The sequence below is a fragment of the Hippopotamus amphibius genome, chromosome 12 (genome assembly GCF_030028045.1).
Source record: "Hippopotamus amphibius kiboko isolate mHipAmp2 chromosome 12, mHipAmp2.hap2, whole genome shotgun sequence".
Lineage (NCBI taxonomy): Eukaryota > Metazoa > Chordata > Mammalia > Artiodactyla > Hippopotamidae > Hippopotamus > Hippopotamus amphibius.
This window is the reverse complement of record NC_080197.1, coordinates 5,533,231-5,676,280: the sequence shown is the minus strand read 5'-3', so window position 1 is coordinate 5,676,280 and position 143,050 is coordinate 5,533,231. Positions and strand designations below refer to the sequence as shown.

At 52.1% G+C, this 143,050-nt stretch overlaps 1 protein-coding gene across 6 annotated transcripts; it reads right to left on the bottom strand.

The window, feature by feature from the left end:
- Nucleotides 1-57,248: 57,248 nt before the first annotated feature.
- Nucleotides 57,249-142,833, bottom strand: BMP7 (bone morphogenetic protein 7). Of its 6 annotated transcripts, none has more exons than XM_057701939.1 (8): nt 141,902-142,831; nt 111,165-111,357; nt 85,631-85,779; nt 67,363-67,560; nt 62,444-62,520; nt 61,585-61,781; nt 61,029-61,139; nt 57,737-57,876 (listed from the first exon to the last, which is right to left on the bottom strand). In XM_057701939.1, exons 1-7 carry the CDS (start codon nt 142,317-142,319, stop codon nt 61,073-61,075), a joined length of 1,299 nt encoding a protein of 432 aa, XP_057557922.1. In that variant the 5' UTR covers nt 142,320-142,831; the 3' UTR covers nt 57,737-57,876; nt 61,029-61,072. The 6 variants fall into 6 exon arrangements, with proteins under 6 accessions (XP_057557921.1, XP_057557924.1, XP_057557922.1 ...); XM_057701940.1 differs by having other exon boundaries at nt 57,824-57,960; nt 141,902-142,833; XM_057701938.1 differs by lacking the exon at nt 61,585-61,781 and having other exon boundaries at nt 57,249-57,960; nt 141,902-142,827.
- Nucleotides 142,834-143,050: the final 217 nt, after the last annotated feature.

Here is a 143,050-nt window from a genome sequence, read left to right as displayed (position 1 = left end):
CAGCAATTCTTCTCCATCCAGGATCTGATCCAGGCTCAGGCAGTGCCTTCAGTTGTCCCATCTCTTTGGTCTCCTTTAACCCGATCAATCCTGCAGCCTTCCTTTGTCTTTGGTGAGACTGACATTTTTGAAGAAGGGGACAAGCAGGGGACGTGGTGGCTGAGAAGCACCTGGCTCACATGTGTCTACTTCTCTGCCCCTGCATCCCATTCTGTCCAGGCTCTTCTGGACATGTTTGTAGTAGTTATAATCCCACCCCACAGGGGGTTGAATGGTGGTCCCCCAAAAGATACGTCCACAGCCTAGAGACTGGATGTGACCTTAGTTGGAAAAAAAGGGTCTTTGCAGACATAATTAAGTCCAGGATTTTGAGATGAGATTCTCTTGGGTTATCTGGGGAGACCCTAAATCCAATGGCGAGTGTGCTTGTAACAGACACACAGAGGAAGCCACGTGAAAGCAGAGGTAGAGATTGCAGTGATGTGGCCACAAGGAAGGCCTGCAGCCCCAGAAGCTGGAATAGACTAAGAAAGAGTCTTCTCTGGAGGCTTCAGAGGAAGCGAGGCCCTGTGACATCTTGATTTCAGACTTCTGGCCTGGAGAACAGTGGGAGAGGAAATTCCTGTTGTCTTAAGCCATTCAGTGTGTGGTCATTTGTTGCAGCAGGCCCAGGACACTCATGCAACTCCCTTTTTCTTTCAAAAGGTCAGTTGTATATGGTCACTCTCCCCATAATGCCTGTCACAGGGTTGGTGATTAAATGTTGATTGACAGCAGGCATAACCGAGCCCCCACAGTCTCAGGGGAGATTGGGGTCTCCAAGGGTTGGGGAAGGGTCCTCTTTGGTCTGAGGAGTAATCCAGGAGAGGGGAGCGTGAGGTGAACAACTGGGTGGTAGAGGGAGAAAGCTGGCCTGGAGGAGACCCCCTCCCTGTTCTGGGGCAGCAGCCACAGCCCAGGATGTGCCAGGACATCTCGGGACAGCCAAGCATTCCCAGCCTGGGCCGGGGGCAGGCAGGCTCTCCTGCTGCATCGGGGGGTTGCAGGCCAGTCTGTGGTGAGGCCCAAAGGGGACAGGGATTCCCAGGGCCACATGCCCAGAGAGGGGGCACTGGGGATGCTGTTGTTGCCAGGCAAAGTCTGCATTCACTCTGCACTTCCCTCCCCACCCGGGATCCGGTCCACGTGAAGACCCTGCCTTGGGGCCGAGGGTTCATGGGCCTCGGCTGAACTGGAGGCGATTGTGTGTGGCTTCAGGGAGGGGCTTTTCCTCCTTCTGGTCTTCTTTTACTTATTTTGTTTTTAATCTTAATTTAAAGAGAGGAACATAAAAAGCCCTAATGAGCTGTGGGAAGCGCTGCTTTGCTTTGTGAAGAAGAGCTGGTAGAGTTCCCCAGGGGGCGGCTGGGGTGGGTGGGCCTCCACGGGATGGAAAAGTCCTGGATTTCTAGTGGGCATCCAGTCAGGGTGCTAATGCCATCCCCCAGGGACCCGCTCAGCTGCTGGCCTCATCTCCAGGGCCCGGGTGGAGAAACCCTGGTCTAGCTCGGGGGGTCGCAGCTCAGGCTGTGCGGTGAGTACAGCCTATGGATGCTTTCACTTGTGGGCATGTAGGAGAGCTTCAAAAATCACCTTCACAGAACATGATATGCAGGAGAAATCCCATGCTTGCTCATCCTCACACGTGGCTTTTGCACAAGCTGCTCTCTCTATGTGAAAAACAACCCCCCCCACCACCACCACCTCCACTGCGTCCTAATAGCCCACACCTGGCAGGGCCTGGCCGGGGGGTCTCTTCTTCCAGGAAGGCATCCCTAACGCCTTAGACCTCGGTGCCCTTAGAGCCGCTTGTACCCACTACCCTGTGCTGTGTCTGCTGCAGAACAGCCAAGCAGGCAACAAACAACCTGCTCCCACCTCCCTGCCACCCGCCCCCCCATAAAACGCCACTCGCACAGGAGGCTATCCTTGCAAACTCTCAGCACCTACCTGTCAATCAGGTGACTTCAGAAGGCAACTTGCCACGCCTCTCTCTATAATCAGAAGTGCACCTGCTTGGAGTTGAGACTCAAACACATCGATTTCCATAACTGGCTTTAAAAGGCAAAAGTTGCATAAGTGAGAATCCCCCCTGGGTACCCTGAGCTGACTCACGGGCTGCAGCCGCTTTTCCTTTGGAAGGAAACAGATTGGTGTTCTACTCAGCACCACATAAAATCAACCCAGCTAAGCCAGGAAAACCATGTGGGGAAGTAGGGAAAGAAGAAACTTTGGACAACTTATCAGTTTAGGAGACTCTTAGCTATAAAGAAATAAATTTCTACCAGAGATGCTTTAAATAATACACATCTTTATAACTTCACATTGTTTAAGTCCAGGGGAGGAGTAGCAATGCCAGACTGCTCATCCAGGGGCTTGTTGGCACCATCATCAGGGTTCTTCTACCCTCCACAGGTCAGCTTTGGTCCTCAGACTTGTCTCCTAGAGGCGCAAGAGGGCTGCACCTGCTCCAACCATCGCCTCCTCTACAGCTGCATCCAGATGCAGGGAAGAAAGGTTTCCATCTAGTCTCTTTTTAAAGAAACCTATTAAAGGAACCTATTCCCAGAACCCCTTCAGTGACATCCTCTCAGGGCTCATGGGCCAGAACCATGGCCCAAGCCCCTTCCCGGCAACACTTGGCAAAGGGGATTGATTGCCCTGATTGGCTAAGACACAGGTTGGTAAACTACAGGCTGGGGCCAAATACACCCATCACTTGCTTTCGTAGATGGCCACACCCATTCACTTACATATTGCCTATGGCTGTTCCCATCCTACAATGTCAGAGATCACACACCTAAAATATTTACTAGATGGTCCTTTACAGAATAGGCTTTCCGCTCCCTGGTTTAGACTGACAAAGGTTGCTTCGGGAAAGGTAGGGCCATCCCTGAGCAAGTCGGCTCGTCCAGTAAGACAGGGTGGGAGCAGGGTGGAGTGGTTTGGGTAGGAATCCAGCAGTGTTTCAGAAGAGCTGTGTGTCTTTGGGGTGCCCCTGGGCGTTCTGAGGCTCAGCTCCCTCGTTTGTAAGAGGTAAAACCTTTTGCAGCGGCGGCAAGGATTCAATGAGGTGATAGATGGAAAGCATCTGGTTTAAAATAGACCCTAGAGTGTTTTTTATACTTCCTTCGAGAATTTTCTAATGGATTTTGGGCTGTTAGATTCTCCCCCCAAAAAGAGGCTGCCAATGGGATTTGTGGTTTACTAATTAGAATCAAAACATTGCTTCTGCTCTTACAAAAGTCAAGAATTGGTTTTCGGAGCTTTCTTAAAATCAGAAAGTGCTGACAATAAAAACTCCAAATGTGACCACAGTGGGTGGCAAGGAGTGGATGCGATGTCTTTTCTCAGGGTGTCAGAATCCAGGGGTGTCTCACTGATGGGGATCTTTGCTGTGGGCTGCAAGTGGGGGCGGGGACAAGATGTAACACTGAGGGTGTCCATCGCGACAAGCATCAAAGATTGGGCTTCCAACTCTGCGCCCCAAGAACCTTTATTAATGTCACAGCCACCCCATGTTTTGAAAGAATATGACTGCCAAACAAATGATTTCATTAACTCATTTATTTTCCTATTAAAAAACCCCCAAACCAATCAAGAACATATGTATTGGCCAATCTGGACTTCTGCTGAGACCAGAGACCAGGGGACGTAAGGAGAGAAGAGGCTGTGGGTTTAGACAGACCAGATCTGCACCCTGCCTCTGCACCTCTGGCTGTCCCCACCTGGGGCAGGAGATCTCTCTGAGCCTCAGTTTCTTCGTCTGTAAAATGGAGATCACAATAATGCCTCCTTCCTAAGTTTCTCGAGAAGTCTGACAAGACCATTTAAGATTACAGATGATGGTAAAGTGACTAGCACAGGGTTCGTATGTAGTACATGCTCAACAAATATTAGATATTATATTATCTAATATATATTTAGCTCCAACACTGCAAGGTAGATAAGGATTCCATTTTTCAGAAAAGGAATTGAGACTCAGAGAGGTTACATAATTAACCAACGGCACACAGCCAGGAAGTGGCAGAGCCAGGGTTGGTGCACAGGTCTGCGTGGCTCTAGCATGCCAGGGTGTAGACACCAGGCTACAGGACCACTGGACAGTGATGAGGAGACCCCACTGAGCTGTGGTCACCCTGGCCCAAAGCAAAGGGCTGGGGTTGTTTGTGTGTGGGCCACCTCATCCTAGGAACTCTGGACAGCATTGCCAGCAGCTCACAGGGGTACGTGCCTGAGCCCAGCCCAAGATGGGGCCCCAGGGGAATCCTCCCCCCAAAGCGGGAGAGCCCGCCCCACGGAGCCACGGGGAGCCCGGCGGACCACCTCATGGCCAGCAGAGGGCAGCAAACGCATCTGTCAGGGCGGGCGGCCTGGCCAGGAGCCAGAGGCTGTGCCAACAGCCCAGTGCCCCTTGTCTGTGCCCCGACGTAGGGACGGTGGTGGGGACCCTCATGGCCCTGACGGGGGGCCAGAGCTGAGGCTTCATCTGATCACCGCCAGCCTCCCCCCAGCCCTCCCTCTGGAGCAGGCAGTGGTAGGACTCCAGCCCCGCACAGAGGGTGTCCAGTCACGTGGTGGGCAGGTGGCAGGGTCCACATCCCAACCACCACCGCCCTGGGGCGCCTTACACCTCCAGCCAGTTCCCAAGGGCTTGTGTGCGGGTGCACAGCCCCCGGGAGCAAAGCTCCACAAGGCAGGCCCGGCCCTTTCCCGGCTCAGAGACGCAGAGGCTGAGGACCGGGAAGGGGACGCGGTGAGCCGAAGTGTGGCCCCCAGCGAGGTCCACGCCCTGGTTCCTGGACCCTGTGAGTGCGTCACCGTGCACCTCAAAACACCTGTGCAGATGGGACCAAGTGAAGGTTCCTGGGCTGGGACATCCCGCCAGAGGCCCTCATGCTCACACACACTCACACCCACACTTTCACACACACACCCCTTCCCGCAGAGGCTGCTCGGGTGGCGTCTGCAGCCCTGGAGAGCCTGGCCTGGACCCCTCCGTGGCCTCCCACCCTGGGGACCCCAGCTCCTCAGGCCTGCCAGGAGGACCCTGGGCGGCCAGGTGACTGTCACTTGCTTGACCCTCACAGCGACCCCAGGCGGCAGGAGCTGTTATAATCCTCGTTCCGCGGGAGGGACACCAAGGTGGGATGGGAGCCCTTGGGCCTGGCCAGGCTGCTGGGCGGCAGAGCTGGGCTCCACCCAAGCAGCGACCCCAGAGTCTGAGTCTGTCTGCACACACAGCCCCCCGACACCACCAGCAGCAACGACAGACACAACAGCATCGACACAGCGGACCCACATGAGAGGGCTGTGTGTGGTCCCCGGGTCTGCCCTGAGCGAGCTCGGGGCAGGGACCATCACCCCGGTTCTTGGGGTCCGCGTCCGCTTCAGCCTGCAGTAACTCACCGCACCATCCAGATGGGTCATCGGAGGTCCCAGCCCGCTGCCTCTTCCTCTCTCATGCTGTCGTGCTCTCCTCGAAGCCTGGCCTCACTGCGCGGCTCTGCGTCTGCCCCTCTCTCTCCATCTCGTTCCATCTCACTCTCTCTCCATCTCTTTGTCTCCCTCTGTGGGTCTGTCTGTCCTCATCTCTCTGCCATCACACCTTGTCTCTCTCCACCGTCCCCGTTTCTGCCTCTCCGGGGGTATTTCTCTGTCCCTCCGTCTCTCTCTGTCCCTCCATGCCTGGTGCGGTGTCTCCACCTGTCTGTGTGTCTCTCTAGCACTGCATCTGTCTGTCTCTGGGCCATCTTCCCACTTCGCCTCCGTCTCTGGTGTCCACGCACACTTCTGCGTGTCTCTCTCCTCCCCGGCCCTGTCCCGCATTGTCCTGCAGGGGGATCAGGCAGCCAGGCGTCCCGCACAGAGTCCACGGATGTCTTTTGACGTCCCTCCTGGAAATGCAGTGTCCATGGGCCTCTCTGTTCCCCTTCAATATGCACCGAGTCCGGGGCCTTGGTGGAGCGTGAGTGGGCCCAGTGTGGCCCTGAGGACACTGGCTGGAGCTGCCGGACCCGAGCCCTGCTGAAGGGCTCAGCCCTGAACCCAGAGCGTCCTACTCCCCCGTCCAGCCTCCCTGCCCCCTCCCTGGTTCTCAGGTGGCCACCACGACCCTCACCTCTGTGACCCCCCACTCTCTGTGGAAGCCCTGGTCCCTCCTTTCAGACAACGGGGAGTAAGAGGCAAAAGGAGACTTGGAATCAAGAGATTGTAAAGTCCTGCCCTGGAACTTGCTGGAAGCAGAAAAGCCCCCATAAAAGTCCTCCAACCCCTCATATTCGATTTCACGAGCCGGTCGTCCGGGTAATTGCCGAGAGCAGCTCCGGCATCAAAGCAGCGGCGCCCCCAGGTCCCCCTCGCCCCGCCATCCCATCCTGGCGGGTGGTCAGCAGGGGGACAGCCAGGGCAGAGGGCACGTTTCCTCTGCTCGTGGATGCCAGGCCCCGAGTGACAAGGCGCCATCCGCGATAACCATCTGTGGAGGGTGGCCCTCCCTGCCGGGTGGCCCTCCCTGCTGGGTCCCCCTGAGTGGGCCGGGACCCAGGAGGGCAGAGACTCAGGTCCTCTGCTGAGTGTGAGCCCTCACAGGCCCCAAGGCCCTCGTCCAGCTCGGTCAGCGCCCTGGTCTGGGCTGTACCCCTTGTTTCCCCCTGCAAAATCCCTCCCACTCTAGGCTCCCTCTCCAGAATAAAAGCACCTTCTGCTCAGACGAATTGGCAGCAGCTCCTGACGGGGGAGGGCGAGATGGGCCGGCAGACTCAATTTTGCCCCCAAGACCTAATTTGAGCCTGTCATGCCCTGTGTGGCCTGGTCCCTTCCTGCTCCCTGCGGGGTCCAGGCCAGCAGAAGCCCCCAGACTTGTTAGAATTCTGGAACCTCAGGTCTGGCCCCATTGCTGGGGCATCAGACTCCTCATTTTAACGGGATCCGTGGTCCGGGTGCCCTGCGTGGCTTGGATATGATTTCTCTTGCTCTCCTTTGGACCCCAGGGCCTCGACTCAGAGCCTGGCACGGGGACGCTCTGTATAAGTGTGTCTTCTCTCCCAATTATCTTCCCCCACCTCCTCTGCCCCCCTCAACCCCAGCTTCTCTAACAAAGGCAGGGCTGGCGGAAGCCCCAGAGTCTGGGAGAGGGCAAGGCCAGAGACTCAGAGGTCGGCCTCACCCTCAGCCTGCAGCGCCTGCCCTCAGGCTGCGAGCAGAGTCATGTCCTCACGAAAGACGGCACCCGGTCCTTTCCACGTGCACATTATGGGCACATATTTTTCCTTAGAACCAATTGTACAGACAACACAAACTGTGATCTCGTTCCTTTTCTTCTCTGTTCCTCCTATACCATGGACGAACCTTGAAAACATTACATTAAGTCAAGGAAGACAGATCCAACTCTAGCTGCTGTGCCGAGAGTCCCAGCCGTGCTCCTTCCTTCGCATGCAGGGGATGGGCACAGGGCTGGCACGTAAACTGTAGGATGCACAGGTCATCTGAATTTCAGATAAATGACAAATAATTCTTTAGGACAAAGTGTGTTCACATATTGCATGGGATATACTTATACTAAAAAAGTATTCATTGTTTATCTGGAAATCTAATGTAACTGGGAGACCTAGATTATTATTTATTATAGCTGGCAAACCTAAATGGACAGAATTGGGTACATAAGCAATAAGGATTTCAAGGTGGCGACAGGAGACTTTAAGCCAAGCACGGAGACCTTGTGAGCACGGGGCCCTGCACGGAGCTGCCTGCCCATGAATAGCTACACCGGGCTGTGACCGTTTCCTTCCTGACACGTGGAGGCCATGTCCTGGCCACTCCCACTCTCGCCAAGCAGGACGGGGATATGGTGCCTTGATGGGTGACAGAGTTTAGGTGACCTCTTAAGAACTCAGGAGAAGAAAGGAGAGCTCAAGCATGTTTATCTCCTGCTGCGACCCCTCTGAAGTCTAAGACACTCAAGTCAGCATTTAATTGTATCTGCATTTTCTCTTATGAGAGGCCTAAAATCCCTCAGGAAAGTGGCTTTAAATAACAATAATTCCCAAGGGAGCCATGGGCATGTGATTAAGGAGGGGAAATGGAGCTTCGACGGTTTCTATATTGATTTAGTCCTTTTTGCAACAAATCAGGAAGTCAGGAACACAGACATTCATAACATCAGTATCTAAAGTTTTATTTTAAAAAAAGACAAAGATGTGTGGGCCACATCCTGGCTCTAACAAGCGTCCTGTCATGCAGCCTGGAGTGACTCGAACCTTCGTTTTTCCATCCCACCCTGATGACCATCCAACTGCAGGAGCAGGCACTTGAGTTTCTAGTGCTAAACGTTATCAGTTCTAAATGTTAACATTGGCTGACCAACTTTAAAAGTTACCCATTGAATAGAGGTCTAGTATCCAGAATATGTAAAGAATTCTTACAACTCAACAACCAAAATACCAACAGTTCAATTTAAAAATGAGCAAAGACTTGACATTTCTCCGAAGAAGATGTACACGTGGTCAACGGGCACATGAAAAGATGCTCAGTGTCACCAGTCATTAGGGAAATGCAAATCAAAACTACAAATTCACACCCACCAGTATGGCTATAATTTTAATTAATTAATTTATTTATTTATTGGCTGCGTTGGGTCTTCGTTGCTGCGCCCAGGCTTTCTCTAGTTGTGCCGAGCAGGTGCGTGGGCTTCTCATTGAGGTGGCTTCTCTTGTTGCAGAGCACGGGCTCTAGGTGTTCAGGCTTCAGTAGTTGTGGCACATGGGTTTAGTTGCCCTGCAGCATGTGGGATCTTCCCAGGCCAGGGATCGAACCCATGTAGCCTGCTTTGGCAGGCAGATTCCCAACCACTGGGCCACCAGGGAAGTCCCTATAATTTTTTTTTAAATGAAAAATAACAATTGTTGGTGAGGATGCAGAGAAATTAGGCCCTTTGTACATTCCTGGTAGGAATATGAAATGGTGCACCTGCTGTGGGAAAACAGTCTGCTTAAACAAAGAATTACCACATGATCCAACAATTCCACTGCAGGGTATATACCCCAAAGAATTGAAAACAGATATTCAAATAAATGTACACGCACATTCATAGCAGCACCTTTCACAATAGCCAAAAGGTAGAAACAGCTTAGCATCCATTAACTGACGAATGGATAAAAAACATGTGGTATATAAACATATATATGGAATATTACTCAGTCATTAAAAGGAATGAGGCACTGACACAGGCTACAACATGGATGATGCTTGAAAACAGTATGTTAAAGATGCCAAGACGCAAAAGGCCACACGTTATATGATCCTGTTTGTGTGAGCTCTCTATCCAGAGTCAGTCAGTCCACAGAGACAGAAAGCAGAGTGGGGGTGCCGGGGGCTGGAGGGAGGGGACTACAGGGAACCACTGTTTAATGGGTACGGGGTTTCCTTTTGAGGTGATGCAAGGTTTTGGAACTAGAGAGGGGTGGTTGGTTGCACAACACCGTGAATACGCAGATACCACTGGCTTGTTCCTTTTAAAATAATTAATTTTACGTTATGTGAATTTCACCTCACTACAATCGTAGGAACCGTTGCTTGGTGAAAATCATGGAAATGTGTTTAAAGTCTTTATTATGCCCTCCGCACCACCCCCAGCCTGAACTGCCACGCCCCAGGTTCTGTTGAGCTCTGCGTGTCTGCTCGGCAGGGAATTATGAATGTTGCATGTGATTCTCTGGTGGCTTTTGCCAGCTGGGGACTGGAGCTGGGGAGTATTGGGGTTTTACAGCTTTGAAGTGGTCCTGATACGACAGCCCAAAGCAGAGAAATGGAACAAGCGTTTGCTTCATCTACCTAGAGTTACCCGGATTTCCTTCAATCTTCTTATTGCATAAAAAAACATCTGTTCAGAGACTGTTAGAAGAAAACACAATTTCCTATTTTAGAATTCCTTTGGCTCTTTCTTTGGATCCCCTAGGACTACCCATTGGTTTTATTTATTGAATTTGTTAACAGGGGATTTTTTGAGCAGGTTACTTTCTTCCTAACATTCTCTCTTTGAGTTGATACCATGGATTTTGGACAATTCTTTTGACTCTGAAAATTAGTTCTGAGCAACTATACAATTATGACCAAATGAGTCCTAAATAAGTTGAAGTTGTGAAAACGGTCACATACCACCCCTCCCCACCCCCACCCCCCCCCCCCCCCGCCCCGATGAAGAGAAACAAGGAGCAAGGCCAGGTGCGTCTGGGACACCTTCCCACACCTGACCTGGTGGAGGGGTCAGGGGATGTGGGGACAAGCTCACTAGGGCCAAAGGAAGGGGCAGAAGGGCAATTTCTCAAGGAAAAATGGGGCACTTTCACAAGAAAAACAGGGAAACGAACACTGGCACATAAAAAGTAGATACCTGACTCCACACCAAAAAAGATGACATTTCTTAATTGGGACATAATTTACATACCATAACAGGTATTGTTTTAAAGTATACAATTAGTGGTTTTTAGCATGTTGACAAGGCTGTGCAACTCTCACCACTAATTTCAGAACTTTCATCACCCCCAGAATAATCCCTATACCCACTAGCAGTCACTCCCCATTTTCCTTCTCCCCACCAAAGTCCCTGGTGCAACTTATCTTAAATCATGGTAAATGTCATTGCAGATTGTGTGAAATTCCTGCTGTGCTTTTGAAGGACTGACAATCACTTAGGGGACCTGCCATCAGCACCCAATAGACACTCTTCCTTCCTGACGGGAACAGCCCCAGCCTAGATGATTTCTGGGCCAGTGCCAGCCATATGGACCTGACGGTGTGTGTGTGTTATAAAGCCAGTCCCCCAGGAGCCAGCTGTTTAGAACAAAAAGCCAAGCTGATCGAATTTCTGTTCAGGTCAGATGGGTGGTTGACCAGATCTCTGCACAGAGAGGCTAGAAAGAAATCATACCTTGAGCCCTGTGCTGATCTGAGAAGTCAGGAGGTGGGGGCTGAAAGCCAAACAAGAGGCTCCCGGGAGAGTAGAGAGAAGGTGCTAAGTGCCAGTGCTCTGAGGTCAGGTCGTCCTGGATTCAAATCCCACCATTTGCCTGTGTGCGACCTTCGTTTCTCTGGGCATTAGTTCCCTCCTCTGTAAAGTGGAAATGATCGTATCACCATCCCAAGGAGTGGATGTCATAGGAGCAGATGAGCTCAGTGTAGGTCTCACTCTATCAAGCCCCCAGCTTATCCCCACCTCTGTAGACTGCACTCTCGTGTCCATTTTACAGATGGGAAAACTGAGGCTCAGACACAGGAGGAACTCATCGAAGAGCACCTGCTCATTTCATGAGGGCTCTTCAAAAACACCCCAGCTCTCTCTTTCTGAGGGCACGTCCCTGTCTTCTTGGAGTTGGGTGTGGCCATGCAATTTGCTTTGGCTGCATTCTCTTTTGCCTCTGGTCTGGCTACTGGTCATATCTGTGAGGGTGGCTGCTCCGTCTGCCTGGGTCCCTGGGTGACCATGGTGAACACCATCCCTCTGCCACCCTGCAATGGGCAGGTGCTGTGGATGAGGAGTACAGTACATCTTTCTAGTTTCAAGCTATTGAGACATTGGGACTGTTTGTTACCACAGCATAACCCAACCCACCTTGACTGACGCAGTCACACAATGGAAAGCTAAGATTCATACCCCAGTCCATCTAACTCCTGGGCCTCAACCCCCAGCTCTCTGCCTTGACAGAGAGTCTGGGGCTTCCTCAGGCCCATGGCTCATGCTTCTGAGGACCACTAAGGACCATGAAGAAAGATTCGACAGGCAGAATTCTATTATGACCCCTCAGCATAAATCCTCTGCATCCAGAGTGGGGCCTGTAGACAGTTATGTTATGGGGCATGACGGACCTTAAGAAAATAGCCGATCCTCAGTGGGCCTGACCCAACCCGGTGAGCCCTGGAAAGAGATGAAGCCTTTCCTGGACAAAGAGATTTAACGCTAGGGAGAGTCTCTGTTGCTGGCTTTGAAAGTGGAAGGAGCCACATCACAGGGAATGGGGCTGACAGCCAGTCAGGACACAGGACGTGAGTCCTTCCACCACAAGGGACAGATCTTGCTACAACCACGTGTGCTGGAAAGAGGAATGGGAGCCTCTGAGGAGAAGATAGGCTGGCCCGTACCTCGATTTCAGCCTGGGAGGACTTGAGAGGGGAGCCCGGTCACACAGTGAGCTCCCGTCCCACAGAAATGAGAGCAAACACTATAGATGGTGCTGTTTCAGGCTGCTGTTTGTAGCCGTTTGTTATGCAGCACTGAAAGCTGATACAAAAGCAAATCCTTCCAAGTATCCTCTGGGGTAGGAGCAAGCTCGCTGAAGCCCCAGCTTTCCCCACTCTCCTCAGGGTCCTTTTGCCCAGTACATCCCAAGACCCCTCTGCCCTCCTCTGCTTTTCTTCCTGCCACTGTCCTAATTCCTCTATTACCCCCTTCAATACCTGCTCAACAAATGTGTCATGTGATACAGAGCTCCCCTTGCAAGGGGTGAAAAAAAATGAACTTAAGCTCTCAAATGCAGGCTCCCAGTCAGAGCTGGACATACCAGGCCGACTTGGCACAAGGAATGCCAGCTCCTTGCCAACGTAGTTGAAAGAGGTTTTTTAGTCTCGAACAAAGCTCTCCCTTTGAGGATTAACTGCCAACAGGGAGTTCTTTGTTTTGAGTAGAATTTAAGATGATTGCTGAGATAGAAAAGGGGAGAAAGGTGACACGCTGAGATTGCAGCGTGTAAATCCTGGATCATACAAAACATCGTTTTTTTAACTTGTTGGCAAATATACACGCATATCAGGCCGACTCCGAAATGTCCACTTGATTCGGGGCCCCGTCTGGTCTCACGTTTCGTGGCAGGTGATCCCTTCAAAGATATGCACAGACATATGTGGGTCCTGGCAGAGAGGAAAGACCTCTTCTCATTTGTTAGCTTTTTATGTTGTTAGAAGAAAAGGAAAGCAAATCCTCAAGATACAGCCCTGGTGTTATTTCCCGAGGTGGGAAACTTTGCAGGTGGGAAGGAAGTGTGGGTGACTCTGACACGGGGCTAAAAGCTTCTGTTTAGAAACAATCCCTGGCCTGGTGTTCACAGCTGTTTAGAACATGCTCCCTGTGCCTTCTGCTCTCTGAATGGAGCCTGCCAGGGTGAAGGGCCCTGCCTCGGTGTGGCAGTCTCACGCCTCAAGGCTTGGCCCCCATCTTGCTCTGAATAAACTCCAACGTCCTCCTCATGACCTGGCTTTCCTGCTGCATCTCTGACCATCTCCCAGATCTCCACTGCTGCATCTCTGACCATCTCCCAGATCTCCGCTTCCCCAACCATCACTGCACCTGGAATACCGTGAGGACGTTCCTGCCCCAGGGCCTTTGCACAGCTGCTTGCACCACCTGGGATTTGGTTTCCCCAAATATCCACCTGACTTACTCCATTTCCTCTAGGTTGTGCTCCAGGATGTCATCTCCCTGTAGAGGCCTCCCTGGCATGGCTGTCTCTCTTCTCTACTTACCGGCTTCAGATCACAGGTTTCATTTTTAATTCTGTCTTCACCCCTTCTGGGGTGTGAGTGCCTCGCTTTGATTCACACCACACCTGGCCTCATCGTAGGACTTGGCCCAGCAGAGGGACAGTTACAATACACAGTGGGCCCAGCCAGGGTCCCTGTCCTCCTGGGGCCCCTGTGCCTGGTCACGTCCTGGACACTGGGCTGCGGGAGAGGGTGTGAGGGTCAGGGACCAGGATGGGGTCTGGCCGGTTTTCCCGCCTCCAGCCTGGGTGTGCCGAGCCCCCAGGCTGTGCTTGGGTGTGGGCCAGCGGCCCCATAGCTGACCCCACTCTGTTAATGATTTTAGGGCCGCTCAGTTTGTCAGCTGTGTTTTGAAGCCTGTGGGCATGGGCTCCGAGCTGTGGTCACTCCTCCGTGAGCTCAGCTCAGGGAAGGGAGTCAGGACACAGAAAATCCGAAACAGCTGAAAATCCCAGCGGCATCGCTGATAACAACAGCTCATGCCTGCGACTGTGCTGGGTCCCAGGACGGGCAGGGCTCGGTCCCAGCCTGGACAGCCATGGGCGGGGCATTGGACACCTGCTCTGTCCTCACTCCTAAACGAATTTTTTGTTTTGATGAGTCCATCTTTCATTGCACATAAAGCTTTTGTCCTTTACTTGTAAAATAAGCCTAACTACTATAGTGGGAAGAAAAGATGTTCTTTAATTTTATTTTTTTATGAAATTGTATATCTTTTATACTGAGCTAGAATTTACGTGTAGCAAATGTAGTTCTGTGAGTTTGACAAACACCTACGGCCGTGTAACCACTCCCATGATTAAGATGCAAGATTCCACCCCTGGAAAAACTCCCTTGGTTGTGTGCCGTCTTCATTGAACCTGACATCAAACCTGAGAGGCTGCCGGCTGTGAGCAGGGGCAGGGGTTCTGCCCGCTGGCACACCCTGGGTTCCACTGCCCAGCACAGTAGCTGGCACATACGAGCTGCTCAATACACGTTAGTCAGTGAATGATGTTGATGACATTGTTATGGCCAGTTTACAAATGAGGAAAAGTGCCATGACAGATGAGAGAGGGACCCGGCATGCAAGCACAGGTCTGTTGTTATTCACATCTTCAGTCCCAATCAGTGGCTCTCAGATGCAGAATCCCCTTGTGTGGGCCTCCTGCAAATCCAGGTGAATTACTTGGAAGCCCTGATCTTTGTCTCCTTTTGCTTCTCAGGTTCATGGACAATCATGTAAAGGATGCTTGGGGGTGGGAACTCTTACCACAGGGAAGAGGAAGGAGTCCTAAACTGGCACTCTGCATCCTCAGGTCCAGCCCTGACTCTGGCATGCCTTACTGTGTGACCTCATGCAAGTATCTTGGCCTCTCTGGGCCAATGACAGAAAATCCTACTTACGCTGGGCTAGGGAAGGACAAGGAAGGTATGTCCCTGGCTAATCGAGGTGTTGGGAAGTACACTGATTTAGATGTAGCTTCATTCAAGGGCTCTAACTATGTCATCCAGACTCATGCCCCACCCCCCACCCCCACCGCCTTTTCCCTGAATGGGTGGCTGGGGTTAGGAGGGGTGCTGGGGCCCTGCGTCTCTCATCCTTCAGCTCAGGCTTGTTTGCCAACAGAGGCAGGGGCCCAAGAACCAGAGTGGCAGTGTGCAAGGCCTCTCGTGGCCTAGGGCTGGAACCACATGCAGACTAGTCCAAAGCTAGTCACAGGCCAGCCCAGATTCCGGGAGGCGGGACGGACCCCACTTGTTGGTGGGAGGTACCACAGTCACAGTGCAGAGGGTGAGGCTAGGGGGAGTGTTGGGGAATGTGTCCACTTAACATCTCTACTGCGAGGAGGAGAAATGCGAGAACACGCCCGGGGCTTTCTATTTCTCTCTGCGCCTCTGTCTGCAGGAGAACTTCCAACATCACGCATGTTCCAGGTCCGACCACGTTGGGAAATCCTTCCTCTTGCGAGGTCTCCCCGCCCCTGCCTTCTGCCCTCTCCCCTCATTTCTTTGCTGGGCCAACTTGCCTCTGTGCAGCCAAGGAAAGACCCACGGGCTCCTGCCGGGCTCGTGCAGCCCCGGCGCTGGAGGCTTGCGGCCGCTGGTGCCAGCACGCTGCCAAGCTCACGGGAAGTCAGAGCATCCCTTGGCCCGGCTCTTTCTTTTCCAGCCACCAAGTTGTAAAAGCGTCCGTGGAAACAGCCAGGGGAGCCCCATAGCCCTTTCACAGAGCTGGTGTCTGGGTTGGCCTGACCAGCAGCGATCCTTCTGGATGTGCAGTAAATTCTGACCTTTGGTTCAACCCAGCTTAATAAGTGTGTGAGGCTGACAAAGGCCCGGCAAGGTCCCCAGGGCTGCGTTGGGGCGAGGCCTCTGGCCGTGGGGCCAGCCCTTCCCCGTGATCTCAGTGCCCCCTCCCAGTCCCCACAGAGCTGGGGGTGGGGGAGGGTAGCTGCAGGGTGGCAGTTTGGGAAAGAAACAGCAGCTCTTCGGGAAGTGGGCGTGGAAATGCCGAGAGCTGGAGAGTCCGCACGGGGCCGGCCGAAGCCTGGGGGTCCTGCGGAGGCCTTGGTGGGGCTTGGGGTCTCGGAGCCACTTTCGCGAGTACATACAGTGCGGCCATTCACGGGGTGGCTCTAGGTCACCTGGGTTCCCCGCCTGCCACTCACCAGCTCTGTGATGTGAGCAGGTGGCTTAACCTCTCTGAGCGCACATGGGTCATGGGGAAGAAGGGGTTAAGACCACCCACTGCCCGGGTCACTGTGAGGAGGAAGAAGAGGCCCGTAGAAGTGCTCAGTAAACATTAGATCAAGTTGTTCTTGGGGCTCGGGGACACCTCGGGAGCTTGGAAGGCACAGGGAAGAAGCACACGCCCAGCCCGGCTGAGAGAGCTGTGTTCTCGTTTCCTTCTGATGCTGAGAGGCTCTGGAGACGCCCCTGGAAAAGAGGACTCATCCCTCCATCAACAAGGAGAGCGGCCAAGAGAGGCCGCGTGCAGGCTGTGCCCAGGGCCACCCAGCTACAGGGTGGGGCTCAGTCTCACGGCACACACAGCACCCACCGACCAACCGCCCACCGGGCCAGGCTGGGACTTCACCTGCGTCCTCTCAGCTCATTGTGAGGAGGTGGGGTCTAGCAGGGCACGCCCCCCACCCAGGCGCTAAAGTCTGTATGGTGTTGAGCACGTGCTCAGACGAGGCTACAGATGGGGAGTGGGCTTCGGGGGTCGGGGCTGCTCTGCTCCTGCAAACGGGCTCCGTTCCCAGTCAAGAAAAAATGTTCAGAAAACGGCAGCTCCCCCTTAGGAGGCCCGTGGGACCAGAAAGGCAAGCAGCTCCCGACGACAGCTTCCAGCTGACCCTCATTTCATCTTCCACGCACACGTAATGACACGGATACGAATAACAACAGAAACAGCAAAAACAGCTACGAGTTGCTGAGACTTGACTCCCTGTGTGCCAGGCATGAAGTATTCTGGCTGCACTCACCCACTTTCCCCCCACCTCACCCACAGCAACGAGGTACTGCCTTTAACTCCCATTTCACAGAAGGGAAAACCGAGGCCACAAGGCTAAGTGGCTGGCTCCAGGTCCTTAGTCAGGAAGTAGCAGAGCTGGACTCAGGCCCAGGACCCTTCCCCCGCCGCCCGGGCCAAGGCCTCACACCCCTTCCACTGCACAGAGGTGCTGGTGAGAACGCTTTCCAAGGCCCTGGAGAATCACAGCGGGGCTCCAAGCCAGGGCAGGGTGGCAGTTGGGAGCCAGGGTGCCTGGTTCCCATCAGCTGCACTCAGCAGCCACTCTGCTCCTGTTTTCTGAAAGACCCGACAGAGATGATAGCGCCATGATGAGGATGAGAATTGCACTTGGCAGAAGGCAAATGCTCAACAAATGGTTACTACCTGGTCTGGTCTGTGCTCCTTGCACAGGGACGGTGTGGAAAATCCTGCAGGCAAAACTGAACCCAACATCCTCAGGGAAGGACAAGCAGCTGGAGACGGGGCGGCAGGTTGCGGACGTCATCTCAGGGCAAAGATGAGCCCTCGGGGCGGGGTGTGCGGGGCCTTTATGGGGGCAGCTTCCCATCTGGCAAGCCTGGACACAGGCAGAGCAGAGGGGAGGCTGCTGGGGTCCAGGAGAGACAGGATGGTGGCTGGGACCAGGCTGGCGGTGGGGGCTTGGAGATGGGTGGCCAAGATACATCTTAGACAGGGCGGCAAGAGCCCTCGTTGATCCTACTTTGCTTATTGTTTAATAACCTGCATTTTCACTATATGATGGTTGACGACTATATAAATAACAGATCTATGTTCAAACTGCATGACATCACCGGTATTCGTCTGTTTTGATTTACAAAAACAGGAATGCCGTATTGTCTGACTAAACACATCACTGGTTTCCAAGGACTGGCTAGTATTCCATGTTGTGACTGTGCTACTTTTTTTTTTTATGTCCCTTCTTACTGCACATCTGTGGTATTTTCAGTCTGGGTCTATTCTGAGCCCCTCTACACTGAAGGGTATTTTTTATACTACCTTTGTGCGCCGTCCTGTTATTTCCAGAGCATTCTTTACCCTGTGTGCTGCGCTTGGCCTGCTGAAAGCCAAGGACCAGCAGAGGCACACAAGTTGATCCTAGCATTTACTGAGCTGCTTGCTCCTGGCAAGGAGAGTTTGGCGTTCCTGACCCCTTCACTCTCAGCCAGGAAATCCCACCCGGCCTGCCCTGGGGGCTCCGGGAAGCTGAACGCTCATCCCTGCTCGGGAAGGGATTGTCCCACATGGGAAGGGGAAAGGCAGGTGCTGGCAGCCCTGAAGGTTAAATTCCAAGTCTCCTGGGTTGAGGCTCCCTCCCAGGCCTCCTCCCTTTACTGCGTGTAAACAGGGGCTCTTTTCAGGCGGAATCTCCCCGACCTCTGCCCTTGCACTGCCCCCTCCTTACTTTGCTTCCCTGAACCCCCAGCACCCACCGTAACGATGTAGATGCGATCTGGCCTGGAGGAGGGGCCTGAGGATGCAGCGAGTCACAGCTGTCAGGATGGAGGATGCTGGTGGAGAGGTGGTCCAGCAGCGCACGGTCCCTGCCTTCCGTCCAGCTGGGCTCCATCACCGCCTGGGGGCGAGAGGTTCCCACACACATACACGTCTTTCACCCTGAATTATGGGGGAACTGGGAGGGCAGTTCGGTTGGGAACTAAACAAAAGGGGGCAGACTCAGGGCAGCCAGTGGAGAAGCCAGTGTTCTCTGAGCACCTGCTCTGTGGGGGGCTCGGCTTGCTGCCCCAGGGGGAGTCTTTATAGTTCTAGGGGCTTTTGATGGGGGGACTCCTGTTAAATGGAGGGCTTTGGGTTCTGAGTGCCTTCGGGGCTTCGGGTGAGACATTACAGGGACCGGAGCTGGGAAAAGCCCTGCAGAACTCAGGGAGAAAAATTTGGAGCTGGGAGTTGGGGGTGGTGACAGGTCAGGAACAGGAAGGTTGAGATGGGAGGGGACAGGCAGGGGAAGGAGGAGCTGACAGTCAGACTGCCGTACCAGACATCAGCTGCAGCGAAGCCCAAAGGTGGACCAGACTCTGCAATTGCTGGACAGTACCCGGGGCAGGGGAGGCATCCCAAATGGGCTTTTATTAGAAATGTGTGTATATATTCAAAATGAACAAAACTGACCTTCTCGTAGAAACTCATGCATACCTCCTGACCACCCTGGACGAGCCCTACCACCAGTCAGGCGCAAACGTCATACCCCAGAAGGAAAAGCCCCGCTCCTTTTCCTTACCTCCCCCTATCACATGCCAAGGACGATAGGAATTTACTCTGGGTCATTTAGCCCTGGGTGCTCCTGTCAAGGTCGAGCCTGCATTTCTGGAGGCCCCCGCAGGCCGCAGTGCTGGAGGTGGGAGCGAGCCAGGTTGCTGAACATCGTCTCTGCAGGCCAGCATCTGCCTACCTCACAGGACCCCAGCTGCCTCAGAATAAGAGACAATAGGCTACATCATCCCCTAGAGGCCCTCTCAGTGCAGAACTGGAAACATTCCTAGGAAGAGAACTGCTTTTTCCAAGATTCAGAGATTACTCTGGTGCCTTTCTCCTGCCTAGGAATCCTGCTTTCCAGCAAAGGTACCTGTATTTTCAGCCTTTAAAGAATGTCTCCTGATAAGCAGGAGACAAAAACAGTGACCACGACAAAAAGCTAAAATACTTATCCCCAAACCATCCCGTACATCTACCCAACAGGAAAACAATTCTCTCGGAACCTGCTTCTGAAATAATTGTCTCTCATGTACTGGAACTCTACTAAAAGCTGCCTTAAGAGAGCAACAACTTCTCTTTTCAAAGTGATGCCAGAATGTGGTCAGCATGTGGGGGATTTTTTGTTTGTTTGTTTGTTTGTTTGGGGTTCCATGGTGCTGTGTAGCCAAAGAGAGAGAGAAAGATGTGGTAGGTAAAGGCTTCACAGGCAGTGCAGAAGAATCACCTGCAAATTCACCATTCCAGGGGTTCTGTTTGTTTCCTGGCGAGGTGTAGAGTGGGGTGGACTTTAGGGTTCAGTACACCTGGGCTTCAGTACAGTTATTCTCTACAAATCAGGGATTTGACAAGAGGACTAAATGGAAAATACTTATGTCAGTGCCTGACACATAGTATTTGCTCAATAAATGGCAGGATTTCTTTAATCATTATTGTGGTGAGAGTAAGATTTATTGATGTGGAAATGTTTCTGCCCCAGCTGCACCCTTATCTCCCCAAATTAATTCAAAACAATATATTTGCCAGATGTTTGGGCATGAAAAATTGAAGAATGGAGCAAGAGACAGGATCAAAAGGTGGGACAAAAGTGGCTACAACTTACCTAGAAAAACTATCAATTTGTGTAATGAAGAGCCACCAAAGAGGAGGGTGGGGGAGACGTGTGAGTCTGGCGGGTTTGGAAGCGGGTAGGCAGGCAAGAGGCTCCGGAGCAGCTGAGAGGCCGGAGGTCGGGAGGCGAGAAACGAGAATTTGAGAAATGAGGCCAAGTGTTGTGAACTGGATCCTTACTGATGTTCTTTTTGAGATGCCGATGAATGTCAGTAGCTTTTTAGTAACTTCTGGTCCCTGGACTGTGCCTCTTTATATGGGACTCTCTTCTGAGACCGGGCCACGGGGTGCCCAACTGTTATCAGGTCTACGTGGCTGATTCCTTTTAGGGTACAGAGGTCACCCCAGACGCTAGGGTACTTGCAGAAGTGAGAAAGGAAGAGAACAGTCTTAAGAGCCTGGTATCACAGAGTAAGAAGCTTATTCAGGACTCCAGATAATTCTAGGGCCCTGGTTATACTGGTTCCCGCATAGAAATGGGCTTGCCGCGCCCCTGTCCGAAGGGGTCGCATCAGGAGTCAGCCACAGGCACGTTCTCTTTTGAAGGCTCCTGTTTTGAACTCCCTGAAATGATCTGGTTCTACGGCCATCACCAACAGCACCACGTGTCCCTGGTGGGCAGCGCGGTCCAGGCCAGACTTCTGTTGAGATCATCGTCTAGGCCGTAGTGGACGCCCGGATGAGCCACTGAAAGCCTCCTTTTAGGGCTGTTGGGGGATGGCTGGCTGATGATTCTGCGCTGAGTCCCTCCGCAGGAACTGCCGTCCGACTCTGACAGCCACAGCCCCCAAGGTCAGGCCCCTTCTTGGGTCGCCTGCGTCCAGTGACTGGCCGAAGAGAAAGAACAGAAGTCCAGACCCATTGTCCATGGCCATGGCCACTCTCCAGGGCATCCCAACTCCAGAGCTCCTGGGGGGCAAGGGGGTCAGTGGGGCCTTTGTGGTGGCCGCACAACTGAGCTTCTCCCCCACACGTGTCCATCCCCAAAACTCTCCCAGCCAACGTCCGGTGCACGAGTGCTGTGTCAGGGCCAGCTCCTCCGCACCTCGATCTGTAACAGTCCCGCTCCGGCTACTGAGAGAGGAGTGGGCTCTAGGGTTGCCAGGTGCAGCAGATGAAAATACAGGATCCCCAGTTAAACGTGAACTTCAGGTCAACAGCGAATAATGTTTTAGTATAAACCTGTCCCATGTGACATTTGGGACATATTTGTACTTTAACATTATTTGTTGTTGATCCGGAGTTCAAATCAGACTGGGGATTCTGTATTCTATCTGACAACCCTAGCAGGATCGTGGAGTATAGAATATGTGGTCTAGGTCCAAATGGGTCAGGGGCCATGGCACTTTCAGAACATCACACACTCACATCCTACATGCAAATCAGCTTGGGTTTCTCTTACGAGAAATGTAACAACCCAAATGTGATCTTGTTTTTGTTTAACATAATAAAATATAATAAGAGTAAAAGAATACAGTTCTTTGGCTTAAAAGAATAAGAGTACCATATATTGAGAGCTAACTTTATCCCAGACCATGTTCTAAGCATTTTAAAGCTGTTAACCCATCTCTTAACCTATTTAATCTCCACAATAACCTTTTGAGGTAAATGTATTTATTAGGATCAAGTCCAATACAAGTGACAGAAAATCCAAATTATCAGCAGTTTGGAGAAAATTCAAAAATTCAGAAGTAAGCAATACAAGGCTGGGAGTGGTGGAGCCCTCACCACTTCCCTCTTGTTCTACCTTGTGTGACCTCAATTCCTAAGGTCACCCCCATGGTGCAACATGGCTGCTGGAGATCCAGCCATTACATAACATTTCAGCCAGCAAGGAAGAAGAAGCAACAAAGAAGGGCACACTCCTTCCATAAGGACAATTTCTAGAAGTTGCAAAAACGTATCAGTTTATGCCCCTCTTAGCCTAATTTAGTCATGTGACTTTGGTGTAAGAAAAGATGCAATAGACAGTTTTTATTACAGCTGGTTACAGGATCAGGTAATAATCAGAGTTTTTCTTGCTAAGGGAGAGGGGGGAAAGCACAGTGAGAAATAATTAGCAGATTTTGCCACAAATAGATACTATTATTATCCTCATTTTTGGATGAAATTGAGTTTCAGGAAGATTAAGTAACTTACCTAAAGTCACTCAACTGACAGCCTGCCCCCTGAGCCTGTGTCTGTAATAACCACTACCATGCAATGCAACTTAATTAGACTTCATAAATGCCAATTATGTAAGTAGGATCTGATGATTGTCAAACCCTGTTTTTTAAAAATATACCATTCAAACAAATCATGGACATTCAAATATCAGCACTTCATAATACACTCTAATGATTATAGCAAATGCAGAAGAACTTAGGCAAAAAAAAATGTTTAAGGGACAGACACAGAGATATGAAAGAGCAAAGACAAGTTTCCACACAGATCAGCAGTCCTGCCAGGCAAGAGAAGCCCATCCCAGGTCCCAGCAGTCAGTTTAACTGGGATCATCAGAAAGAAGAAATGAACGTATAAAGTGGTAAAGTGGCTATGGGGGAGGGGAGGGAATGCTTGAAATCAGTGAGAATACGCCTTTGAGCACGTGGGTGTGAATGAGTATTCAGTGGGCTCTGCGGACTTAAGAAGTACAGCTGAACAGCACCCTGCAATGTCTTTGAACTCCTGGAGCCCAGTGAAATGGCCTGGGGAAGGAGAAAATTCTCCAAGAGAAATATTATTTCTATTCCATGGTTGAAAAGTGACTAGCCCACCCCCACCCCAAACCAGAGGAAGGGAAATGTGAAACATGTAATTGAGAAGCTGGGCTATGAGTGGCGGACTTGACTCCCAGGTAAAGCTGCCTGGGGCCTTTGTTAGGCGGGTCTAGAGGCTGAGTCGCTCTAACTGTTGGGAGAAACCTTCTGAAATTTCACAACTTGGTTGACCTTCTTCCTGCCACAATTAGCTGCTCACAATATCATGGTTTCATAGAATGCAAAAAATAAAATAGAGCTTCAAGGCCATCTAGGCCTCTGAATTCAGCTGAGTTTCCTCGTGAGGCTGACCCCCCTGGGAGTGCTGCTCTGAGCAAGCGTGTGAGCGGAACTGAATTCAGTGAGATGGAGTGCTCTGCTGTGATCGATTGGTTATGTCTGCTGGGGGCACAGAATGGTACAGGGGAAGCCCAGGTGCCATGTTTTCTGACTTTGAACTTGGGGAAGCCCTTCATTTTATAGAGGAGGTAAATGAGGCCCTCTGAGAGAAAGTAAATCTCCCTGAGCATTTTGGTAGCTGAGTAGGAATAGGAGGTCAGTTCCCTTGAATTTTAGTGCTGTCTTCCTCTCACAATTAAACTCAGAGGTTGGCAACCAGGATTTTCTCCACAGCAATTCCTAACAGGCATCCTCATTCTGCTCAAAGAGGAATCTCTGTCCTTCCAAGGAAATCCATTTCACTTTTCCTTGATTTGCGTTCAGGCCTGAGCACAGCACAATTAGCAGATGGAGAAGTTCGATACTGGTAGTCAACCTACTGCCTCCTGCCCCCCTCCCCCCACCGCCCACCGCCCTCTGGCAATAGTAAGCGTAACACTGTGTGCTGCTGTAACTAATAGTCCCCAGACCACAGTGGCTTAACACAGGGAGGCAGGCTGAATGAGGGCCCCTCAAAGATGTCCTTACACACTGCTGTGTTTAAAATGGATAACCAACAAGGACCCACTGTACAGCACAGGGAACACTGCTCAATGTTATGTGGAAGCCTGGAAGGGAGGGGAGTTTGGGGGGGAATGGGTACATGCATATGTATGGCTGAGTCACTTTGCTGTGCACCTGAAACTATCACAACATTGTTAATCAGCTATACTCCAATATAAAATAAAAAGTTAAAAAAAAACTTAATAAAAAAGATCATCATGTCCTAATTTCCAGAACCTGTGAGTACAATATTTTACATGGCAAAAGGGATTTTATAGATGTGATTAAATTAAAGATCTTGAGATGGGGAGACTACCCTAGATTATCTGGGTGGGCCCGAGGGTCCTTATAACGGGGAGGCATGTGGGTCAGAGTCGAGATGTGATGATGAAAGATGTGAGAGAGATGTGAAGATGCTACATTTCTGGCTTTGCAGATGCAGGCAGGGGCCAAGCAGTGCAGGCGCCTCTCCAAGCTGGAAAGGCAAGGAAACAGATTCTCCTCTAGAGCCTCCAGGAGGTGGGCAGGCCAACCAACGCTGAGATATTCGGACTTCTGACCACCAGAACTATAAAACAATAAATCTGTGTTACTTGAGGCCTTTGAGTTTTGGGTAATTTGTTGCAGCAGCCATCAGAATCTAATACACACAGGGAAAGTTCACTTCTGGCTCTATCTCAACCTACGAAGGGAGGCTTTGCTCCAAGTCGTGATCAGGACTTTCCTATCATGAGGCTCCGTGGCCCCTGGGGCTCCAGCTGGCCATGCATCAGCCAAGAGAGGGGGTGCGGGCAGGCATCCTGCGGGAGGACCAGGCTTCCCATTTCCGTTGCCTCTTCACCCTGCAGCTCAAGGCTTCCCATCACGTGGCTTTTGCCCATCGCTTGGCCTCATTTCTTGTCATTCTTCTCCTTGCCCACAATCTCACAGCCTTACTGGTCTTCTTGGTCCTGAGATACACTGAGTGCACCCAGCACCTGAAGGGCATTGAGCTCCTCAGCTGCTTGAAGAAAGCCTCCTTCCCCAACTGACCACCCCCCTAAGATAAAGCCTGTCCCCTCCTGGTTACTCCTGCTCCCAACTCTCTATGTATACTTGCTGCATGGCCCCTGCGACCCTGCAGAAGTCCCTTCTCCGCTGGTTTGCTTATTCTGACTGTTCTCCGTCTCGTCTCCCAAGGAGTCACCACTGCGATGCAGTTTGTCTGAGCCCCTAGCTTGCCAGAGGTCAGCACGCAGTAGATACTCATCAATAATAGTCCATGACTGAATGAATCAATGAGCCGGCAGAACAACTTCTACCCTGGACTTGGGATGCTAGGACCACCAGTGAACTTGACCTCACAGACGTTCAAGACTAATGGAAGGAAGAGTCTGCCTGCTGGGCGCCCATTGGTAGCAAGAGCTTCTGTACGTGAACTACTGGGGGCGGGGGGTGGGGCTCATTGGTGCATCCTCTGAGCCTGTAAGGGGAGCCCGCTCCTCCAAGCTGTGCAGAGGGGTGGAAAGAGGGAAGCGGGAAGAGAGAGGGAGGGCTAGGATTCTGCACAGGAAGGTTCAAGGTGGAACACATGCACGATGTGTTTTTGCAGAGGGATGTCAGCTCCACCCCTACTCCCCCCACCCCGTCCCACCCTCATGTCAAAGGCCTCTTGATTCCATGGCCAACAGCAAGGCTCCTGCTCGCCTGTGACCCCGAAGGCGTGTGTACTTCCCTCAAACACTCTTTTGATCACCCCCTGGGGTCACAGGTCTTCCAAAGCCTGAAGATAAACTGTTAGTTTTATGGGGTCAATTTTACTCCCACCAGAAAATAAAACAAACGCATGACATGGTGCTTTGGGAAACCTGCTTGAGTTTCTCATAGACGTGCTGACGTGGCCGGTGAGGATTTGCTGCCACTTCCTACCTGAGCAGGGGCTTCCACTCCCATACCACGGGCTGCCTTGCTCTCCGCCAAGCTGCTTCTCAGCCAGGATTCAAGCACAAGTCAGAAAAAGCAGGGGGGTTGGGGAGGGAACGTGTGCGCACACACCCTCATCGGTGGTGCATGGGGCGGGGGGTGGGGGGAGAGAACGTTGCTTTTTGAACTGATGAGGAACTTGCAGAAATCTGTAAGACACAGCTCTCAAAAAAGCTACTGTTGCAAATCTCTTTATCCCAGAGTCAGTCAAATGTGGAGTAGCGTGGGACTGCAGCCTGTCTGCGACCACTCTCTGCAGCCATGAAAATGGAGGTTAACTATGCTCATTGACCTGGAAAGACGTTTGTTCTATGTCCAAAGGGAGGTGGTGGAGGGATAAATGACAAGTCTAGCAAATGCTGCCGCGGCCCCACCTGTATCCCCTTGGCCTTCACGCTTCCTGGGCAGGTGACTCCAACAGTTTCTGATGCCAACACCTGCAGGTATTCCCCAGATGCCCCTGGGAGCGGCCCTCAGGCAATGATGGATGGGGCAGATGGGTGACGAGTTTGGCTCTCCCTCCGGATGACCCTAAGGCATGTCTGACACTGTCTCCCCGGAGCCCCCGGAGGGATGGACCCTCACATGCCCACCACAAGAACCCACTCACTACCGTCTACCCAGCTAATCTGCAGGCCCAGCAGTTGGAGAAAGTCTGGGTTTGCAGCCGAAAGCTGCGGGGTCTACTGGCACAGGGAGGAGAGTGAAGAGGGGCAGTGGGACATGTGCCTGTCTGCTGCGGGGCACATGTTGGAAAGCAGGGCCCTCTGCCCGGGAATTTGAATTTCGGAGCTGCATCCCTGCCTCCAGGGGATTCAGAGCTCAGCTGGAGTGGAGGCCCCCCCACCTCGCCCTCTGCCGCCGCCAACTCCACCTACCGCAGACTCGGGGCTCAGCTGCAGTCTGCCCCAGATTCTGGGGAGCTGCAGGCTGGCACCTGGCCCCACCCAGAGCCAGACCTGGCAGGTGTGCGGTGGGCCCAGCAGGGAGCACATCATGCAACCATCCCAAGCGGTTCTGAGTTAGGGGTGCAGGGACCACATCCTGAAAAACACCAGGCTGCAGAGTAGACAGTCACTGGACAGAGGCCACTCTCTAAAGAGGACATGCACTGTGTCCCGCCTCGCAGTAGCCAAGGGTCACACCTGTACTCTCCCCTTGGCCACCCAGGGCATGGGAAGGAGAAATGCCATTTGTATTCTTTTCCTGTTGCTCCAAAACAAGTTCATGCCGCCTGAATGGCTACAGCAGCAAGCACTTGTTGCTGACAAGCTGCCACCCCTCCTGCAGCAGCGGGCGCTGGCAGGCGCCGGTCCTCCGCTCAGGCCTCAAATGGCCGAAATCCAGGTGCTGGCTGTGCCGGCTGCGCTCCATCCTAGAGGCTCTGGGAAGAATCTGCTTCCAGCTCATCATCTTGCTGCCCAGATTCAGCTCCTGGTGGCCGTCAGGCCAAGTCCCCATTCTCTTGTGGCTGACCATGGGGGCAGGTGTTTGCTCCTCGAGGCTGTTCACATTCCTTCTCGTGCTTTCCAGGTGGCCCCTCCAGCAACGGTGGGTCAAGTTCCTCTTCTGCTTCAAATCTCTGTCTTCCTACCTGCCACAACTCTGACTCCAGCTGGAGAAAGTTCTTTGCTTTTAGGGCTCAGGGGATTAGAGTGAGCCTACTGGAGAAGCCAGGATAATCCCTCTGTCTTAACGTCCATACCTTAATCAGGTCTGCAAAGTGCCATTTGCCATGGAGCATACCAACCTCACAGGCTCCAGGGACTAGGGCATTGGCATCAACAATGCTATATGACAAACAAAAGCTGATGCAATTCCTGGTCTCCTTTCTCATCTCAAATGATTCTTTACTCAGAGACACTAATTATAGACTGGAGACAAAGGCATGAGGAGGCAGGGGGGTCGGGGCTGCACAGAAATGAGAGCAAAGGTTTTCCTTCCTGGCAAAGCAAGCTGTGCAGGAGAAGAGCTTGCCTTGTGCTCCTGCTTGGAATGCCATCATGCAAGGATGCTTGACTTGGAAGCTTGGCAGCCATTTTGCCACCATGAGACGGCACCAAGCACGGGGATGGCAGGTCAGAAGGAGGCCAGGTGGAGGCCACCACTGATGTTAAAGCATCAAACCAATCCTGGAAGCTTCTATCTCCAGGCGATTGGTGGGATTACTAAATCTATTATTTAAGCTATGTTGAGATGTGTTCTGTTCTTTGCTGATGAAAGCATTTCTAACAGATATGTGTGAGGCTTTTGATCATTTGGATAATTGTTCAGCATCAGGCACTCCCCTCTTCTTCACATTATGGGCAGAGCATTCCTCCCCACCTGGTTGACTGTGCACTTGGCCATGTTACTTGCTTTGGCCAGTGAACATGAGTGGATGTGACACAAACAATAGCCTTCAAAGTATGTGGGTGCTTTGGCTTGGCTCTTGTGCCCCTGTGACCCACCAGGAGAAGACTATCCCCAGGATCGGCTGCTGCCCCTTCAGTCTGGGCCCCACAGCAAACACGTGTGGAGCTGAGTGAGTCTGGCCCAAGTCCTGTAACCCCACCCAGCAGACCCTCCGCCTGAAGCAGACCCCAGCAGAGCCCAGCCGAGATCAGCTGAGCCACACTCACCCCATTTTGCTGAATGGGCCACTGCGTTTAGGGATGGTGTGTTAGGCAGTGTTATTGCATCAATAGCTGACTAACACAAGGGTGAACATGTCACAGGTCTGCACCCTCCCCTTCCCCGGGACTCCCAAAGTTAGGTAGAGGTGAGCGATAGAACCTCCTGTTACTTTTAGGATCCAAGAGCACAGAACACCTACGCCACCCATGTGTAGAAGAGGATCCAGGGAACAGGCTGGCTCCTGGTGTGCTCCCGAGACACACAAAGGGGCAGCTGCACAGGCACCATCTGTCGGTGTGCTTGGGAGCCACACGGAGTTTCCTCGGCTCCGAGCCCCGCAGCGTCTGAAGACAGCTTGCTGTAGCCCTCTGGCTGCTCTGTTGGAGGAGGCCCAGGCACCCGGGACCCCTGCAGAGGCTTCACTCTCAAGATACACCAGCGCAGCTGCAGCCGGTGAGAACCGAAACCAGGGAGGAGGAGAAGTAGGCCGGCTCAGCAGGTGCCCAGCGTACCTGGGACAGCCCTGACCAGATACCACTTGCTCACCTGGGGCTAGACGGACCCCCTAAACTATGCTCCAGGGGAAGGAGGAACCATATTCCTCGAATTAAGTTTCTGCCCACAGCACAGGGGGCTTGAAAGAGAAATTGATTTCGGTTAGAGTTGCGGTCCTTGCACATCATAGACAGTAGACTCAAATTCAAGTTCATTATAGACAGAGAATTTATTTAGTCCCTGGGTGAAGCGGTCAGCTTATTTCACTTTTGTGCATCTCCTTTGCCACTGGGCTAAATGGCAAGCTAGGGCTTGTGGGCCAATCCAACCCACTGCCTGCTTTTGTAAATAAAGTTTTATTGGAACAGCCCTACCCCTTTGTTTACACATTTTCCAGGGCTGCAAAAGCAGGTTGAGTAGACGCAAGAGGGCCTGGTCTGCAAAGCTGAAAATGTTTATTATCTGGCCATTTGCAGAAAAAGCTTGTCAATCCCCGCACCAAACTGTCGCTGACTTTCTTACCAGCTCCAAATTCTGAATCCCCACCTACTGACCTCGGCTTCCATTAAAGTAATTCAACAAACTCTTGAGAACAGTGCACACAACGTTAACAGGAATAAAACTGGCTTTATAAAAGGAAACCAAACCCTGGAGTGGGCCAGAAAGCTATTTCCCACATACCACAAAATTCTTCAGACTTCCCCCTCCAATTAGCCGAAGGATGTGTCAGGGGCCCACCTGGATCTCACGGCACTGGTACCCACTCCTGTCCAAGAAAAATGACTTTTCCTCTTACAGTTGGCATCCCCTCCAGCCCAGCACTTCTTACGATCCTCCCTCAGCCCTGGGGTTTGCAGAAGAGGCAGAAACGAGAAGGGAAGTCTTGGGGTTTGAGTTCCACATGGAAATCTGCTCCGGCCAGACTCCACCCAACACCGCGGATGCCAGCAGAAAGCCGATGTTTGTGTCTATTAATCACAGGCAGGACCTGCAACTCGAGCCCGTGTACCAGAAATGAATGGAAAAAGTGCAACCTGACCACAAAAGTATTATTTTATAAATAAGGCCCTTCAGTAGGGGTTAATTGGATACACATTTTGCAAGATTTGGGGAACATTAAAACTATCGTACTCAAATTGACAGGCTGGGTTCGTGTTACAGCGGTGGCCATTTTCTAGGCCATGTCAGGCCCCAGGTTGCAAATCCTAGCTCTGAGACTTTATTTTTCCCTGAAGGATGTCACTTCTCCACCCCCACCCTTAAAAAAAAAAAGATCAAGATTGATTTAGTGTATGTTTAACAGCTCCATAAATCACTCAACATACTCGAATCTCATCAAAATTCTGCCAGAAATGATTTTCATTAAAGCAGATGGCCTGATTGGGAAACTAATTTGGCGTGTTGTGTTTTCCACCAAATTTCGATGAGTTCCAACTGTGTGTCAGCCCACACTGAGCACTGGAAGCAACCAAGGCGAGTTGTGTCTGATACCTGGCTCTACAGCCAAGAGAAAGAGAAAGCTGCAGGAGCTGCAAGTAGCCGAGAATGTTGAGGAACACAGGAAACCAGCTACGAAGATTGTGAGATGCAGGTCATACCCCTGTTTGTCCTGAGGCAGTTTAAAACTCACAAATTTCTCATGGAGACAGAAGATCAAACCCAAGATAAGCTTTGAGTACCATCTCCTGCTCTGCTTGTGCTCTGTGGCTGATACAGGGACAGTGAAAGGACTCAGCCGCACCTAGAAGGACAGCGAGAAAGCAGGGTGACAGCTCAGGCCAGAAACTTCACACGCTTTATCGTTGATCCCTCAAAGTGATCCCAAAAGGTAGGTCCAATCATTAGACCCATTCCTTGGATAAGCAAACCAAGTCTTTTGAGTTTCTCAGGGTTTCCATCAAAATGCTCCTGACAGTAGAAGAAAATAGCATATAAACTGGGGACTCGGAGGGTCTTCCCAAATCCACCTGCTGCAAAAGCAAAATTTCTTTGAAGTTCTGGTTTTTAATGTTGAGTTGTTTTTTATATTCTACTCTATAACATTCCTTAGTCTGTTTTCATATAAAAATAATGTTTTTAATTGTCTATCGGTAACTCCACAAATTTCCTCCCCCAAAAAACGTCTAATAAAATTAACTTTCCCAGAGAATGCACCTCATTTCTTCGGGAGCTTTTCCAAATCCTTCACCACTGACACTTACACCCTGAAGGCAAACACGCTCCCACCTAAGAAGCTTGGTCAGAGAGCAGGGCTTGTAAACGGGTGGCCTTTAGCCCTCTGGTTTTGTTTGTCCTGGGTAGCATTTTTAAGTTTTCTCTCTCTCTCTCTCACACACATGCAAATCCAGATTTCCAGATTCTCTTTTAAAATGGTCTCAGAATAGCCCTTGTGTGTCTCTGAGCAGTGGCAGCCCCTTCCGGCTTGGTGTGGGTTCTCCACTTTGCCCCAGTCTCCACCGCTCCCAAGTGTTCCATACCTAGACAATGTCACTGACTAATACACTCATTGGAACTCTGGAGGCATTGAGTATGGGCTCTTGTCTTGGAACTATTGTTATTTTGAGTTCAAGTGCTGAAAAGCCACAGGGTCGTCCTTGGGAAGACAGAGGGCCACAAAAGAAAAAAAAAAGTCCATTCACAAAAGAGCCCTGCAGGGCCATTCCAACATGGAGGGAAGAAAAAAGCCTCAATGATGCTCAAAGAAGGCGTTTTATTTTCCACTGTACCTCTGATGCTGCTCAGGGTGATGGATTAGAGAAGCTCATTTCCTTTGGTTGGGAAAAAAAAAAAAGCCCAGAATACAAAAGAAAAAGCCAGTGTTCAATAAAATGTGGAGAGATGACGCAATGGTGCTTGGAACCCGCGGAGTGGAGCTGTTAATTGCTTCCTTCCCCGGGACAGGGTGATGGTTCGGCCCCTCTTGTGGACTGGGATGTGTTTGTCAAAGAAAGTATCAACCTCCCATAACTCTCTGAAATGATACAATACATCACTTGAAAGTAAGCTAGGATCAACACGTTGTTAACCGTTTGATCTCGCAAGTCAGAATTAATGATAGGTATTTTGCACAAAGAGAAAAAAATGAATGTTAAAAGCCTATTTATGTTAACTAAAGACATCCCTGACGCATCAGGGTTGAGTTGGAGGCGATTTCCTGCGGCACAGCTGTTCCATGTTTGTTAGTCTGCGGGTGGGTGGCAGCCACGGGTAATCAGAGCCAGACTGAGGGTGCAGGAGCTGGAACCTTCAAATGGAAAATCCCAAGGACTGCCTGGCAAAAGGGGTTCCCGGGTTAGAGTTCAGAGCAAACTCCTTCAGAGCTTCGGGAGAGTTGGGGATCAGTTTCTTCATCTGAAAAATGGACTTCATTCATTCATTCTGAAAATACTCAAAAAGCCTGGGCTGGGCACAGGGCATCCAGTGGAGAAAGGGCCAGGTCCCTACCTTTGTGGATCTTACACTGTGGACAAATCTACTTTAACCAATAAGGAAACAAGTAGATTTAGAAATAACAATAATAAAAGCTCTAGGGGTAGTAGGGATAAATTGGGAGACTGGGATTGACATATACACACAACTATATATAAAATAGATAACTAATAAGGACCTACTGTATAGCACAGGGAACTCTACTCAATACTCTGTAATGAACTATATGGAAAAAGAATCTAAAAAAGAGTCAATACATGTGTATGTATAACTGACACACTTTGCTGTACAGCAGAAACTAACACAACATTGTAAATCAACTAGACTCCAATATTCATTATTAAAAAAAAAACCCTCTAGGTCATGATGATGCTAATAAGAGAACAAACAGGGTGAGATGTGCCCTAAAGGGACCAAGATCGGCGGTCAGAAAGGCCACTCTGAGGAGGTGATACTGGGGTTGAGCCCTGGATGATGTGAGGATGGAGTGAGCCAGGCAAACACTCCGGGGCAGAATGTTCCAGCAGCAGCTGAAGCCCGTGCAAAGGTCCCGAGGCAGGACTAGGCTTGGGGGTTTTCAAGCTACAGCAAGACGCTGGAAAGTGCTGGAAGCAAGAGAGGGAGCAGAGCGGTGGAAGAAGAGGCTGGAGAAACAGTGAGAGCAACATGGAAGGCTCTGGAGGCCAAGAGCCTGGCTGCTGTTCTGCGCGTGGAGGCTCCATTAGAAGAGTTTGAATGGAAGAGTAATGAGATTTGATTTCACTTTGAAAAGCTCTCTGGTTCTGGTTGGAGATGAGATTGAGGGCCCAGCCGGGGCAGTGGAACCAGGGAGACCAGGTCCAGGGTGTTGGAGGGGCGCTCCAAACGTCCGTTTTGTACAACAGCGTTCCTGCTTCTGGGGCGTTGGAGGTTAGGATTTAGAGAATGCTGGGGAAGTTTAGAAAAAGCCATAACTGTGGGGCGAAGGGGCCGTAGAAGGGGCTCTGAGCACACACGGAGCTGCCTTCTTGGGCAAGCAAGCCCGCTTCTCGTGCTCCTTCCTCCCTCTGACCACGAGGGACCTTGCTTGGAGACCCTTTAATTTCTCAAGTTCATCGAATTTGCTGTGCTGCCCAGACAAATGAGAGGTTTTCTGGAGAAGATCAGGGACCATCAGTGAGGGCTTCAGAGCTGGCTCAGCTCCCCTTTGGGATGTGAGTTTCTTGTCCACCAGACAGCTCCTGGGAAGGGGGGGGGTCACCACAGTCACAGACAGACTCCCTGTAGAGCTCCACGTCCTAGTGGGAGCAGGGAACAGCTGCAAAACAGAACAGGAAGCAACCGGTCTCATTTCAAATGTTCCAAGTCAATTCTATCAGCAAATATTGGTTTGAGTTAAATCATACCTTCCACTTACAATAATATTTTTATATTGCAAAGAATTTTCACCTGTACCAGTCTATGTCCACGTTTCACAAAGGCTATTCTGAACACCCCTGGTGGTGAGACGGTTTTAGGTAGAACACAGACTTTTAAAATCTTACGTATTTACTTTTAACTACATTGGAAAAACTATAACAAGTACATCAAATACATGAACTGCTTAAGTCAAGGCTAAAGTAGGTATTTAAATGATGAAAATAAAGGAGAGGGTGCAGTTGGTTTATATAAAATGCTGAATAATAATTTGCTTGTTTTGTGGGTACAGATAAAAATTGTGAAGTGACTGAGTTTGGGGACACCTGCTCAGTGGATAGCTACAAGTCTGGAGAAAGGACTTGATGTGTGCTATTGTCTCCAGGTGACAAGGGACGGAACGGAGGGACGGCAGTAGACACACATCTCGTGTCACACATCTGGTGAGCAGGAGCCAGGGCCCAGATGCTGGATTTTTTTCACTCTTGGTTCAACTGTCTGTTACCTCCCCTGGGCTAAGAAGTCATCTATTTAAGCTAAAATCCGACTTTTGCAAACACTCCAATATAGCATTTCTCGACTGCTCTTAGAAGCAGAGAAAACATGATAAGATGTGATAAGTATCACTTCATTCTCGTTTTCCCTCTATAGCAGTGGGTCTCACCCAGGGGTGCCTTGGCTCCCAGGGGACATGTGGCAATGTCTGGAGACATTTTTGGTGTCACAAATGGGGGTGAGGGTGGGTGGGCGTGTGGTGGGTGGAGGCCAGGCAAACTCGGCGCCCACAACAAAGAAGGATTCAGCCCCAAGTGTCAATAGTGCCCAGGCTGAGAAACCCTGCTGCCTCCTAATGATGACCCCCTCACGTCACGAAATCAAGTCTCAGGCTGAAGGATTGGAAAACGGTCTCTGTATTGCATTCCCGAAGATTCCCCAGAAATTAATGTTTTGTTGGCTAAAACCTGGGGACTGTTTTCTCATGAATAGCCATCGTATAATAATATTGTTATAATAATATTGTTATAATATTGCCAACGTTTATAGCACCTTCATGTTGTGCCAGACGTGGACCCGATGACTTTGTCTGTAAGCCACACCGTCACTGGTCAGGCGGGTACAGGAGAGGACTCTGAGGCACAGAGAGGTTAAGCCACTCGCCTGAGGCGCCACAGCCTCTGCCTCAGAGGCAGGATCTGACCCCAGGCATCGATTATGCTGTTATTCAAAACGCTATATAAAAGAAAAACAAAAACAAAACAACAACAAAAAACCCCACACTATATAGCCTAAGATGTCAGAATACGCAGGTGAGTCAAAAATTAACCGCACTCCAGTTATTAAAACTTCTGTTAAAACCGCAGCCAGAGTGTGGCTAAGTTTTGACTCACCCTCGTATATATTTTCTACAGGACACTTTAATGACGTTCATTATTAGAAGGGGGAAAACACCACGCACAAGACTTCTATTTTCCCTGAGTTGGGCTTCATGAAGAAGGCGGACACCCCACTGTTCCAGGTTATTCCCCTTTAACTGCAGTTACTTCCCCTGCAATTGTCCTGTTTGGCCTTAATTTCCTTTCAGCCCTCGGGCGCCATGTAAACTGGGTTGGAGGGGTTCATGAGAGGGCTTTTGTTCAGCTTCCCAGGACAGATTGTCAGCTTGTTTGTGCACGATCTTCAGGCTGGGTGGTGAGAATGGAAGATTCTAGAACTGTGCGAGTCTTACCATTTACTTCGGGGGAGCTAAGTTCACTTAGTTCTGATTATATGCCAGGCACTGTGCAAATGCTTCAGGATGCTATTTCATCCTAGTTCCAGCTCTTTGGGGGTACATACTGTTTGTTTATTGGGGTAGAGTTCATTTAACAAAATTCAGCACTTTAACCATTTTAAAATGCGCACTTCAGTGGCTTTTCATGCATTCACAATTTTGTGCAACCCTCACCACTATCTAATGCCAGACATCTTCATCTCTGCAAAAAGAGACCTCACAGCCATTAGGACGTCATTCCTTATTTCCCCTCACCCAGCCCCTGACAACCGCTTATCTACTTTCTGTCTCTGGCTTCTCCAGTTTTGGACAATTCCTATACATGGGATCATACAACATGTGGTCTTTTGTGTCTAGTTTCTTTCACTGAGCATCTTGGCTTCAAGGTCATCCCTGCTGTAGCAGGTGTCACTACTTCCCTCATTGTCTGTTGTGTGGAGGGACCACATTTTGTTTATCCACTCATCAGTTGACAGGCGTTTGGGTTGTTTCCCCTTTTCAGCTCTTGTGAATAATGCCGCTGCGAACGTTCACACGCGAGTTTTTGTTTGAACACCTGCTTTCAGTTCTCTTGGGTATATAACCTAAGAGTAGAATTTCTGGGACATATGGTAATGCTATGTTAGATATAGTTTAAACTCACTTGACAAACGAGAAATCTGAGTCACAGTGTAAACTTGCCCAATATCACGCAGTAGTAAGCGTTAGGTCCGAGATTTGAATCCAGGCCACGAGGCCATGACCACTGGTCTCCCCTGCCTGTCACAAAGGAGGCTTGGGGGAAATTCCAGACAGATCATATGACACAAACCCTCATTTATTTATGTTAGCTTTTATATTTTCTTGATTTAATTTTATATCATTATAAAAGTAATATGTGCTCTTTGCAGCATGCCAAATGATTTTTAAAAGCAAATGTATTAAAAAAAAAAACCCACATGATTAATGGTCCACATGCTTTAAGCAGCTCTTACTTTCAAGGTTATTTTTAACATCAGTAAACGCAGTGACAGCACATTGCCCCAACAGAGCTATGCTCAGCTTTAATCAGTTTAACCTTGGGAGGGAGGGGCTGCGCCTTGGCGGCCCAGGGCTGCGCCGTCCCAGGGACCAGAGTGGTGGGGACCCTGAGGGCCTCAGCTCAGCCGTCCTGGGAAGCTTTCTTGCCCTCTGCAGCCCCTGAGGCCTGGCCGACAGCGACGGTGACAGTGGACCAGCAGCATCGGCTACTGAGTTAGCGCAGCACCATCTGACCTATGTTTGCTTCTCAGGAGAACCACTCTTTTCCCTCACATATTTTAGATAAGGCAACTGAGGCTCGGACTTGGGCTGACTTGGTGAGTAGCAAGGAAGTGGCTGGTCTGGGAGCCAATCCAGCTCTTTCTGACCTTAAAACCAGAGAGGTTTATTTACTATTTGCTCTCCGCTTTTATATCTATTATTGCATTTCATTCACAGCAAACCTATGAGCAGATACTTTCATTATCTCCATTTTGTAAAGAGGGAAGCCGAGGCTCAGAGACAGGGCGTGATTTAACTGAGGTCACGTGGCTAAAGGTAGAGCCAGGCTTGAACTCAGATGCCAAGTCTGAGGCTCTTTCTATAACAAGAAACCATTTTTCTTGTCATTCAGGTGTCAATGCCCTGCATTCGTCTTCAGCTTTCCTTCCCAGTGTTAAAAGCATCCAGGCTCCCACCTTGATTAGCTGATAGGGCTTTGGTATCATACAGACAGGTTTTGGTTTCAAATCCCAGCTCTGGGCAAGCTGCTTAATGAGAAGTCAAATTAAATACATGAAAGGCATATCTATTCCATGAAGAAATAATAATAATAATAATAATAATAAAATCCAACTCGACCAAAGAGCTTATTTCATGCCAGAAACAGGGCAAAGCATTTTCGATGTATTAATTTAATTATGACAGCAAACCTTTGATCTGGGTAGTGTTTTTATTCCCATTTCAATAGAATTCATAGATGTGCAAACTGAAGCACAGAGATTAAGTGCCTTGTCCAAGGTCACCCAGCTCCCATCTGCCAAGGCTGGAATTTGCAATCTACGCAGCTTGGTCGCACAGCCTGTGGTCTCAGCCACCACGGCTTAAAACCATGCTGTGGAACGACATCCACTAGCATGGAAAACTCCCTGAGTTCAGTTTACAAAGTAGGTCACAAATCAGCACAGCTACCTCTATTTATTTTAAATTTGTACGTAACACTGTAGTTTTTATATGCTGAGTGCTACAGGAGTATATACTATTTAACTTAATCTTTCAAGCAGCCCTGCTAGGAGAAGGCTACCATGAGCAGATTTAGATGCAAAATTGAAGACTCAGAGGGGTTCTGTCATCCCCGTGGTCACACAGCCCTGAGAGTAGGAACTGGATTCAAACCCAGACCCTCAGCCCCAGGACGCACCCACGCGGAGGCCTCACTGACGGATGGCCACAGAGCTCTGAGCTCCTTCACCACGGCGCGTGGCTGGCGGCTGGGATCTGTGGGTGCACGGTATGGCCCCGTATTGTCCCCAGAGACTCACGCCTCCCACCCTGCTCCCACTGCTGCAGAGTGCTTTTCAAAATATTTAGCCACACAGTTGGAGGACGGTGCTGGCCGCCCCACTGGGTAGATCCTGCCCCTTTAGGCGCTGAGCTGGGACCAGGGAGGGAGGGCCCAGGGCAGCAGGAGGGATGCTCGGAGGGCTCAGAGCAATGCTCTTTGCCGACCTGGAGCTTTTCGCTGCAGCCACAGTGAACACCGGCTCTGTTCTTTCCCCCCCGAGAGCAGGAGGGTGCCAGGGTTCCTTGTATCTCCCCGGGAGCTGCCTCCAAGCCCTGATTCCCAAGCCCCTCCAAATGCAGAGCCCCAGGTGGGAAGGCAGAATCTGGACGTTGCTGGGATCACGAACAGTTTCGGAGAAGCAGCGGAGGGGACGTGGGGTGGGGGTGGGGGGGCAGGTTCAGACACCCAGCCCTCCATGTGCAGGCCAGATGCAGGACGGGAAACAGGGATCAAAGTGGCGGGAGGCCAGGCCAGAGTGGGAGGGGCCGAGGACGTGTACAGCACGGTGATAAAAACCCAGGCCCCACAGAGCCACCACCATCTGCAGGCACAGAGCCCGGGCCAGCGACGGGGACGGCAGTGATGTTGGCAGGTCCAGGACAGCACTGAGTGCCTGGGCTCACTGGTCAGCAGGGTCACCATGCAGCAAAGGGGCCTGGGGGGCCATGTCCTGCAAAGGTCAGGAGCACGGGCTCTGGACCCAGAGGGCCCAGAGGCAGATCACAGCTTGACCAGTCGCGGGGACTGCGGTGACGATTGCACAGCTCTGTGAATATACTAAAAACACTCAGCTGTGTACTTCTAGTGGGTGGGTGTGTGGGTGTTGTATTTAAACAGTGCTGTGTAAATTCCGAAGTGCTGGACAACGGCTGTTGTGATGGCGATCACAGCACAGCGCCCACACGCGGGTGCACACACACTCACACCCGCAGGCACACACGCAGTCCTGGCTGCATGTGTGCCACGCCTGCACCACTCCCCTGCTGGATTCTCCCTGGTTACTCTTCACCTTGAGGAAAACATGTCTGCTGCCAAGTCCTCCAGGGAGAGGCCCCGAATAAATACATCAACCAGGAGGGATCCCTCCTTCCCACTGCTTTCTCCATCCTGCATTCCAAAGCAGAAGCAGGTCGGCAAGAGGCTCTGGCGGGACACGTGATGTGGGCCCTCCAGATCCTCCCCAGGGCAGGGACAGCTTTCTGACCTTATCGGGAGGTAAAGAAAGAGCTTTCTCGCTTTGGTGCAGGCTGCACATGACAGAGGGCTGAGGACAGTGGTCCCCAGATGGGGGGCTCCCCAGAGCAGTCAACATTCAAATAACATTGTGGTGACACAGGTGGGGCCATCTCCTCCTCTCTCTCTCTCTCTCTTCCTCTTTCCCTGTCTCTCTTCTTCCAGTTTTTGTGGGTGTCCATCTCTGACCCTCTGGTTCTCTCCCTATCTCTCCCCAGCTCTCCCTTCATTAGCATGTTTTTTCACCTCATAGCTGCAAGATGGCAGCTTGCATCCAGATATCACACCCAAGCTCCAGGCAGGAAGGAAAGGCAGAGGGAACCTTAAGCCATGCCTCAAAATATTTTCCAGGTGTTTGTAATGGAGACACAAATCAATAAATGTTTGAATGCTCCTTCTTTTACCTAAGAATCCCAGAACCACCACAACTAAAGAGGATTATATGTTTTGCTCGCTCATTTTTCTCCTTTTTTTCTTGCTCTAAATGGAGCCCAGCCTGTTCCTGGGCTTCTGTGACATAGAAGTGGGAGAACAGATAGAGGCAGAAGGACTGTCGAGGCAGGAGGCACTGGAAGAGGGGAGGGAGGGACTAACCCAGCTTGGGAAGTCTCGGCAGTTGTGACAGTGCTGGTTCTTGGGTCCTGTGGGTTTCCACCAAATCTGCCCTTCCTCCACCCACCACTAGCATTTTAGTTCATTCATTCATTCTCTCAGTCCCCCATTGATCCCCTCCCTCATTTCAACAAGAACTACGGGGCTCCTCAGATGGTGATGTGATTACCTTGGACTTGTCAGCCTCCCTTGTGATTTGGGGAGTGGGGTTCAGGGGACTTCCCTGGTAGTCCAGTGGTTAACACGCCGCACTCCCAGTACAGGGAGCACAGGTTCAATTCCTGGTGGGGGAACTAAGATCCCACATGCCACATGGTGTGGTCTAAAACACACACACACACACACAAAACAAAACCAACAACAACAACGAAACCCTGGGGGTCTAGTGTGCTGCCTGTTTGTTAGACAAATGAAGGATCGCAGGTATATGCCATGACACTTCTCAGAGAAGGACCTTGGGTAAGAAAAGCTCAAATAATCAGAAATACCTGGGCCAGAGGAGGTGGAGTTAATGAACACTGCTTTCTCCATGACCCCTTGATGCTGGAATCTTGCTGCAATACCCTGGTCTGGTTCTCCTCCTTGGTCAGGACCTCCGAAGCCTGACTGGAGCTCCCCATAGCACCTGTGCTGTTACAAAGCCTGGAGCATCACCTTGAGTGATGGAGGCAGGTAGACGTGCTTCCTCATTGGCCGGGCTACATGCTCCCCCAGGTTATGCTGGGCAAGTCCTCGCATGTTCCCCGTTTGTTAATTCCCACCTTCAGGGTCAGGTGGTTCCCTCGAGAATGGCACAATAAGCCTGATAATTACAATAACAGCAATAATAACACCAGTCATTGTGCACTTATGTTCCATACAATCATAACATACTAAGCACATGATACTTATTCTTCTTGTTCATCTTCACACGGGCGCTATGAAGTACATGCTATAATTATATCCATTTTGCAGATAAGGAAACCGAGGCTCGGGGAGGTCAGATGATACAGCCAATAAGAGGGTGGTGCTGGGTCTTAACCACAGGGATACCCACCATCAGGGCAACACCCTGGTCCACGCTCCCCACCAGCCAGCCTCCTGCCTCCCCTCTAGCAGCTGCTTCGTGCTGGCCTTCCCTCCCTCTTCATGGAAATGAAACTATTCTAATGTGTGAGTGACTGCTAAGCTCCACTCATCATAAAAACATTTACATTTTAAATTTTAGATGCTAGTTCATCCAAATGCATGCTTTGCTGGTGGAGTACAGCGTAGCACCGACCAAACAGAAAGGTGCCTCCCCTATGCCCACTCCCAGAGGGCAGACCGGGGGTGCAGAGGAAGACCCGCTGACTCCCCTCCCATCTACAAACGCTGTTGCTGTAGAGACAGTGAGAACATCACCTCCGGCCCTGCCCTGGGCTGTGAGTAAGCTCTTCCAGGCTCTTCCATGGAGACTGTTCCTCTCCAGCCCTAACGACCAGCCTGCTCTCTGCATTTCCAGGTCTTGTTTGGACTGGAACAATTTAGAATGCTTTCTCATAATTACAGAGGTTGCACAGGCGGGGGCTGCGCCTCTGGGCAGCCACCGGACCTGCACGTCTCCACTGCAGCCAGCAATTTCAGTAATGATAGTCATGCCTGCCGTTTATCTTTGGGCTTTCCAGAAATACAGGGACTTTTCCAGACACTTGTGAGTGTCTGTGATATGAGTGACTCAGTCCGCATCATTCTCTGAGGCTGTGAGGACCACCCCTGGATGAGCTGGGGTGCTTTCAGTGGTTGTTCAGGGAGCACCAAACTCAGATGGGTTCAGACAATAGATGGGGTGAAGGAGACTCAGAAGCTACAGCTGGAGGGAGAGAGTTTTCCCAGGATTCAGGGATTTTCTGGGATGCAGGACTTTCAGTTTTATTTATTGAAACCTATTTTTAAAATTTTATTATTTTCTTATTGAAGTGTAGTTGATTTACAATGTTGTGCTAATCTCTGGTCTAGAGCAAAATGACTCAGTAGGACTTTCAGTTTTAAAACCAAGAAAGTCCTGGACAAACCAGGATAAGTTGGTTACCCTACTCCTGGTGAACCCAGGGAATTGAACCCGTGTGTTTCTCTTTGCTCCATCCAGAGACCATGCTAAAAAGATAACAAATGAAGTTTTAAATAAAGTTGGTGGGAATGTAAATTGGTACAGCCACTATGAAGAACCGTATGGAGGTTCCTTAAAAAACTAAAAAAAGAACTACCATATGACCCAGCAATCCCACTACTGGACATATACCCTGAGTAAATGATAATTCAAAAAGATACATGTACCGCAATATTCATTGCAGCACTATTTACAATAGCCAGGACATGAAAGCAACCTAAATGCCCATCGACAGATGAATGGATAAAGAAGATGTGGCACATATATACAATGGAATATTACTCAGCCATAAAAGGGAACAAAACTGAGTTATTTGTAGTGAGGTGGATGGACCTAGAGTCTGTCATACAGAGTGAAGTATGCCAGAAAAAGAAAAACAAATACTGTATGCTAACACATATATATGGAATTTAAAAAAACCAAACCCCCAAAACGGTACCAATGAACCTAGTGTGAGGACAAGAATAAAGACGCAGATGTAGAGAATGGTCTTGAGGACACCGGGGCGGGGGTGGGAAAGGGAAGCTGGGACGAAGTGAGAGAGTAGCATGGACATATACACACTACCAAATGTAAAACAGATAGCTAGTGGGAAGCTGCTGCATAACACAGGGAGATCAACTCGATGCTTGGTGATGACCTAGAGGGGTGGGATAGGGAGGACAGGAGGGAGGCTCAAGAGGGAGGGGATGTGGGGATATATGTGTAAATACAGCCGATTCATTTTGTTGTACAGTGGAAACTGCACAAGATAGTAAAGCAATTATACTCCAATTAAAAAAGAGAAATGATTCAATATAATAAAGTTATTCTCCCTAAATTAATAAATTTCACTCAACCTCAAGGGAAAAAGAAAAGGTATAGACCTAAAAGAACAATATAAGTAGGAGAGGGGACAAGAGTAGATAAAGGACACCCACAGAATATTTGAAAGTGGAAATCAAATGGCTGGGGACGACCCATGTAGACCAGCAGAAAAGCTGCCCTCTAAGATGCATCGTCCAGAAAATTAGCATCCCTAAGTCTAGTCCCTGTCTGGAAGGCAATGGGAGATCAACCCTGCAGAGCTTAAACCGGAGACTCCAGACCCAGGGATGCCAGCACAGAGAAAGACGGGCCACCCTGTTGTGAAAACGGGATACTTAAGTGTAAGTCAGTGTGGGAAATGGTGAGCCTCACCCTCCTCCCATCACAGGGACCACCTACCTCCACATCGAAACCAGAAACACACAGGCAGAAAACAACAGAACATAAGGAAACAAAGACAATGCAGAGAGAAGAAACATGCTTAAGAAAAAAACAAAAAAACATGGCTAATATTATCACGGAGATAAAAGATTGAACTGGTGAAACAAGAAGAAAATACTATTTAAAATTTTTCTTTTCAGAGAAGCAAGAATGCACTCTCATAAAACTGTAAAAAGAGTGTCAATAGAATAATTGGGAAATAAAGGTGAAGAAATATTCCTAAAACTTGGCATAAAAACATGGAGATGGAAAACTACAAGTAAGAGATAAGAAAATCAGAGGTTCCATCCTGGGACTCAAATTCCAACTAGTAGGAGTTTTAGAAAAAGGGAATAGAATGAAGGGAGAAATTATCACAGCATTAAGGTTTTTCAGAAAATTGGAGATTAACAAAGACACTTCAAGTTTTCAAAGAAAAAGAAGGGGAAAAATGTCGTATACAAATGAACAGGGATCAGAATAGCCCTGAACTTCCTAACGGTAACCCTGGAAATACTGCAACTATGAAGAGCATGAAGTCAAGCCATTATTAGCCTTCAAATACCTGGAGGAAAATTATTCTCAAACTAGAATTTTATATTGGGTTAAACAATCAAAAGTGTGAGAGAGAACGATGATGTTTTCAGCTATTAGATGTTTCAAAAAGTGGCCTCCCTTGTATTTCACCCCAGGCAGCTCCTGGAGAACCTGTTTCAGCCACACAACAATGTAAACTGTGAAGGAGGAAAACTCCGGATGCAGGAATTGGAGCCCATCACAGAAGGGAGGTGAGGACAAGTCCCAGGATGGTGGGAAGGGAGGTCCCGGCGCCACAGCAGGCCTGGAAGCCACTGACTGGGAACCAGGAGGAATAACTGAAAAATAAAAACAAACAAACAAAAATCATCCGATAGATTACCTGATGTGTTTGTGCTGAGAAACGTTTTAGAATTCTTTTGGAGAGCTGGAGAAAGACACGTGGTGGATACAAAGACAACTAAGCAGACTATGTTCTTAAGGCAATTATAAACTCTGGGAAAAACAAAAGATTGTACAAGAAAGGAAATGATGTCATAAAAACTACACTGGGTAGAGGTAAACAATATTTACAAGGCCAGAATTACGTAAACACTAAATATTCATTTTGCCAAACATTTGGATCAAGAGGATGTGGGAAGTCTATAAATGGAAGTGGTGTTGGGTTTTTGCTCCTCATTTTCCACATGAGAGGTCGATGGTTGATGCCTAAAATAGGAAACCAAGAAAGAAGAGTGTGAGCGTATTATTTAGAAATGCAGAGGTGTATATGAGAAGAAAGAGCTAAAAGAGTAAAAAGAAAAGGTGGTTTCCTCCAGAAGGCACTAATGTCCAGATTTAAGGTGCCCATCAAGTACCCAGAACAATAAGTTTCCAAGTGATGAATATCGAGCTGTATCCCCGCTGGGAGAAGCAGCTGGTGCTGGAGAGGCAGGTAGAGCAGAGCTGCTCTTTATTACAAACCTTGTATTAGAGCTTAACTTTTTATTTACCCTGTACAAATACAAATTAAACTTAATAAGTAACAAAAGGACAGTTTTCTACGGGTTAAAAAAGGAGTAAGAGGAGTTGATTGGTGTATGCATCTGCAAAGCAGGGGGTGCTGGTGGGGTGGGCTGCTTTCAAGCTGGGTTTAGCAGCTCAAGGGATGTCACCAAGGGCTAGAGCAGCCAACTCAACCCACTTTGGGACAATCTCAGGTTTAGCACAGCAAGGTCCACACTCCAGAGGAAGCTGTCTGATCCAAGGAACACCAGGACGGTTGGTCACCTTAGCAAGAGCCTGGCTCTTCTGTCTCTGCTCTGCCTTCCTCAGGGCCAGCATCTTGCTCAGATCCCCCCAGGTGGTCCCTCGAACATCTGTGTGGTTGTCCCATGCCAGGGGCCCACCACTGTTAACTCCATTGCTTTAAAAAAAATACCAAAAAAGCTCTTACTCCAATTTTATTTTAAGTCTTCCTATTTTTCACATGTTTAAGTTTTTTGTTAAGCCTCCCACAAAACCTTTTTTGGGAAGCAGTCCATCTATAAATCCTAAATAAATAAATACATCCCTCTCCTTCCCAGAGCTGTCCTGACAAGAGCAGCATTCCCGGCAGATCTGCCAGGCTTCCCGAAGCAAGCATGGGGACTGACGGCGCAAAGTGAGTTCTTTAGCCTGAATGATTGGGTTTGCTCCTCTAGGCCGGTCAGTGAGCAGGACATTGCCAAGTCCCCTCTTCCTGCTGTGCTTGGTAGATGACCAGTGAGGTCACTTGTTTCGGTTTTAATTCATCCACATACAGGTTTGGGCAAGAAGCTGTCTCCCTGGATTCTGGTTCAAGTTCTCAGATGGTGGCCCCCACATTTGTGATGTTCAAGGCCTTGGGCAGATGCCAAAAGGAACAAGAAACAATCTTTGGGGTCTGTGGAATCATCTTGGCCTCCCCTTCCTTGGGCAGGGGGCGGGCCTTCATGGCTGGAATAGTGCCAGGGATGGGAACAGGGTTTGGAGCAGGACAAGCCTGAGTTCAGGTCTCTGCCCCTAGCTGTGTGACTGTAGCAAGTCACTCACTTTCTCTGGGCCAAAATCCTTTTCTCTGGTCCCCCATAGTACAGGGGGCCATCACAGCATCTTCCTTACAGTGTAGACCTGAACAACAGGTACAAATGCCCAGACCAGCTCATGGCTCGCAGGAGGTTTGCAGTGCACGAGGTAGCAGCTAGCAGAGGGCATTTCTCTTTTCCATCCCTGGTTCTGCCCCTACCCTTAAAAATTTCTGATTGTGAATCCCCCTCAAAAAAGTAACTCAAATTAGTGAATTCAAAATTCAATTGAATAGCTCACCAGCATACATAAAATGAAAAAAAAACAAAAACCCAGATATATCAAATGTTGGTGAGGATGTACAGCAAATGCGACTCTCACCTGCTGGTGGTGAGGATGTAGCTGCAGTCACCTTGGAAAGCAGTCTGGCAGAATCAGCGAGAGCAGACAATTTACAGATCCCGTGACGCAGGCATGACAGGTATATTTAAGAGTGCTCACAGCAGCATTTTCTCATTAGACAGAAACTGCCAAGTGCCCATCAGCAGTAGAATGGAGAAACAAATTTGCTACATTCACATAATGGAACGAAAATGAGGGGAAAAGGCCAGGTGCAGTGGAACAAGTATTATACTATCTTGTTTGTATAACTTTCTAAAATAGGCAAAGCCAGCCTATGGAGTGAGAGTTTCAGGCAGTGGTTACTCTGTGGGGTGATGGCTAGAAGGGCACCTCTGGGGACCATGATGCTATTTCTTCACTTACTCCAGGTGCAGAAACTCTGTGTTCACATTGTGATATCCTGCATGGATATCATACTTCAGTAGAAAACTCAAAATGACTGCAATCACATAACCTTCATTGTCTTTCTCTCCTCCAAGGGTCGTGGGGGCCAGGCTGATGGTGACTTCCCATCATCCTGTCTCAGCTGAAATGTCACCTTCTCAGAGGAGCTTTCTCTGAAAACCTGTTCCAAAGTGGCCATCGGCACCGCCACAGTCCCGTGAACTCACACCTGAGCCCGTGGCTGTCTCTCCAGGGGCCGTGTCTGCGTGGTGGGCTGTCCTTGCCTGTCTGGTCCCAGTGGTAGATGGTGCCTACCTGCCTCGCCTCCCAGCCTGTGAGCGGAGAGCAGGACCCTGCCCCTCGTCCTCCTGCTCTACGCGCTGCTCCCACAACAGTGCCTGGCACAGAGGCGGAGCTGAAGGAGTCCTTGCAAGTGTCAGACGCTGAACGGACTCGTCACACATCTGTGCACAGGACAAAGGAGTGGACATGTGCCTAGTGTTTACCTCCAGTGAGAGGACAACATTGGATTGATGGGCAATTTTTTACCTTTTCCCGTGTGCTGTTCTTTATTTCCAAATCTCGGACCAGGAATAATTGACTCTAGCCAAAGGAGCATTCTGAGGATGAGCCGTAGGCAGCCAGAGAAAGGCCTAAGGAATGACCTAGAAGGCGAGCGCCCCAGAGCCAATGGCAGGGACGGGAGGCCACAGCCGGGCAAAGGCTGGGAAGAAATGCCTCTCGGATGAGTCCGCCCCGCGTTCTCGGGGCTCACAGGCCCCATCTGGCTGAGGACATGTGAGCAGGAGCAGTGGCAGGTCTCTGTACACACGTGACTCTCGGTGGGTGTCACGGCCCAAGCGTGCCAGGCTCTGCCGCCGCCGTCACACCTGCCGCACATGCAGGCCTCCAGCTCCGCCGGACTATTTATACCTGGAATGTCACCAGGCTGCCGGGAAGCAAAGACCCTTGCAATGCATCAAGGCCACAGCCGCCGCCCCGTCTCGGTCCACAGCATCCGAGAAGCCGCACTTGGTGTTATCAGCAGGCCCCTCTGAAGATAAGGCGCCTCCGCTTGGCCCCACTAATGGTATTATTTTAGGGACCACTCAGAAGGACAGGATGGGATGCAGGCTGGGTCATCTGTCATCCTTTCCTTCAGCAACACACGAAACAAGAATAGAACAAAAACCAGTGCTTGTTTGGAAGGCTGGAGAGGCTCCACTCAGCTGGAAAATCATCCTCTCCAAAGACACTGGAGAAGGAATTTGCTCAGGGCAACCCTCCATCCGTCTCATAGCACCTCTGGGCGACCCACCCACGCACAGGCCAAGGTGGGTGGCTAGGTGGACGTGCAAAGCCATTGCTCCCCAACTCTGGGCTGCACAAAAGGGGTAAGAAGACTTCTGCTAAAACATCCTAAAGCAGAGAGATCCTGGGTCTGGATTCGGTTAGAAAGTGTTCAAGCTCAAATATGTAGTTTCTCTGCTGGCTTTAGCAATTGAAACCATGTTTTACTCAGCATTTTTATAACTTAAGCTGGATGTGCAGCATCAACGGTCATGGCCAAGGTCTGAGCAAACTGTGTCCACATCTCACCCCCCACCTCCACCTTCACCCCCACCGTCCCCCACCCCAGCACACACGCACGAACTTTTCTAGGGAATTTTTCAGTCTGACACTCGGCGGCTTGCTCGTGGCATTAAATAATGATGTGAGTTTGGGAGAACACAGATCTCAGGTCAGAGTCATCACTCCTAATCTCCCCCAGCCCCTTCCTTCCCTAGAGCAGGAAAAGCCCAGAAGACCACAGGTCTGGGGATGACACTCAGTGGGTCACTCCACCACTCCATTCAAGCACGTTGCTAGGTACACCTGAGAAAACACCTCAGACGACCCCCAAACGCTACCCAGATGCCAAAGGGGCCGGTCAGGTGGAGCCGGCAGACAGCCCCCGCTCTGACCTTGATCTGAAAGGGTGAGGCCTGGGGGGCCCAGGGTTAAAGCCCTCACCAGGGCCCTTAGCTACCAGGGGCAGAGCCCAAGTCTCCTGATTCTGGGCTGGTTGATAACAGTGAAGACATGTATCCATAAAACCACGCCAGAGAAGCTGTGCTGTGTGCCAGGCCTCGAGCTGGGCACGGGGACGCCACAGTGACCAAAACAGACAAGATCCCACGTCCTCCGGAGACCAAGACCGACGACAGCCACGTAGATAAGTAAACCATTCAGTCTGTCGGGGGTGATGAGCTTTACGGAGGGGAGGCAAACGGGGACCCTCGTTCCTGTTCAGGGAGGGTGGCGGGCGGAGGCTGCAGTCACCAGCAGGCAGCAGAGGGGGGCTCGTGGACGAGGCGATCTGGGGCAAAGATCCGAAGGCGCTTTGGGAACAGCCTGCAGCCGTCTGGAGAAACAGCATTCCTGGCTGGGGGTGCAGCCCGTGCAGTGGCCCTGAGGCAGGAGCGCACAGCAGGGATGTGGGTCCCAGCACCGGGGCTGCTGCAGCTGTGGCGGAGTGTGCTGGGGGGGGTCCGGCAGGCGGGGGGTGAGGGAGGCTGACGACGGCCCCCAAAGATGGCCATGGCCTAATCCCTGGAACCTGCACATAGTACCTTATGGAAGGTGACATATGTTGGTTTATATCAACTATTTTCATTCACAACACTTCTGATACCAAATGTTGCAGAGGGGGTGGCGGTGGGGGTTCTCCCCACACCAGCCAGTGCTGCAAATCTCTGGACACCGAGTGGGTGTCCTCAATTCAATTCAATTCTGACACTGTCTCCTTGGGGTTAGCACAGACCCCAGAGGTTAAGGGCTCAGGCATCAATTGCAAATCCCAGGTTATCACCTGCACTTCTGACTGACTGCCTATAAATCAGGGGTTTCCACACCCCCCTTCTCAGGTTCGATACTTGGCTAGAACAGCTTAGAGAACTCAAGAAGGTGCTTTACTTACTATTACCCGTTTATTATAAAGGACACCATTCAGAACCAGCCACATGAAAGAGATGCTCGGGGCAAGGTGTGGGGCGGGGGAAGGAGCATGTGGCCCCCAGTACCACCCGCCCCCCAGCTGCCACCTTCCCTCATCTCCATGCGGTTACCAACCTGGAAGCTCTCCAAACCCTCCTTTGGGTCAGGGGTAGGGCTGAAAGTTCCGACCCTCCAATCACAGTGTCTCTTCTTCTGCTCAGTCAAGAGTCACCTCATTAGCAAAAACTCAGGTAGGGTTGAAAGGAGCTAGTTACGAAAAACTAGACGGTCCTAAAACTGCTATTCTTCCCATCACTCAGGAAATTCCAAGGGGTTTAGAAGCTCTGTGCCAGGAACCGGAGACCAAAGACCAAATATTTATTTTTTATTATGTCCTGCCTTGCAAAAGGGACTTTGCTGATGTGATTGAGAACGTCGAGATGGGGAGACTTCTCTGGGTTGTGTGGGTGAGCCCGATGTGACCACAGGGTTCCTGGAAGAGGGAAGGAGGAGGGCTGGAGAGAGAGATGTGAAGACACCTGGAGATGCTACCCTGTGGGCCTTGGAGATGGTGAAGGGGCCAGCCCTCTTTAGACTTCAGACCTCTAGAACTATAAGGGAATACATTTGTGTTGCTTTATGGCACTAAGTTTGTGGTACACTCAACCCTCTGTATCCACGGGTTCAAACCAACCACGGATCAAAAATATTTGGAAAAAAAAAATTCCAGAAAGTTCCAAAAAGCAAAACTTGAACTTGCTGTGTGGGGATAGCATTTACATTGCATTGGGTATTTTAAGCAATCTAGAGATGATTTAAAGTGTACAGAGGATGTGTGTAGGTTACATGCAGATACGGAGAGGGGTCCTGGAACCAAGCTCTGCAGATACTGAGGCATGACTGTAGTTTGTTACCGCAGTTACCAGAAACTGGGGGTGGGGTGTGTGTGGGCATCTTGGGGGCTGGGGTAGATCCTGTAGGTTCTTTGGGGTTATTTTACTCTGAGCAGGGTGGAAACCCGCGGGGGGCTTTGAGCGGAGGAATCCTGTTTAATAGCATCACTCTGGCCATCGTCTGATCTCTCCCTTGACTGTTCATTTGTCCGCCTGCTGCCTCTGCCATCAGATGTGCCGTCCAAGAGAGGGGGCTTCACCTCCCACCCCCTGTTCACAGCATACCCTCAGCGCCCAAAATACTGCCCACAGCCCATAGATGCCCAAGATGTCCTTGTTGTACCATGAACGCGGCAGAGGAGGAATTGGACCCTGGGCCTGACGCCGAAGTTCTTATTCTGTGCACTGGGCACAGGACCAGCTACGGAACCTTCGGGACCCAGAGCAGCACGGAAACACAGGGCCTTTAGGAGCACAGAGCCCAGGCCACACGCCCGCGTCGGGGGTAGTTGGTACCGTTTTACAGCACTGATGGCTGATGCTGGGACATGACTTGTGGCCACACCTCAGTGCTCGCAGCAATAAAGGAGGGCCGGCCTCGGGCCTGTGTTCCGTGGAGAGGGGGGCTTGAGACCCTGCCCCACTCGCACCTCCTCCACCACCAGAGAGCAGTGGCTGAGAGGGAGGGTGGGAAGGACAGAGCACCGCCCTCCTGGCCCAGGTGCACTTTGCCTCTGTCCAAACAGCTGTCGCAACTCCACAGACTTTGGAGAGTTCTGTGTTCTTCCTCTTCTATTTTTATTTCCTCAAATCTAAGACCAAGAGAGGCCGGTGCCAGAGTCCTGAGGGGTCTGAGCAGACGACCCACTGCACAGGCAGAGGATAAGCGCGTCTAGGTCACGGTGAGTGCCTCCGGGACGGTGGACGGCCTCCAACCTGAGTGCAGGGCTGGGTCCCCAAGAGGGACGGGGTCCTGGGAGAGGGGGGAGGCAGTTGCCCAGGGTGGAGGCCCCACAGCAAATGATATAAGTTTGTTAGGCTTTGAGCTGGCACTGATCCCAGGCCCCTCTGCCCAGCACGCACTCCCTCTGCGGCACGAGAATTCACTTCCATCTCAAATAAATATTTGTAAGAAGGCAGCAAAGGTCTTCTCCCAGGGGAAGTGAGTGAGCATGCTCTCAGCTTATCCTAAACACCAGGTAGAGGGGTTTGAGTGCCCACCCCACCTCCAGCCTCTGCAGATGAGAGGACGGGAGAGGCTCAACTGGGGCAGGAAAGATTAAAATGCCACTTCCTCCTTGAAGCCCTCCCATATTTCTTCCCCCTCCCCACCCAGTTCTTCCCATCACAGTCTCTCCTGCTCTCAGGGTCTTACAACCCCATTGCAAAGTCCCTCTGTGGCCCTCAAAGCCCTTGCCTTGCTGACTTCATTCATGCCTGACTCACTCTGCTCTGGCCACACCGGTGGGCCTCCTTGCTGCCCCTCCAATCTGCCAAGGAAGTCCCACCTCACGGCCTTTGCACATGCTAATCCTTCAGGCAAAAAATGCTCTTCCCTATGGTGACTCCATTGCCTCCCGCTCGGAGTCCTTCCCTCACAATGCTTTCTGAGAGCCTGGCTGCCAACACCACCCTCCTCTCCTCGCTCACTCTTTCTCCCCAGTACTCATCACTAAATATGTCACCCCCCAGGGCCGGCTTGTCCATCAGACACAGCAGACACCGTGCTCGGGGCTGATGGTAGTTTTAGGAGCCCACAGAAAATATTTTAATATCTTTTTAAATGAGAAGATAAAAAAATACGATGCAGCCTGGTTAATATTCATCTCTATACCAACACAATCATAAAAGAACATCTGCATTATTTTGTATGGAGGAAGAAGCCCACATGGCCGTGGTATGGTACAGCTACTACTTGTTTCTCTGCCCTGTAACTCTGGTGCCCGCGGCCTGGCACACAGAGGACACAACAGGAACCAGTGAACGAGAGAATGAGGGAATGAATGAAGGCTTCTGGCCAAAGAGGAAGCCTGTGCTGCTCACAGAGTCACCTGTGAAGGGCACTGTGCTTCGGCCATCCTTGTTTATGGTCTGCCCACTCCTCCGGAGCTGACCGGGCCTGGCCCCACATGCTGCTCTGGCCCAGCTGCTGGAGAGTGGCTCCAGAATTGGGGGGAAGCTGGGCTGGGCTCCCTCAACCTCTTTCTAGGTGGCAGATGAAGCAAGGGGCTGCAGTGCTCCCACCAGCAGCACAGACAGCGGCCAAGGGCATTGTGAGGACCACGGACGCCTGCTAGACCCTGAACTCTGTGGTAGGAAGGGGGGCGGGGCCTCAGGAGAGGGAATGTGTAGCTTCACGATAGTGCGCTGAATAGTGGTCCCCAAACGATACATCCACATCCTAATCCCCAGTAGCTGGGAATGTGACCTTGTTTGGAAAAAAGGTCTTTGCAGATGTAATTAAGGATCTCAAGGTGAGGAGATGGTCCTGGACTATCTGGGTGAGTCCTCAATCCGGTGACAAGTGTCCTTTTAAGAGACATGCAGAGGAAGGACACAGAAAAATATAGAAGCCATGTGAAGACAGTGGCGGAGACTGAAGAGGTGCAGCCACAAGCCAAGGATGCCGGCAGCCTCCAGAGGAAGAGACGCGGAAGCTTCCTCCCCCAAAGCATCTGTAGGGGCTGTGGCCCTGCTGACACCTTGAGTTTGGACTTACAGCCACCAGAACTGAGGATGAATTTCTATTGTTTCAAATCACTAGTCTGTACTTTGTGATGGGAGACTCAGGAAATTAATACACCCAACTTCTCCAAAAGATCAGAGCAGAGGGAAGGACTCAAAATCTATATGTGAGGATTATCTGAGCAGATGGCCCCATGGACCACTGCTAACCCTCCCAGCCTCCCAGCAAGGTCCACACACTCGCATCACCAGGCAATGAAGTGGAAATCAGAGGTCAGGCAAGCTACACCTCCCTGTTGGGCCCCGCTAGAGGGGAAGCTAGGAGTTCAGCACCACACTCACAGATGAAGGCCCTCGAGTCGCTTGGAAGCAGGATGGAGACCCAAAGCCTGAGCTTGTGGTCCAGGATCTCGGCGTGGATTCAGGGACGGACGTAGGGAATTGGGGAAGGTCGTTTGGAGAGTCAGGGCTGGGGGCCAGGAATCCGCACATTTTGCGAGCAGACCCAGGAGGCTCTAACTCAGGTGAGCCTGGGGTCGAGCCCGGGCTTTGGGTCCCAGTTCCAGTTCCAGCAATTATTAGCTGGTGCTGTTGAGTAAATTCCTTCACCTCTTTGCGCCCTCTCGGCATGGCCAGTGATGATGTCAGGCTGAGTGGTGGGAGCCAGGGTCCCTGACACAGTTGCTCCGTGAGCAGGACCGGGAGAAGAGGCTCCAAGGTGACAATGAGCAAGGAGTGAGGACCGGGGGGGTAAGGTGAAGGCCAAAGGTGAGGCCACCTGCTGTGCTGCAGCCACAGACAAACCTGCCCACAGGGGACCAAGTGGAAAGGGGAAAGTGAGCCAGAGATGAACAAAAGGCTTCCCCCTCCCCTCTGAAGTGTGTGCTCCCTTGGTCCAGCCTTTACTTTCCTACTCTTAACAGAGACATGGGCACACATTCATAAATAGCTACAATTTTTAAAACAGCAACTGACATTCACACCTTCATGAGGTAGACAACAGGGAGCAGTGGGGACTGCGGCCACAACTGCTCTTCGGCTCCAGCTGGGAGCTGCCACGCAGGAATGGGGTCCCGGTGGCCAGATCCACTGACTGCTCAAGGGAAGCCAGAACTTGAGATTTTTTTCACCCCCATCTTCTAATTTTCAAAAATGTGTTGGCGGGGCTTTCCTGGTTGGCGCAGTGGTTAAGAATCTGCCTGCTAATGCAGAAGACATGGGTTCAAGCCCTGGGCCACGAAGATTCCACGTGCCATGCAGCAACTAAGCCCATGTGCCACAACTACTGAGCCTGCACTCTAGAGCCCGTGAGCCACAACTACTGAAGCCTGCGTGCCTAGAGCTCATGCTTCGCAGCAAGAGAAGCCACCGCAATGAGAAGCCCACGCACCACAAAGAGTAGCCCTTGCTTGCCGCCAACTAGAGAAAGTCCACGCACAGCAACAAAGACCCAATGCAGCCAATAAATAAATAAATAAATAATAACAAAAAGAAAAAAACCCCAAACAAAAAAACGTGTTGGCAACGATTCGCTTTTAAAAAATGTATCAATACTATGCAGGAGGAATAAGACACGTCTGCAGGCTGCATCTGGCCCCCTGGTTTGCAGCTCTGGTCTTTGGTCTGGAAACAGAACAAAAGCTAGATCACGCATCAGGACCATGACAGGAGGTTTGGAAATCACAGGGGCTGGAACGTGTTAGGAGCGGCTGCTTCACTTGAGGCAACGGGAAGAGCAAGCAGCCGGGCCAGGGACTGGGCCCAGATCCTAACATCCATCAGGTGACCTCCGCGTGCACTTCAAAGAGGAAAGGGACCCAGGACGCTGCTGCACGCCGTCCGGCTGCGTGCTGCTGCGTGCGCAGCGGGGCCTGGCTGCCTCCCCCGGGCCTGCTGTGGGCCATCTACGGCTCAAGCCGGCAGCCAACAGCCGTCCCCAAGCCGCTGAAATCATTTGCGCTGGACACTGTTGGCTCCGGGGCCTGCCCTGCTTTAAAGTTTTGGGTGTATACTCCCCCCACCCCCACTACTATTTCTTTTTCTTTCTTGTGCCTCTATTTTATTGGGATGACTACATCTTTCAACTATGTTAGCAGTAAACACAGCTAATTTACCCCCTGCCTCTTTGAAACAGCTGCTGACAGCTGCACTGTAATTCAATCAAAGATCTTTGTAGTTGAGCCTACCACATCCACATTTGTTGTTTGGTTCCATCTCTCCTGCCTGGAGCCCCACACAGCTGCACCAAATATTGAGGAGCGTCCCTTTCTCCCCAGGGCCTGGATGATAAACAGCGTGTTAATGGTGGAGGCCAAGGCAAAGAGCTCTCAGCAGACCAGGAGAACTCCAACACCCAGGCGCTGAGAGAGAAAACAACACAGACACACACAGGCCCGAAACCGGAACCAAATGTCTCCTTTTATTGCAAAGTCAAAACCCTTTTTATTTTGTCCGTTTATACAACATTTTCTCTGAGGGCTGCTCTATGCAGCGGCTGAAGGTACATCGGTCTGACCATTAATAAATAGTCTTAAATAAGAAAATAAACAGGTTGGAGGGAAGCAAGCTCATCGTCCTGAACAAGAGATTGGAGAGGGCCTAAAATGAGCTTCAGACGGACATAAATAATTTCTTTGTTTTGTAACAACTATTTACAGGTTTCACTGTACAAATGATGCTAGCCAGAGGTCGGCTGGGCTGGACCTGGTGAGAAAACTTGCACCAAGAGGGAATCACAGCAAAATCCCCAGATCTGTCAGCAGACAAAACAAAACGTAACAAAAACAGCGACTCTTCCCCATGGCCCAGTCAGGGTGACGCCTGCAGCCCAAGCTACTGAAGAAGAAAAAATAAAAGAAAATTAAAACAGGGCCCCTGTGTTTCCAGGAACCACCTTAATCAACATGGAGAAACAGTTCCCCGCGAGACCAGATCCCAGGCGCCACAGGCCTCACCTGGGTTCCAGTGTTCTTTGTTCATAGACAGCCTGGTTGTCTCCAAGGCTGTGATGCAGCTGGAGGCAGGGTGCACACCATTTAGGGGACCCGCTGGCTAAGGCGAGGGAGGCTCGTGTCAAGAGCTATGTCAGAAATGGAACCTTAGAGTCAGGACACTCTCAAGACAGCTTCTGGAGCCTTCCATTTGAGAAGCACACCTGCACCCCCTGCACCCAGCAGACCTCCCACCGTGTCACCATCCCCTTACCTCAAGGGGCTGATTCTTGCGCAGAGTCCCCTGATAGGGTTCTGCGAATGAAAAGAGGTGACCACGGAGGCCCTCGTCAGAGCCCGGACTCCAGGATGCTGCTATCAATGACCAAGGGAGGAGCCTGCCTGGGGGATGGACGGTCCCCCGGCCACCCAGCCCTGCTGAGAGCTAGTGTGCTTCTTTAAACGGGGCTATGGCGGCCGGAAGTCAGGAAGGAGCCGCAGGCACTGGCCTGAGTACTCTCTTCCTCCATCTGCCACCTCTCACTGGCGTCCTGCCATGGGGAGGGTTGGAAAACCAATTCCCAGCGTCTGCCGGTGCTTCACATGCCTATTTTAATTGCTGCCACCACGCACCCGGCTGAACGATGGAACCTATTTATCCTTGAAGGTCCACACACTCCCAACTCCAAGCAGAAAATTTCCCTCTCCCCCGCCGGCCAAATCTTGGCTTTTGGGCGAGTCTACATAAACAGTGGGCCTCGGCAAGCCTCAGAATGAAACCAGAATGGCACGGAGAGGGCCTCCCTTCCCTCCGCCAGCCACAGCTTCTGTGTATGAAATCAGAGTAAACCAAGAGATGGGGATAAATTGTTCAGGAAAATATATCTGTACCATCCTAACCATTTTCATTCATTCGTTTTATTGTGACATTTATTACAGGCACTTCTGCGTGAGTCCTCCTCTCGCACAGACAGGAACGTGCCCACCCCTGGGTGCGCCCCCTTCCTCCCGCTGCTGGTGGCCGGGCTCAAGGGCGGCGTCACCATCCCTGGGAACGAGTCGCTGCACGGCTGAGACTTCACAGCCAACCATCGGGGCCGGGCAGTTTTTCTTGATGTCTATTTCTCCTGTTAGGTTTTGCCTGCAGCAGCTTGTAGGATCTTGTCTGTAGGATGTCGACGAAAAACGGATCAAAAGCCATCTGCCTCTCAAATTCCTTAACACTCCCACGGCGTTACAGGTGGGGAGGGGGCGGGGAGGCCTCGCCAAAGGCGGTGGGTCTGCTGGCTCCTCGCTGAGTCGGTGGAGACGCTGGGAGGCGAGAGGCCCCGGATCCGGAAGAAGGTGGCTCCGAAGTGTCTGACTTCCAGGAGGCGCTAGTGGCAACCACAGGCCCGGACGACCATGTTTCTGTATTTCTTCAGGATGACGTTGGAGCTGTCATCGAAGTAGAGCACGGAAATGGCATTGAGCTGAGTCGGAGCGCAGCAAGGTTTGGGCACCGTTTCCGGGTTGATGAAGTGCACCTGGAACACACACCGAAATGGCGGCGGCAGTGAGCCCGCTGACTCGCTGCTCCTCGGCCTCCACATTTCTATGAGGAACGGGTCCTGCGTGGACAAATCCCCGCAGGTGAGGCGCACCGGGCACTCCCCGTTCTAAGCACTTGATGGCTAACTCCCTCAGTTCTGGGGCTACCCTGGATTCACAGATGAGAGAACCAAAGCACACAGCTAGGAAGACACTTGGGACCAGGTCATTCTGGGTCGTGGGGCTGTCCTGGGCACTGCTGGGTGGGTGACAGCATCCCTGGGCTCCACCCTCTAGAAGTCAGAGGCACTCCACCCCCACCCCCCAACCATGACAATGAAAACTGCCCCCAGACATTGTCAAACACCCCCTGGGAGGCAAAAGTGCCCCAAGTTGAGAACCACGAGGCTAGACCAGGGTCAGCCTGTAGGCTGAACCCTGCCCCACCACCTATTTTTATGAATAAAGTTTTATTGGCACGTGGCCACGGCCATTCATCTACACAGTCCATGGCTGCTTCTGCATTACAGCAGCAGAGGTGCGACAAAGACTTTCAACTCTCCAAGTCAAAAATATTTACTATCTGGCCCTTTCCAGAAAAAGGTGGCTGACCTCTGGGCCAGACCTGTCTTGTCCAAGAAAAATATCATGCAAATCACGCATGTAATTTAACATGTTCCAGTAGCCACATTTTAAAAGGTAAAAGAGAAACAGGTGAAATTCATTTGAGTAGTATATTTAATTTAACCCTGCATTTAAAGAAATTATGACTTCAATATATACTTGGCAACAGAAATCATTAATGAGATATTTTTACATTTTTTAATACTAAGTCTTCAAAACCCAGCGGGTATTTTATAGTTGCAAAACATCTCGATTCAGTCTGGCCACATGTCAAGTGCTCAAAAGCCACACATAAAAGCAGTTACTGTATTGGATGGTGCGAGTCTAGACTATGTTAGACGCTGATGCCTGTTGAGCAATAAAAACGAGAGGAAAAGAATCTGGGCAAACACTTGGGTGGAAGCCAACAAGAAAGGAGAAGGTAAGGGTGAAGAAGGAAGTCAGCCAGCTGCCCAGGTCTATTGTCCCTTCTGGCTCATGGGCTTCTACGAACCTTACAGAGGGTGGGGGTCGGGGGCAAACAAAGTCAGTGTCAGCAGGGGCCACGCACGTGCCACGGATGACCAAACTGGGCCAGGAGACAGGCCACAGGGGGCAGTGAGGCTGGGGGCAAGTGAAAGGGAACCGGCCGCAGGCTGCCCAAAGCCCGAGCCATCAGATGCACCAAGTGTCAGGACAGGCCAGCTGTCAGTCCTGTTTTGTTTATATGTGAAACCTCCAGGTTTCCAACACACACCACGTGGGCCAAGAGAAAACCCTGTGGATGACCTTCTGCCCCCAAGCCCCGGTCTGCGACCTCTCACATAGGCTGGCATACTTTTTAAACTGGTTTTTATGGACAATTGCAAGCCTTACAAATCTAAACCTTCCCTCATCTCCTCCATCCTTGAATGATTTTAAAGCAAATCCCAGGTGTTAGCGCGCTTCCTCTGTATTTCACTAGGACTCTCTAGAAGGCAAGGATTCACCCCCTTTTCAAACAGGACTTTCATTTCAGAATAATCAAAGGATTCATTCTGATCCTAGAGCTTTCTGGTGAATCGCAGACTGAGAGAGTAGTCACAGGGCAGCCAGGCTTCTGCTCCGCGGGCCATGAAGGCAGGGCACAAAGGAGGGTGGCAGTGTACTCCTGGCAGCCTGGAGACACCTCTGTCATCTCCTGGGGTCCTTGAAGCCAGACGGAGCAGGGGAGACACTGGCGCAGGGGACAGGTTCAGGCCAAGGGACAGGCTGGGGGGACTATTCATTTCCAGCCTGAAGACTTTCAGTCGTGAATAGGGCTTCGGGGTTTACTGCTGTGGGAGGCAGGGTCCTGGCAAAGCAAGAGGCCTTCCCTCAAAGGGCAGAGCCTGGTGCAAATGAAAGGAATAGAGGGGCAAGAAGCAACACATGGGGCAGGGACAGGGAAGAGGGAGGCAGGTTACCAGACAAAAGAAGCACAAAGCTCTGTACCAAACAGACCTGTGGGACACAGAAGATGGCCCTGGGTAGTGAGCTCTCTGTCACTAGCAGCATTCAAGCCAGAGAGGATGACCAGTTGTCAGGGGAAGGCCCAGATAATGTTCATAGCAAGGAGGTAGATAACCAAGGTCTCTGAACCTCAGATTCTAAGCTAAAGAACAAAGTCTCTAGTTCGTATCACTATTGTTATTGGTAAAGTGGTAAAAATAATATCTAGTAGTGTCCTCAGCATTGAGCACCCTGTTAAGAGCTTTCATCTCATCACCACACTGAATCCTCCAATGAACCGTGAAGTTCAAATCGCCCATGGCTACTACTCCCCCCCACCCCGTCTCTCTATCCTATTATCCTGCTTCCCATCTCCCCATCACTTCCCCTCTTCCTGAAGTTCCCTCATCTGTTCACTTGACTGCTTCCTCCCCCGGAAAGTGAGGCTCTAAGGGCAGGAACTAGGTCTGTGCTGTTCCCTGTATGCTGTGCCCTGTGGTGTCCCAGCTCCCAGCGTGGGGTCTACATGTCGTAGATGCTCAATGAACACCCCTGAATGGCTGGACCACGAAGTTCAAGGCTAGGAGGCAAAGACAGGAGCTCTGGGAGGGGATGGGCTCTCAAGCCTGCCCAACCTGGAGGAAGCGCAGACGCCGGGGGGCGGGGCAGGGGCGGGGGTGCGGGAAGCCTACGGGTGTGACCGCTGACACCCAGGATGGACAGTGCCCAGAAGAGGCAGGGTTAGAGCGGCTGTTAGGCACAGTGCCCTTCAGCCACGATGCCTTTAGGAGCCCATGAAACTGTTCTAATTGCTTTTAAAATTAGGAGAAATAAATGCACTTTAGGGCTGACGATGACACACGAGGATTATACATCCATGTTATTAAATATAATTTTTAATCTTATTTTATGGAGGAAGGGCCCACGAAAGCCAAAGTGCCCTGGGCTCCTGAAAGTCATGATGTGGTCCTGGCCAGAGACCTGCTGTGGCCCCAGCTTGGAGAAGCACGAGGCAGGATCTGGTGGCCCTGCTCCCCCAGCCGACCACACCCCGGGCGGCGTGCAGGTCACTCACCAGCGTCTGCACGATGGCGTGGTTGGTGGCATTCATGTAGGAGTTCAGAGGGAAGGCGCACTCCCCCTCACAGTAGTAGGCGGCATAGCCCTCGGGCGCGATGATCCAGTCCTGCAGGAGAGAGCGGGGCTGGGTGTCAGAGCCGCAGGCAAAGTGGGAGCCGCAGGCTCCACGCTCCCAGAGGTCAAAGGCACGGCCCACCTCCTCCTGGGCAGCTGGGGCGCCTGCAGAGGCAGGAGAAATGGGAAGCAGCCTTTCGTGGTCCCAGTAGGACCATGAACATCAGGGAAAGACCACCAGGGCTGGGCTGAGCCCAGAATGGACCCTTGCTCTTCATCAGAAGGTGGCACAGAGAGGGGTGACCGGGGTGGCATCAACCTTACCCCGCCAGGTGGTAACACGTGTGCGCTTTGCTTCACCCACCCAGGAGAGAGGTGACCGTGCAGCCCACCCAGCATGGTGCCTGGTACACGTGTGCAACTCAGTAAAGGATGCACGTGGTCGGGTGAGCACAGAAATGTTGTTCTAGCAATAAATACACGCCTCAGGGACTCACGTGCATTTGGGGCTCTGTTCCAGAACGAGAACGTAAGCGCGGCCTGGCACCCCTAGGCCATGGATGTTGTCATAAGTGAGGGCAGGACCACAGAAGGGCTCCAAGCTGGCTGTGGGCACGAGGGCCCTGAGGCTGCATCTGGGAACAGGCTCCCCTGGGAAGAATCTGGACCCTCCCACTGAAGTATTACAAGCCTGCTGAGGGGAGAACAACAAAACCAGTGGCCCTGGTGATCTTATGACAACACCCTGTCCAGGGGACATCTGGGCTCCATGAGGTGGGGCACATTGCTATGCCCAAGGCTGTACCTCTGGTGCCTACAAAAGGGCCCAGAATGTCATAGACACTTATAAACAGTTGAGATACTCTTTTTCTAGGATTCATCCCCTGTCCTTTGCCCTGCTCCAGCCAATGGTTCCAGAGGGGCAGCCATGGTCCTAGGACATGATCCCAGCCCTAAAACAGCTGACTGGTTCAGGAACAGGCACCTGACCCAGAGCTGGGCCAATCAGCGCCTTCCCTCGGAATCTGAATCACAGACGGGGTATGGAGGAGCAGATGGGGCAGAGGGTGGGAGGATTCCAGCATCTGGACTTGGCCATGTCTGAGAGAAGTAGCCAGTGCAGGATGGAAATGGGGTTCACGTGGAGAACGAGGTTCAGAGTCCACAGCGTGTGGGTTTCTGCCTCTAGGTTGAGTCTCAACGACATTTCTGCTCTTGGGTTTCATGAGGCATCCCCGTAGCCTCTAGTTAGGACATGGTACCGGAGTCTCAAGAGATGAGAACCATGGCTCACTGCACCTAGCAGACACAGAGGCCCCCAACATCCAGGGCAGACCCAGCCACCCACGCCCTTACCTGCCAGCCCAGGTCCCGGAAGCTGACGTACAGCTCATGCTTCTTACAGGCCTGCCTCTGGTCGCTGCTGCTGTTTTCTGCAGGGACAGGGAGCAGAGGAGCAGCACCGGGGAGAGGAAAAGGAAACACACGGGTGTTAACATTTCCTCCATCTACGGCAGGGGTGCGAGCCCAAGCAAACTCCGAAAGCTGCAGGGTGACGCTCCGGACACAAAAGCCATTCAAGCACCTGTAGCCTCAACACTCATTTTCATCCCTGGCAAACAGCCTCCGTAAGGGAGGCACCAATGCTCCCGTCTCTCTCACGCAGTCTTAGCTCACAGCTCTCTCTGGATCCTTCTGTACACTGTTTTCTCTTGTTTGGATGCTGACATCTGCACAGATTCCGTGTGGGAGCCAATCTTCATCTGCATCCCACATGCTGGCTGCAAGAGCCGCTTCGAGGGGCTGCCTCCGCTCAACCACACCTTGTGATGCTCAGCCCTGCGGAGGGGCAGGAGGAGATGCAGACAGGGCCTGGGACAGAGCCCCACCACCGAGAAGAAGTGAGAGGGCAAGAAGTCAGATCCCACTGACCTTCCAGAAAAACACAATACTGAGGTTTCTCTGAGGAACGAAAATTATGCACTGGGGCTTTCCAGAAGTATGTAAAGTTTGTAGGAATTTTGGGTTAGGAACTGAGCACTTGTAAACATGTAGAAACCTCTGTTTCTCTCTCTCTCTCTCTCTTTGTGTCTATGTCTCTGTGTGTGCGCCTCTCTCCAACACCCCCCCACAGAGCTGCCACTGCACAGCCTTCCCTGCACCCAGAAGCTAGAGGGATTCATTTTTTTTTCTTAAGCACGACCTGTCTCTCCTCCCAAAACTTCCCAGGGGCTTTCTATCAGCGTTCCTGAATATTACCAATTTTATCTTTGTATCTCGAATTCAGAAAAGCAGTTTTTTAAAAATGTACAAACCAATGAGGAAATGACACAATTGATGACGACAGAATCCTGTGTGTCTTTCTAGGAGGAATCCTGGCCCCTAGGAGACACTCGGAACCAGGGAGAGGCTCTCGGTGAGGGGGGCACAGGCTGGGGGTGCAGGGAGAACCCAGGCCGGGGTGTCTTGGGCCCTCGTTACCTTGGTGCCCGGTATGTCACTCATTCACTCACTCATACGAGCTGTCAGTGTCTGTGGCTTTGCCGATGCTGTTTTGGGCACTGGAGCTACAAGTGCGAACAGAAGGAGTCCTGCCACCGAGCGAGGCAGGTAACAAGCAAACGAGGCAACACCAATTACCTTCCATCTAGACGAGCTCCGCAGAGGAACTAAGGGAGGAGGGGAGGGCAGGAAGGGGGCTGGGGGCTCTGTGCCGTGAGGAAGTGATGCTTGTATAAGAACCAAAGGAGGGCTTCCTAGGGGGCGCAGTGGTTAAGAATCCGCCTGCCAATGCAGAGGTCACGGGTTCGATCCCAGCTCCAGGAAGATCCCACATGCCGCGGAGCAACTAAGCCCGTGTGCCACAAAAAAAAAAAAAAAAAAAAAAAAAAGAACCAAAGGAAGTGAGAGAGCAGGCCAGGGAGGAATCCAAGGGAGGAGACTCCAGGATGAGGATGGAGCAGGATGGAGAGGAGGGTCAGAAGTCGGCAAGAGCCAGGACCGGAGTGGCGGTGGGCAGCGGGATGGGCAGCAGGCACGAGAGGCTTCCAGGACTGAGGAGGTGCTGGGGTCAGCGGCCGGCCGCATGGCGGGAAAAGTCTGCTTCGCTGGACCGAGCTCCACAGCTGGGGGTAGGGGCGTGAGAGAGGATGGAGCAGGACTGGGGAGTCCTGGGCCCCCTTTCCCCACCTCAGGACCTAGCCTGAGGGCTGTATGTGAGAGAGAAAACCAGCTGCGGGGGTAGCAGGGCTGCTGGAGGGCCAGGTGGTCATTGATGTGCAAAGTTCAAGGTCAAGAAAACCATCAGAGGTGAGTTTGAGCAACCTCCTGGACCACTCACCGTGCCATCTGGAACCCACAGACACTGAGCAGAAATCCCAGAAGGCCTCCATCACTGTGGCCACACCTGTGGCCCCAGGTAGCAACATCAACCCCACAAGTCTTCTTCTCCTCCTTCCCTGTAGGGAGGCGGAAGGTAGAGGGAAGAGAGGAGGAGGGGTCTCAGCCCAGCGATGTTGTATGAAGCAGCCTGAACAAGACGAAGGTCTAAGCACGTTAGCCCGGGCCAGGCATGTGGCAAAGAAGCTGCGTGTTGAAGCCAACATTGCTGCCCGTTTCGTGCCCTGAGTAAAGAAGGATTTGAAGCTGTGTGGGCTCAGGGAGAAGAAAGTGCCAGGATTGATTAGCAATGTCTGCCATGAGCAGAGGAAGGGCAAGTAGGGGCCTCAGTGCCATTTTCCCCAATCTTATCTGAAAACAAAGCAAGGATATTTGGGGCTTAATGTTGAAGCCCAAGGCCCAACAGACCAAGGCCAAGAGCAGCTCATGAAGCTAGCTGTGGGCATGTCAGTATGGGGTGGGCCCTGGTCCTGCCATCAGCGACCCCAGACACCTGGCTCCTCTAGGCCTCCTTGGAACGTGGCTGCTCTGGGAGGAGGTGGTCGGGACGCCTATTTCACTCTGACCTCTTATGAACAGAAAGACAAGGAAAGAGAAGAAAAGAGATGCTAGAGAAGTAGACTGTCCCTCCTGCCCGGCCCCATCTGCCCCAGGCTGCAGCGGGCAGGAGCCACAGGCTGCCACTCACCCACCTCTGCAAGCCCGGTCTGAGCAGCTGACAAGTCACAACTGGTGCTGGGGCTCCCCCCCACCCCCACGGGTCATCTGGTGAAGACGGCTAATGATCAGGGAGCTGGGTCCAGGCACGGGGGGGCGGGGAGAAGGAAGTGGAAGGGAGGCGCGGGACCCAGTTTCTCACCCCAAACCACACGGTCTGAAGAGCAGCTGAAGGCCTTTGAGGGGCGGGGCTGGCCTGTAGGACTGTCCCTCCAGCACACAAAGGGCTGCCACGTGAGAGAGGCTTCTACTTGTGTGGCCCTGCAACAGGATTCCCAGCCCAGCCCGGCCCAACCCAGCCCAGGAGGTAAAGTACTTCAAACGGGTATGTGTGCGCAAACACACACTCAGAGATTCTGATTTCCTAAGCCTGCGGTGGGGCCCAGGCTTTGGTATCTTTTTTTAAATTAAACTCTCAGGCAGGGTTTAGGTGACCTTCAAACAGGGCCAGGAAGCAGAAGTCCAAAGCAAGGAAGCAGGTCCCAGGCAAGGCAGAACGGCTGCCGTGTGAGGAAGTGAGAGCCCTGTGTAGGGCGGAGGCGGGGTGTATAAGTGGAGACGACGGGGGTTTGGGGAGGATGCGGTCAGGGAAGCTGGGTGTAGAATTCTAAGATTTTGAGACCAGTCCTTCCCCTTCCATTATCTTGGTCAGACCGTTACACGTGACAGACCTCCAAGACAAGGAGTCTTTGCAGGGATGACACTTGCAGCCCTTCCAGCCTGATTGGTACGGAAAAGCCTCTAACGAGTCTCCCTACTCTGAGCCTCCCTGGGCACCCCGCCCTGCTCCCCACCAAGCCAGAATGAGCTTCTTATCAACCCCACCCCACATCAGAGCTGGAAACTCTGCAAAAGCTTCCAGATTTGCTTTGGATGAAATTCAAACTCGAGACGTGGCTCCCAAGAGGACACTTGACTCTGCTCACTCCCCAGCCCCACCCTCCCCATCCCAGCCACATGGTCTCCCCACCCCCCCGCCCCACCCCCCAAAGCTGCCACGAGAACGCCCTCCACCTGCGGTCCCACTGCCCGGAGTGCTGGTCTCCAGCTCCCTGGCCTCACCCCTCGGGCACCGGCGTGCCTCAGAGCTCTCAGCTGAGAAGTCTTCCCTGAGCCACCCCCTAAAGAGTCCCTTGTCACCATCTCCTGACTCCCGGACCTGGCATCAGTGTGGCTGTGAATGAGGGCCACCTCCTGCCCATCCTGAATTAACTCTGGACCATGGCCGGCCTTTCACTGTTGACCTCCAGCCCCCGAGAGCCTGGCATGAAGGAGGCTCCCAATACAAATGAAGAGATTCAGTTTTTTTTAAATTCAGTTGGTTTTTAACTAGGGGGATCCCAGATCCCCTTCAAGCAGCCTGAAATATGGACACACCTGCCAGAAAAGAACCTAAAGATTCTTTTAGATTAAGAATCTCAGGGCACAAACTCTGGAGCCACACATACCCACTAGAATCCACCTGGCAGGATGCCCTGCTCTTAAAAACGTCACCAACCACAGTAACCATAACTTTATTTTCCCTCAAAAAGGAAAATGAACATAAATTTCAAAATTGGCCCGGTAAGGCGGGAGAAGCTATGGACAACATGAGATGAATTTGAGGGTGGGGCTCCTCTGTCACCATCTTCCTTCTAAACACCCGAATCCCCCCTTCCACTCTTCCCCTGACCAGCCCCAGGCCTTTGCCAGCTCACAATGAACCCAGAGCCACGAAGGTTCCCCAAGAAAATCCTACCAGCCATTTCAACAAGTGGTAAAATTTGCCATGAGTTTCAAATGTTTTTCACTTGCAGAAATAATGGTAAAGATACAGCAAACTCCCCCGTTTTCCTCTTCCCCACTCCCCAGGCAGCAGCATCCCTCCCTCGGGATAATTTTCCTTCATTTATTTGTAGTTATTGTTTTGTCTTAGAAATGTACAGGATTGGCATCTTGTTATACTCATGTTTTGCTACTTGCATTTAGAAATGAATTTTATGACGCAATTTATACCATGAAGATGGTATAAATCCCTGGGCAGGAAGCGATCCTGCGGGTTGTGCTTCCTGCTGTATTGGTTCCAGAACCATCTGTTGAGCACACGCACGGATTTCCAGTCGCCCCCGGCTGGGGTCCCACGGGGGCCCCACGTATTAACCCTCCCGCCCCCGGCGTACCTGCGACATTGGCCACCCGCAGGGCTTCCTGGTTCTTGGGCGTCTTGGAGCGGTTCTGGCTGCGCTGCTTGCCCCCCGTGGAGCGGGTGCTGCGGAAGTGGACCTCGGTGGCCTTGAAGAAGGCCACCATGAAGGGCTGCTTGTTCTGGGGCCCCTGCCGCCCAATCAGGCCCGCCAGCTTGGGGTTGATGCTCTGCCCTAGAGGGGAAGCAGGCAAATGCACAGAAGCGTGGTTACAGGAGAGGCTGGCGGGAAGGGCTGCACAGGTGTCACTTCATCCGAGCCTCACGATCCAGCCGCGCACTCGCCACTCATCCATCGCAAGTGTGGTCTCAGCTCTGACCCTACGCCAGGCTGTTCTGGGAGCTGGAACACAGCGGGAACCACAGAGAGAAAACTCCCTGGCCCCTGGGTGCGCCCACTGGTGGGGAAGGCGGGCAGGAAACACGCAGGGCAGGGAGCCCGTGGAGATACATGCGTGGAGACAAATGGAGCAGGGGAGGGGTAGGACGCTGAGGTTTGCAGAAGGACTCTGGCTGGTGGCAGTTCCACTCACATCGCATTGGCCAAATCAGGTCATGTGATCCACCTAAATTCAAGGGGTGGGGGCCGTCCTGCCTCGGGTCAAGGAGGGTGGGAACAGTCACAGCAGCCCCAGTGACTGCCATCTCTGTGCGGAGGGACCATTTGAGCAGAGAGCTGGGTAACAGCGAGGGAGGGAACCACGGTGATGGCAGAGGAGGGGCCGTTCCAGGCAGGGGGCACTGCAAAGGCAAAGGCGGGGGGAGAGGGGGGTTTTTCAAGGAGCAGTGAAGAGCCTGGCAACCTGCTGGAGCAGAGACTAAGGGTGAGAGGGCGGGGGGATGGGGGGGATGGGAGGGGTTCCGGGGGAAAGTGGTGGGGACAGCAGGCGGCACAAACGACACAGGGTCCTGGGGGCATCAGCAAGCCCTTTGCCTCCACTCTGTTTTCTGTCCCCCAAATTCAGGTCCCCCCAGAACCTCAGACGTGACCTCACTTGGAAATAGCATCTTTGCAGATGTAACTAGTTAAGATCACACTGGATTTAGGGTGGGTCCTAATCCAATGACTGGTGTCCTCAGAAGAAGGTCACGAAGGCACGAAGATGCGCGCACACACACGAAGACAGAGGCAAAGGAACACCAGCAGCCACCGGAAGCTGGAAGAGGCCAGGAAGGAGTCTTCCCTGGTGCCTTTGGAAGGAGGGCAGCCCGGGACACCTGGTTTTGGACTTGCAGCCGCCTGACTGTGAGAGAATAGAGCTCTGCTGCTTTAAGCCCCAGGACACACACCCCGTCTGCATGAAATGGAAACCGTGGGGTGCTTGGCTGAAGAGGGGGCAGCTTGAGTTGTTTGTAAAAGACCACCCCAGGCCACCACCGGAGACTGGACTGCAGGAGGCAAGGCTGGAGGTCACGGAACAGTTCAGGGAGATCTGACGGGCCTGGACCCAGGGCGGTGGGGGCAGAGGCAGCCAGAAACCCTCAGATCCTTGATGGTTCCTGTTTAAGTCCTTTAGAATTTATTTTATTTTCAATGTCTTGTTTTGAAATAATTACAGATTCAGAGGAAGTTGTGATAAAAACGTACAGGGAGGTCCCATGCACCCTTCAGGAAGTGTGGAAACCGAGGTGCGAGTGGGGAGGAGGTGGGGGAGGGGAGGGCAGAGAATGAAAATATCGTGCAACGGAGCGGCTCCTGTCTGAGATCCTCACCGGCCGCCCGAGGGAAGCAGGCAGGGGGCAGCCGAATCTCCCAGCCCGGGCCTGGCTCCCGATCCTGGGGGAGGGACAGCCTTGGAGGCAAGACACGCTCCGGCCCAGGGCCCGCCTTCCTGGGTTCACGACCTGCCTCTGCCACTCAACGCACAGATGCTCCTCCCAGCAGAGCTCTGCACACCGGAAGTGCCCCCTCACCACCAGCTCAGGGCAGCGGTTCAGGCCGGCATGGAGACTGGACGAGCAACCTGAGGGCTGAGTCCAGATGCCCTGTCTCCACCTCTGAGATGTCTGGGGAGTGCAGCCGAGGCTGCCCACAAGTGCCTGGAGGGGAAGGATCTGGAAGAAGCTTTAACAGGAGGAAGCCGCGGGGGGGGCGGGGCGGGGCGCCAAGAGGATATGGGGCCCTGGATTCTGGGAGAGAAGGAGGATGAAGCAGTCACAGCGTCCCGTGCCCTACGGGTGGGTCCAGTGTGATGGGAGCCAAGAACGGGCTACATACGGGCTACGGGCTCCGGCAACGAGGAGGCCATTGGCCAACATACACTTAACATCACATCTGGTGGGGATAAGTATTCCAAAGGAAGATTAAGCAAGAGAACAAAGAAAGCCCATCTCACTCCTGACAGAACAGCTCAGAGAGAAAACCATAATTCAAAAAGACACATGCACCTCAATGTTCATTGCAGCACTATTTACAATAGCCAGGACATGGAAGCAACCTAAATGTCCATCAACAGATGAATGAATAAGGAAGATGTGGTACGTGTATATACAATGGAATATTACTCAGCCATAAAAAGGAACGAAATTGGGACATTTGTAGACACATGGATAGACCTAGAGACTGTCATACAGAGTGAAGTAAGTCAGAAAGAGGAAAACAAATATTGTATTTAACACATATGCGGAAACTAGAAAAATGGTACAGATCAACCGGTTTGCAAGGAAGAAATAGACACAGGTGTAGAGAACACATATATGGACACCAAGGGGTTTTGGAAAGGGGGGGGGGAGGGGGGGATTGGGGGGGGATGAATCGGGAGATTGGGATTGCCATATATACATTACTAATAAGAAAAAGAATATCAAATTGTACACTTTAAAAAAACAAAAACAAAAAAACAAAGCTCAGAGAGGCAGAATAACTTGCCCAAGGACACCCAGCTTGGAAGCAAGGGAGCTGAATTTGAACCCAGGTCAGGCTGCTTAACTGCGACAAATATGGTGCCTGCAAGCTGGGTGAGAGGAGTCAGAGGTCAGCAAAAGCGGTGCTTCTGGAGGCCCGGGGCCCATCCACATCTGGAATCAACTTCACCTGGAGCCCTCCAGACGGGGCTGATGTCCAGAAACCCAGCTTCACCAGGGCCAGATCAGCACCAGGGGCTTCGCTTTGGTTGTTCAACAACAAATGTTTAAAAGAGCGGGCTACCCCCCACCACTACGTTACCTTCGTCCCTTTCAACAGCGGCTCTGCTGCATTCTTTAGCGGGGTTTCCTCGAGTTCACCCATCTATAATTTGAACGATTCTATAAAAGGAACCGTTAAAGCCGAGCCCCTAGGAATTGTGTCCCCCCTGGAAGGCTTTAAGGGCAACATAAAAACGCCTCCCTGAAAACCTGACGCTGTTCCAGGTCTGGGAAATGCAAGCGCCGCGGGCAGTCGCCGCGCCTCTGGGGAGGGGGTCTGGCTCGCTCTGGCCGCTGTCAGGACAGCCAGGTCCCGGGACCCACAGCCTCAGCTGAGAACCCGGCAGACAGAGGGGACGGAGGAGGGTCTCCCGGAGGCCGAAACCCACATCTGCCCCCGAGCAGCCTGTGCCGGCTGAGAGAGGGGAAGCTGCGGGCGGGGGCCTCCGTCGCCTCACCTGTGAAGCAGGGATGCCGTTTGTCTCGCTCACGCCCTCCTTTTCTTGCTCTCCGACCCAATTTTTATCTAGACAGCTGTACCTTAAACTGCTTCAGCCTGGCCATAGAGGGCGAGGCCTGCGCTCTAATACGCGGCAACCGATCCTCCAGCTACGGTGATTGGTTCAGGAATGGGCACATGACCCAATGTAGCCAATGAGTGGAGGAGCAGTATCCCGGAGGATTTCAAGCCTAGGGCCCAGAGCAGCCCTCTTTCCCTGGACAGGACTGAGGGGAGAGGGATGGAGAGAGCCCTAGGAACAGCAACCTGGCTGCCACGAGTGGACCACATTTCCAAATGGGGCTGACCTGCTGGAAGGAAGAGCAGAGAGAAAAAGAAGCACGTGATCTCTGGTGTTATCACTGAGCCACTGGAACAAACCAGTCCTGAAGCTGCATTCTTGCCCCAACCACCCAAATGAATAACCCTCTTTGATTGTTTAGTCCAAGTTGCCATTTTAGGGTTGTTCTTGCCCCCTTTTTAGAGGCTTGAGAACTAGGGAGGGGGGTTGCAAGCCATCTTGGGCCTGGCAGAGAGTGGGCACTCACAGGGCAGGTGTAGACTATTCCCCCTCTATCACCAAGTATGGGAAAAGGTTAAGGCTTTCAAGGTAAAAACTGGATGTCACCACGACAGATGTCCCCACTTCAACAAAAAGCAGGGATATGGAAAACTACAATGAAATAGCACTTCGCTCCCACTAAGATGGCTAAAATAAAGGTAGACAAAAAACAAATCCTGGTGAGGATGCAGAGACAGTGGAAGCGCCACACACTGCTGATGGGGTTATAAAAGTGCTGCAGAAATTCTGGAAAATGGTTTGGCAATTCCTCAAAGAGTTAAACTTGGACGTCTCATATGACCCAGCAATTCCACCCCTAAGTACATACCCAAGAGAACTAAAAACATAGGTTCGCAAGGGTTCACAGCAGCATTATTCATAATAGCCAGCATGTGGAAACATCCCAAATGTCCATTAGCTAATGAAGGGATAAACAGAACACGGCGAATGCATACAATGGGATATTATTCTCCATAAAATGACCTGAAGTTCGGGTCCATGTTACAACACGGATGAACGTGGGAAGCATTACACTACGTGCAAGAAACCAGTCACCAAACATCACACATCGTATGATTTCATTCGCACGAAATGTCCAGAATAGGTACATCCATAGAAACAGAAAGTAGGTTCGTGGCTGCTGGGGGCTGGGGAGGGAGGGAACGGGGTGAGTGCTAATGGACAGGAAGTCTCTTTGGGAGATGATGGAAATGTTCTGGAATGGGATGGTGGGGTGGCTGCACAACAAGGTGGATGTACTAAAAAGCACTAGATGGTTCACTTTAAGATGGTGAATTTCATGTTATGTGAATTATATCTTAATTTTTTAAAGTACATTAAAAAAAAAAAAAGAAAAACATGACTAGGAATGACCCAGCAACCAAACCCTGGGGGACAGTTTTTGTTCATAAATAGTAAGGATGCCTAGCGCAGTGCCTGGCGCTCGTGGACTCTTGATGACCGTTTACTGAATGAACGAATGCTGCCCGTGCCAACAGCGGACTGAGTGCTCACCGCCCACCCAACCCTCTCCATGGCCCCGCACAGCAGACATCGTGGTGTCACTTTTCAAAGGGGAACAAGGCTCCCGTGATAAAGGCCTTGCAGCGGGTCAGTGGTGGAGCCAGGATTCGAGCCCTGTTCTGATGGAAGCCAAAGGCTGAGTCCTCAGCTGCACACCATTGTGTCCTGGAGCTGCAAACACCCCAGCCTTCCTCGTGGGCTGTCCCGTGTGCTAAAAAGGGGTCAAGGTTCCCCAACACTGGGTGGGGCCTGCATGTGAGTTGAGGTCCCCCGGCCCAGGGCCACATCCCCACCCAGGGGATGACCACATAGTTGACATTTGGAAAGAATTTGGAAGAATTTGGAATAAAGGACTCTGAACTGGGTTCATCTCCTTGGCTTCCTCTTGGGGTGGGAGGGCTATAGAAACACTACCTGGTGTCTGCAAACAGAGCAACGTGCAGAGAAGAAAGTGGGTCCTCCTGCCCAAAGCCCATTTGGGGTTCTAGACGATGGCCCAATCTCCCAGCCACCCCCGGGCACCAGGACTGGCTGCAGAAACTAAGTGGAAATGCAGGACCTCTTGATCAAAAGTTACTAAAAATGGCAAAGATGGCAACAGCAGAGCATCAGAGCAAGCACGGGGCCCTAGGACCACAGGGTCCTGTGCGGGCCACACCCGTGACGCCACTCCTGTCATACGCATATAGACACACGGAGACACGTGTGTGCAATTCCTCATAACTGGGATGTGTGTCCTCGCTGACTCACAGAAGCCTGGTTCGGGGGTGATGTGCTGTGGACATCTTTCCTCATCAATGAAACACACATTGATCTCATCTGTTGTGGCTGCAGAGGGGCCTCGCATGTGGAAATCCCTCTGCTTCATCCTCTTCCGTTCCAGGCTTGAACACACTTGTTTATTCATTTAGCAGTTCCGTCCACAGTGATTCACAGAGCCTGTGTGCCAGGTGTTGTGCCAGGTGCGGGCACAGCAGCGAACAGGGTGGCAGTCTCAGGAGCTGGCCAGAGAGGGGGAGGCGCTCGGGGACGGGGGAGGGGGGTGGGTCACGCGGGGCCTCGGTGGGGGCTTGGGGTCCCGTTCCAGGTGTGACAGCAGCCCTGGACGGTTTGGCAGGGGGACGTGGCCAGAGCTCTGTGGTGAGAGGCCCACTAGGGCTGGTGTGTGGGGAACAGACGGGGCGGGGGGAGAGAGGAAGCCTAGTGGGGGTCCAGAAACGAGCCCCTCCCACCATGCCCTCCTCTGGCCCCCCACAGCGCTCAGGGCGGTCTCTCTGGGCCCTGCACACACGCTGTCCTTCTCCAAAAACGCAGCAATTCAGGGTAGGGATGGTCTTCTTCACCTGCTGTGCCTGCACAGGCAAGAGCTCTGACATGGGGCCCAAAGCCCGCTCCCCAAGCAGGCGAGCGCAAACGCGGCCGCCTCTCCACCCAGCACTGGGCGTTCAGGCTGATGGTTCTCCAGGGGGCTGTCGTGGGCACTGTAGGATGCGTGGCAGCAGCCCTGGCTGCTCCCAAAAATGCACCCCCAAAATGTTTCCAGAGCTTGCCAAGTGTCCCCGGAGGGCAAATGTCCCAGGTCGAGAGCCAGGTGTTACATGCACCCTCCTCAAAGTAAGCCAGGCAACACAGGCATGCGAAGGTTAAGTTACTGTGGTCAAGTTTTTTGCTGTGAACCCCAGAGACGATGTGGTGCTGTATTAAGATGGACAATGAAATGAAGGAGCATGGCGTGAAGTACCAACCAGCCACCTAAACAATTCACTCATCTGTTTACAAATACTCCTGGCCCACAAGCCCCGAGCCCAGCACCGCTCTGCATCCCCGGGGGTTACGATGGGAACAAGACAGGTGCAGGCTCCTGTGGGGCCGACAGAAGGAAGGGCTGCCGGGTGAGGGCAGAACACCATGCATGTGACTCCACACAGGAGAAAAGAAATTGAAAGTATATGCCCCATATGTGGATTTGTACATACATAAAGCTTACTTTTGTTTTAAAAACCTCACAAAGGGTGGAGAAAGGTTATATTGGAGAGGAGGACCTGTGGGTTGGCTGGCAGAGGAATTCCTTTTCATTTTATGTTACAATGTAAAGGCTTCACTTAGCACGTGCAAGTATTTGTTTTGATTATTTGTATTTAAATGTCCAGGGCAAGCCACCCTGAATAGGGAGGGGGGCCAAATGTATGAGGCAGAGGGACTGTGGTGGGTGAGTTCTTAATCCAGGCAGGAAGAAAAGATACACGTAATATGTAAACAAAGTTCTGTATCTTTGGCAAAATTGAAAAAAATTTATATTCTAGACAAGGATTAATAGGTTAAAAAAAAAACCTGAAGATTTGCCCAAGGATGGGGTTATCAGATTTTATAAAGAAAAAGACAGGAGGCCCAGTTAAATTTGAATTTCAGATAAATGAATAATGTTTGCAATACGTGGGGGCATACTTATATTAAGCAATTGCTTGTTGTTTACCTGAAATTCAGATGTAAGGGTGCATCAAATTTAAGTGTCTTTTCTGCCAACAAGTGCTCCTTAAATCAGGATAGAAAGCTTTCCCCCGGCATTTGATGGTAACTGACCCCGCTACAGACTGCAGCAGCCTGACAGTCAGGTAATCACTTCACTGACTTCTTTGTCCTTAGGAGAACTCATGGCTTGCCCCTCTGTGGAGTGTTTTGCTTTTGGGTTTTGGCTTTTCTTAAATTTTAGTTTTCAAATTAACGTCTAGTAAAACTGACTTTTTTTGGCATACAGATCTGTCTGTTTGCATGTGTGGGTGGGCTCGTGCCAGCACCACTGCTACGGGGATACAGAGCAGCTCCTGCACCCCAAGCAGCACCCCTGAGCTGCTGCATCTCAGCACGTCCAGGCAGGGGTGAGCCCGCCCCCAGGGGACACTGGCCAGTCCGCAGACATTTTTGGTTTTCGCAGCTTGAGGCAGGGATGCTACTGGCATCAGCGGGTGGAGGCCGGAGATGCTGCTAAACATCCCACAGCGCATAGGACACCCCCCCCACCCCCTCCCCCGCCGCCCCCGCAACAGACACACTGAGCACGTCAACAGCGCCGAGGGGGACAAGCCCTGCTTTCTCATCACGAGCCCCCCGACTCCCTGCCCCACTCCCAGTCTCTGCCAACTACTGAGCTGTTCTCATCCCTACAGCTTTGCATTTTCTAGACGTTTCATATACATGATGCCCAGTCTTTCGCGTTGGCGTGTATCAACTAGCGAGTCGTCGAGATTCAGGCGCGGTGCTGCACGTGCCCCGGCCCACAGTGTGGGTGCAGAGCCTGATGGCCCAGTCCCCTGCTGAAGGACACCTGGGCTGCTTCCAGCGTGGGTAAGCATGAATCCCACGACAGACGTGCCCGTACAGGTTTTGTGTCGACCTACGCTTTCCTTTCTGCGATGTGGAGGTGAAACCCTTCGTGTGGCCCATTCCCCACAGTCTTCGCACCCTCGAGGGATCTGCTGGCGCTGGAATCATCCCGCCTGCCGTCTAGAGAGGCTGGGGGCGCTGCCGAGCAGCTCTGCTCCCCCCGCAGCGCTGAGCGGAGAAGGCCCAACCCCGGGAGCGTGCCCAGCACCTGGCTCAGCCCCGTCCTGCCTGGCCCTCCTCCACCCAAGGAGGCTGCACACGAGACCCTTCCCAGCCTTGCGGGCGGCTCCTTCTAGGATGCGTGCTGCAGGCTCCGCCCGACAGAGGCGGAGAGGAGGACACCCTGCATCCCGCCCCCTGCTCCCCCTCCAGCTTGGGCACAAAGAGTCAGCCATCCTGCTCACGGCGCTACGATGAGTCTCAGGACACACAGCCGACACACGCGAGACGGGGGCCGGGGGAGCAGTCCTGCCTGCTGTTGATACTCTGACCCAGGGGTTGGCAACTACAGCCATGTTTTTGCAAATAAAGTTTTATTGGATATTTCTCTCTAGAGAAAGAGAAATATCATTTGATATCACTTATATGTGGAATCTAAAAAAAAAAAATAATACAAATGAACTTATTTACAAAACAGAAACAGACCCACAGACTTAGAGAACCTGAACTTACGGTTACCGGGGGGACGCGTAGGGGGAGGGATAATTAGGGAATTTGGGATGGACCGTACACACTGCTGTATTTAAAATGGATAACCAACAAGGACCTACTGTGTAGCACTGGGAACTCTGCTCAGTATCATGTAACAGCCTAAATGGGAATAGAAGTATATGTATAACGGAATCCCTCTGCGGTACCCATGAAACTAACACAACCGTGTTAGTCAACCGTACTCCAATATAAAAATAAAAAGTTAAAAAAAAAGTTTTATTGGGACAGAGCGGTGCACACCCACGCACGGACGTACTGCCGCTCTAACGGCCGCACTGAGGAACCTCACAGAGAATGTCTGACCCACGACGCTAAAACATTTACTACCTGGCACTTTAGAGAAGGAGTGTGCTGACCTCTGCTCTAACCAACCCCAGATCCACTTAATTCTAGACTTGTAAAGAAAATATAAAATGTCCCCAGGAGATAAGATGCCTTTACTGTCTATTATTTACCAAAGAAAGTATTCCTGGCAGAGCGGGTTCACAACGAAGATGACTGGGTGTGTCCTCCGTGCCAGACGCTGTGCGGAGCCCACCCCGTGCGCTGGTCCTCGGCTAGGACTGCTGAGCCCACAGCTACACACGGGCAAAGCTGGCTCGAGGTGCACCTTGACTACCAAACCTCTGGCGAGTGGCGGTGGGTGGAAATGCAGAAAGGAGAGACTGCCCCGGCACAGATGTGGGCCGGTGACGGGACCTCCAGGGGGAAGGAAGGACCCACCGAGGCTCTGAGGGGAGGTCCTTCCCCGAGGCGAGCCAGGTGGGCAGAGTGTGAAAGCAGGACTCTGGGAAGAGAGCTGTGGACAGGGACGAGCCAGCGCATGAGGCCTGGGCAGAAACGGCACGCCCAGCCCAGAGAGGCCCAGGGGCAGGCAAGGAGCACAAATGGGGCCTCTCGGGAAAGGAGGGGATGCAACGCACCCACAGAGAGCGTGGCATCTTGGTTTCTTGTGGCGTCTTTGTTTTCCAGGCCTAGAGCTATCGGGTGCCCCTCGGAGGCTCAGAGCCTGAGAACGTTCCTCCTTAACGGTGCAAAACACATGAATTCCAGCCACTGCTGATGGATCAAGGCCTAAGTGGCAAGCGAGCATGCCGTTAATACTTGTGACATCTGCCTGGCCTAATTACCCAAGGCCACCCCCGCCGCCACTGCTCAATGGCCGTGGAAGGTCCCATCCCAGTCTCTGGGTCACCAAAGCCGCCTCTTCGCTCTCTTGCTCTGGCTTCTGGACAAACAGGATGTGAAGCAATCGCAAGGGTGAAGGCACCTGGGAGCCAGCTGCGCCGCGGGCGGGATCACTCGCCAGCCTCAGCTTTATGGGGCTTAGTCTCCGCAGCCTCCGTGGGCAAACGGCTCACTCCCGTCTCCATCCCCAGCTGCCGCGCTGGCGTCCCACTTGCACGGCATACGCCCTCAATCCTTTAAGTGCCTCGCAATCCCATTTGATCCCATCCGGATGATCAAGAACAGGGATACGTGCTCTCTCGGCCCCGGAGAGAAGCCCGGGGCCCTCTTTGCACACAGATGTCCAGGACGCGCCTATGTCTGCCTGCCAGAGGCAGAGGCTCAGTGGGTGGGAGGGGAAGAGGCCCTCCTGGTCTTGGAGCTCCGGGGATGCTGAGCAGCAGCTGGAGGCCCCCAGCGAGGGAGTGTGAGAAATGAGGCCCCCAGATCATCTTCTCGGATCAGAGGGCAGGGCTGATCGACACAGCCCTCCTGAGACGTCAAGTGATTTCTCCTGTGGACAAGGGAGAGGAAGAGGACCCTGTCAACAGGGACAAGATGCTGGAGTCCTTGTCTTGGGAACAAAGGACTAGGTGCTTCCATGTCTTCAAAGATGAAAGAGGCTCCAATCCAAAGCAGTCTTTGCCTCCCCGCCACTCTAGGGTGAACGGGAGCACCAGGAACACTGTGTGCAGGAAGCCCTCCAGAGCTGTCCTCGGAACCTCGGAACGTGTCTTCACGGCCTCATCCCTGACCTGCTGTGTATGGTCCCTTCACTGTCTGCCTTCTCCTATCAGGATGTGAGCAGAAGCCTTGTGCTGTCCAAGCCATAGCCCCAGTGCCTGCAACAGGCCCTGGTCCATCATAGCTCCACACAAATGTTTGTCGAGTGAATAAATGTGCTTTCAACATTTATTTATGGGCAAAAAGGCTCTTGACTGTAGGAAGCTGGTGCTGACCACCAGGTGCTGGGGCTGGGAGGGTTCAGCATCACTCCCCAGGCTGGGATGCAGGCCTGGGGCTGACCTGTCCGTCAGGCACTGTGGCCAGGCCCATGGAACTTTTAGGGACCCATGAAAACGTTTTAATGCCTCTTAAAATCAGAAGACAAAACATGAACACTTTAGGACTTGGAGAAAATGTTTTAGTTTTTAACCCAGCCAGGGTTATATTCACCATTACACCAAGATGGTCATGCACCTAATTTCTAATATTTTTGAATGGAGGGAGGAACCCCTGGCCATTTCTGTGACCCTGGCTCCTCTAGTTAGTCCTGTGCGAAGCCCACTGTCTTCTGGGTCCTCGTTCAAACTCTCTTCCCAGGAGATGGGATGCAGAGAGAACAGCCGGGCAGAAACCAGGATGCTCTAAGGTCCTAGGCTCTCTGCCTGGATGGCCCAGCCAGGCACGCAGCAGGGGCTTGTTAATTACACCCTGCCCCCCAGGTGTGGCTGTTGGTGACCGCAGTCCTCGAAAGCCTTTCCAGCAACGAGCAAGACTGGAGTCAGAATCTGCAGTGAAGCCCAGGCCTTCCCTGGGAGCAGAGTAACTTTAGTCAAGTTGCTTGGCCTTCTCGGCCTCTGTCTCCTCATCTTTAAGTTGCTGGCGATGACAAACGTGCCACCTGGGCAGGGTCACTGTGAGAACTGAACACATCAATGACAACAATAATAATATCTAACACTCACGAGCATGGACAGGGTGCTGGCCCGGGGCTCAGCAGTTTACACGAATTCACTCTTCTCTCCCTCCCAGCCATAATGATGCCCGAGGAACGGATGAAGGGAAGAAGCATCAGGAGGCTGGACCAGCTGCCCCAGATCACACGAGGCCCCCCCACGGAGCACCAGGCTATCGGGCACCGGAGTTGGTTCAGGAGCCGCCAGCCTGCCCCTCTCTGGTTCTGTACAGGAGCTGAGCACAGGGCCTGGCCGGCAGCGAGGGTACAGCTCTTACCAGCACCGCCTGGACAGCCCCCTGCCAACTGGCGGGCTCTCTACGCTGGTGTCAGGTGCCCTCTGCTCAGGGTGCCTCTTCTCCCCTCTTCCACCACCCCTGGGGGTGGGAAGGAGCACAGCCTGTGTGGCTTGGGACGGGGAAGGGCTGCCTCTCCTCTTGTCTTTCGTACAAGGAGACAGCAGACGCCAGCCCTCCTTCCCTCAGCGTGCTGTCCTCGGAGATGAGACGATGCTCCCCACTGGGCTCCTGGTGAGCCCCAGGTGCCCGGGGAGTTTATGGGCTTCTCCCCTCCCAGGCTCGCTGGCTGGCGGAGGCCCCACCTGTGCCACTCCGACAGGAGGGCCACAGCTGGAGGAAGAGGGAACAGACGCACGCTTCCTGGGTGGTCTCCAGCGGCATTTGGAGACCCGGTGAGCCGGGGCTCACCTCACCTCGCACCAAACATGAGGAAAGAAGATCTGTGACGTCTGTGCCTCACAAGGCCAGCTTGTCCGTATTACTATCATCACATGTCCATTGTATGGGTGAGGAAACTGAGGCCTGAGAGGGGACCTGGCTGCATATTCTGGCAGCCGTTCAGCAGCTGTAAGATGCTGTACCCTTGGCTCAGTGCTCCGTCTCCTTCCCTCCCAGACGGGGCACTGGGAGCTGGGCGCGGGTGCCACGCCCCGGCACTCGTCTTCTCAGGTGCTGTCGCAGGCAGTGATGCTCACTGAGTTTATGTTAATGCCAGTAGGCGGTCCCAGGCCAGGGACCAGGCTGACTCTACAGACAACGCAGGACTGGCACACAGTACGTGCACGCCAGCCTGCCCATCAAATGGACCCCAGAATCCGCAGACTCCCCAGCAGGCCCTGCCGGCCTTTCACCTGTGTAGGCATCCAACAGGAAAAGGTTCAGACCCAGGTTTAGACCTGGCCAGCCCGGGCACCATCTTATAAACAGGATACCGGGGCTGTGACTTTGCCAGAGTGTTGTCACTGGGCCGGACCCTAAGCACCAAGGAGCTTGTGAGAAAAGGGAGATTGCTGGGCCCATCCTCGGGGACTCGCCGTCAGTGGGTCTGGGGACCTGTACGCTCAGTGTGCCACCCAGGGGATTCTGATGGACACCATGCGGGAGAGACACCATGGAGGGAAACCATTTCCCAGCCAGGAGCCTGTGGTCTCAGAAATGCTGGGCTCACTTCTTCTTACCTCATCCCCCAAAAGATGCAAAAACTCACAGGCCCAACTGGCCACTGAATACTCTGCACCTCCGCGACGGTCTGGGTTGGGTGGTCCTTCTCCGACCAAACTGGCTGTCTTGGCGTGCACGGCATCTGGACAAGCCGGGTCGCCAGGTGTCGGCATCCACACCCAGCCCCTGGGCCCCTTTTAGGAGGGAGGAGATGGGGCACCAGGCCAGGGAGTGGCATCTAGTCCTAACCCTGGCGCTAGGCAGCATCTTGTGGCCACCAGGCGACGCGCCCCCTGGATGGAGGGGAGTCCCCAGGCCTCGACAGCTCCCAGGGGCCCCGTCTCCTCTGCTGTCCTCAGGGATGTTAATGATAGCATCTGCCCTCGCGGACGGTGAGGATCACAGAGGGACGGCAGAAGGCACGCACTTTGTGCTTAGCAGCCACCACGTGTTAAGCAATTAAGCTCCTCGCTTGTATGAGCTCATCTAATCCTTCGCAGCCACCCTGGGAGGTGGAAACTATTATTAAGCCCATCTTCCAGATGAGGGACATTAAGTGACTCACCCTGGTCATGGGGCGAGAAAAAGCAGAGCTGGGACTTGAAGCCGGGGGGTCTGGCCAGCTCCTGAGCCCAAGCTCTAACCATCAGGTGATGCAGCCTCAATGAACGCTGAGCCTCGGCCACAGGCTGCGGGGAGCAGAAGTGGGAGGCAAAAGGGGGACAAAGACCCTGACTGAAGGAGAGAGGGGAAGGCAGGCTTGGGGTGTGTGTCACTTAAGAGAAAAACCAAACCTGAGCCAGCCCAAGCCAGAAGGGCAGGCAGGACAGAGGAGCACAGGACCCATTGGGGTCAAGTTGGCAGGTCAAGCCAACACCCAGAAGAGTTCGGGAAATGGCCACTTTGAAGAGGACAATCAAGTCACCCTTAGCCTCACTTGTGCCTCATCCCCAATATGTTCCACATGTTAATCTACTGTCAGATAAGTTTGGAATTCTTCTATGTTGTGTACCCTATCAGGAGGTTCACAATGGACATCAGCAAAATAAAGGCTCTGATAAGTCCTGCCGTGAAACCTGTTTCATTTATCCAACCCAGCATTTCTTGCACTTAACTGATCATAACTCATCATGGAACACAGTTTGAGAAATTCTGGTATAGAGCAGAATTTGCAAACTCCTGTAAATAGTAGTTCTGAAAATAGTATTTTCAGCTTTGTGGGCCATAGTGTCTCTGTTACAACTACTCAACTCTTTCTGTTACAGCACAAAAGCAGGCCCAGGTGATGCATAAACCAGCAAGTGTGACTGTGTACTAATAAAACTTTACTTTTGGACACCAAAATGTGAATTTCATATAATTTTCTGTGTCACAAAATGTTCTTTTTTAAAAAAAATTTTCTCAGCCATTTAAAAATCTGAAAACTATTCTTAGCTCACAGGCACCCAAAAATAGGCTGGAGACTGAATTTGGTCCACCGTGCGTAGTTTGCCAACCCACATAGAGCAAGGCGAAACTCCAGCACCTACTAGGACCCCACTATAAAGTGCTAGGGGGTGGGACTTCCTAGGTGGCACAGTGGTTAAGGATCTGCCTGCCAATGCAGGGGACACGGGTTCGATCCCTGCCCCAGGAAGATCCCACATGCCATGGAACAACTAAGCCCATGCACCACAACTATTGAGCCTGTGCTCTAGAGCCCATGAGCCACAACTATTGAGCCCATGGGCTGCAAGTACTGAAGCCCACGCACCTAGAGCCCATGCTCCACAACAAGAGAAGCCACACTAATGAGGAGCCCACACGCCGCAATGAAGAGTAGCCCCTGCTCGCCGCAACTAGAGAAAGCCTGTGTGCAGCAATGAAGACCCAATGCAGCCAATAAGTAAATAAGTAAATTTATAAAATAAAATAAAATGTCAGGGGCATAAAAAGGGGAAGGTTTGAGGGGGTGGGGAGCCTGGGGGAGAGCATCAGTATAAAGACCAGACTGGAGGGCTTCCGTGGTGGAGCAGTGGTTGAGAATCCGCCTGCCAATGCAGGGGACACGGGTTCGATCCCTGCTCCAGGAAGATCCCACATGCCACAGAGCAACTAAGCCCGTGCGCTACAACTACTGAGCCTGCGCTTTAGAACCCTTGAGCCACAACTATTGAGCCCATGTGCTGCAACTACTGAAGCCCACGAGCCTAGAGCCCGTGCTCCGCAACAAGAGAAGCCACGGCAATGAGGAGCCCGCGCACCACAACGAAGAATAGCCCCCACTCACTGCAACTAAAAAGAAAGCCCGCACACAGCAAAAAAGACCCAACACAGCCAATAAAATAAATAAAGTAAATAAATAAATTTATTCAAAAAAAAAAAACCAGACTGGAAAGAAGACAAGTGTGGTCCTAAACTCTGTGACTTCCTCCCACATAGCTCATGACCTTACGTGGATAATTTTGGGGAAAAGATTATAAAATTTATCTACATTTTCTAAATCCACTTGGTAGAATCCAGCATTAAGCACAGTAAAAAGAAAAACTAAGAGCTGGAACAACATTTGCAGCTCAAATCACAAAGGGCCAAATGTCCTAAAATATAAAGCAGAAAAAGCCCAACACCCTACACCAGCAAGGCGCAGAGGAGACGGACAGAGGTGCGCAGAGACGAAACTGCAAACGGTGTGTTCGAGAAGGGCTCAGCCTTGCACGGAGGAGAGAAGAGCGAAGCCAAACTACAAGATCCCACACGTCATCTATTGGATTAGCAAAGACAGGTAAGTTTGACAGATAGTTCCGACAAGAAGGGGACACAGGTGCCCTCGTGTATTGCTGGTGGGGGTGCCACTGGAACGGCCTCTCCGAGGGTAAAATGACAACACCAATCAAAACTACAAACAGACAATGTCACTTTCAGGAATTGTTCCTAGAGCTACACTTACTCAAGTGTCCAAGGACATGTGCACTGAGGTTTTCCATTTCCACTGCAGCCCTATTAATAAGAGCGGAAGATGGGAAAACCCCAGACCTCCATCCCAGGGGGACTGGATGAGTCACTTTCGGTGGTAGCAACAAGACTCATTTAGGGCCTGTGTATCACGAGTTGAGTCCTGTTCTCAGCCCTCACTACTCGAAGCATAGACCGGAGACCAGCGGCCTCTGCATCACTGGGGGGCTGTTTGGACCACAGCCTCCCCTCCGCCCCAGACCTGCTGAATCAGAATCTGCATTTTCACAAGAAGCCCAGGGGGTTCCTTCGTACCTTAGGGCATTAACTTTAAAACTCTTCCTGTATTAGCTCACTCACTCTCAGAACAGCCCGACGACCCTGGCTCTCTTATTACCCGAGGGCTGGGGACGTTCGGGAACTTGTCCGCAGTCACACAATGAGAGAGCGGCAGAGCTGCACCGCCTCCACTTGAAAGGCAGAGCGGCCTTTCAAGAAGAAGGGAAGAGACCAACCGCCAAGATGTGCTGTCAGGTGAAAAAAATCAAAGTGAAGAACACTGCCTATCCTATGCTAGTATTTGCGGGAGAAAAAAAAAAAAAAAAATAAGGAAAGCAGAATCTGTATGTAATCACTTAGATACCCAGAAGGCAACAGCTGCCTCTGGGGGGTGCAACTCAGCAGCTGGAGGAAGGAAGTCAGAGGGAAACCGTTCGCTGTCGCACGCGTCTGTAACTTGAATTTTGAGCCTGGAACATGTGTTACCTATTCTAAAATAATGTTTTTTTTAAACTGGTGTAAGGAAGAAGTTGCATACCCTAAAATCACCCCCACTTAATAAGAAATACACTTTGGGAAGGACAAATTGGCACAGCCAGGCCCACCCTAGTGCCCCACTTGCCATCCTGTCTGCCCTTCTCAGAATAGATGGACACGGGGTGGGGGGTAGGTGCCGGGGGAGGGCGGGCCTACAGCGGATTCTCCCAGCATTCGGGACCACATTCAGTCCCTTGGAAGGGGGTTAAGACCTCGCGTCAGTGCAGCACTCCTTAACTGGGGCACTTCTGCCCTGCAGGAGACACCTGGCAACGTCTGGAGACGTGCTGGGCTGTCACTAGTGTGAAAGGCTACTGGCATCTGGTGGGTAGAGGCCAGGGGTACCGTTAAACATTCTACAATGCCCAGGACACCCCAGAATGCCCTGTGTCCTGAGTTTGAGGAGCCTCATGTCACAGGCTCCTGTGACAGGTCAGACGTGTCAGCACGTCTCAGACCTTGTACGTTCCGGCATCACCTGAGGCTCAGCAGAAGTGCAGGTTCGGATGAGGCAGGCCTGGGACAGGCCAGAGAGTCTGCATTTCTAAACGGAGGAGGCCACCCACGCTGCTGTGGGACCACACTTTGAGCAATGAGGCCTTACCCAACCCAATTCTGGCCAACGGTGCAGTCGTCTTATGCAGAAGGGGCAGGGACTGCTTCTGTTCTGGATCAAAGAGCCGGACAGTAGGCACTGGTGGGGGAGGGGGCAGGGGAAGCCTGGTCCTCATGGAAACGAGCTCTGCACTGCTGGGATCCTCCTTAGGTCCACGGCTGCGGGCTGCACAGCACGAGCTGGGAGGGGATGGACGGGGGGTGGAGGGGACTTACCGTCCAGAGTTTCCACCGAGAGCTGCAGGCCCAGGTTGTGCCGCGGGTTGACCACCCAGTGGTTGCTGGTGGCCGTGATGTCGAACACCAGCCAGCCCTCCTCCGAGGCCCAGAGGGTGCGGCTGTCGAGCAGGAACAGGTCCGACTCCCTGCGAGAGAGGAGAGAGACGCAGGCCCGGGGTCAGCGGGTCGTGGCTCGGCCACCCCGTCAGCCAGCCAGCCGCCGAGGACAGGAGGACCTTGTGAGCTAGGGGAGCTGGCAGGAGGTCCGCCAGTCCCCCCAGAGTGGGTTCATCAGAGCAACACCCAGCCAAGGAGACTCCTGGGTAGCAGCTGCGGTGGGGAGATGGAGCGCAGGAGAGGCGTAAAGAGATACACACAGGAGACAGGGAGCTGCTATGAGACAGATGTGCCCCTCAGACTTGTTGGCGGGGGGGTCGGGGGGTGGGGGCCTGCCAATGGGACAGAGCACAGGAAGCAGCAGTTACACAGCCTCCATGACGCTGGAAGTCTCCGGGAACAGAAGTTCACCTCTGTTGGCTTATTCACCACTCGCCGGGCACTGTCCCGTGTTCTACACACATTGTCTCGTTCAATTCTCACAACCTGAAGTTGCGGGGCTATGATCATTTCTAATGAATCCACGGTGAAACCATGACTTGCCCAAGGTCATTTAGCCAGGAAGTTGCTGGACTTGGGGTTTGGCAGGCAACTGAGCACCAGTACAGACACTCCTCATTTCCACACTACGCAATTTTTTCATGAGCTCACAACTGTTAGGAGATGCACCCCCAGACGGACATTACTAATAGAAGGAGTTCTTTAACTCTCTCTTCCTCGGATCTGTAGTAGCAAAATGGGTAAAAATGACCCTGTAGCGGATGGAGGATGAATGAACGAAGATGGTTGGATGGATGGAAGGATGGATGGACAGGTGGATAGTTGGAAGATGGATGGATGGATGGATTTTTACATTCCTAAATAGTAGAATTCCAGTATATAAGATACCTTAATGTCTCTTATGCATTTTTAATTATAAGGATTCAAAGTTTAAATATTGTGAGTCCTTCAATAGTCAATTAGAATATTCGAGCTCCTACGTTGTTCCAGGCAGTGGGTACAATGATGAACAGCTCCACGCCAATCATCTCCCCAGGGTACCGACAGTCTCTGTCACACCTGGAGGGATCTAATTTTCCTGGGAATTAAGGTGAATTGTCTCTGCTCACACATTATCAGATGTAGCAACTATCGACTCAACCCTTACCACATGCCGAGCCCTGAGTTGAACCGCCTGCCCAGATCATGTCATTGAGTCCTTACAAGAACTCTATGAGGTGGGTAATATTAACTGCACCGCTGTGCAGGTCTCAAAACTGAGGCTCAGAAAGGCAAAGCTGTTTGCCAGGGGTTACACTGCCAGGACACAGTCGAGGCAGGATCGGAACCCAACCAGGCCACCTGCAAGGCTTGCACCCATACAAGAAGACAGGTCTTCTGGATACTACCTTTGCTCGGGTGTAGCTGTCATCATTTCACAGCCTTTGGCAAATCAAACACATTTCACATAACCCACTAAGCCAAGGGCTGGAGTGAGCAGCAGATACCCCTTTTAGATAAGGCACAGTCTCCCTACTGACCCCATCCCCAAGTCTTCCTCCTAAAACTAGTGCTGACCATCCCCATTAATCTTTCCCATGTGGCCTGGAGACCTCCAAGATTGTGAGGTTTGTCAAATGATAATGCTGTTGCATCCACACCACATTAGACATTTACCAAGCATATTAACATGTGCAAGGCTCCGGCATGCAGAAAACAAATCAGTAATGTTAGCCAGTGTCTCAAATTTACTTTAACTCAGACCCCATTGGAAATGTACAGGGAGATTAACAGGTCTATGCTAGTGGAGAGGTCTATGTGGGTGGAGAACCAGACTCAGAAGCAGACAGGAGCCGAGGCAGGTGTGAGGGTGCAGGGCTGACTCATCAAGGCACAGTTTTCAGGAGTGAGGGAATGAACTTGAGCTGCATTTCCCTTTTTGACTCTCTCCATCCTAAAGTCTGAGGGCAGAGGATCCAGATGCCCTCATCAAGTCCGTGCCCCCCCTTCTTGGCCACGGGAGGGCCGGGCACTCCACAGTGATGGACAGCATCCCCAGGACCACAAGATGGAAACAGGGGTTATCCCCACCTAACACCCCCCCACCCCAGATCCCACTTCATAAGTAATTGCTGGAACCCAATTCAGAAAATGCTGAATTACATTACGCCACTCATGCGAACAAGATAACGACTTCTGATCTTATGGCCAACAAAACAGAGCTGCAGTTCAAGACAGTGCATTGTCTCCCGGCCATCCCAACTGAAGCACGTCCCTTGAGACTGTAGGACACTCACGGCCTCTGTAATACAGAGAGATCAGATGAGCACGGAGGCTTTTTAGAGCCACAGAACATTTTGAGGACACTGTTTGGCTTTCACGGCCAAACTGAATTAAAGTGACGAGACAATCTTTCATGACCCGTTTACTTCTTCCCAGTGCCCTTTCAGAGGCAGCTTCAGAACTGACGTGGGGGGATGTCCACACAGATTTTAAACTTCCAAACAAGCATTTCCACTGTCTTCATCTCCAATTTGCCTCGATGGCTTTCCTGGCTATGGAGGGTCACCAAGACTGTCAATGAACCAGTTTGCTGCTCTCAACAATTAACAGATGAAGGGGACTTCCCTGGTGGTGCAATGGTTAAGAATCCACCTGCCAATGCAGGGGACATGGGTTTGATTCCTGGTCTGGGAAGATCCCACATGCCTCGGAGCCACCGGAGCAACTAAGCCAGCGAGCCACAACTACTGAGCCCGAGTGCCACAACTACTAAGTCCTAGTGCTGCAACTACTGAAGCCCGCACGCCTAGAGCCCGTGCTCTGCAACAAGAGAAGCTACTGCAATGAGAAGCCTGTGCACCGCAAAGAAGATTAGCCCCCACTCACCGCAACTAGAGAAAGCCCGTGCGCAGCAACTAACTAAATAAATTTATAAAAAAAAATTTTTTTAAACAAACAACAGATGAGAGAAGAAACATCGCTCTGAATAAAAACTATTCCCTGAATTGCTCAGCCTCCGGCCCCGGGAGGAAACCTCCACAGCACAGCATAGAAATCACAAACCTGGGTGGTGACTTCGCCTGCAAATTGTTATTTGCAGGAAAATGTGACCAGATATCCGGCTAGGCCCTGATGGACAGTAAAACAATGAATAGTAACTTAGGGAACAGAATCAGGCCTTTAAAGAGTGAACGCCTTGCCAAATGGTACTAAACGTTCTCTTATTAAAGCCGGGACACCGCGGGCCAAATGTGACGGCGACGCTGACTCATCGTGAAGGAACACGCGTGCGTGTGCGGATGCCCTCCCCAGAGCCTTGGTCCGCGGTGCGTTCCAGCCTTGCTGGGAAGAGCTGAACCTCTGTTGAAGGCATGGGGGCAGGAAAGCCCTGTCGAGGCAGCAGGAGTGAGATGCTAACACAGACTCCGCTTTGAGACGGAGGGCCCAGCCCCAGGTCCGCCGCGTGAACAGGACACGGGAGAAATGACTCAGCAACTGCATCCAGACTGACGGCTGGGCAAGTGGGAGTTTCTCACCGCCACCTCGAGCATCTTATTGGAACACAATGGTTCTTACAACCAGGAGGAACTAACAAGCCCTTTGTGAGATTTCTATTTGCCATGAACCTACTGGCCTCCCGACCAGCCCAGGTGAGAGCAGAGGTGGAACGGCGCAGGGTGGGGTCCCGGGACACCTAAATGCACTCTTTCCCCTTTCCCGCTGCTGAGAATCTGGGTGCTTTCCACGCACCAGCTCCCTGATCGCCAACATTCAGGTTATTGTTCCCATTGTATAAATGAGGAAAGTAAGGTTCAGAGAGGGGAAGCCACTGTCCACATCGATAAACCTTCAAAGTGACAGAACCAGGACACAGCGCCAGAAGACTTGGGCACTTAAGCCCCATCACCTCCTTAACTCAACCTCTGGCCAAGGGACAAGAGACCCAGGAGATGGGTCACGATGCATGCTATTGTCATAACATTGTGTGGAGCAGAGAAAGTAGTGGGAGGTGAAGTCCAGGTGGCAGGGAACAGAGGAGGCAAGTAGGGCAAGCCAGCTAATTTCAGAGCCTCAGTTTCCTCCTCTGTAAAGTGGAGAGAACACCCTCTTCCTCGGCAGCTGAGGAAGCCGAGTGAAGACAGCCTAGGGACAAACTCCCAAGGCTGCTGGGGCATCACTAGGGTTGCCACAAGTCATGTAAGTGTTGCTGTTCATTTCTTGCTGGATGCTAGGAAATTCTAGGATGGGAACCTTATCTGTGGTGGTCCCAGTCATCACGTGACTTCCCACGATCCATGGAACAACAGACCACATACCCATTCCCTGTTCGCCTTTGACTCCAGCATCCATCAGGATGTTTGTGTATCAGGAGGTTTGCAGTCTTAGATTTTCTGCAAATATGGCATCAACAATTCCTGCTCTCCCTCCCCATGTGCAGCTCTCTCATAAATCGGGGAGGTCTGCTCCCACCTCTGACGTCTGCGCTGACCACCTGGCTTGCTGTGGACGCAGTGGAAGGGAGGCCCTGCCAGGCGCAGGGCAAGGACGGAGGAGGCTTAGCAGCTCTGCTTCTGCTGCCCACGGGACTGTCACCTCTAGCTCCTCTGCTGCAGAGAGAGATCACAGGGAAGGGGATGCGGAGGAGCACGGTCTACGAGGGGAGAGAGAGGAAAACCAAGCCAGGCCGTGGAGGAGGCGTCATCTAGGGCGTTCCAGCCCCAGCCAAGCTAGCAGCTTCACCAGGGACTACAGCAGACACTACCAAGCGTAGAAAAACTGCCCGGCTGAGCCCTGCCCAAATTCCTGAGCTATTAAATGATTGTTGTTTTAGCCACTGCGTTGTGGGTGGTGTGTTCACCACAGAGAGAGAACCCAAACAGCAGTCACACTGTTCAGAACAGAAAACCGGAAACGAACCAGCTACTGAGAAGAACGGGTGAAAACAGAAGGTGAATCCAAGCGCTACACAGCTGTGTCAAAGGACCGTATAAATCCATACTTCTTGACAAGAGGGAAATATGGTATTCAGTAAAAAGGTGTCATAAAACAGGAAGTGGAGTATGCAAATTTCTGGGAAAATACAATATGCTAAGATTGGTTAAAAAAAAAAAGGAATAGAAAATTTGAGTCACCCAATATGCACTAACAAGTTGAAATAGAAATAAAAGGCCTTTCCCATCCCACACCCAGATGGTTTTATATTGTATTTTTTGCAAATTATCAAGAGATAATTCCTTCTTATGCAACTTGGTCATGAAAATGGAAGAGGGCAAAGTAAGAACCTGTGTTATAAAGCTGGCATGTTATTGATCCCAAAGATGGATCAGGCCAATCTGAACAGACAATTCTTTAAAGATATGCAAAGGGCCAGTGAACACAGGAACAGAGCGTCAATATCACTGGCCATTAGGGAAATGCAATCAAAACCGCAGGAAGTTAGTACTTCACAGCCACCAGGAACACAGACAACAGCAAGCGTGGGCCAGCGTGTGGAGGAGCTGGAACCCTCGGACACTGCTGGTGGGAATGTTAAACGGTGCAGCGACTTCGGAAAAGAGGATGGCAGTTTTTCAAGAGGTAAAACAGAGTGACCACATGACCCAGTAATTTTACTCCCCAAGAGAGATGAAAATCCTATACATGAATGTTCACTGCCGCATTACTCATAAGAGCCAAAAAACAGAAACAACTCAAATATCCATCACACGATGAATGGATAAACAAAACATGGTAAGTCCATACAATGGAGTACTACTTGGCAATAAAAAGGAACGAAGCACTGACACAGGCTACAACATGGGTGAGCTTCGAAATCATTATGTTAAGTGAAATGAGTCAGACACAAAGGATCACATGTTGTACAATTCCATTTACGTGAAATGTCGAAAAAGGCAAATCCACACAGACTGAAAGATTAGTAGTTGTCAACAGCCGAGGACAGGGCAGAATGGGGGGAGGCTGGCTGCTAACGGCTATGGAGTTTCCTTTGGGGGGGGTGAACATCACCTAACGTTAAGTACTGTAACCTTAAATGGCACATCTCTGAATATACTGAAAACCAATGAATAACACACTTTACAAGGTTGACTTGGATGGTATATGAAATACGTCTCAATAAAGTTATATTTTAAAGAGTCAAAAAGGCCAATCTAACCCCCAAATATAGAGCACAATGTCATGAAGCTAACAGTTTTTTAAGGTTAACACATGTCTGCGGGGGAAGCCTAGACGCACATACTCTGGAGTTGCAGTGACAGCTCCCTCTGGGGCTGTATCTCCCCTCTACACACGTACGTGTCAATGTTGTCGCAACTCAGCAAGCACAATCTGCTTCTGAAAGAAGTGAGATGGTACGGGGTCCACGTATTTCCATGTTTTACTGGGTCTGCGGAACACACACGGGCAAGGTGGATGGCCTGGCTTCACCCCCTCTCCTGGGTGGGGACGGATCTGCCCGCTCCTCCAGGCTCACAGAGGCAGCCGGGCCGGGGGACAAACCTGGCCTTCCTCCTACTCACGCTGCTTCCGATGAAAGAAACAGGGGACACCCAGAAGGCGGACTTCTCCCCTCCCGAAACCCAGGCTCCCCAGAGCCCTGCTCTCTTTGAGGTGTGAACCACCAGTGACCCCAACTCCATGGCGGGAGGGGTATTAATATTTAAGCACCGGCCTGGGGACAGAGCCCTACTGAGGCTTGCGGGCTCCTCCTCCCAGGGACACCATGAGAGGGGCCGAAATCTGACCCACGGGGGAAGCAGGAGGAAGCCACACCATCACCTGACCTAGTTCCAGCATCTCAGCCCACCTTCCCCTGGAAAGTCCGACCATGACGGAAAAGTGGGTATTTTAAAATCTCCAACGTGGGAAGGTGGAAAGTCCTTTTTTTTTGCCCTCTGGCTCCTTAGCGACTATTTAGAGACTGTGATCTCAAGGGCCTTTGCCCACAACCACCCCCGGAGCAGCAAGAGCCCCATGCAGGATGCGAGACGCCACCCCTCCAACCAGGGCCTCAAAGACATTGTTACCGCTTTGCACACACTCAGCTCCCAGGGATACAGCCCTGAGACTGGCAAGATGGGGCCAGGATGGACGCCTGGGGATTCCCGTGGCCCCCGGACTCTGCAGGCAAGATCGGGACCCATAGGAAACAGATTCCAACGGGGTTACCCAGTGCCCATTGCCTGGTCACCTGGGATCGTGCTTGTCCAGTCTCATGACCCAGTTTCACTCTTCCTCCCTCGCCCCCAACCCTATAGCACTGTGGGGAGGACACTCCCTTCTGCCTGCCAGTGGGGCCCAGCAATGCAGGGTCTTCACTGCCAAACAGGACCTTGGAAATGTACTCCAGCTGCTTTAATTTTCAGCCTGGAAGACCAGAGTCTGGTGCACAGGCCACTGGTGGCTGCATGGGAATTAGAACCCAGTCCTGGACCTTGGTCTAGGCCAGTGTGATGGAAAACACTCCTGCCGTCACAGCCCGAGATCTGGCTTGACTCCCTCTGGGGTACCTGAGACACAGCCCGACATCTACAGGGACCAGAGGCAGGCTGGGGTTTGGAAGGGCCATATTCAGAGTCACCTAAAGTCTCTCCAGGAGGCCTGGCTGGTGGCTGGGGGCATCAGTACCCCAAAACCACATCCCGGGCACGGTCTGTGCGCCAAGCTCTTGAGTGACATTCTCTCACCCAATCCTTCCTCTTCCAACCAGGTAGGTAAAATTACAGCCCCTATTTTATAGATGAGACAACTGAGCTGCAGGGGAATTAAGACAGCATCCTCAGCTAGTGAGTGGCTGGCCCTCAACAGGAAATGACATGAAGCACGTGGGCCCATCCTTCACATTGGTGTCCCCAGCCCGGAATCCCCCCCTGGGGTTAGAGGAGGCGGAGAGAATCCAAGAGATAATGTGGCTGGCCCAGTGCCAAGTTCCCCCACTCCAAAGCCATCAGAAAAAAGGGAAAAGAACTTGAGATTATGTGGCATGCAAAATGATACCCCCCCCAAAGACGTCCACATGTCATCCCCAGAATCTGTGGATTATGTGGCAAAAGGGACTTTGCAGAAGTGATTACATTAAGGATTTTTGAAATGGGAGATTATTGTGGATTATTCAGGTGGGCCCCATGTAATTACAAGGGCCCTTATAAATGAAAGAAGATGGGAGAGTCAGAGGAGGAGGTGTCAGGACAGAGCAGAGGGCAGTGATGTGACTGCTGGTAGGGTCCATGAGTCGAGGGATGCAGGTACCTCTAGAAGCTGGAAAAGGCAAGGAAACGGATTCTCCCTAGAGCCTGCAGAAGGAATGCGGCCCTGGGGATGCCTCCCTCTTAGCCCAGTGAGACCCATTTTAGACTTCTGACCTCCATAATGATAAGATAACAAATTTGTGTTAAGCTACTAAGTTTGCGGTAATTTGTTACAGCAGCCAGAGGCACTTACGACTTTCCCTCCTGAAACCCACTCTGAACACCTTCTATGTCTCGGGAGCTCCACTGGGAACCAGAGGCACAAAGGCAGCCAGAGATGGAGCTCTGGGTCCAGGGGCTGTGAGTGCGTCGCACAGTGAGGACAATTAAGCGCTGATTAAGTGGCCTGGAGGAGAGGCAGATCCCTCCGGGTGAGTGACACAAAGGAAAGCACCGGATTTGGGGGGGTGAGACTGTCCAGGGAGGACATTCCTTGGGAAGTGTCTTCGGAGGGAGGCCAGAGGCGTGAGCAAGGCTGATGCAGCCAAGAGGACAGGAAGGGTGTTCCAGCAGAGGGAACAGAATGTGCGAAGCCTCATGAGGGAGGCTCCGTGGAGGGGGTTGCAGGTGCTTGGTGAGCACAGAGCTATAGGGAAGCCTCTGGCCACAGGAGGTTCAGATGCTGGGAGAACTGGGAGGCTGGGAAGAGTTTTAAGCAGGGTGTGGAAATAATTGGCTTTGGGCAGACTCTCCCTCACTCCTGCTCAGACCCTCACTCTGCGGCTCTTTGGGAAACCTCAGGGCTGGGCATTTTGCTTTAAAACCTGCATGTTGTAAACCACTTCTGGGCCTCGAGAACATTCCTCAGAAGTCAGCGAGCAATGGAGTTTTCCCAGGCTAACATGATGTCATGGGGCGGGGGAGTGGGGGCGCAGGCATGGCAGTGCTGAGGGTGAGTCCGGCTGGGGAGCCAGCAGCCCCCTATGCACCTGGAGTCAGCCCAGGCTGCAAACATCAGCCCTGCAGAGCAGCCAGCAAGGAGATCAAAGGAGTCCACGGAGGAAGTGGGGCATGGCCGCCGAGGCTCCTGGGCCCAGGGAGCACCCCTCCTGGGCAGGGGAGGACCCAGCCCAGGTCCCGGTACCCCACCTGGAACGTCAGGGAACGCCCGGCCTTTCTTCCAAGTCACCCAGACAGTCCCTGGTGTCCCTAGGACAGGAAGGTGAAGTCAGAGAGGTCCAAGGCTTTTTTTTAAACACTTTTTTTTTAAGGCTGCGCCTATCCAGGAAGACTAAAATTAAGTCATTTTGGGAGAAAGGTGGAAAAACACACAAAGAAGCACAATATCCCCCCCGCAGCCAGAGCACAAGTCACCAGCCCACAGCTTCCCTGCCCCAGGACTGTCTGTCTGTCCCTCTTCTCTTCCTTTCCCCATCCCCCAACCTGGGCATTCACAGCAGGGTCAAGAACACTCCTGTCCAGGGTCCAAGAGGCCTGTGTTATCGAAGTCAGGAAGCAAGTCAGCAGCCATTAAGGTGTGGGTCTCAGTTTCCCCAGCTGCGAGAGGAAGGGCTTGGAGTTCATCAAGGTCTCGAAAACTTCCTCGCACAAATAAGATATCCAAGGGAGGGCAATGAAAGGGCTGAAAATCAAAAAGGTTCTGTATTCAAATAAGATCAGGAAGCACCACCTGATCATTGCTTCTTAAGAGATTTCATAACACACATTAGTTCTATAAAGGCTCTGAGAAATCCTGCTGCAAAGAAATGTCTGCTCCGGCCACGGAGTGTGCTTATGCAGGCTCTCCAGCTCGTGTGCAGACCATGGGGGCAGGAGGCGAGAGGGATGAGGACTGGGACTAAAAGTGGGATGCAGCTACCAGCAGGAGAAAACAATCAGGAGGTCTAAGTGGAGCCCAGGATCCTCTCTGTGATGAAGTTGCCGGGGTGGTCCTTGGGTCACACTTTGGGGGGGTCAGGGATGTAGGCATGACAACACAAGGCTTTGGGTCCTAGGAAAGCGGAAACAAAATCCCTGCAGAGCGACCCTGGGCAAGCCAATCTCTGTCCTTCAGGTTCTTTTGTTTGTAAAGTGGGGACTACAACAAGGATTGTTCTAAGGATGCATTAACTGGGATGGTACAGTTGAGATGCCGGCATAGAGCTGAAGGCTCGAGGCTGAAGCCTCCAGGATGCAGCAGACTCACTCACCTCCACACCGTTCTGACCCTCCTCTGAGATGCAATGATCTCGGAACAGGCCTGGCATGGAGACGGTCCCCTAACCCTATGATACAGGTGCTGTTGTCCCCTTTCACAGGTGAGAGACTGAGGCTCCCAGGGTGGAGAGAGTGGCCGCCTGGAGGAACCTCGGAGTCCCTCTTCCACTCTCCTCTGTCCCCCAATCTCTGTCCCCAGCAGCCAGCTGGGCTTTCAGAACCCTGATTCGGAACCAGCTAACTGCCCTGCCCTAACCCTTTATTAGCTCTCAGGATTAAAAAAGCCAAAATTCCTTGCTGTGTCGCATAATAATAGAGACAACATAACTGCTGGTCCAAACTGGGAAACTTTGGGGAGAGAAAGGAGGCACTGTTAATTCCAGGTGGGCACCTGGGGGCATTCAGTCACCCTACCTATAGGCTCTGGGCCATCTGGTCCCCGCACTCCCCCACGCCTCCTCTCACGCCACTGTCCTCCTGCCCGCCCCACCCCCAGGCCCAGCCGCTCCAGCCTCTGTTCAGGTTTTCATGTAATCCAGACTCCGGCCCACTCCAGGCCTTGACACATCCTGTTCCCAGTGCCTGGAACATTGTTCCCTATCCTTTTACCTCCGTCACACCTGCACATCCGGCGGCTCCCCAGGGAAGATTTTACTGACTCTCTGAAGGGTGCATCCTCATTAGATATCCTCACAGCCTCTCCTTTCCAGCACTCAGACTGGGGTTTAAGTGTGTGCGTAAGGTTCTTGGGTTTTCCTCTTTCCCTAACACATCTTAAGCTCCTTATCAGCCAGAACCAGGCCTACTTGCCTCACCTCTGTCGGAGTCCCGGCACCTAGCAAACAACAGCACATAGTAGGTCTCAAATATAAGACCTGGTAACTTTGGAGTTTCTTATCAGCCAAGGAGGTTTTCTGGTGTCACTTTCTGTAGTCTGTGTTATTAAAAAAGGAAGAGTGGATGTTTTTGCTAATGACTCAGGTGCTTCCAGAAATGGATTTGCCTCCAGTTCCCTGGGCGTCAGCCCCCCCGTCCACCCTGTACCCACCGGGAGCCCCCTCCCAGGTCCAGGCACCAGGCTGCCTGGACACACACACTGGTCCGTCCCCGGGCACCTCCACGCCCGCCACCTTCCACAGGGCCTGCCTGGGTAATCACAGGGTGGCCAAACCACCCCCAGCCCGCCCAGCTGCCTGGGTTTCACCTCCGCCATTTCTGTGCCCTCAGCACTCTGTCAAGGTCAGCTCCTTGATCTGCGTGTCAGGAGAAACCAAGAGGACGCAGACAGGCAGGGGGCTGCGGCTGGGGAGAAGGTCAATCTCCAATTTACTTTGGGACCCAACTCTTGTTCCTCCTTACTTAAGATTCCAGGGTTTAGGCTCCAGAATTTCCAGAAAACTGGAGACCCTGTCATTCCGTTCACCCTGGGTGGGATCCACACAGAAACCAAACGACGAGAAGTGAGCCACACTGGGGATTTCAGTGCTCGGAGGCGAAACATAAAGGTCCCGGGGGCCCCGCAGGACAACCAGGCCTTGTGCGGAGCGCCGTGGAGCGCTGAGACGGGAAATCCCACGCTGCTGGGCAGCTGGGCATCGTGGAGGCGGGCGGGCGAGACACCACGGACGGGAGACTCATCTTTCAAGACTTTCCCCGGTTGCCCCATTTCCTCTGGACCGAAATAGCACAGGGTAAATTCAGCCGCTTTCACGCACACTCAAGGAATAAACACACCAACACAAACACAGTTTTCAAGCTGGGTCATCTTTCCTACCTTTTTTTTTTTAAAGAACCACAGGCTGTTTTAAGACTCCAAACCCAGACGCAGAAAAGTTAAGTGAAGCAGGCAGACAAGGGAGAAAGGAAAGGAACTCAGCAGTGGGGTTTGCAGACAGAAGCAAGTGTCGTGAGGACCACAGTCAAGGTCTTCAAAAACAAAGGCCAGACCTGAACATCTCAACACAGGGGAGGGAGGGGTGTCTGAGACCGTAGCTCCTTAAACCAAAGCATGGTGGCAGGAAGAGGGGAGGCTGAGGACACACCCACGGTGCCAGATGCCACACGTGCCTTACGCCACTGAACCCCCGACAGCCCTACCCCGTGGACGCTCTTGTCCTCTGTCATATTTCGGGCCCCCAGGAGCAGATTCTGAGTCAAGGACTTGAATGCAAGAGGTTCGCCTGAGAAGTGACCCCAGGAACCACCGTGAGGGGGAGGGAAGTGAGACAGGGACGAAAGAGGCCTGAACACGGAGCTGCGGGCATCCGGGACGCATGCCCGCCGGGCCCCCACGGGCGCTGCGTGAACACTGCTCAGCGCGGTGCCTCCTGGGCAAGAGGAGGTTGGGGTATGTATGCACCTGCCCCTGCCCACCTGCAGTGGAACGTGGGGGGGGCCTCCGCTCCGCAGGGGGCTGCTCACACTCCCGCGGCAGAGAAAGCCCTGGGCCGGAGAGGCCGGTGCTGTGCGGAAGCATCTGGTCTGTGGCTCCAGTCGGCCGTCTCAGTGAGGAGGGACAGAGGCCCCGTCCCAGGTCACGGCTGTCGAGGCCATCCCGGCAGGAGTCACCCACCCCGCGTGGCCAGACACGGGCTGCAGGACAAATTGCAGGGACCCCCCCCTCCCACGATGACCAGTGGGGGTGAGGCCTGGGAGAGAAGACCTTGCGCTGAAGGGGGAGTCGGGGGTCCCAGAAATCAAGACTACGGGGCTACCAGATGCTTCTCCTAGGGATTCAGGGCCACGGGGACGCACCCCGAGCCCCTGCACGTGTAATGCCTGATGGAGAAGGGCTCCAAAGGAAAATGCTGTCCAAGGAGAGTCTCCATTTCCTTTCCTTTGACGATGACCGATTTCTCCGGGGCCTCCTCGTGCTAACTCTTAGTCCCACTCGAAAACCTGACTCACAAACCAACCCCCCTCCACTCCCTCGGCCCACGGGCCCAACCCTGAGGCCAAAGATTGAGCCCAAAACCCTAACCCCGCAACATCGACGGGACGGGGGAAGTCTCCTTTCGGACCCAAGTGTCATCTTTAAAGAGTCCCTAACTAGGCTCTGAGGAAGAGCTAAAAACATTTAAAATCCTACCCCCTAAGAGGCTCTCATAATCTAGTTTCCACTCAAGAAGCGAAACCACAGGCTCTGTGCCAGGCACCGGGGTGGGGAGGGTTGGGGAACGCGATGGTCCAAAGCCCCAGAGGCCGCAGGGCACTCCAGGCTGAGGACCTAAGCGATCCTGACCCCCTGAGTCCAGGCTCAGAGGACGCGGGTTTCGAGCTGGATTTTGAACGAGGTGAGGCTGAGACAGACGGGCCAACCGTGGGAAGGATTATGCATAAATGCTCAGTCAAAAGCTGGCTGACTGTCAAGGTCACCAGAAATCATCAAAGTCTAAGAAACCCACAGGTGAGAGGTGCCCAAGGAGACGTGACGACTACATGTCATGTGATGTCCCGGAGGGGGTCCTGGAGCAAAAGGACACTGGGAAAAAACCAAGAAAATCTGGGTCAATTATTGGCTTCAGTTCATAACAGCAGCGCATCAACATGGGTGCCTTACCTACAGCAAATGCACCAAACTATGCAAGAGGGTCACAGGGGAGCCGGGCGCAGCGGGATGGGAGCTTTCTGTGCCATCTAGTCAATGCTTCTGTGAATCCAAACCCACTCTAAAGAGTCAGATCTAGTCATAAAAAGTAAGTTATAGTTTTAACAATCTGGTTTCCAGGGGGGTGAAGGGATTAAACTAGGGCAAGAGGACTGGAGAGACAGGGAAGGGAGACCAGCTGGGGGAAAGCAGAGGCCAGAAAACAAGGTATCTCCAGAGAAAAGGGAGTGTGTGAGAGCCAAGCTGGCGGGACCACAGGTTGTGTGTGTGTGTGTCTGGGTGTGTGTATCTTTGTGTGTGTATGTGTGTGTGTATCTGTGTGTGTGCACCTGTGTGTGTATATAGGCGGCAGCTGGAGGCGATGCTGGTGCACACGTGGAAGGTGTGCACCCCTAGACTAAAGCACTGGACTTTGGAGGTAGAGATGAGAAGCATATTCACATGTGTATACCCAGGGCACTTGCAGGGCCAGCCTCACAGGCATGTTAGCTGTGAGGATGGATACATGCCATATACACTTGTCCAAAGCCATAAAATGTACACCGAGAACCGACCCTGATGTAAACTGGGGGCTCTGGGTGGTAATGATGTTCTGACGTAGGTTCATCAGTTGTCACAAAGGTACCATCTGTGGGGATGCGGATAACGGGGAGGCTGTGCATGTGTGGGGATGGGGGTATAGGGGAAATCTCTGTACCTTCCCTTCAATTTTGCTATGAACCTGAAACTGCTCTAAAAAAAAAAATCTTAAAAAAAAAGAATACTAACAAAGACCTCTAGCCCCTACACCCGACTGGCTGGGGTTAGACACAGGAGTCTGTGTTCTTCTCTTTAAACGTGGTCCCGGGGGGTTCTGACAGCAGCTCAGCTTGGGCCTTCCCATCCCAAACCATGGGACCGATGGACACCTGTGAGCAGGTGCGTGGCCACAGCTGAGCAGGGCTTCAGGGGAGGAGAGCAGTGAGCAAGATGAATGGGAGGCAGGAAGGAGACAGGATGGGGAGGGACTCCCCACTCAAGCCTGGGCCGGGCTGGCAGCTTCCCTGCAGCTCCAAAGCGCAGCATCTCAGATCCTTCTACCTGGGCTCCTGGCTCCCGGGGGCTTTCCCTCCCAGGCCCCAGCACCCCATCAGCTGTGAGCATCCAGAGTGGAAGTGCCCCTCCCCCTACCCAGGGCTTCTCAATCAGGGTCCTGCAGGGGACATGTGACACGTCTGGGGACATTTTGGGTTGTTGCATCCTGGCATTGTCATCTCATGAGTGGAGGTTGGGGGAGGTGCTGAACACCCTACCATGCACAGGGCAGCCCCAAATGTCGGTGGTGCCCAGGTTGAGAAGTCTGCCTTAAGCTGCACTGACAGATAGGAGGTAGAAGCACCTCAGCTCATTGCCCCATGACGGGCGGGAGGGGTGCAACTCCACCTCTGGAAGTCCCTACAGGATGAGGGAGCCAAAGTCACCTTCCCTGGGACTCTGCAGGGCACCACCCCCTTGCCTGGCTGCCTGTCTTTCCTGGCCCACTTCCATGCTCCTGCTTTTCCTGGAAACATTTTCTGATCATTCACTTTCACACACAGTCTTCATCTCAGGGTCTGACTTCAGGGAAACCTGGCCTGAGACCGACGGCCAGCAAGCTTCACTCATGACAGCTTCACTCAACTAGCAGTGCCTGCCTCAGTCAGCAGAGCTGTACTGAGGATTCAAGTCCTGGGTAGGCAGGAAGGAGCTCTGTGATCCATTAGCAATGCTTGCCTTGGGTCCCCCAGGGGATGTGGTGGCATGCTCGCTGGACAGCAGGCCAGGTGTCAGCTTTCCTTCCTCCATTTTTGGTGACAAAATGCCCTGGGCATTATGCAGGGAAAAGAAGAAAACAGTGCTGACGGGGGCTGGTAATAGGAAGACAAAGGAAGGACCAGGGTTTGGAAGAACCTTGAGCATTTACCCAGGTGCCGACTTCCGCCCTGAACTTGAAATAACCCAGGGCTTCCTTAACCGTGGTTGACTCCTTTAAAACATCCTCTTCCTTGCAAGCCTGCATTTCCCATCCTTACTGAGTTCACATCTGAGCAGGTACTTTTCTTCCCAGCTACAGATGACCGCTCATGACCAAACTGAAAAATATTAATTCTGTCTCTTGCCAAAAAGGCTAAAGCAATTACAGGCCCTGATATGAAACACAGATGTTAATACATTTGGAAAAACAGACTCCTATGGACGAGCACAGGTCCAAGTATGAAGTGCTTTCGGAATTAAAGCGCTGGGATCAAGTTATACAGCCAGCCCCCAATACTGAAGCCCGTTCTTCCAAATTCACTCCAGCGCAGGGAACCCAGGGCCGTGGCACACACACTGACATGCCCCCACTTGCAGAGGAGAACCAATCCACCCTTGGGTACCCCCTGGCACACAAGCTCAAAATAATATAATTATAATCATCACAGGGAAACTTCCCTGGGATCGAAAAGTATTATAATTATGGGCAATTTTCACTTTTTGGAAATTGGGCTCAGATGCTGAAGAAAGGTTGCAAACCAGGCGTTCTCAGGTTTCAGCTCTGGAAGAGAGAACATGTTGGAAGCCTTGCTAGGATGCACGGGCCCAAGGCTGGGGGTGTGGGAAGTGTGAGAGGAGGGCCAGCGCTCCCTTGGCCAGCAGGTACCTGTTTCACACGGTCCCGTGCCAGCCGGAGCGCTTAGGGCTGAAACTCCTCTGTGCAAGATGCAGCCACGGTCTGTCAATTCAGGAAGCCCACGGCTAGAAGGGCAGGTCCCTCTCCATCCATTCACGCACGTGTGTTTTGCTGAGCGCCTACTATATGCCAGGTTCCACATACAAAGGAACAGTGAGCAAAACACGCCAGATGCCTGCCCTCACGGAGCGGTCATCCCTGGCCCTGCTGCTGGGCCACCACGACAGTCACCACAGCTCCCACTCCAATCTTCAGAAGCCCGATGAGGCTCCTGGGGGCCATGACCCACCCAAGTTCATGCAGCTCCCAAGCCCCTGGTCTTTACCAACTATCCACACAGCATCGCTGGGGCAGGCGGGGCAGGTTTTCTGTCTTCTTGGCCTCAGTTTCCTTGTGCAGAAAATATGTCTCCCTGTTAACCAATACCTAGGATTGTCGTGAAGGGAAAGGGAAATGCATGTCCACCAGCCAAAGAGGAAAAACAGATGTGACCGGGGACAGATGCAAGCTTCCTTTCCTTAACCCCTAACCTGCTATTGTGCCTCAGTTTCCTTGTCTGTAAAATGGGGTGGGTGACAGCACCTCCCTTGGGGGGTTGTGATGTGATGGGAAGGACAGAGCGCTGCACATTGAGTGCTCTGAACAATCAGCTTTGTCACCATCACCGTCGGCAAAGGCAGCCAACTCTTCCCTCAGCTTGGAGAGGTGTTACCCAAACGGGAGTGTGCAGATTACATCGTGAATTTGGAAGGCATTGGCCAAATGGACGAGATGTAAAGGTGTGGCCCTTTCTACAAGGCGGGTCTGTCTGGGGACTGCCTCATGGGACATTTGATCACCTTGACCTTCACGGTCGTTAAGCGTTAAATCCCTATGGAGTGATGGGAACAGGGCAGACACAGAAGAAACTCCTAATAAAGCCTCCTCAGCATCATGATCTGTAATCTCCTCTCCCAGAAAGGCATGTAGGCTGCCATTGCTCATTCTGAGGAACCCCACACCGGTACTCCCCAGCATCCTCCCCACCCCACGCCCTCCCGGGAGGGGAGGCAGGGCAGGGGTCTCCACTCCCACTGAACGGATGGCCTGACCCCTGCAAGGTCCCTCAGATCCTTAAAGGAACAGGAAAGAACAGGGAACAAGTCCACTCTGGGGACTTTTAAAAAAAACCAGTGCCAAGGTGCCACAGGGACCAGTTATATCAGAATTCTGGGGGTGGAGCCCCAGCATCCGAAATTTTACTCAGTGCCTGCTTTTGAATTCCACCTCTACTGTGTGACCTCAGGAAGGCCATTTGCCCTCTCTCTGCCCCAGTGACCGCATCCACAAAATGGGAGAATACAGACGTCTGGAGGCTGTCACGAGGACTTAAGAGACCGTGATCGCAACTCGCAAGCACTCGATGCACAGAATTTGTCACCACTGACTTGTATCTTCCCTGCGAAGCCAGTTTGGGGATGAATTACGGAAGGAAACAGAAGGCACAAAGATTTAAAAACCCACCAAGGCCCACGATGGCTTTAGCCCACAGGACATGTGGACATCTGGTCCTGGGCTGTGGAGCAGGGCAGGCCAACTGAGATTTGACGGGCACGACCTGGGCTGGACACAGCAGCTTGCCGTCTGCTCAGCAGGGGGCTGCTCGATGTAGGCTTTTTCCAGAGTGATCCGTTTGGACACGTGAGTGGACCCCAACAGCCCCTGGGCTCTGCTGAAGCCGCTCTGTGCTGGGATTTGGAGGAGGGCCTGGAGAAAGGCAGCCAGAAGGGCCTGGGCACCCTGGACCAAGCCGCTCTCCCCTGACCTTCCAGGACATTCTGGCCGTGCCTGGGCAGCCAGTGGTCCCTCCTTGCCCTCTGGGGAGCTGAACCAGCAGCTCTCGAGAAAGCAGATCAAAACCAGAGCTCACGCCCTGGGGTGGAGGTGTAGTGGCGCAAGGTGAAAGCCAGGAGACGCGGAACCGGGCACGTAGGGCTTCCACGGCAGCAGGGAGGCTCCAGGCCCAGAGCCCAGTAGGACCTCCACCCTCAGCCTGCCCCTCCCGGTGGCACTGAGGGTGTCAGTCAGGGCCTGGACCACACTTGGGGCTCAGTCCTATGGGAGAGGAACAGTGTCCTTTGAGAGACCAAGCCAAGAGGAACCTGGGGGCCTGGGGTGGGAGAAATCTCTCCCCTCCTCTCTCCTGGGCGCGTAAGATGGCCCACAGGGGAGAGAGAGGAGAGAGCTCAGCCCCTGTTCTCAGCCCTGGCTACACAGCGAATCACCTAGGAGTTTAGAAAACACTGAGGCCCAGCCGCATCACAAACCCTGATGTAGCCAGAGCTGGAAAAGCCCCCCAGGTGATTTTAATGTACAGCCAAGGGTGAGGAACACAGCTGGGGACTCACAGTTGCCCTGTTTGAGCCTGCTTCCTCCAGAGGAGAAAATCCGTACAAGCGAGAAGCCTACCAGGGTGCTACCAGGAACATGAGCCCTGGAATCTAAGAGACCCGAGGCTGAGTCCCAGCTCTGCCCCATTCGCGCTGTGGGATCTCAGGTAAGTTACTTCCCCTCCCTGAGCCAGTCTCTACACCTGCAAAATGGGGATATCAAGTCTTCAGAGGATCACTTCCAAGGTCCACGATGAAGGTGAAGGGCCCTGCACACACTTGCATCCAGTAAGCACCAAACGATAAGAAGCCTCGAGCAGGGGGTGGGGGTCCACCCTGGGGTTTGACCACATCCCTCTGTCCAGATGTGCTCACGGTGACTGAAGTCGGGCTACAAGCAGTCTCATTACCAAGTCCCTAACCTTTACCTGACGCGACAAAGACTTGGGGAAGGGTCTGGTGACCTGCTGCCCTGGGGCCGCCCTGGGGCATGGGGACCACAATGCTCCCCCAGGGGATGTCCTCTCCACCCAGCGCCTCCTCATCCCCTTCTGTGCATCGCATCCCTGGAAGCTTGTCAGAAATGCAGACGCTCAGGCTGTACCCCAGCCATCTGACTTGGAACCTGCATTTTCACCTGATGCGGGGGGGGGGGGGGGGGGGGCGGGGTGGATGTTCACTGAGCTGAGCTGTTAAAGGTGGAGGATGCCCCTGGGCTCAGGTTAGGGAAGCTCTGGATGGGAGGGTAGGAGCTGCGGCAGGTATACATGCTCCTGGAGGGTTGGGGACACTGGCTGAGGAGACCTGTGCCACCTCCTCCGTGTGGCATCAGGGAGCCCTGGGGTGGGGGTGGGGCACCGGCGGGGCTGCCGGTTCCAGGGTCCCCACCTGGACCGCGCGGGCACAGCGCTGGCCTCCACCCTGCCCAACGCCCGCAGGCTGCGTTGGGGTGAAGGGAACTGGTGAGCAGCCCCCAGCCCCTCCCCTCCGGCCCATCGCGGGGACCGTTCCACCTTCCTCAGAGTGACTCAGGCTACAGCTGATCCAATCTTGGCCCCAGAGACCCCTCTGAGGTCACCCACCTGGCAGCCGAAGAGCCTGAGACAGACCGAGGGACATTTTTTACCCAGCTGCTGACTTCATCTCGACCTTGGCAGTGACTGACTCCCCATGGGTGGGTTCTGCAGCCCTGCGGCCCCCAGGGTGTCTCACTGACCAACTGTATCCCCTACAGGTGGGGCAGCGCTGCGGGGAGAAAGCGTGGACCTTCGAGGAGAGGGCAGGGGAGCAGTGAGGTGGAAAATGGCCAGTCCACGAGTGAAGCCCCTTAGTTTGCAGGACCCCCACCTCAAACACCCTCACCTTGAGCTGGAGCCAGAGTTAGCACCAAGGGGGACAGAAGTGGGACCAGCTGCTGGAAGCTGAGCCCCAACTGCCCAGCCCCGGCCCAGGGTTCAGAAAAGGAGGGCAAAACTCCAATCCCTTAGCCCCCCCACACCCCCTCCCCAGCAAGGCCACTGGAGCCAAGGCCACCATCCCCAGACTTGCCTCTCAGCCCCCACTCACCCCACAGCCGGCCAAGGGCGGCCCCAGCACGCCTTTCCAGCTGCGAGCAGACCCGAGGGCCGTGGAAGGCCTCCAGCTCAGCTCATTATCGGAATTTAATCTGGATTCCAAGAGATCAAGAGGACTCTGTGGAAAGTGGCTGCCACGGGGGAGCGGTGCTGAGGCCGACCCAGAGCTGGCTAATCCCCGGCACCCCCAGGGCTTTCCTGGAGCACAGGCAGAGGCTCGCCAGATGTCCCAGCTCTGAGCTCCGTGCAGCTGGGCGGTCGGCGTCAGGGAGGCCAAGGCTCCTTTAGCAGAGGGAGCAGGCGGCCACACAGCAGGGCGGCCGGGCCTGGATCAGGACTCCTCTCGGGGTCAGATCAGCCAAAGGCCTTCGGCTTGAAGAGGATGCGTGGCTGAGGTTGGGGAAATGCAAACCAGGGCTCCACCTCCAAGCAAGCTCAGGCCTTCATCCCCATCAGAAACTGCAAAATTAAGGGATTTAGCATAGAGGGCAAAGGCAGTCCCACAGCCCAATCCTGGAGCCCTTCATTTTCCTGAGAAGGTCTCTCCATTCCTGATGATGAGGGTGATGATGGTGATGGTGGTGGTGGTGGTGATGGAGGTGGTGGTGAGGATGGTGGCGGTGAGGATGGTGACAGTGATGGTGATGATACTACTATCCGGTCAATCTTTATTGAGCACATACTATGTTCTAAGTAAGCATGTTAACTCCCTTTATCCTCACCATAACCCTGGGAGGTAGATTCAGTTATTATCCCCATTGGACAGAGGAAGAAACTGAGGCTCTGCAGGGTTAGTACTTCCCAAGGCCACACTGGCAGTGTTGGGATTCGAATCTATTTTTTTTTTTCTTTTGGTCCATGCTGTGGGGCATGCGGGATCTTAGTTCCCCAACCAGGGATCGAATCTGCACCCCCTGCAGTGGAAACTCAGAGTCTTAACCACTGGACCACGAGGGAAGTCCTCAAATCTATACTCTTAAGAGCTGGGTTAACCCACCTGGGGAATTACATAATAGGATCGTTTTGCTTCTAGATTCAAAAACAAAACCCACCCAGAAAAAAAATTAATAATTCTTTGGAAAAAATTTTAACCTTTTAACTTTTGGAGAAAGAAGGCTTTTCTTTCTTCTTTCAAGTATAGATAGGAAGTTTAGAAATCTAAAGCAAGCAGCCCCTTCCTGCACTCCCACTGCCTCAGTCCACCGCCTGCTCTCCCTTATACTTTGCACCTGCCACGTCATCCTATGTTGCCTGGTCTGTTTGACTGTAACCTTCTTGAGGGCAGGGACTGGGGTCTGGTCACGTCCACCACCGCCCAAGCACAGCAGGTACTCAAACATTTGCTGATGGGGGAACTCGGTTTCCCAGCAAAGCCCAAAGCCCCCTGAGGCAGGAACCCAACACTGGCCTGAGCATCCCCAGAGATGGCCTGTGGCCAAGCTGCTCATCAGGGCAACCTATCACACTGGCCACAGAGCCACTGACAGCTGTCCCACCCGTCCCTCTTCCAACCACAGTGACTAGTGACTCAGGCCTTCTCCCCTCCCTGGGCCTCTGGGTCCACTCTGTGGGTCTAAGGCAGGGCCGAGGAGGCGGCCACTTCAAACTGTGACAGGACCAGATGCCCACAAAGTCAACAGACTGGCACAGGCAGGAAGACGAGGAGCCACCGGCAGCTGCTGGGGAAGCCACAGGCTTGTGTTTCTTCTCAGCGAGGACCCAGTGGCCCACCCCACCCTGGCATCATCATCTCCCTTCTGTTCTGACAACCACACAACCATGCTGTCTCCACCTTAGGATGGTGACCCTTGCAGTTCCCCTGAGACACTCTCCTCCCGCCCCATCTCAGATCCTTCTAGTCAAACATCCCCAGCTCAACAAGGCCGTCAAGGACCACCAGCCACTTTATCAGACCGGTGGGCCTATTTATTTGCTTACTTGTGAACTGCCCGTCTTCGCCCCCTGGTTATGGATGGAACTGAATCTCCTAAAAGGATACGCTCAAGTCTCACCCCGGTACCTCTAAATGCGACCTTATTTGGAATTAGGGTCTTTACGAATGTAATTAGTTAAGTAATGAAGTCATGCTGGAGCAGGGCGGCCCCTAAGCCAAGGTGACTGGTCTCCTTATCAGAGGAGGAGAGAGGCGCACAGAGAGGAGCCAGAGCCACGCGACAACAGAGGTGGAGGCCGGGGGATGGGCATCTGAGCACCAGGAACGCAACCGACGGCCAGCACCAGAGCGGGAAGAGGCAGGAAGCGTCCCCCCCTGCAGATTTCAGGAGGAGCACGGCCCTGCTGGCACCCTGACTTCAGACTTCCGGCCCCCCGCACCGTGAGAGAGCGCACTTCTATTGTCCAAGTCATCCAGCGTGTGGCGCTTTGTGAGGGCAGGAAACTAGTACGCCCCCCACCCAAAGCGAGACAAGGCCCCTGCCCCTGTGACCCGGGCTGGTTTATCCCAGTGGTTTAGCAGCGGTGTCGAGTCAGAGAACGGCTGGGCTCGCACAGGCCTCTCCAGATGCAGTGGCCTCTGCCCCGCCGTGAGGCCCGTCTTGCCCGCAGCTGAGTCTGCTGCTCTTGCCAGCGTGTGGGGCACAGGGGGCGTGCCCCTCTCATCAAGAGCAGTGTCCGAGGAGGCTCCAGTCCCGAAACAAACTCCCGCCCACACCGGCAGCATCCCGGCTGACCCCGACGGCCACCGGCCAAGGGAGGGTGAACGCACTCCTGCACGGAGAACTTGGAGGAAGAGCCACACGGGTGACACCGGCCAACCCTTCCCGTCCTGCTCACCCAAACCCCGTAGGGGCGGCTACATTCCTGAGGCTAAACCTCTGAATGGAGGTTTCTGAGGCAGGTTTGGGGAGCCTGCCGCGAGGCCCGGGGTGTGAGCTGGGCTCAGGGTTTGCACAAGCGGACGGATCGAGTGCAATTGACAAAGGGCCTCCGGGTACCTGCCTCGCCCCCAGTTAATCAGCCTTCATGAGAAAAAAGTCAAACACACGCTCTTGTTCCAGAGTCCCAGGGGCTCTGTCAGAGAACGGAGCAAACATACATTACCCTCGCGGAATGAACTCAATGCTTCTTGTAATTGGGTCTGGGGGCCAGGGTCCAGCCCGCCAGGGTTAACAGGAGCACCTGAGTGCCTTTAGTAAGATTCAGAGGTGACTGACAAGGCTGTCCACCGCCTCCCCTGAGCCACATCCACATTCCAGGAAGGGACCACCCTCTCGGGAAGGGTCTACCACCCTCTAGCAGGGAAGCTGCATAGGGCAGTGCATTCAAGGAGGGGCTCTAAAATGCAAATGTAGTCCACACTGAGATGACATCTGTCACCCATCAGGCAGACGGACAAACATCAAAACGGCGTGATAAGGGCCCATGCTGGGGAGCACGTGGGGCCACAGGCCTCCTCCCCGTGGCTGGCGGGGACATAAACTGACATAACCTCCAAAGGGAGCAGTTCAGCAAAATCTATCACAGTTACCGATGTGTGCGCCCTCTGACCCCGCAATTCCATTTCTAGAACTGTATCCGATGGATAGGCACGCACAAGTGTTATCCACCCCACCCACACTGTCTATGATTCGGAAACACTGGGAGTCCACGGTGTGCACGCCGGAAACGGGCTAAACACCTTAGAGCACAATCCACACAATGGGAGATGCGTGGTGATGAAAAGAACAAGGATGCCCCCTGGGAAGTGACATGGAAGGATGTCACAGTTTACTCTCAAGATCATCAAGGTTTAGTGATAGAAGTAGGTGCAGGAGAGACTACACGATGAGATACCATTTGTGAAAATATTTAAATGCACACATACATTTGCTAGTTTGAGAAAACTCAAGAAACTGGGGGCAGAGCCAGTTAATGAAGACAAAACACTCACGAAAAGCTTGGTTTTTCTTAGCATTTAAGATGACCGCCCACATGTCAGTGCTTGTGAAGCCCGGTGCTGGGAGCTGCTATGCCCAAGTGTGCTAACAGGTCCCCTCTGCCACTGAAGATGCCCGGACAGCCCAGAAAAAGGGGGCGCCCACACCGCCTTTCTTCCACTAATGATAAGGGGTGGCGGGATGGAGGGGGAGAGGCGGAGGGTGGGGGTACAAGTCCGACAGCCCACGATGTCCAAAAACCCAGCCACTGGGCAGCACTGCCTGGGTTGGGTCTACCTCGGGACTGCAGAATGTCCCTGCTAGATGTTCCAGCTCATTCTCTTGGCCTTCTTATCTCTCGGAGGACTTTGAAACAAATCAAAAGGGTCTTAAGAAATTAAACTCTTTCAACACAAACCTTTGGCTCCTGACATCAAGATTCTTGGAAGGCTGAGTTCTCTGCCTGTTTATTTTTGGTTTGGAGATTTTTATCCCCTAACATTTTATTACAAATGGTGACTTTCACTGGTGGCCTGATATTACGTGCTGGGTTTCAGTGACGAATGGGAGAGAGGCAGACCCTCAAAAACGTTTCTTCCTCGTCCTCATCCCCCTAAACACATGCCGACGCAGACCACCCAAAAATACCCACAGGGGCCACCCAAGCCCAGGCTCACCAGGCCATCCCTATTCCTAACCTGATCTGCTGGCGGTGAGAGTTTTAAGAAATGGGAATGTACACCACACACCTTCTCTAAAGTAGATAATCCGTACCGGGCCTGGCACGCGGCTGGTGCTCCACAGGAGGAGCAGCCACGGCTCCCCCTGCCCCAGTCTGGCCGCATCCTCCAGGCACTGCCTTCTCCGTAGCTGAAGAAGCTCAGGACCCCTTCCAGGCACCAGTCCAGCACCCACCTGCTCAAGTGCTCCTGCAGCACCTGGTAAACGCTGATCCGGAACGTCTCGTTACTGAAGTGTTCCCGGATGTGGTCCTTGTAGATCCGGAATTCGGCTGCAGTCACCGCTTCCCCTTCCGGGATCTTGGAAAGATCAAACCGGAACTCCCGGTGGTGGTAGCGCGGGTGGAAGAACTCTTTGTCATGTTCCACTGGAAAGGGAAGAAAACACACATCGGCACCAATAGCTCATTAGTGACTGGGTTTCACTACCCCAGCTCAGAGTCCAAGCACCTAGCCTAAGCTCGATAGAGACTTGCCCAGAGCTGGCGACCCTTGGTGATGACTGTGCATTCCAGGCTGACCAGCAGCAGACTGCAGGTCACAGGCTCAGATCCTGCGGTCACCTTGGATAACAAGAACAGTGACTCTGCATCAACCTGCTGGGGAGAGTGGGGCACTGACCCAGTCATCCCAGAGGCCCCAGACAGGCTTGGGTTCCGGGCACTCAGGCCTGGGCTCACATCAGCCATTACCTGGCAGAGTGGGCCTGGACAAAGTACCAGGTAAGCTATCCAGACCTCAGTTTCCTTATCTGAAAAATGGGAATAACAATCCTCCTTCACGGGCTGTTGTGAGAATTAAGTGATCTAATTCACATAAATATTTTACCCTCTGATAGGGCTGGACGGCTGTGATCTACAGTGTAAACATCAAAGTTGGGACTTCCCTGGTGGCACAGTGGTTACGAATCCACCTGCCAATGCAGGCACACAAGTTTGAGCCCTGGTCCGGGAAGATCCCACATGCCTTGGAGCAGCTAAGCCCGTGCACCACAACTGCTGAGCCTGCTCTCTAGAGCCCGAGAGCCACAACTGTTGAGCCCATGTGCCACAACTACTGAAGCCCATGTGCCTAGAGGCTGTGCTCTGCAACAAGAGAAGCCACCGCAATGAGAAGCCCACACGCCACAACTAAGAGTAGCCCCCACTCTCAGCAACTAGAGAAAGCCTGCGCATAGCAACAAAGACCCAATGCAGCCAATAAATAAATAAATAAATTTATTTTAAAAAAATCAACCTTACTATGCTTATCATAGGGTACCTTAGCACAGTGGTGCACAGACTTGGCTGCATATGCGAATCCCTGAGGGAACTATGAAAAAATACTGATGCCCTAGCTCAGTGGTGGGCTGGTAAATGTTTAATAACTTGCTCTCTGGGACCCGATCGGTAGTTTTTGCCAATTTTCATCTTGGCAGATTTCAGGCTACCAAAGTGAAGTCACTGAGGACAGAGGTGGGCAGGCTGGCACACAGTGGGCTCCAGCACCCTGCGGTTCTTGCCCCTCTTGAAACCAAATGAATCAGTATCTTTGGGGAGGGGGCCCAGAAGCCTGTACTTTTTAAAGCACCCCAGATGTTTCTAATAGCAGCCAGGGTTTACAAGCATAGCCTTAGACTAAAAGCATAAAAAGAGATGAATGGCAGTGTCTTGGCGAAGGGGGAGGAGGTTAGAAAATGATTTCAACACACAATAAGGTAAAGGGACTCAGCCCTTCTCTCTTACACTGGCAGCAATAGTAAACTAAGACATTATGCCCATTTCATAGATGGTAAACACCAAGATGGATATAAGTCCAATGACAATGCTTCTGGGAGTGGGCCTCTGGTTCCTAAGGATCATGCATCCTTTGGACCAACATGGAGCAGCGATGAAGGTGAGCATTGTCAATGCTGCAAAGATGCAGGATGCTCAAGCCCAGGCAGGCCTGCAGCATCTGCAGATACCCTTCATCTCCTAGGAGATACAGCCCCATCTCCACTTCCTGCCTTGGGGGTGGGGAACCAGAGAGAGGTTCTGGTTCTAGCCTGGCCAGAAGAGAGGAGAAACACGACCAGCGAGCTTCAGCTTTCTGAGCCTGAAAGCTCTCAGGCTGGGTAGGTTAGGTACCAGGTACCAGCAGGATGTGAATGCCTTTGAAGAAGGGGGTTTACAGCACTGGCAGCCTGAAGGCCCTTTAAAAACCAAAATCTGTTTTAAACCTTAATAATAGGACTGGCCCAGGGCATTTCCACTTTGACTTATGGAGAAGACCAGGATGCGGGGTCTACTGTGGCAGCCTCTACAAAGTGCCACCCACTGGGGATCCAGTGAGCCTCACGAGGGTACCCCAGGGTGAGGGGGCCTCTGTCACTATGGAAATGCCCCGGGTCAGTCTCGGCCACCCTTCCAACTCATTCAACCCTCACGTCACCCTAGGAGGGGAGCACAAGGCCACGTTGGTAGGGGTGGACCTGAGACCCACAAGGCGTGCGTGGTGTGGCCTCCCAGGGTCGGGGAGCCGGGACTCAAACCCAGGTCCCAGCCAACCCGAGGCCTCAAACCACACATCTCAGCGGCAGTGCTGACAGCTCCGCAAGGGGCGTCCCTTTGCTTGTCGGTCAGAACTTTTTCACTGCATGACGACATACGTGTAGTGTGTGCACCATCATCCGGGTGCGGTTCCGTGAGCTGTCACAGTGACCCGCCGTGGAACCTCCTTCCAGATCACAGGACGGAGCATCACCAGCGCCCCCTTCCGCCCCCCCAGCTTCTCAAACCAGAGGTTAGTTTTGCCTGTTTTTGAACATTATAAACAGGGAATGATACAGTATCTATCCTGTGTGGTTCACCCATGTTGCCGTGGATACTCATTCCTCCTCGTCCTGTATAACACGCCACAGTTCCATTACACCCCTGCTCACGGATCCAGTCTACAGGACGCGGGCATTTGGGTAGTTTCCAGTTTGGGGCTCTGAGAGCGGTGCTGCTGTGAACACCGCGGCACCCGTGTTTCCAGGGGCAGGCACACCCAGAAGTGGAACTGTGCGTGTTCACTACCACACCTGAGCGCTTTCTAAGAGTATACGGGGCGGGGATGGAAGAAGACAAGTCTGTCCTGTGAAGGACACGGGCACAGCCTGGGGATGACTCCTGGTCTCCTCAAGTGCTTTTCTGCAGGGAACCCCGGGTGGGGGGGAGGCAACAACTCCTGGAGGGAATCCCTGCACCCCCAGTGAGCAGCTGGCATGTGCACCCCTGCACCCCACACGTGAGCTCGCTCCCAGTGAACTCATCCGTGCGGCCCCCAGCCCCACCACCCACCTAAGCCATGGCCACAACTGACCATCCACAACAGAATGGAAAGGACGCCCTAAGGTCATCATCTTGCTGGACCTCCAGGTAGCAGCAGCAGCAACACGTGGCTCTTCCAGCCTTTTCAAACCTTGCCTTCCTGCGGCTCCACTTAGCTCTCTCCCCGCCACCCCACCCCCTTCATTCTGGCCACTCCTTGAAACATCCCCTTAGATATTCCTTCCCATTTACAGGAGTTGACATGCAGCTAAGGAACATCAGGCGTGGCCCCCCACACTGACAGATTACACAGATCAAGTCTCCCTTTCCAACCACCTTCCCTTCTCCCCCCCAGCAGAGCCAAACCCCCAAAGGCCAGAACGAACCCCTGAGGTGTGCAGTGCTTTGATATTCGGCGAAGAAGGCTGAGCTTCGTGCCATTGTGCACAGGAGCCCCAAGCACAATGAGACTCTGACAAACCTTGGTCCCCGTGGTCCCAGCGTGGGGACAGACCACACCTCACAACAGCTCCTGCTGGCAAACAGAGCCACCAACCCGAGCAGAGAATGGGGGTGTGGACCCCAATTTACAAATGAGGATGGCCGAAGAGCTCAGAAGTGCAGAAAGGCATGTGTGCCGAGCGCATGCTCCGTGATGGTTCTGCACGGAGCACTCTTGGCCATCACATGATGGATCCTGGAGAGGCAGGATTGAGCCCCCTTTTACAGATGAGGAAACTGAGGCTCAGGGAGGCCAGAAAACTTGCCCAAGGTCACAAGCCAGGGGACTGCCTGAGCTCCGAACCATACACTCATGACCATCACACTCCGTGAAGCCAGGGGCCTGAGTTCACACCTCAGCTGTGCCGCTTGTGGTCTTGGTCAAGTTACTTAACCTCTGGGCGGGTCCCCTTCCTCCAGGGATAACACTGGTCCTTTCTCATAGGAAAGCTCACAGGAGGCGGCACTTACAACAGTGCCTGGAAAATGGAAAGTAACTTGTGTTGGTCCTTGTTACAGGGCCTCTCAAACAATGAGCTATAAGAGTGACAGTCAGTACGGAAGAAATAATATGTACATGTGGGTATTTACATAGTTCAGCAATGATAACTTTATTTGAAAAAAAATTACAATAGATCAAACAGAAAAGAAATGTTTGAATAGGCATGATATTAACGGGGGTACAATCATTAAAGTCACAGGGAATGAAGAAAGAAAACACTGATATATAATCACAAATATAGTTTGTTGCAGCAGGTCCATGTATAACTTTTTTTAATGTGTAAGATAAAACGTATCTTAACTGCTAAGACAGTTAAGACATCAGGGTTACGAGGTTTCTTTTTTAAAAAAGATAAGTGGATAAAGTGTCCAACTAAATTTCTTGCAAACATCTGCAGGTTCTGTGGGATGGCTTTCTAAGTGAATTTCTTTCATTAATCACTTTAAGACAATGAGAGGCAGAAACCATGTCATTATTCTGTTCTTCCTGAAACCCACATAATCTTGTGATTTATCAAAGAAAGAACAGTCATTTTTTAAAAGAAAAGCAGTGACTAATTCAAAGGTCAAACCAAATCCCAAATCTCATCTTCCCAAGGTTTTCATCTTATGTGGAAACCGCTCCGCAGTGTGGAATCTACACCACTTCAATCTCAGGGATCAAGATGGTTTAACAGTCACCACTAAAGCAGATGGAAACATGCATGTACTTTTAGGGAGAAAATTTCGTGTTTACACTCTGTTGTTAAGTTACTGTAGTTGATGACCCAAGACTTAAGTTTTAAAATAAATGTCTAGAGTTGATATCTCCCTGAGCCCATTAAGAAAAGCTACCTAAGAAACCCAGAACCTAGGAAACCAGCTTTTTCTCCCACTGCCCTTTATATTCTAGAACACCACCGACTGAGAGAACTCACGGGCATTAACAAAGGACTTTCATCTTCGAAAGATTAAAGGGGTCCAAACCCCTGAGACCAAAAGAGAAGTCCAAAGAAAACAGATTCCGGAAAAACCATTCTGACAGCAACCAGCCTCGTGACTGTCCCCAAAGCCAATTTTAATGTCCTTCTTTTACAAAAGCCTGAAATAATAACCCCAAAGCTGGCCCTGGAAGGGAAAATTCTGGGCTGGAGGGTGTCAATGAAGGGTAGAGGCAGGTGGGACAGGAGGCCACCGACCTGGGTCTCCCCTCTCATGACTCTCTGACACGTCAGGCAAGAACTCTGCCCACACACAGGTCAAGCCTCATCCCCGAGCATCCCCAGGAGCCTCTTGCCTCCACTCAGCATCTGGGGTTCCTCCTCCCATTTACAGTCACACGAAATGCACACGTGTGCCCCTCACTAAGTTAATGTCCTCTGCACAAGTGGATTACAACAACCAAAGGCAGCTCGCCACGCAGACTTGCAGAGGGTAGTGGGCATTTAACGGGTACCTAAGTGGAGGTTTCCAGAGCCATGCTTTTTAGAACTGTACTTAACACCCCCAAAATTAGGGGTATGTGCCCCCCGAAATACACATACTGATGTGCACATATAATCATACACAAAGATAAATGAATACAATAAATTCTTATACACATGAGAAAAGACATGCAGGAGACGCAGTAGCTCTCCCGCTCCCTAGGGGATCATTTCCTGCTGGAACACAGCTCCCTGTGATGTCACCAGTAGGGGCCACACCATCTCTTTCTCTTAGCCTCATCGTGCCTCTTCCAATCAAGCCAAATGGTCCCAAGGGAGACACCATCTTGTCCCATGACCTGCTTCTCCAGAGGCGAGGGTGGGAGGGAATAAGCCCCAAGCGGGGCCAAACACAAGATTTCTTTTATTTTTGCTGGCACCTGGTGGGAAAGAGCCCTGTTTGTTTTCTCTGCCTTGAACCCTAAGGCTGTAGTGTGGCGGTCTGGGCAGCCACTCACCACCGCTGTGCAGAGAAAGCTGGTCGGCAAGAAAGCAGATTCTGGGCAGGGAGGACAGCGCTCAGAATCGAGGGGAGGTGGTTTCCGGGTTCGATTACCTGGCCTGGTGGTCCCCATCCTTGCTGAAGTTTGGGGTTTCAGTTCTTCTAATTTATAAGTCACGTGGAGACCCTTCAAACAAGTCCCCTGCAAGCTAGAGTCAGCTTGCTGTCCTTTGCAACCAAAGCAGTCCTGAGCAAAACAATCTAGCCCAATTATACACACACCCAGAAATGGACGGGCAGGAAACACGCCCAGGTAATAGTGGGGATGTCCAGGTGACCATTTGCCATGAAAGCTGCTTTCTTCAGACGTGAATAATTTCCAAGTACAAGATGACCCCTTGACCACGCTCTGGGGACAGGGGCAATGACTACCTTGATCCTGAACCTCCAGTGCCCAGCACAGCGCGACGCTTAGTGGGGCTCCATTAGTCTGTTGGATTCAATATATTACTCTTTGCGTAATTCTCGTCTAGTCTTTAAGGAAACTATTTTATTGATAACATTCTGTGAACTCTCTCAATGCAAACGCAGCCAGAGAAGGACACAGCACGTTCATTACTGGCACCAAAGACACCCCCGCAGGACCCCTCCCAAACACCAGCCCCTTGCTGGTCCCCAAAGGTGACCGCCCTCTGAACACCCGACACCACAGGCTCACGCTGCCTGCCTGGGGCTTCCCCTTCTGCCTCTGCTTCCCTCCCTCAACCACGTCCCCCCCACCCTCTGCAGCTGCTCAGAGTGGTAACCCACTCATTTCCACAGCTGTACTGACCCCACTGTATGAACAGGCCACAGCTGATTTTTCTGTGGGCATTGGGGGAGTTCCCAGTTTGGGACTATTACAAATTGGGCTACAATGAACATCCTTGGCTTTTCGGTGAACACAGTTCTCGTGGGTAAACACCGTGAAGCAGGATTGGGAATAGACAGAGGTCAAAGACTGGTCAAAGGCAAGCACTTTGAAGAGAAGGACATGGAGAAGGCTGCCCAGTGCTGGCCTGGAGTGCCTCGTGGGCACCAATGCCAGCGGTGGACACAAACACTGGGGGAAGACTCCACAGGTGAGGTAGGAGGGAAGAAAATGCGCACAGATGCAGAAAGTTAAGCTCAAGGTGCCCTGTGGGAAATCCAAGTGGGAAATTAGGCTGGACAACGGAATGTCCAATCCGGGGCTGCTGAACTACATTTATGGATCAAGCTTTGTGAGGAAAATGCGCATACGATGAAAGAGACCACCACTGCGGAGCTGCACAGGAAATGGAGAACAGGCTACTGGAAGAACTCGGTCCAGGGGAGGAGCAGGACCAGAGACAGGCAAGAGAAGATGACCAGATGCTGGCCAGGCTCAGACAACAGGGACAGGGAGACTGCTCACGGGATTTGGTCATTGGCTGCTAAGAGACCCCAGGACGTGGTAAGGGTGGAGACAGCCATGCAGAAAAGGCAAAAAGAGCAAGACTGTGGCCAGTGGCAGACGAGAGGCATTTGCATCGTGGAGCAGGGACTGTCAGCCCACACCAAGCTGCCTGCATCTCCCCATCGGCCGCTCCCCCGGCCAGGGCTAGGAGGACTTGACAAACGGTAGTAAACATGTTAATGGCCCAGCTGCTCTTTCCAAAACATTATGGTTTTTAGAAAAAGCTTAGTTAACGTTCCACGCTATGCGGTCCTCTCACTGTCCCCAAAGATGCCACTCAACTATGAGAGAGGATCAAATATTTTACAAGCAAAGGGACACTTCCGAAGTAAAAACTGCAAGTCCGGGCTAGACACCTACCCCTCACTCAGAGTCCAGTTTCCCCAAGCTCAGCCTGGACCATGGAGGCCCAGTTACGGGCTGGGGGGCAGACCCCCGAACCCCTATCATGAGGCCCTGAGAACCAACCAAAGTCCACAACATAACCAGAAACTAGAGCTGAGTTTCCAAAGACCCTTGACGTCTTAGGGTCCCAGCATCCCCCATTCCGCTTCCACTCTGAAACTTTCAAGCCAGGCTCCTTCCTGTCCTATGAGGATGCAATTTATCCAGAAGGTTCTGGCACACACAGCTGATGTCACCAAGGCTGCTGTCACAGGCAGTCTACAGCCCCACAGCTTTAGGGATGTGAAATTTGATGATGGTTCTTCATTCATTTCCAGATTTACACGGCAAGATTAAGGAGCATGAAAAAAGCTGCCGGAGGCATGCCGTAAGTTGGTTCTGGTTCTCTAGAACCAGACAGACATACCAACGACCTTAACAGGAAAATGTTCTCTTAATAACCTGAGCCTTGCTACACTGTGCTGCTCTTACAGGAGAAGGGAGGTCGTCCTAAACACAGACAAGAGGAACACTGCATAAACACTGCCTAGAAAACATCTTAGTGTCTCCTTGCCCCCACTGTACTCATTGTACAAGCACCTCTTGGCCACTGGCTCTGGGGGAGAAAGCGCTCTGTGGACCTGCTAGAGGAGAGAGGTGGGTAAGAGTTCACCTGGACTGCAGCTCTGTCACCCAGCCAACCCCTGAGCTAGGTAACAGCCACCATTTTTAAATCCTTATCTTTCATGGTGGTAAAAATACACACAACACAAAATTCGCCATCTTAACCATTTTAAAGTGTACAATTCAGTCACGTTGAGTCCATTCACATGGCTATGCGACCCATACCCAGAACTCTTTGAATCTTGCAAAACTGAAACTTGGGCCCCTTATACACCTCCCCACTCTGCACCCAGCCCGGCCCCTGGCACCCGCCAGGCTACTTCCGGTCTCTATGAACTTGACTGCTCTCTGAACCTCGTATGAGTGGAATCACAGTGTTTATCCCTTTGTGGCTGGCTTCTGCCACTGGGCATGATGTCTGCAAGGTTCATCTATGTGGCAGCATGCTTGAGAACTTGTTTCGCCTTCAAGGCTGAGTAATATTCCATTGCATGGATACACTATATTTTGTTTATCCAGCCATCTGTCAGTGAACACGGGTTGCTCCCACCTTTTGGCTGCTGTGAATAATGCAGCTTGGAATGTGGGTGTGCAAATCCCTCTTTGAAACCCTGCTTTCCATCCTTTTGGAATATGCCCAGAAATGGAATTGCTAGATCAGATGGCACTTCGATTTTTAATTTTTTGAGGAACAATCATACTGTTTTCCACAGAGGCTGCACCATTTTACGTTCCCACCAACAGCACACAAGAGTTCCAACTTCTCCACATTCTCTCAGCAGCACTTGTTATTTTCTGATGATTTGTTTTGTTTTGATAGCAGCCATACTAATGAGGTGAGGAAGACGGTCACCATGATAAAAGCCCTCCCGCTGGCCGGGATGCCGCATCACACGTGTCACACACACATCATTTCCTTGAATCCTTATAAAGCCCCCGCTCAGAGGTAAGCACGTGCATCGTGTCCATTTTACAGATGAGGACACTGAGGCTCGGAGAGGTAAAGTCACTTGCCTACGGCCACACAGCTGGCCTGAACACTTCACCACTCGGTCACACTCTCTCCCTCACTCTGGGAGCCACCGCCAACTTCTCAGCCGTGGAGACGATAAATTAAAGACATGCCTGAAGTACACATCAAGCTCTCAGCGCACACGACATGGTCATGACATTCATCTCCTTAAAAGCTAAACTCAGAGAGTGAAGACTCTGCACCCCACTCAGGTCCCTCTCTGGTTTGTAAATGTTGTTCCTGCTCCTGCCAGAGTCACCCGGGAGGCAGGCTGACAGCTTGAAGGTAGGGTACCATTAACCCGTCTCCCCGTCATCCCTCTCAGCCCCCCAAATCAGGGGGCGTGGGTCCCCCGGCAGAGGGCACACAAGCGGCATTGTCTCCCCTGAACTGCCGCTTCAACTCTCGAACTTTGCACCAAGTGCTTTAGCTGCCAACAAGACCACCTGGAGCCCCAGCACCAGGCGCTCCGAGAGGGTCTTCGGAGACACTGCCTCCTTGTTAGATGCAGGGGGCTGCGTCCCAAGACACAGGGCGTAGAGGTGAGCCCACTGGCAGCCAGGCTTTCTGTCATAAGCGTGGCAGCCGCACAGATGTGGGGTGGGGGTGGGCAGAGACTTACTGCACCGCAAGATTAAACACTCCGGTGTCAACATGTGTGCAGTGTTGCTCGAACAATGTTATCATTGTGAACTGAATGGACCAAAGGGTTTAGGGGATGGGGCGGGGAGAGGGAGGAAAGATGGGTTTAATTATCTCTAGGGCTGAAGCCAGTTGTTTGCCTAAAAAGCCCCAGACGCTGGTAGAGCTGAAAAGAGAGATGGACTGTGAGCTTACATCGGCCTTTCCACCATAAATCGAGGCTGCCATCCTTCACCCACGGGTGCCCCATCTCCCCGAGCGGGGAACCCAGCCCCCAGGGATCTCCAGGTCCCCACCCCATCCTTGGCTAATTGAAAATCAGGGTAAAGAATGGAAACTAGTTACCATTTCAGCTAAACTAGTGATTCTCAGCCAGGGGCAACTTTGTCCTCCCTCCCCCTCCCCAGGGGCTATTGGGCAATGCCTGCATTCCTTTTTGTTTGTCAGGACCTAGGGAGGGTGTGCCACTGGCGCCTGGTGGGCAGTGGCCAGGGCACTGCTACACACCCTGCAGTGCCCAGGACAGCCCCCGCCTACAGGGGATGGTCCAGCCCCAGCGGTCATCCGCGCCACGTTGAGAACCCAGAGCTAACAGACACACAAGCCTCATGAGAGTCAGGAAACCTTGGTTTCAGCCGCACCTGGGCTCTCATCCGGCTGGGCGGGACCCCAAGCTCGGTGGGCCTCGGTTCTCCGCTCCGTAACAAAGTAATAGATTAAATCGGTCTGAAGTCCCCTTTCAGGTTGTACCATAAAAAGTTATGAAATTTCTACCAATTACGACCTATATATGGTTCAACCTAAACTTGAATTCTACATCCACACTGTCCAGGATGGCAGCCACGAACCGCGTGTCTACTGAGCACTTGAAATGTGGCTGGTGTGGCAGTGTTTACACTTACCTCAGTGGAATTAATTTAAAGTGCCCAGGGCGCCTGTATTGGACAGCAGATACAGAACGTTCCCATCACTGGGGAACGTGCTATGGGACAGCACGGCTCTGTGGCATCAAAGCGCTGGCTTCTGATAGCACCATGACAACATGAAGAGCGTGTCGCAAACCAGGGTCCAAATACGTGTTCAGAGAGACAGGAGGAGGTTCTTCCTCAAAAACAGGTTCCCAGTGTGGGAAATGCCATGGAGGTAGGGAGAACTTAATCCCGGAGCTGTGGGAGAGGCCTGGGACGGACGCTGGTGGCCCCTGCGCTCTCGGCTCTGTCTGTAAAACAGGCATGACGACCCCTGCCCCAGTCACAGGGCCACCTGGGAGCTCATCACTTGCTGAGTGACTTCAGGCTGGATAATCATCAGACACACCAAGTTCAGGGGCGCAGGCGGAGGAGCTTTGCTCCAGGCCCACCCGGCACGGAGACTGCTTCCCCTGGGCTGAGCAAGGCCGTGCACCCGTGCTGACACCCCCAGCCCCACCCCGTTCATTTCCTTCCTAGGACTTAACTGCTGTGGGCATGTGATTGACTGGCCCATTGACCTGTTTATTAACTGTCTTCTCTTCTAGGTTTTAACTCCAAGAGTAAGACCTGGGAAAGGGCACAGAACATAAAAGGCTTGAATGTGGAGCCCAGCTGGGGTGTGAGTCCCACCCTGCCACCCACGGGGCGCTTCGGTGAGTTACTCCTTGTCTGTCAAATGGGAACATGGTGACCACGACACTGACTTCACTGGGCTGGTGTAGGGTTAAAACACACCAGGGGGGCTTCCCTGGTGGCGCAGTGGTTGTGAGTCCACCTGCCAATGCAGGGGACAGGTGTTCGAGCCCTGCTCCGGGAGGATCCCACGTGCTGCGGAGCAACTAAGCCCGTGCGCCACAACTACTGAGCACATGTGCCGCAACTTCTGAAGCCCACGCACCTAGAGCCCGTGCTCCGCAACAAGAGAAGCCACCGCAACGAGAAGCCTGAGCACCACAATGAAGAGTAGCCCCCGCTCGCCACAACTACAGAAAGCCCTGTGTGCAGCAACGAAGATCCAATGCAGCCAATAAATAAATAAATTTATTTAAAAAAGAAAAAACAACAACAGACCAGGGATCTTCAAGCTGCCACGTGTTCCAGAATCACCAGGGAGCCTGTGAAAACACAGACCACTGGACCGACTCCCAGTGCTTCTAACACGGGGGATCTGGGGTGGGGGTGGGGGGCCAGGAACCTGCACTTGTAACAGGTTCTGAGGAGGTGCTGATGCCGCCTGTCTGGGGACCCCTCTTTGAGAACCGCTAGAACAGGGACCGTCTGTGGCGTCCTCGGTGCGAAGGAAAGGCTTGAAGGATGTTGGCTGTGATTATTTTGTTGTTCTCCACTGCTCCACCCACCATACTCACTTGCTTGACACTTGGCAGGTTCTCAAGCATCTTAGTGAACAATCTTTGGAAACCTCCCCCCCACCCTAGGCTCCCTCGGGAGGGCAGAAAAGCCCCTCTCGACCTCACTCAGCTCGAGAAGCAGCAGAGAACTGGGCGAGATGGGTTCAGACTCAGGCTCTGCAATCACCAGTTCAGGACAAGTTAACCCCTCTCCGGGGGCTTCACTTCCCCTTCGATACAACAGGGATGTGACGGGGCCCCCAGTTATGCGGCCACTGTGAGGATTCAAGGAGGCAGAGGCCAGCAGTCACGTGACATGGCAGGGACAAGCACCAGACCAGAGCAGCCCCGGGGGCGGCCGGGGGGTGGGAGAGGCGTGCGGCGGCCCACGCCGCCTTCCCCAGGACAGGAGGGTGCCTGCCCAGACCTTCCCCCAAAGCATCCAGAGACTCCTGGGTCAGCTGGGCAGGCACAGCTGGTTTAAGGTATTTTAGAAGCAAATCAAATCAAATGAGAATTTATAATCCTTCCTGAGGTCTGGGTTCCATCAACCTAAACTCATTAGGCCCGAGCAGTGCAGGTGCAGCTAAGGGAGAGATTGTTCTGTGCTCCCTTCACGCTGGGCGCCCATCTCCCTTTCAAAATAAGAGTCTTCTCTAAAGCCCTGTAATTGGAGCAAAACACTCATCACAGAGGCATCAGCGTCCATTTCTGCAAACAGGACAGTAAAGAGATGTGCAGAAGCCACCCCAGGGGCTGGTGGGGGGAGTTTGGTGGGAACTTCAAGATCCTTGTTCGTTTCACGCTCACACTGCAACACGCTGAACTTGACTTCCCAAGTCGAACTATCAGAACACCCTTAAAACTGCATCGTTGCCCCTTGAACCTATTTCTGGTAAGTGAAGGAGAATCCGAGATCAACCCAAAGAATGGCTCTGAAATCACATTTTGGATCCTCTGTTGAACGTAACCAGCAGAGCTGCAAACAGATTTCCAAAGTGAGTGTCCAGCTGACATGAAACAGGTCTAAATGGGGTCATCTTGCTAAATCATTGGAAATGATTAGCAGGATTTAAGAGAATACTTGTACAATTAAATGGATAAAGTTTTAAAACAGACGAGACTAGTCTACGGTGTTAGAAGGCAGGACAGCAGTCGTCCTTGGGTGAGGGTACAAGGGGGCTTCTGGCACCTGGTCACGTTCTGTTTCTTGATCTGGGCACTGGTACCTGGGTGTGTTCACTTTGTGAAAATTCCTAACTGTTCTAGATTCGTGCACTGTTCTGTACACACATTACACTTCAATAAACAGTTTTGTTTTTGCTGGTTTTTTTTTTTGGCTGAGTTGGGTCTTCGTTGCTGTGCACGGGCTTTCTCTAATTGTGGTGAGTGGGGGCTACTCTGCGTTGCGGTGCACGGGCTTCTCAGTGTTGTGGCTTCTCTTGTTGCAGAGCACAGGCTTTAGGCGCGTGGGCTTCAGTAGTTGTGGCACGTGGACTCAGTAGCTGTGGCGCACAGGCTTAATTGCTCCTCAGCATGTGGGATCTTCCCAGACCAGGGTTCGAAGCCATGTCCCCTGCATTGGCAGGTGGATTCTCAACCACTGCGCCACCAGGAAGTTCCCAATAAACAGTTTCATTAACACTTTGTATTGGTTAGCTTTATCTATCTCCAGTTTTACTCAAGAAGTATTTCTTACTTCCCCTATTGTAAGAAGTGCGATCAATTTAATACCAGCTCTTTAGGGAAAAGACACTAACACCCTTATCAATTTTAAGACATTTTGGTTTCAGAAGCATCAATAATCAAAGAAATGGGATAGTACGCCTAAAGCACATAATTAGGAAATGCTTATGTGGCATCCTACTGCCCTGACCTATGACCCTCCCATTAGCAAGGCTGTTTATTCACCTGCTCCAAACCCATCCTTCAAGCCTGACCAGCAGCTTGGGATCAAGTTTAAGAGGAAGGGCTCAGTAACTGGACCTCCAAATTGAAATACATTTTCTAGGCCAGCTGCTTACTTCTCTGTGCTCAGTTTTCCGGTCTCTAAAATAGGGAGGATACTAATAGCTCCCACCTGAAACGGCTGTTATGAGAATTAAATGAGAAATATAGGTAAAGAGGATAAAGGGTGCTCAGCACATAGTAAGCGCTTGACAAATGTTAGCTACTAAGATTATTGTTATTATTGTGGCTAACTTAGCGATAATTGGATAGTATACACACTCCCCAACTCCCCAACCCAGCCACAGGGGCCAAAGGCTGACTCTTAAGAACCTTATTTACGTAGCATGATCTACGTTCTATACCCAACTGATTCATTAGTGAACATGTAATTCAAGCTGTCTAAGAGTCCCTCCCAGGAATTTTAGTTGGGTGCAATAGCTCAACCATGTCATCAAGAACTCAATTTCTTCTTTTCACTCTGCCATTGTCTGCACGTTGACATTTAGTCCCTAGGCTTGTTGCCTAATGGTCACAAGATGGCTGCCATGGCTCTGAACATCACATCTTCACAGGACCACATTTAAAGTAAGAAAAGGGAGAAAAGGATAGAGTGTTCTGTTTATCTGTCACTCATCAGGAGGCAAAATATTTTTCAGAACCATCTCCCACCCCTTTCTAATCCCAGATTTCCTCTGGTGTCTCACTAGTTAGAATAGCATCCCATGGCCATTCCAACCTGCCAGGGAAGCTGGTAAGGCAAATATGTGGCTAGCCAGAGAGCTATATGACTACAAGTTGCTGTGGCATCTTTCTCCCAATAGGCAGGGTACCAGAGGAACCCAATGAGGCAGAGAGGTCAGAGGGAAGCTATTCAGTGAGGGACATGGAGAAATAACCCCTGGACTCTCTAAGGACTTTCTAGTTGCTGTTATGTCCTTTCCCAAGTCTTGGAGATGCATTGATTTCCTTTTTGTTCTCCTTAAACTAGTTTGAACTTTTTTTTTTTTTTTTTTGCCTGCAACCAAAGAATTCTGTTACATATAATTTTATTCACACCAAACACACACTGCCCAGAAACAATGCCTGAAAATACCTTCTACCTCCTTTTCTCCTGATCATCTCTTCCAACCAGTGGGCCTGATATACCCACACCCTCTCACATCGGTCTCTGTTGGAAATGAGCAGAAGCAACCCATATGCCCAGAACCCACTCACTGGAAGAGGTTCTTACAGGCTTTCAGGGTACAAACAAGGTTCGACCAAGATAGCAGGCCTTCCCTCCAAGAAGCTCTCCACCCTCGGCTTGCGAACAATGACACAGATTCTTAAAATGCCTTGAGTATCTTGATCTGTTCATCCTCTACCCAGAGGGAAACAGGAGCCACCTGTCCCACAAGCAGAACTCAGACCAAGCTCCACCTGGCCTCTGCTTCCTTCCAGGGGACGATGATTCTGACCTTCTCGGATCATTTTCAAGAAGTTTTGCCACTTGTCTAAGGAGATGGCGATAAAATGAAGACAGTTTTTGGCAAACAAATGGCTGTCGGCTGGAATCCCATGAAGTCTTCAAAGTCAGGGCAAAAGGGTACCGACTCACAGGTTCAAATTTAAACAGAAACTAAAGTCTCTCCATGGGCTTCAGAGGGTCTGGTTGAATTAATGCCGACCTGCAACCCACCTCCTGCACATATTCACTGCGGCTCACTATTATTTGAAGACTCTGGAAACTAGCTTAGGGCCACTATTTACCTGTGCATAGGGCAGAGCTGAGTCAAATCACATGTGCAAATAACTTCTGTAAATCCAACTATACACCACACAGACAACAAAGAAGAGGGAGAGAGAAATAACTTAGATTATCTGAATGTAACGCTTCCCACTTTCCTTCCCCACACTTTCCCTCCTGCTGTGTGGGCCATCCTTCCTTGCAGAAAGATCTGACTTTGTGAACCAGTTTGGGTCAGGGAACTTACAGAGAAGTCTTCAAGGGAATGTCTAGGAAGCCAGGAGACAGGCAAGCAAGGAGAGCTTTTTGGATCCTTCCCCTTTCTCTTGCCTTGAATGTGAGATTACATGAAGATGTGAAGTCTGGGGCTGCAGCAGCCATCTTGTAACCGTGAGGTAACAGACATAAGGCATTTGAGGATGGTGAAGGCAAGGGAGAAAGCTTGAGGATACCTGGATGGTATCACTGAGCTGCCACCCAAACGTGGAATCACTTCACTGAAGACTTGCTGTTATGGGAGAGAGTGACACGTTTTTAATGCTGAAGCCACTATTAGGCAGGTGTACTGTGATTTTGAACGAGTCCTAAATGAGACATCATTCCTCTCCACAGAAGCAAGGAGCATCCTTTGGGAGGTATATATCTTGCAGTACTTCCTGTTCATAAGAATGGTACTCGTGTTTAAAATTAAGTATTTTGGTACAATATGGCACTAAACTTAAGCCAATGGTTTCACCTCATGAGCCACAGAAGAAGTGGCAATCTACCCCAATGCTGGAAGAAAAAACCAGCAGTAGGGACTTAACATACAGAGTGCATCTATCTCCAACATGGCAGCTCCCTAAGGGATTTCAAGGGTAATTTTCACGCAGCCCAATTTCTGTCTGACCCACTGCCTTCAGCCTAGCCCCCACAAAGGGGCAAGTGCAGCATCACACTGTTTATAAAATGTCCAGGCCTCATTGAAACTATAATGGGAGTTGAATAAATAACATAAATATGATTTTTCAAATGCAAAGCTGCTTAGGAAAATGCAGAGTCTTAAATGTGAGGATCCAAGTTGGACCTGGAGAGGAACTTACAGGTGTCCCCAGTGAGGACAAATCAGGACATCAGGCCAACACCATGTTCACAGAAGGACTGAAAAGAGACTCTGCAGCCAGACTGGGCTCCAGAGGCAGTCCCAGGAGCAGCCCCCATTTACTGAGAGATTGCCACCGTCATCCCATCTAATCCCAGCTGCCCTATTAGAGGGGACCTGCTATAAACTAAATTGGGCCCCACCCCCCAACTCATGTGTTAAGCTCCAACCTCCAACAGGATGGTATTAGGAGGTGGGGTCTTTGGGAGGTGATAGGTGTAGATAAGGTCATGAAGGGATGGGATTAGTGCCCTTATAAGAAGAGGAAGAGGCTTGAGTTCTCTCCATCATGGGAAGACACAGCAAGAGAGCAGGCGTCTGCAAGCCAGAGAGAGAACAAAACCCAGCCACGCATGCCCCCCAGTCTCAGACTTCCAGCCTCCAAAAGTACAAGAAATGAACGTCTGATGTTTCAGCGACCCAGGCAGTGGTATTTGGTTATGGGAGCCCAAGCTGAGACAGAAGCTGGGGCCCAGAGCACTTGAATGCCTTCAGTCACCTGCATGAGATCACACACCAGTGACCTGGGACTCAAAGCCAGACAGACCTGCTGTCCCCAAAGCTGAGCAAATGACTTGTCACCACTCAGCCCCGGTTTCCTCACACATAAGAATAAATGTGGAAATTGTGCTATCTGATGAATGACCAGGATACGGATGGGTCCTCACTTCAGGTGGAGAAAGGTCAGTTGCCCACATCAAAAAATGCTGGACACAGGAAATGCTACTAAGTCTGACATAAACAGAGTTTAGGAAAAAAAAGAAAAAGAAAAAGGGGCAATTTGATTGTGAAATTTTTATTATTCATTTTTTTAAAGAGGAGGCCAGCAGCCCACAGTCCTGTCTAAATCTGAGGGGTTGTTTGTGCCGTAAGCTGGCGGGCGTACGGAGAGCTTGTCCTGAGGCTCCAGCGTTTCCTTAAAACTCGGCATCAATAAAAATAGATTATAATCAGCCAGAGGCAACTTTCTAGCATCACAGGACTCATCACAAGAAAACTAGCTTCCTGGTTTGTTTGCCTCGTGCCCCGCCAACAAAAACCAGCTTCCTATTTGACCACGGGGCAGCCTGGCTAAGGGAGGACCACTCCAACCCAAATCCCACGGAGCTCCGTGGGTGGGACACGGGCCCACGCTGCTCCCGTCCCCAGAAGGAGCCGGGCAGTGTGTGCCACTGCCCTACATGTCGGGGAGCTACACCAAGAAGTCTTCGGAGGAGCAGCCATCTGTTTAACTAAGAGTCTGTTCAAACTCAGAGGAGCCCCTCTGACATCCAGGATGCGAAAGGGCGTCTGTGTGTCACTGCACGTCCTCAGAGGACAAACAGGGCAGATAAAACTCAGGCTTTTTTACTATTTACCCTTCCCCAGGTAGAGGATGTAGGTAGTCCAAAGCAGGGGTCCACAAACTTCTGTAACAGGCCAGACAGACCACAAATACTCTAGGCTTTGGAGACCATACGTCTCTGCTGCAACCACTCACCTCTGTGGCTGCAGCGTGAAAGCAACCACAGACAAGACGCAAACAAAACGAGTTCCGATACAGCTTTATAGACACTGGAGTCCGAATTTCACCCCATTTTCACATCATGGAATATTTTTCTTCTTTTATCACCTTTTAAAAAAAATGTAAAAGCCTCTCTTGTTCACAGCCTGCACAAAAATCAGCAGGTCTCCCGGCTTTATTTATTGCAGCTCTGAACTGCAGTGAGAAATGGAAAACGCAGCTTCTCTGCTCACCTCCCCTCCCCCCAGCAAGTTACCTGCTGGAGGGGAACAAGGTAAGAGAGGGGTTTGTCCTATTTCCCCCTGAGGGAAGCTGGGAGAGGAAATTAGAGACCAGTTCTAAGTGTGTGTTTAATAATTCTTCAGTATCATTGGGCAAAAGGTGCTGTAAAAATATGTTGGTTCCCAGGAGATGATGCCCGCTCTTTAGAGATCTGACCTCCTTTTCGTCTCCAGGGTGTTTGAAATCCAGGCAGAGCTGGGTTCCCAGGAGAGGGCTCACGTTTTGATTGCAATCGGTCTTCCTTTCAACCGGAAAACGATCCATCACAGTCCAGAAATGCCGCTTTCCCCTCTTACTCACTGCCATGGGCCAATGGGTTTGAAGCAAAAGCTCCCAAATCAATTTCCAAGTTGGAGGAAAGCTACCCTAAACCAGTGGTTCTCCACCGGGGGCCACTGTGCCCCCAAGGGCACATGGGGCGACCTCCGGAGACAGTGCGGCCGTCACAACTCCCGGCAGCTCGCGTGCGGAGCTCAGGGATGCTCCTTAAGGTTCTCCAGCGCTCAGGACACCCCCCCACAGAGAAGAGTCCGGCTGAAAATGTCAACGGTGCCAAGGCTGGGAAACCCTGGTCTAAACCCACCTGAAAAGGGCACTTCCAAGCTCCCAGGGCGTTCGAGGCACGTGAGACCCAGAGATTCCTGGATCCCCTTTCCCATCCCCCACCCCCCCACCAGTACATGAAGACAATTAGAAGCTCAGGGTTTGAGTAGGTATAAGGCAAGCAGCTTCATTTACTGTTTCCTCCTAAAGGAAATGACCAACCAGTGCCTCCACCCTGTAAACATTTACTAGCCCTGAAAGGTTCTGAGGCCCCACTGCCATTTTTAAGGGTTTCTCCCTCAACAAATGTTAGGTCGAGCCAGTCAGAAAAGGGAACCTGAGAAGGGGGAAGATGGTGGGGGCACATTTCACAAAGTTCAGGGCCAAGAGGAGCACGGAAAGACCTAAGACAACCCCCTGCCCCTCTTTCTTGCTTATACACAGAGGACTGCTTTACACGGGGCATCTCATGAAGGGAGGCAGAGAGAGTTTTAAAGGTCTCAGGACACAGCCACGTGGGGTTTTCATTTGCTGGCGAGGCCCCGTCGTGTTAATGGGTCTGTGGATTGGGGAGTTACTGGCCTCTGGGGCATGATACCTTGAATACGCTCTAAGACGGGCTCCCCGGGCCCACACCGCCAAGAGCCACCTCAGTGCTGAGCTTCCGGCCAAGGCTCTCCTGTCTCCAGTAGGAGAGGTTTCTGGTTCATTGGGGCTTGGAAAAATGCACTCACAAAGAAGAATGCAGAGGGAAATGTAACTAATATCCAGGTACCCACAACCAACAATTCGCAGGAGTTAATATCACGGTTGCTTCCTTTTTTTCCCATAAACTTTTTATTTTAGAATAACTTTAGATTTATAGAAAAGTTGCAAAGACAGTATAAAGTTCCCGTGTACCCTCGCCCAGCTTCCCCCAAGGTTCACGTCTTCCATAACCGTGCAGCACTTGTCAAAAATAAGAATTTAACATCAATAGGTTGCTATTAACCAGACAACCAGTTTTTTTCGGATTGCACCAGTTTTTCCACTACTGGCCTTGTTCTGTTTCAAGACCCAGCCCAGGATACCACAATGCACTTCCAAATGGTTTATTATTAAAATAAAGGAAACTTGACCAGAACAGTTAGTTGGAGTTTATTTACAATTTCTCCCCAACCCCATCCCTTCCCTGCCTCCCCAAAGGCGGCTGGTATGAGTCCTGCTGCCCTGTTTCCATAGTGTTACCACATACGTATGAGCCCACAAACAATACACAGTATGATCTGGTGCTCTCGTGTGTCTGTTTTGACACAATGAGGCAGGCTTACACCCTAAACATTATTCTACAACTTGCTTTCTTCTTCTTGACATTCTGTTTTGAGTCTAAGTTGACGCATAAAAAGAAGTTATTGCATTCCCCTTCTGGTTTATTACACACTTATAAGTAAATTTATTATGAATTTATTTCTCCAATCCCCTGCACACAGACATTTAGACTGGTGGCAATTTGATGCTACTACAAACAACATGCAATATATTTTCCGGTAAGTATGGTAAAAACCACTGCCATGACCTTTTCTATACAGCGTCTTGAGGTATCACTATTAAAACATCAGTCCCTAGCTGCCTCTGGAATTTTCCCATCAAGGGAGTGTGGGGAGCATGTAGGAGCCCCAGTAAATGTGCACTCAGGGCCCTTTGCCCTGTCAATAATTCTCAAGCCATAGAGACAGAGCCGAGGGGAGTTTTCACAAGCAGGATGGATAATGAAGGGAAAGGTGTGAGCTCTTCATCTTCCACTTCAAGCACAGAACCACAAAGTCCAGGTCAAGGGCATAGAGGCTGTTCTGGTGGTCTCATCACAACTGCCCTTGTGCTCTGTCTCCCCCATTCACACACCTCCATGGGGCCAGGAGGAGACAGCGAATGCGTTTACATCCAGCAAGGGCTGGATTCGAATGCCAGCTTCCTGGCTCTGCAAAAGCTCGGGGCCCTTCAGTCTCTTCCTCCTTAAAATGGGAATAATACGGCTTACTTTGTAAAACCTGAGAGAATTAAATAAGAAGCCTGATAAGGGAGGTTCTTATAAATCCATTAGTGCTACAGAAAGATCTCCACCCTCCCATGTCATCACTATGATTTATTTCAGTGATGCATCTAGATAATGAAGGAGTCTCTGAAGTCAGTTTCTAGGTTCAGGCTTGCAAGTGCCTGGACGAGGAAGTACCTCTGAAGCCCAGGAAGAAAAAGTAAGACTTCATGACAAGAGAGTCACCTGCACAGCCCGGACAAACACCGGCCAGGGCAAGAGCCACCTGAGCCGGGACCAGAGTCAGGCTCCTTCATTCTCTGGGTAGCAAACCCGAGGGCAGCTGAAGCGTGCTTTCGCTGAAAGACAAGTCCTAAAGAGGCGAGTCATTTTACAAGTGGGAACGGAGAGAAGTGGTTATTCTTGTTGAACCACGTGAATACCTCCGTGATCAGGAAGCTTCTAGAAACACTGGTCTTCAAAATGGGGTGCAAGCACTTAGGGGAGGCAAAAGGGATCCAACTGAGACATGGGGTGGGAAACAGTATGATCTCAATTACGTAAATTTCAAGAACTGATGGAGGTCAGGGAAGATGGGAATTTACTAGCTGAGCTTCAACAAAAATCTCTGCATAACTGGTGGGTGAGATTGAAAGATACAAGACCTCGTTTCAATAACACAGCCAACAGTTCACCTGTTCCATTCCCATCGTTTTACCCCGCGAGAGAGCCTTCGTCTATGACAGAGGGGTCATCACGAGTGCCACTTCCCAGGCTCTTTCTGGTGCTCCCCTTTCCAAGCCTGGGGTGGGACTATCATCTCCTGCCACCTTGGGTCCGGTCTGACCATGTGACAGGCTCTGACCAGTGAAGTGCTGGCAGAAGTGCCCATGTCGCTTCCTGCTGGAAAGAGGAAAAGCCCATGCACAAGCCCCGCTATCTTTCCCTTTGGGACCACAACTGGTGACATTTGAGAGGGTGGCAGCTCCATCAGCCTGGAGATCTGAACAGCCTCCCACCTGGCCAGTGTGCAGAGCCCCCTGCCAAGCCACGATACCATCATCACCAAAGAACCACAAAGCTCTGTGGTTTCAAGCCGCCAAGATTGCGGGCTTCTTTGTGAACGCTTGATGCTGACTAGACGAAGGCTCAGAATCATCAAAATTTAGCACCAGACCTTTAGCTCGCTGACCCCAAACTGTTGAACCGCGAGTTCTGAAAGATCAAATTCCAACACATTGGAAATCTTAGTGCTATCACAATTACACGTCTTGCTACTGAATTAAACTTGTAATCTTTGCATTAACTACTAACAATGCATTAGTTAAAATGTGTATTAACGAACATTAGAAATTTCTATCTTTTTATCTTTAGTGTCTCCTACTTAAATGTCTACTTTAGTCTTTGCTTTATAAAGTGCACACCATCCTAAAACAGGAATCATTATACCACCTATTTCTGTTTAGGGTGTGTACTCAAAGACTTCCTAGTGGCGACGCAAGGTCAGAAAACGCTTTAAGACGCTGCCTTAGAACATCTTCACCTCTTTCACGCGTGAGAGCTGCCAATGTCTGGGCACCTTCTGTGTGCCGTGAGAACTCCACAAGGCAGCGCAAGCACAGGACTGGGAGGCTGTCTCAGAAAACAGTCAAGAAGAGAGTCCTTTACCAAAGGCCAAAACACAAGTCCTCGAAACCACAGAATAACCCGCCTGCCCTTGAGCGCATTGTTCAGTTGCTGGGCAGATGAGCACTGGGACCCTTCTAGGATGGTCAAGCTAAGTACTTGGATTCTTTTTTTTTTTTTTTTTTTCAAACTACATGAAAGCAAGAGAGAGGCTGCCATTACAAGACTGTACAAGCCTAACCCCAATGTTTAAAAACACGCAAGCCCGCAATTTTGGAAACCGTGCAAGTTTTTATTCACAGCCAAATTTAATTAAGCCAGACAACAAAAGAGTGAAACTTGAAAGCTACTCTGGGGAGATAAAGATGTGAAAGAATAACACATGACCTCAAAGATGCGGGAACCTTAATACTCGCATCTGAAGAGAATTTATGGGAAACGGGTGAGAAAGCCCACCCCGTATTTCGGGCCCTGGAGACCTTCGCCGTCCTCTGGTCTCCAGAGGCTTCTAAAGGCACTAAATCCACTCTGGGCCGTGTTATCCCAACCCCAGCTGGGGTAGCGGGGGTGGGGGCGGTCTTGCACCTGCTCCCATAAAAAGCAGGGAAGTGGTGCTGGTCTGTTAAGTAACGCTTGGGGCTTGTCACTCCCTTGAAGGAAAAGGCGATTTGCACCTTGACCATGTTCCAGGAAGGGGTGGGAAGAACTATGTCAGTAATGCGAGGTTTTCAAATTAAAAGTGTTTATTTTGGAATAATTTTTGATTTAGAGAAAAGTTACAAGGATGCTACAGAGAGTTCCTGTACCCTCATTCAAGTGTCAGATTCCCTAGTAGGAAAGTTTTTACATAGCCATAGATGCTAAAATCGAGAGAAAGTCAGCACTAGACTCTACTTACCCTCAAGTAAGTTTGGTGTGCTCAAATTCACTGATCTCTAAAGAGGAGGAAAATGCATGTGTGGGGGGCAGAATATACAAATACACAAAGATACACATCTTTGGGGCCACTTTCCTCACATCTCTAAAATAACATGGGTTGCTTAATCTTGGTACTTTAAGATCAAGTACTTAAAAATTGAAATTTGGACTATTATACCAAAGTGAATAGGGATCTGGCCACCAAAATAAAAATGTGGTTTACCATTTATTGTACACCTAGTGTGGTCCAGACTCTACCTACACGAGATACGATTTTGTTCTCATGAGGGTCTGTGGTGGGGGGGATTCTTATCCAGCTTTCTAAAACGAAGATGCAAACTCAGAGACATTAAGTAACTTGCTCAAGGTCACACAGCTAACATGCAACCACAGTGGAAACAGACACATGGGTTTAAGCTGTATCTAACGAGAATCAGTGTGGATGCCGTTCCGCTCTCTCCTGCCAAGTCACACCCTCTGCTGTCACCGAGAACTTCCGTTACACGGCAGTGAAGTCCCCCAACCCCCCGCTCCATATATCACCCGGAATTAGCTGCAAAGTGTCAGGCAACTTGGCCAGGCAGCCCCAAGCACCAGCGAGGGCTGGAAGCCTGCACCGTGAAGCCCTTCATAAAAAGCCGCAGTTGGCAGCCCCCGCTCCTGCATGGGAACAAATTAACATTGGCATTCCAAACACAGGAAAGGAAGGAAATTGGAAACACAGCTTATACTTGGCCAGCTCTTTGAAATACTGTACCATGCTACCGACATCAATTAATGAAAAGCAGGGTTGTGCTGAGAGGCTCTGGTGTGCAAATGCATTAACACACGTTAAACATGTTTGTACAGGAACCGGATTATAAGCACCCTGGCTCCAAAACAATAAAGCAATTACCCTAAAACTGGTGCTCTCGGAGTTGTCATTAATTCAATCCACTCCACGCGGATCAGCAAAGGCTTTACTCGGCTCCCAGCAATGCCTCCCGACACAAATGTTGAAAGGACGGCATCGCACATGCTACCCTGAGTTTCACATAAGTGAGTGTCAAGCTTCATGCACGGCTAATACCCCCCCCAAATCATAAACACTCCACTTCGGAGAGTGGGGGAAACACACAGCAGCAGCCTGGTGTTCGTCGGCACTGCCACTTCACATCGGGTTCCAGTGATTTTTTTCCCCACAGAAGGTTAACTGGGAAATATCTGTTCCATATTAAGAAATACCAAGTCACATTTTTTGTCAAATATTATTTGTCAAATGCCATTTGCTGCAAAACCCAGATTTCAATCGCAGCTGAACACACAGCTAATACCGAACGGTTCACATAATAGCTGTGGTTGTACATGGGATCATTTGCAGTGAAAGCACCCCCCCTTCCTCTATAAACTGTTTCAGGAATTGGAAAGAAAAGCATCTGAAGCTCTGGAATAAATAAAGTACTGTGCCTTGAGCTGCCCGGTACAAAGGACCCAGCCTGCTGGGAGAATAGACTCAAAAAGGCAACTGCCGCTTTGCTTCACAATTTCGTAAGAATGCTTAAGAGAAAAGATTTTTAAACGATGGGGGTGAATCACTTGCAAAGACAGAATCGGCTGGTCTCTTGAAACAGGAGCATCTTCACGCACTGCACCCACCGGTCCAGGCACCTGCGACCACATCCTGGGTGCAGGTAACACACAGCACTGATGTGGCCGCCCTGCTCCCTCGCCCAGGGGACATCCCCCCTCGACGCCACTGTGGATCTGGGATCCAGCAGGTCGGAGCACTTCGGGTGTTCAAGGCAAAATGTGTTATTTTCACCACAAATTAACAGTTTCTGTGTAAATATCGGTATTTCCTCACCCCAGGAAGGCGAGAAGAGGCAAAATGGTACCGGCGCATTTGATTTAAACTAATTAAAAGCAGAAGGTCACGCAATTCAATATATTGATTTTACCAGTGGGACTTAAATCTTCTATAATAAGTGTACACAGCTGCAGCGCTCTCCCACTGCCGCGTTTCACAGGCTAATCCGCGCATTCTTTCTGACAATAACACGACAGGTCCCACACATCCCTGCCTGTGCCCTAACCCCGGTGACACTGCCGGAGTGCATTAAGGTGAAGCACCGCAGCGGCCCGCCAAAAAGCAGCCGTGCCGACAACCCACAGCTAGGTCTGAAGAGTGATCGCCAAAGAATGAACGTGGCCAGCTGCTTGGTGCAAAGGGCTCTCCATTCAAAATATCCAGCTGGTTAGATGGATGGGTAGGCTGGGGAAGGGTGGAGACTGGGGGAGTGTCAGGACACTCTGATTCTTGCAATGGGCCAAATATGACCTTACCCAATAGGGGGAAAAAGATATTAAAGCGATAGGGGTGATCAGTCAGCTTAGATGAGGCTCTGCCTGGAATGAAGTCATTGCTGTCTCCGAGTTCAGCGGACATGTGATATTCGCTCCCATCGCAGGCACGCCGGTGGTCAAGGGATCGCGGGCCAGCTGTGTTTATCTCGGCAGAGGCTTGACCGGCTACGATGCTATGGAAGGCCCTGACCCGAAGCTCGCAGAAGCTGTTTCCTCTCTCTGTGTGTTCAGAGAATCCCCTTTGCTTCCCTAGGCCTCCTCCCTTACCCCTTCAAGGGCCACCCCACAACCAAATGACAACTCTAGAATAAAAACCAAAACCAGCCACGCAAGCTGGCATCAGGATTCAGCCTTAACCTGCTCTGATTCCAGAAGAGAGATACAAAGATCCCAAAAGTTCAAATCTGGGTCACATATATCCTTGGCGGTGGGGGGGGGGGGGAGATCTTTGATTTATATAAGCAGGAAAATGAGGTTTAAAAGAAGTGATGTTGAAAGGGTTACTAAAAACACAGCTGTTGGCGCACTCCTATAGCGAAGGCACTCTGCAGAAAGAGAGAAAGAAAGAGAGAAGAAGGGAAGGCTGTGTGACATCTATATTAACCTCTGGCTGCTCACCAGTGAGGGCCGGCACTCCGACTCTGGAATGTGGGACAGCCCCTTCCAAATTTTAACACAAGCCAGGTTACAGCTGCGAGTGCCTGCAGCCCGCGCTCCCTCGGCAAGCACTCCCTGAAGGAAATTTTTAAACTGTAACAGAATCTTTTTCTAATACTCTACAGTGGTAGGGCCTGTTCTGAAGGGGCAAAAGGAGAGATCTTAATGCCAAACACTTGTCAACAAAAAGGATCACCAGATGGTATAAAATAAAAGTAAAACTGAACGGCCTTCTCCCTGTGCCTCGGCTGCACTAACAAAAGCCACTTTTAGACACTGAGCCCAATAAGGATAGGTTTCCAACGTCCTTTTTTGAATTTAGCTTCGAAGATTAAACAAATTTGGTTCCTACCTAACCTGGACCAGAGATAAATGTGCATTGCACACCCCCACTGTCAGGGGCGTCTTTAGAAGATCCCAAAAGGAGCTGCTGGATTTCTCCAAAGAAAGAACTGGGGGGAGTGGCCATCACTGGATTCAGTCTGCAGAACTCACACTGCCTGGGGACAATTTAAGAGAGGGTAGCCTGTTTTGAATTCCAAAATTAAGTCTACACAGAGGAGTTGGGGGCTTGTTAATCCAAACCAGTTTACAAATCTCGCCATTGAACTTAAGGGGCCCAGGCTGGGAAGATGTGAGTCTCCCTCCGGCAGCTCAGCTAGCATTACACGGGCTTCATTGTACAGGCTGGTCTTTGTCACAAGGTGCGGTCTGAGGTCCTCATTCTCAGCACCTGGTTTTGTCATAAATTCTCCTCTCGTTCCCTCTCTAGCTTAGATCTTCCTCAGCCTGGCAAAAAGCTTGAGTTCTGAGGAGAACAACTTAGAGGAACAAAACCCAGTTTGGCTGCAGACAGAAGGAAGAATAAACGCACCAGGTCTGCAAAAGCCTTCAGAATTCAGGCCGAAGTTCCCCAAGCACTGCAGGACAGCAGTGGTATGCAGTGAGGGAGGAGGGGGTGGTGGAAGGAGGAGGGGGCTCTGGGGGGAGGAGGGGGTGGTGGAGAAAGTCAGTCTCCCTTCAAGGTCTCCTGCAGGTCCCCTGCAAGATAGCAAATGATAGCCTCATATGAACAAATGACACTTTCTCACTCTAGGTAAAGGGTGAAGCTAAATGCACCTTTAGAAAACTTTAATGTTACAAGTCAATATGATTTGCAATCCAAGGGAAAATCATGTGTTTTTTCTCAGCTTCTGAGCAGGTCCCCTACATGCCCCCTCCAGCCCCACTGCTACCACAGCCCCTCCTGTGGCAGAATCCTGAAACTCCCGTAAAACAGAAGGGACAGGCGGTGTTATTCCCGTGCTGCTGCAGAGCAGAAGTTAAAGGGCAACCCGAGAAACATCTCCAGGAAGAGTCTTGCCCAGCTGCGGTCCAGGTCTTCACCCAACTAATTGCCTCAAGTTTTAGGGACCGAGAAAGAAAGAAAACAAGGTCAGTGCACTCTGTTAAAAGCCACTCTGCCATCTAATTTGGAGTGATGTTCCAGAAAGCAAGCCCTGAGAAAGTCAGGACTGTCCCACAAAGCCCAAAGCCAGCCCGGCTGATTAAGAGGCTCAGACAAGCTGGTCTTTGTCCTTTCAAGATGAAAGAAATGGGACTAACGGGTTGAAAGGTGTGTGTACAGCCAGAGGAGGAAAACCACCCAGCTGTGGCCTTCCCACACAAGTCCCAGCTTGCTTCCCCCATCAAGGGGGAGCAAACAGCCTTGCCCCAAGTTTCCCACAGGTGCCCAGTTGGCAACCTGGTCCTTTTCTGGCATGGGGGGAGCCCGCTGCTGGTCCAAAAGCAGCAGGGTGCTTTTTGCACTGGGTTTGCAGAGACACTGGGACCTGCTGCATTCACTGGGAGTCACAGGTACCCAACAGAACAGAACATCCCATAAATCCCCAGCCAGAGAAAGGGCCCTGGTTAACCCCTGGCTTCAGGATGGCTACAGAGCTCTGCTTTAATTAATGTATTTACATGTCTGTACTTGGGATTTTTCTGTAGTTTCTGACATAGGTCACAAATACACATTGAAAAAAAATCACACAGACAAAAGTGCAGACAATGAAAAAATCAGGCCCCAGCTCCCAATCTCTAAGGCCCCAGACCCAGTTCCGCCCTGCCCCCCAGTAAAATCTATTTCCAGTTCATGGTGTCTTCCTCCAGCGGGAAAGGATGATACACAAGCACATATGTAACCTCACTGATCTGCACCCTGCTTGTTTCCACCTCATACATCTTGGAGATTGTTCTAAATCAGGACATATGGAGCTGCCTCATTCTAACAGGCTGCCTAGTATAATTTAAACTTTTTTGAAGTCATTTTGGCATCTAAACCTCCCACCCCTTGCTCGTTGAAACTCGTTTCACTATTTGATTTCGGTCTATTATTAAGGACAGACAATGGCCTCCCGGGAACTCCAGGGACCTTATCTGGCGTGGGAAGCATTAGGGTTGATCCGCGCTTCCCGGAGCCCTCCATCCACGCCCCAGGTGCCCCGCGGGGGGGCTCCAGGATCATTATTTCCCTGTTGACACAGAGCCTGTGGGCGTGAGTTTGCTGTCTTGACTGCGTTCGTATTTTCGCAGCAAGTTACACGTGCAGAATGAAAGCGGCTCAGGAAACAGCGCTATCGGGGCGTGTTATCTCAGAAACCAAATATTTGACCATCAGCCCTACAGCGCGCAGTCGGGGGTTAGTTTGAGCAAGTCTGGTGAATGTGCGTGCACGGATGGAGGGGCAGCACCGCCCCCGCCGCAGCGCCAGCCTCCGGTCCCCGGGGCCCTCGCGGCTGCAGTCGAAAGCTGGGTCCCCTGGCCTCCCCGGCTGGCGTCTGCTGGGAGATCCCTCGCCACCCAATCGCCAAAAGCCGTGGTTTCCGCGCCACACGTGATAAATGCTGAAAATGGATTCTGCCTGTCCGGGACCTATCATTAAATATTTAAAATAGAAAGGTCGCAATGGCAATGTTTTCCCCCCAGCTCCAGCCTAGAGAGCTTAGAGCGGGGGGGCGGGGGGGGGGCGGGCAGCGGTCAGGAAAGGGGCCCCGAGGCGCTCGGGGTGCGCAGCACGCTCCTGGCGGGCGCACCGCGAGGGGACAGGTAGGGCTTGCCAGGGCGGGGAAGGGAGCGCAACGCCCGCGATGCCAGGGCCAGGCTGGGCTGAGAGGGGCTCAGAAAGGGCGGGAAGGCAGCTTCGCGGAGCAGGGCCCTTTAAATCCAGGTAGCGCGGGCCGAGCCGGCCCGGCACAGCTCACATGACCGAGCCCCGCGCTTTGAACTGAGCCGCGGCCCGCCCGGCGCCTCCATCCCCAGAGGTGCGGCCGCCGACTTAGCCCAGAGAGGGCTTCAGACCGCTCCGTACTTCCCCCAAATTCCCACAGGCCAGATGAGCCCGACTCGCCCTACCTGGGGAGCGCGCAGCTTGGGGTCCACGAGGGCAGCGGGGTGGGAGCCCCTCGGCCGGGCTCGCAAACTACCGGGAGTGGAAAGATGGGCGGGCTGAATGTAAGAAGCGGCCCCCTCCCCGTCCCGAAGCGACTCCTGACCCAGAGGCGCACCCCCCTCCCTCCCGCCTTCACTCACCGAGGTTGACGAAGCTCATGACCATGTCGGCGTCGGTGAGGAAGTGGCTGTCTTGCAGGCTGGCCAGAGGGGGGCCTTGGGTGCTGAAGACGGCCTTGTAGGGGTAGGAGAAGCCCTGGCCGTCGGGCCCGCCGCCCTCCTCCACCGCCATGGCATTGTACAAGTCCAGCATGAACATGGGCGCCGAGTTGTGCTTGCCCTGGAGGTGCGGGCGCGGGCGGTGGGGCAAGCCCAAGATGGAGAGGATCTCGCGCTGCATTTCCCGCCGCTCCTGGCTGCGGAGGCGCCGGTGGATGAAGCTCGAGTGCACCTCGTTGTCCATGCTGAAGTCGGCCAGGGCGGAGCGCAGCAGGAACAGGGGCGCCCAGAGCGCCACGAAGCTGCGGGGCGCCGCGGCGCGCAGCGAGCGCACGTGCATCGCGCCGGCCCTACGAGCGACCCGGGCTCTGGGCACCCGGCACCAGGGCCCCCGCCGCCCCAGGTGGCAGAGGAGGGGCAGGCGGCCGTCCGCGCCGCTCGGTCACTTGCTGTAGACGGGCCCCGCTGTTCCCGCGCCGGACATGGCCCCTCCCCGGCCGGCTGCGCTCTGCCCGGACCCCCGCCCCCGGCTCGGCGCTGGCCCCGGGGCCCCTCGCCCCGCACTCGCCCGGGCGCACCGCGGGGCTTGGAAACAGGCTCGAGTGAGCGAGAGAGCGAGCGAGGAGGCGGGCGCGGGTGGGAGGAGCAGCCAGCAAACCTAGGAGCCGGGAGAGCGAGCGCCGGGGAGGCAGCCAGGCGGCGGGCGAGCGGGCGCTCCTTCCTCCGGCTGCTGTCGCGCTCTTGCTCTCGGGCGGCGGGGACCCACCCTCTTCCGAACTCCAGCGCCCAGAGCAGGGGCCCCAGGTCGCTCTCCCAGCCCCGCGCGCCCTTGATCGCACAAGAGGCCGCCTCGGGAGCCCCAGAGTGGTACGCGCTGGGGCCTGGGAGGAGGAGGAGGAGGGGGAGGAGGAGGACGGGCTTCCAAGGGCCCCTCCCGCGCCGGCGGCCTCCCACCTGCCCTCGGCCCCGCCCTCCCCCCAGCGGCGCCCAATGCGTTCATTCATTCCTTCTAGTGCACTCTACAAATATTTACCGAGTGCCCACAGGGTGCCCAGCGCCGGGCCAGACGCC

Excerpts from the sequence above, each read along its gene's own strand:
- BMP7 (XM_057701938.1), bottom strand. The coding sequence starts at position 142,319 with ATGCACGTGCGCTCGCTGCGCGCCGCGGCGCCCCGCAGCTTCGTGGCG. Across the intron at positions 111,358-141,901 it reads CATGAGCTTCGTCAACCTCG|TGGAACATGACAAAGAGTTC; the intron begins GTGAGTGAAGGC and ends TTCCCTTTCCAG. Across the intron at positions 62,521-67,362 it reads GCGGGTGGCCAATGTCGCAG|AAAACAGCAGCAGCGACCAG; the intron begins GTACGCCGGGGG and ends CTGTCCCTGCAG.